Genomic DNA, 141,171 nt, shown 5'->3' with positions numbered 1-141,171 from the left:
AACAACTTGTCTGGTAGATGAATCTGGTGTTTATGGTAGGGATGATGATAAGAAAGCCATAATGAACTTATTGCTATCAAATGATGAAAATAGCAGCAATTTAGGTGTGATTCCTATTCTGGGCATGGGTGGGGTTGGCAAAACTACCCTTGCTCAGCTTGTTTACAATGACAAGACTGTGGAGAAGTGGTTTGATTTGAAAGCATGGGTCTGTGTATCAGAAGAATTTCACATCTCCAAGGTAACGAAAGATATTCTTGAGGAGGTGGGTCGGCATACTTGTCATGACAAGACTCTAAATCAGCTTCAACTTGAGCTTAAGTCGTCATTGAATGGGAAGAAATTTTTGCTGGTTTTGGATGATGTTTGGAATGATAAATTTGCTGATTGGGACATTTTACAGAAGCCTTTGAAGTTCGGGGCACCAGGAAGCAAGATTATCGTTACAACACGCAATGAAACCGTAGCATCAAACATGTGCACTGTTCCTGCTCATCATCTGAAGGGATTAACCGAGAATGATTGCTGGTTGTTGTTTGCAAAACATGCATTTGATGACAGAAATTTCAATTCACATCCTAGCTTAGAACTGATTGGTAAGGAAATAATGAGGAAGTGCCAAGGTCTACCTTTAGCTGTAAAATCACTTGGGGGTCTCTTGCGTTCTAAAAGAGACATTGGTGAATGGAAAAGGATATTGAAGAGCAATATGTGGGATTTATTGAATGATAACATTCTACCTGCTCTTCAGTTTAGCTACCATTATCTCCCATCCCACCTAAAACAGTGTTTTGCTTATTCTGCAATATTTTCTAAGGATTATGTATTTGAAAAGGAGGAATTAATCCTTTTATGGATGGCAGAGGGTTTTCTAGTGCACTCTAATGAGGATAGGCAGATGGAAGAAATAGGTGATGAGTACTTTGAAAATCTTATCTCTAGGTCATTTTTCCAAAGATCTAGTCTTCATCCATCTTGCTTTGTTATGCATGATCTTGTGAATGATTTGGCCAAATTTGTTTCTGGAGATTTTTGCTTTAGGTTGGAAGGCGACAATTCATGCAAGATTGCTAAAAGAACTCGACATTTATCATATGTGAAAACAGAATATGATGCTTCTAGGAAAAATGAGAACATCTATGAAGCCCAACTTCTGCGCACCTTCTTGCTTGCAGAGTGGTCATCCATTGACAATGAAGATATGCATGATTTATTGCCAAAACTCAGGCGCCTACGTGTATTATCTCTGGCTCAAAATCGTAGAATAACTGAGTTGCCTTGTTCAATTGGCTACTTAAAGCATTTAAGATATCTAAACCTCTCTGCAACATCAATAAAAAAGTTGCCTGAAATTGTGAGTACTCTGTACAACTTGCAAACATTGATCTTGCATCATTGCAAGGATCTTGTTGAGTTACCATCCAAATTGAGAAGACTAATAAACTTGTGTCACCTTGATATTAGAGAAACAATACTGCGAGAAATGCCGTCCCAAATGGGTAAACTGACAAAGCTTGCAAGGTTAACTGATTTCTTTGTGAAAAAACATGGAGGCTCTGGCATCAGTGAATTGGGGAAACTGCAACATCTGCAAGGACAACTTTGTATTTGGAATCTTCAAGATGTTCTTGATGTTCAAGATGCCATCACAACTGATTTAAAGGGTAAGAAGCATCTCAAGGAGTTGGAGTTGAGGTGGAATGGTGATGTTGGTTGTTCACTGCATGTAAAAGCTATACTTGAGCAACTTCAACCTCACACCAGTTTGGAATGTCTTTCCATTGTTGGTTATGGATATTCAAAATTTCCAGATTGGGTTGGTGACTCTTCTTTCTCAAATATTGTATCCTTGAAGCTCAGTGGATGTAAACATTGCTGCTCCTTGCCACCATTTGGACAGTTGGCATCTCTGACATCTCTCTCAATCACAGAATTCGATGGAGTTAAGGCTATTGGTCCTGAGTTCTATGGCAGTTGCACATCCATGGCGAGGGCATTTGCATCTCTTGAGATCCTAAGGTTTGAAATGATGCCACAGTGGCATGAATGGATTTCTAATGTAGATGGTGGAGCTTTCCCTCTTCTTCAACAGCTTTACATACGTGAATGTCCCAACTTAACAACGGCCTTGCCTGGTGACCTTCCTTCTTTAACAACACTTGAGATTGAAGGATGCCAGCAACTTGTGGCTTCAATTCCAAAATCTCCATCCATTCTCAGAATGAAGCTAAAGGATGATTCTCGTCTTCTGCGACTAGTGAAACTGTCTCATGGATTGTTCCGCTTTGTGGTCGATGGATTCCATTGTCTTAATTCTCTACTAGAGGAAATGCAGCAAATGGGTGGTCTTTTCACTACTTTGGAGGAAATTGAAATAAACAACTGTGATTCACTGAACTGCTTCCCAATAGGGTTATTCTGCAAGTTAAAAACGCTTCGCATCAGTAGATGTCCACATCTCACATCCCTTTTTGCTCCTGAGGCAGATCATGCAGATTTAACATCTCTCAGTTCCCTAGAAGTCAGGGAGTGTCCTAATTTGGTATCTCTTTCTATAGGAGAATTACCGATCCCAAATTTGACTAGGCTTCTGTTAATGGGTTGCTCAAGAACTGAGTCCTTCCCTGGGAAGATGCTGCTATCCTCAACTCTTACCTCTCTTAAAATCTGGGATTTTCCAAATCTGGCATATTTGGACTACAGAGGACTTCAACACCTCACTTTTCTTAAAGAGCTAGAGATCTGTAAATGCCCTAAGCTTCAGTCCATTCCAGAAGAGGGGTTGCCCTCCTCCCTTTCCTCTCTGTCTATCTGCTTATGTCCTTTACTGGAACAAAGATGTCAACAAGAGCAAGGGGAAGATTGGCCAAAGATTTCTCACCTGCCCAACTTAGAGATCAATTTCCAGAATGTCAATTGATTCAGGTACAAAATTGATGAGAACAAAAAAAATTAGAGGAAGAGCTGAGTGGTGCATCTCACTTTGTACTTTCAGATTATCAGCAATTACTAATTATTATGTTTTCTTTCAATTATTCTATGTTTACACTTCTCTGGCAGACTTTGCTTCAATTCTTGGTTGCTTTATTTGTTTACTTGTGCTTGCTTATGCCGCTTGTGATGCAGAAACCAGTTCATTTGTTGAGTTCTTCAAATTTAAACCTGGAAAACCAACCAAAAGAACTGAAGCTTGCGAATAGTTGGATGAAAGGATATGTTTCTGTAGACAAATACTTGTATTATTTGTGATGCTTCATGATTCAGTCGTGAAAAGCATTCATTTCTGCAACAAGCACAAGTAGAGATTAGATGAAACTTGTTTCTTTTAAGAAAGATATTTCATTACAGAAATGTCATCGTCAGATTTCAGCTGTGCTATTGATATTCAAGATTTATGTTGTGGTTTTTATTTATTCCATTTGGTTGGGAGTTCTAGCTTGCCTTTATGCTCTGCTTGATAGGTGCTAATTTCTGTTAATTATTATTCTCCATTTGTCTGCATAAAATTTTGAGGCCTTGGAATTGTCTTTGCTTCATTTCTTCTTCATTATTAGTGCAAAACTAATTCTGATTATTTGGATGTGGATGGCAAATTCAGTTATCCTAGCATACAAGTATGCCCAAGTTGATGGCATAATTCTTGACTCACAAAATAATAATAATAACAATAACAATAATAATAATCTCTTCTTAAAATGGTAAAATTTGCAAAAGTTTCTAGGAATGACAATTGAGCATACGGATTTGTTCTGGTATTCCATTCCTCCTATTTAGGAAATCAGGGCAAGGATAAAAATTTGGAGAGCTGGCGACAGTTCAATATCCCCACTATACTTGTTTGTGTTTTTTTCCCCCAATTTTGCAAGTGTAATAAATTATTAATATTATATTACATTATATTAATAGATTTCTTGCTAGCCTTCTTTTTCACCTGACATTGTTTTAGCAACCACAAAAGCATCAAACACCCAGATAGATGATTCAATATAAGATTCTTTCGAGGAAAAAAAAAAAAAAAAGATATTCCTGCAAGTGCTACATTCTTGACGATCACTTGTATTTGCCATATGAGTTTGGTTCCTCGCAACGTCACAAATGAGCAAAGTCCCAGCGGTACATTAGCTTTCACGATTCTCATATCCATAATAATCAAACTTATTAAAGTCCTAGGCGAGAGGTGCACCAAGATCCTCATCTACCTTGTTCTCTTGGCATCTCTTAAGAAGGTGGAGTTGACGTCTTAGATGCAAAACCTGCCACACAAAGAAAGTTATGAAAAAAATAATAACAATGATAATTAACAGCCACATTACAACTATCAATATACGTGGCGCAACTCAACAATCACAAATTTTAAATTTGGAACTTCCAGATCATACGCAGACATGCAATGGACAATGTATCAGTCACGACAAACACTTAAATACTGCATATAAACAACAATCTGAGATTCCCATCAACAATTATTTTCACATTACTCTTCTCCTCTTCCAAATAATGCACATATTAAGCAGACTTAATTGCAGTCATGCCTATCAGCAGCAAGTTTCTTCCAATCCCTATAATGCCTTTTTCCTTGGTGCATCAGAAAAAAATACTGCATCTTCTTTAAGTCTGGAGAACATGAATCTGAGCAAAATACTTGAACAAAATCAATGATGCCAGTAGTTAGTTATTTTTCTTCTGACAGCTCCTTCCTTTTTCAATTTTCTTTTGACACTTGTCCTAATATGCCCCTGAATAAATCATCTTTGCAAGTAAAACAAAAATGAACCGAGGAAGAAAAATATAATTACCTCTTCTTGAAGCAACATCGGAAGACTTTGGGTTGAAACAAGAGTGTTCATTTCTTGCAAAAGTTTCCCATCTTTGATACCAGACCATGTTTCAGGAGGCAAAGCCAGTAGAAGTGCTGTAAGAACATCATTGCCAGCCGGATGCATCCCAATGCGCCTACTTGGGCCACAGCCACAGCAACTTGGTTTCATTTGAGCAGAAGGAACTAGCACATCCACCCCCTGCTCACTTCCACCGTCCACAACTGTACCAGACACCAAAGTAACAGACTTTTCATCAGTGGTCTTCAAACACCTCACACAAGTTTCCCTGCAACAATAACCTCCTGAAGAACTAAACTTCCCCGCCAAAATTTCTGCCCCTTGGCAACAAATATGTGCAGCAATTCGAGGAAGATCGTCTTCCGGACTTAGAATTGGCATACTTCTGCAACATGAGTTTGCAGAAGATAAAAATTCTGCTACATGTTTAAAAAGTCCAGTTTCCTGCACTTGTTTTAAAACCTCTTCCTGCAAGAACAACAAAGTTTCAAAACGAATCGCATACAAAGTCCTGCTTATTATGAGAAGGACACAAAAAAAGAAAAGGATGATGCCTTGTAACACCTTAACAGCCAGCCTTCCTTTCTCCTCTTGGCTTAGACTTGCCCCACCGTCCTCGTGTCTCCTCACTTCAGCAACCCACTTGATCAATTCTTCAAAATTTGATGGGAGTGACGAGAAAACAACATAGAGCAATTTATTAATGTCTTTCACATCTTCTGACTTTAAGAGAACAGGAACATCATCCACTAAATATTTTGAAATACCAGCCCAACTCTCATGTTTACAGCTCTGTACAAAGTATTTAAAGTAATTTTATATCATTACCAACAATGTAAGTCATTCAATCTTTCAGCAATCTTCAACTTTTTTTGAATGACACAAGTGGAATGGAAGAGAGAGAGAAGGGGGGGGGGGGGGGGGCAGGGGGAACAACTGAGACAGAATGAGGTGACTGCCAAAACGGCCACTTGTTTGAAAATCATGAGTTAGTGCTTGAGAGAGTGCACTATAGTACGTCAATCCAAAGTCCAGACATGCCAACGGTATAAAAGTCATAACACTGTGAAACTTTAAAAATGACAGAAAACACAGTTAGCTTTCAAAGACATACTTACACAAATAGTGGAATATTTTAAAAAACATAGAATAAGAAGTTCACTTGCTAAACACTATGTTGCAGAACATATTAAATGCCTTTTGGCTTTGAGTTTTGATAGCCAAAATTGCTTCTCCGAGCACCATTTTAGATGCTGTTGAAAAACGTTTTGGACCAAGTTATTTTGTTATTTTGATATTCTATCACTAAAACTTATTGAACTTAATTTCAAATTATTTTTTAGTACTTTCTAACTAACATATTTTAGAAAGTGTTTTTCTCAATAACACTTTCATTAACAATACCAAACAAACCCTAAAAAGGTACGGTACATAAGGTGAAATTATAAGCAACTAAAAATGCATGGAAGTGTGTGCAACAGTAACGCCAATGAACCCTAAAAATGTTCATAAGATGAAATTATAAGCAACTATACATGCATGAAGGTGTGAGCAAATATGTGATAGCAACCATGAAGATCTGCATCATATATGTTATTAACTACAATCATACCAAGGTATAAAGCAATCCAGGCTCTGTATGAGGCCTCGATATGAGCATAAACCTGCAATATAACTGAAGTTCAGATTCAGAGGTGAATAAAGAACAATAATCTGATGCAAATTAAACATAAATGAAGCAAATATACAACAAAAACAAAACAAGTTGGAAAATAATTATCACAATGAGTAAATGGCCATTGAAATACAAAAAGAGTAGAAAGAAAAACTAAAATATTTGGCCTAGAACCTAGTAATAGCAGCGCAGAGGTCCTGCAGTATAATCGAAGTTCAGAGGTGAATGAACAACAATATTATGCAAATTAAGCAGAAAAAAGGCAAGAATACAACAAAAACAAAACAAGTTGGAAAATAATGATGAGAACAAATAAATGGTCATCAAAATACAAAAAGTTAAAAGAGAAGAAAGGAAAACTAAAATATTTGGCCTGGATCCTAGTAATAGCAGCGAAGAGGTCCTAGCTAGCTGAATCAACAGGATAATGGCCTCACCAACTTCTCATTGCTCTTCTGTGTTGCATTCACATTTATTATATTCTAGGTTAACAAATTAAAAGCAACAGAGAATTAGAGATACATGTGTATAACATTCATAACCGAAATTAGAACTAAAATGGAAGGATAGATTTCATTCTCGAGGTCACACAACCACATACTGAAGTAGACAACGGTCTCAAGTTTATGTTACCTACTTACCTTCCACAGGTATCAACATTTGATTTAGTTGTCAATTGCAAGCTCTGATGTGAACATGTCAAAACTAGATCTAAACATACTAATGAGGATACAGGTTGTAGGAACTAAGAACAGAAAACTACAAGATGCAATTCCATTTTGTCAGTAAAACAACTACAACTCCTAATATTGTTTTCTATTCAAGCAATTTCATATTTTCAGTGCCTTGAATTGATTGAGACAATTCAAAAGGTCTATTAAGTTTCACGAAAGATATGCATCCATTTATGTATAAATGCCTACCCTCTGTGCTGCCCAGTTGTCTCATCAATACTATCCATAGCTTCCCACAGAAGTTTTAGTGGGACCCAATGTGGAGGATACTTAAAACGTGCAACATCCAAAATCAGTGCCATGTCCGTTCCAGCATGATAACCACCAATTGGTGAAAAATGACCAGTTCCTGTCTGAAATGAAGAATGACAAAAAGTTAAACTATTTAAAAATAAGTTCTCCAGTAACTCCTCAACACATAATAAAGAGGCAAGTGGGCCAAATGTTTTTGGAGATCAGTCTAGGCAACAGAGTCCATAAAGACTAAAGAGTTGGGGGGATTGATGGCATGGTACTTCCTTATTAAATATAAACAGTTAAAATAATAAAGTTAGCCTTCCACCATATACTGCCACTAAGTCTTTAGGACCAAAGATGAATTCTGTTTAGAATGAACACAGACCTCTTGTTTGGAATGGTTAATTTTAAAAGAATTCAAAAGAAATGAATTCTTTTTTTCTTAATTCTTGTGTTTGGCAAAACTAATAATGTAAAAATTCAATTTTGTTGAATTCTTGTTGATTTTGAATTAAAATAAAATCTTGTCAAAATTGTCAAAATTTTGCAAGAAATGATTTCACTTAAAGCTATTTATATCAAAATTACTTATTTAGCTCTTGAGAACTTTTTTTTCTATTCTTTTATTCTATGTTTTTTTGGTTTATTTTAACTTCAAATTTGCTTGTGCTTTTTTAATTAATAATTGCTTCTCTTTTTTTAAAAAAAATAATTCTATTAGTATTGAATATTAATATTTAATGCATTTATAATTGATATTAAGAAATTAATTATATTATTATACTACTTTTGAAGAAAGATTGTTCATTTTAATTTCCATTTTTTTACTGGTAGAAATATGTAAAGTTTAAATTTTAAACATGTGAAAAATATTAATAATGGTTTTTCCAAAAGTATTTTGGATGTGATAAAAATGATCATTATTTATAAGAATAAATATTTATGTTTAGTTCAAAAATAGTAAGAATGATGAAGTTAATAAATTAATTTGAATTTATTATTAATTTATTTGAAATAGAAAAATTCAATTGAATTTTATTATCTTAAAATGTATTCCAAACATATGAATTTTTTTATCAATGGAAATGAATTGAATTCTAGTAATAGAATTTAATTCTTTTCTTGCAAGAATTGCATTCTAAATGGGGTGAGAATTGGGATGTAATCGAACCGAGCCGAGCAGAGTTTTGATATGTTCGGGCTTGATTAGAAAATAAATTTAAAAGTTCAAGTTCGAGATCAAGCTCGACTCGAACTTTATTTATAAGCTCGAACTCGACTCGAGTTTCATTTATAAGATCGAGCTCGATTTATAAAATCAATATTAAACTCGAGCTCGATTCGAGTTCAATTCGTAATAAACTCGTTTATCACATTAATGAGCCAACTTAAACTTCACTCGAAAAACTCGAATTTGATCTCATTTAGACTTGAATTTGAGCTCGATTATATTATAAATAAGTTCAATATAATTCAAATTCATTTAAATTATAAATAAATTTAAATTAAAAATAAAATTTAAATTATAAGGTCATTAAGAGACTTTTAAATTAATTTTTTTTATTTAATTGAAATCTCTCAAATCCAAAATTAATGAAAAAGAATGTAGAATGATTGTTCTTTTATAGAGAAGTCACAATCCTCCATATCCTTTCAACTTTCGATGTGGGATTGGTGTTGGCGAACGAGCCACTGTTCGCGAGTCAACTTGCGAGCTTGTTCATAAACTTGAAAACGAGCCGAACTCGCGAGCCTAAACGAGCCGAATACTGCTAAGCTCAATAAACAAGCCTAAAAAGTGAGCTCGAACTCGAGTCTCGAATAGTTCACGAACAATTTGATTCGTTTACACCCCTAGGTGAGAATGATTTGTCATTTAAGATAAGTAATATAGTAACATACAACATATATGTAGAACTAGTATTTCCAGTTGCATATTTGCTGCAACCTGCAACATGGATTAGTATCCATAAGCCAACACAAAATAGCTGAAGCAGCAAAATGCCACCCCAACTATTTCCAGGTGACAACAAATATTACCTCCGTCCCATAATTTTTGTCCACTTTACTTTTTCACACATTAAAAAATACAAATTTTTTTATTAACTTTTCAATTATATCCATCTTAAATACATTAAACTTTATTAAATACTAAGAGATATTTTGAAAGGTTTCTTGAAAATAAAACAAAATTAAATAGAGTTATAATAATCAATTTATATGTTATTATAGTCTAAATAAGGAAAAGTAGACAATAATTTTAGAATAACTACAAAAAAAAAAGCTGGACAAAAATTATGGGACGGAAAAAATATTAATATAGTCAAAGATCTCCTTTTTGATGTTGTAGAATTCGCTTAAAAAATTGTTGTATAACTTGTATAACCATCAACATAGATGTGAACAATGCGATCGTTATCACAAGTTTCATGAGGAAATATTAAACTGCAATTTCCATAAATCATGGTCAAGTTCACAAGCTTTGCATGGTCCCATTCTCTAATGATTAATGGTAATATTTCACACAAATAGAAGATTATAAATTTCGATAAAAAAAAATAGATAGCATTGGAAAATACATAGGAAAAAGTTTAAAGCCTTATACCTGTTTGAAAATTCCTCTATGATATGAAGAAATAATATGGCAATCATCAGAAATGGAACATTGTATAACATGCTTACGAAAGTCATCAATGTCACTCTGATTTGTACGGTATGCTTCCACTTTTGCCCCAGCACAGAGACCCAAACACACTAGCTTCCCAAATGAGATGCCCGTAGCCTTAACCTTTTCTAATGGTTCACAGCAATCTAACATGGATTCATCAAACCACCTCCAAGGTCCTGCAAGAAAATTGACGTTTATTTAAGCTGTATTTATGTTAACAGAATATATTAATGATTCAGGAAGTCTGTCAAAAAATTAAGATAGGAGCATTGTTCAAGTCTTTTCTAGTAGAAAAAAGTAAAGAGCTTTAACCATCCCTATTTCATCATAATAGGAACATGTTTCAACAATAGCTTAGAAGTTTTAATCATAGGTCATAACAACATGAAGTCAGGTTGAATCAGATAATCAGCATGGCATTCTGAGACAGAATATATGATTGAGCATGAGATACAATTCCACCAAGAAGGATAGGAATGTGACTACTTCACAGAACTGACAATCAAATGCACTTATCTGTTATGCATGCCAGTGCATGCTGGCTTGACACTCAACCTCAAGAGCATTGCCCAGGAGTACAAAATGCAACAGCAAACATAGATAGAACTCATGTACTTGTGCCATGTCTAACAGTCATTACCCTTCCATTTTCTTCCAGGATCAATGGCAAGGGCATTCAGGACCATAGAAAGGCTAGCCAAACCACAATATGCAGGCTCAGATTGCGTCTGAAAATAAGAAATCAACCTATAGAAACCTTCCATTGTTCCATTCTGAATGGCTTCAACAAAAAGTTGCTGCAATAGCAAAACATTGACTTAATTGGCAACAGAAATCAATAATGATGATAGAATTAACCATGAGTACGCTGAATAAAAGTATGCACTGCAATGATTGCAAACAAAAGCAGAAAAGGTCCCATAATACAGCTCCCATTGTTTACATACAAATTCTAAGCGAAGCGATAACAGAAATGACACATTACAGGCTTTACCTAACATTTACCCACACACACTTACACGTCCTATGCCCAGATTGTTCCATCAGCTTAGTAGTGGCTTTAAGTACACAGCCACTATAAAGGACACCTAGAAAGCTAACAGCACTAATCATTATGTTAAAATTTTTCTACTTTAAAAAAAAAAGCATATTGCTGAGACTGGTCACTTTGCTGATCCTCTCAATAATTTCAATTACTAGATACTAAAAATTCAATACAGGAATATGGTGATCCTCAGTAGTGCAGTATCTTCACAATTACACTTAAAGCGAGAGAATTCAGTTTCTCATTGAGATAGTTACCTCCAGTGACCACAAACACATTATTATGCATAGATGATCAGGAGCACCACCACTAAACCAGCACCATTAAATACACTCTAAAACCCTAATTCGTCGATTTTGCTTATTCCAACTCGAAATAAATAAACAAGAAGCTGATAACTGCTGGGTTGCAGAGATTACCTTTCCTTCAGAGGAAGCGAAATCGATAGCAGGAGGAGAAGGAAGTCGCCGACGGTACAATCCAGCCATTGCCATTTTTTAAAAATTTTCAAAACAAGATATCAGTTTTAGTAGAGGATTGTAGAGTACTCTGCTACAAAAGGGAAATCCTAGATTTTGGCGCGATTATGTATCAATCAATTGAAATTAGGCGATGAATTTATTCGATGTAAAATGATATGAAACGCAGTCTAAGGCGTTACTCCTTTTTATTCGCGAAAATGTCGTTATGCCCCCGCGTAAATTTCACGGTTTCAAAATGGGTCAAGCTTCGATTTGCAGATGCTCCGTGAGTTGACTAACAGACTCTGTTAATCGTACGTTAGGGACTGAATTGGAAATTCAATTATGAGTCTGCACAGTTGCACGTAGACTTGCAGAGGGGATGGTTTTGAATCGAGCCCCACGAAGCTGATTCAATTTTAATTTTGATTTCTTAATTGAGTCGATTTAACAGTTAAATTTGTTTTCAAATTTCCATTTTTGAAAAAAAAAAAAAAAACTAATTTGTACCAATTCCTATAATACAAAACTTGATTTTATTTTGATTTGATATTAAAATATAAATAGCTAAATTTATCTAGTTTAAATTGATTTAAATAAGTTAATCAATTTATAATAGAGTAATTCAATTAAATAAAATTTATTTTAAATCATTAATTTTCTTTGATTTTATTTGATGTAATAACATTTTAATTTCTATGTAATTATTTTGATGTAATAACATTTTAATTTCTATAAAATTGAAATTAATCATATTTATGAAAAAAATTAAATTAATATAGATAAATTATTTTAATTTTTAATTCATACAAAAATTTAAAAGTGGTTGCGTTCTAAAAAAGAGTTAAAATAATATATAAAATATATATATTTTTTAATTTTTATAAAATTAAATTAGTTATATTTCTAAAAATAATTAAAATAATATTCAGAAATTATTTTAATTTTTATTTTATTTTATTTTTTTAATTTCTAAAAAATTAAAGTCATAGTTTTTATTTTAAAATTAAGCATTTTTTTAGTTTACAAAATTTAAAAATGTATAATTCAAAAACTTAATTATGTATTTTTTTGTTTTGTTATTATTTAAAATATAATATCTAAATTTAATTAATTTAGTTTTTTATAATACTTTCTAATTTATATTTTTCAGTTGTATTTTTATTATATTTTATAATTAATACATTATTAATTAATAAATTAATTTTAATAGTGGAAAAATATAAATAATTCAAATAATTAATTAATAAAAAAATATATAATTTAATTATAAAATTAATTAATTATATATTATAATAAATTAAAATGATTTGAATGCAAATTTAATCCGAATTAACTATTGAATGGCATAATCAAAATCGATTGAAGTCCTTAGATTGCTAGACTTTTAAAAGCATTATATTTTTTTAGACCCACTTTCTTAAAAGCTCCTAAAGTTCAGTACCTAGTTACACGTGGAGAAGTATCTTGGTTGGTCATGGAATTTTATCACATGTTCTTCCACGCAAATTAGAGATGGAAGGACTCTTGATCCCTCAACCATTGACATTTAAAATTATTTGGCAGCCAAATACTCTTACTTAGATGTTACTATTATTATGATTTATTTTTAGAAGAAAATAATTTTAATATATTTATATAAAATCATACATATTTTTTATTTATTTTAAAAATAATTTTTTTAAGTTTAAAACAATTAAATTTTTATTTAAAATAAAAAATTAATGGAAAAAATTAATTAAATTGAATATTTACAAAACGATTAATCTAAATAGTGGATTCATAATTTATTTATTTTTAAAATATTTTTTTAAATTTAAAATTATAAAAATAAAAAATAATAATTAAAATAAATTATTAAGGGTAAACAAATATGGACCTAATGAAATAGGTGCGCGCAGTCTGTTGCAAAGATCTCTACTTTTAGCAGGGGTAGAATAAATCTTTTATTATTTAAAAAAAAGTTTTTTAAATAAAAAACAAAAAAGAATGAGTCGAAAATGAAAGTTTTTCAAAATTTTCGAATAAATCTATTTTTAAAAACGGCACTCTTATCTGAAAGATGAATATTAAAAACTTCCATTGCTCAAAGAAAATCTCTAGACGAGGGAAAAAAGCAATGATATCTGAAATTATTTTAACCTAAAAGGATGCAGATTTTTATAATTTGAAATTTTTGATCGCACCCGGCCAATTGGAAGTAGTTAAACGTGAAACGTGCTGTAATTTTTTTATTGGTAGAATATATGTACATTTAAATTAATATAAAAAATTTTCTTTATACTATTTAAATAAATGATTAATTACTTAAATTATTTTAATAGACAAACCAAACTATTGATTATTGATTACTAGTACATCCATAAGAATTAGGATCAAGACACGTGATGGTTTCAGAACGTGAATTTATGAAATGCCATAGTGGTGAGTGTATTTAACCTGCTTAGCAAATATGGTAAGTAATGGTATTAAATTTGAAGTGTTTGATATATTTAAAATTGGAGGGTTAGTTAAAAAATTATAAGGCTGAAAAAAAAAATAAAAGTTATTTTTTTATTAAATTAAATTTTTTATATTATTGACTATATAAAATACGTTTGATTTACAATTTTTTAAATAAAATAATTATATTTTCGATAAAATTTTTTCAATCAATTAATAAATAATGAATAATTAACTTATTTAATATTTAGCAGTTATAATTATACCCTGCTCAGATATACATCAAGTCATAATAGTTTAGTTACTGTATTTAAAACATTGTGCAGCTCATTATACCCTTAAAAATATATTAAAATATATCTGAAATTTTAAAAATTTATTAGTTAATTTTTTTTATTAATTTTAACTATTAAAAATTATACAAAAATATAAAAAACTAATTAGCATGTATCTTTATAAAATTAAAATACCAACTAATATACTTTTTCATATAAAAAAATTAAATAATAAAAAATTTAATAATTAAAATTTAAAAAAATTAATTAGTAAAATTTTTTTAATGCAACATATTTTTTAAAAATGATCAATTAATAAAGTTTTTTATACTATAAAAATTAAATAATATTTTTTTAATAAATGATTTATTTTTTACCCATTACATTTCACCCCTTTCACTATTCATTTTCTATGCTTTCCTGCAGCAGGCAAAGACCTAATAATTATAATTTTACTATATATAATTTTAAGAAATATGGGGTTGAACAAAAAAAGAAAAAAGGAGGAGTAAGAAGCAAGAATGCTTCAAAATTAACTTTCTGGCTGGCCTTTTCCTGCAATTGCTTCTTCTGCTATAAGCAAAACAGTCAAAAAATGTCTCTCTCAAAACAGTGCTTTTCATGGAAACCACCACCACTGGAAACGATCTTCCGTACTTCGCCACGTGTCTATATCATCCTTGCCACTCTATCTTCGACACGTGCCCTCATGGATTGCCTCGGTTGCACCAGTTTTAACGTCGCTTTCATTGACGCTGTTCTCCATAAGTCGGCGGCTGCGGCGCGTTGTTGTCGGCGTCCCCTAGCGTCCTTTATTCACCGTAGGTTATGTTGTCGGCTAACGCCGGCAACTCTTTTTTTAAAATTTTAACTGCTAAAGTACTGAAACCAGAACTTGGCTTTTCGCTTTGGTACTTGCGAATTAGACTTTTAATCTTTTACAATATTTATATTATAATTCTATTAAATTAATCAAAATACTTTTAATCATGTGAAAATTAATTTTTATCTTCTTTATTTCTTTAAAATGAATGGAAATATTCTTATATTTTTAATTTTATTAAATAAAAAATTCAATATTTTAATATAAAATAAATTTACTATTTAATACAATATTATAAGAAATTAATTTTAAAAAATATACTAAAATATTTATAATACTTTAAAAATATACTAATTAATTTAATTATCAATTTTAATAATTAAATATAATAAAAAAATTTGAAATACTTTTGATATGATTGAATTAATTAACAGATTTTTTTTATAAAAATAAAAAAATTAATAAATGAATTCTTTTAAATTATAAATTAAATAGTAAAATATTTAATAATTAAAATTAGAGAGATTAATTAATAATTTTTTAAAATATTAAAAATATTTTAATGTACTTTTTAAAATTAAAAAATCAATTAATAAAATTTTTAATAATATAAAATTAAATAATAAATTATCTCTAATATAAATAATAAAAATTCATTTCGATGAATTTAAAACATAAGAGAAAAGACTATTAAATTACTCTATCCCATTATTTTTATTCATAATTTTTTGTTATTTTAAAATATTTTTTACATCATATTTAATATATAAATTCAACTTATTTAATTTTATTTTTAATATACTTTTTTATAATTTTTTTTATGTAAATTCAAATAATTTATTAATATTTAATTGAAATTATGTATTATTAAGTTCTGTATATATTTTTTCCATTTTTTGATGTTTGGACATTAAAAAAATTAAATTACTTTAAAAAATTAACTTTTCTTTTAAAGGATAAAATCATTTCTCATATTTTAAATATCTTATTAAAATTTTTATATATGCACTTCTGTTTTGAAAATATATATTTTTTTAAAATTTTTAAAATTTATTTAAATATATTTATCAGTTAAACCTGTAAGTGCATACTTTGAAAATATTATTAAAACTTGTATACATATAATTTAGTAGCAAATACATTAAATTAAATTTTAAGAGATCTCATATTTAATTTTTAATTTTTATCTTTCTATTAAAAAAGTTTTTTATATATTAATTTATTAATATATTTCATTTTTAAATTAGGATTTAATAATAAAATATAAATTATTTTATTAAAAATACTTTCTATAAGAAATATTTTCTTTACTTAATAAATGGAGGCTTAATAAAGACTTTATTATTTTAATAAAATTTAATATAGTTATAACGAGTATAATTGAATAATTGATAGAAAAAATTATTTTTCACTAAAATAACCTATTTTTTCATGTAAATTGGATAAAAATTGCGGAAGTAAAAAATAAAAGAATATATATATATATTAATTGCTTTTATCACGCTGGTTAAATGAGGTATCTGTCGTCGTCTGATCTTTCTTTCTGAACGCAACGTTCGCGTTTCTACATGCGAATTGTGAAGGGATGAGCTCTACTACTGAAAGTCTATAGTACCCCTAACTCTTTTCCTGAATTACTAGGTGTTATGCTTTTCAACAAGAGACCAACAAAAGGGTATATTGGTAATTAGATAGTTCTCTGCAGCAAAACCACCCAGGAAGCTACTCTATTCTATCCACCACTCTAAAAGCAAGAACTCAGTAGCTCTTATCTTTTCAGTGTCATAAACCCTAATTCTGCCTGCCTCCTGAATTTTCACCTGCCTTGGCTCTCATCGACCCTTCTGTTTCACAAATGGCGACGTTCCCATCTTCAGCTTCAATGTTCGCTTCCGTTCTCCTCTTGTCTTCTCTAATGGTTTCGCATCAGCAACCCCTCCTCGACTCGACGGAGCAAGACTCTGTCTACGAAGTCCTTTCCTCCATCAACTCAGCCATTTCTTGGCGTACTCTCTTCCCTGATGATCTCTGCTTTTCTGCTCCTCACGGCATTGTTTGTGACTACTTTGAACAACCCAACTCTCAAAATCTTTCCGTTTCTTCTACCCTTTCTCAAACGGTTCATGTCACTGAGCTCAGTTTTGGCTATGTCTCCGATTATACGCCAAACCCACCTTGTTCTCCGAACTCTACTCTCAACCCTTTACTCTTCACCTCGTTTAAGTTCCTTCGCAAGCTTTTTTTCTACAAGTGCTTCACTGAAACACCCGTTGTGGTGCCTAACGTTTCTTCTTCGAGTTTTGGGGCTAAACTTGAGGAACTTGTGTTTGTTGAAAATCCAGCTTTGGTTGGGTCTCTCAGTGGCATCATTGGTAATTTCACCAATTTGAGAAGGCTGGTATTGACTGGAAATGGGGTCTATGGAAATATCCCTGGTGGGATTGGTAATTTGGTTAATATGGAAGAGATTACACTCTCAAGAAACCAGTTAACTGGTAATGTTCCATTTAGTCTATCCAAGCTGAAGAAACTGAGAATTCTAGATTTGAGTCAAAACCACTTAGATGGAAATGTCCCCGAGTCTCTAGGTAATTTATCTCAGATTTTGAAGCTCGATTTGAGCTATAATGGGTTTTCTGGTAAAATTCCAGTTAGCTTGGTTAACTTGCAGGGCTTGGAGTTTTTAGACCTGAGTTTTAACCGCTTTGGTAACTTTGGAGTTCCCCTGTTCTTGGGAGAAATGCCCAGATTGAGAGAAATGTATTTGAGTGGGAATTTATTGGGAGGGCATATCCCAGAAATATGGGAGAAGCTTGGGGGTGTTATGGGAATAGGATTTTCTGACATGGGTCTGGTTGGGAAGATTCCACCTTCCATGTGGGTATACTTGAGAAACTTGTGTTATCTGAGGCTTGACAACAATAAGCTCGAAGGGAATGTGCCAGAGGAGTTGGGATTTTTGGAATTTATCAATGAGATCAACTTAGAAAACAACAATTTGAGTGGTAGAATTCCATTTTCTGCTAAATTTACAGCTAAGCTTGGTGAAAAGTTAAAGTTACAGGGTAATTCAGGGCTGTGCATTGATAAAGTTTTTGTTTCTGGTAAAAATGAGGGCAGCTTGGAGAAGTTGAAGCTGTGCAACAAATCATATATTCCCAATCCTGTCCTTTTCAAAGAGGATAATTCTCTTTCTTCCTTATCATCAGCACAGGTTTTATCTTCTTCATATGAGTTAACGATTTTGGGTCTTTGCTTGTCTTTGCTTTGGTAATTTGTCCAGAGATCAAGTGGCTAACAGAAGAAAGACACAGGTTGTTGGAATTCTTTGGGGGTTTAGATAAGAAGAAGATGCAAATATGTAATTATTGGCTTTTATAATGAAAATATTTAAAATTGCATATGCTCTGTTACTAGTGCTTGCTTTTAACTTGTGAAGATTTTTTTTGGTTTGATAAAAACTTGTGAAGCTTTGGTGTATTATTTGAAGTGGGTGAATATGAAGGGTTGCTTTTGCTGCAAATATAAATAAGGCACGTCTGCTGTGGGACTGAGACAGCAGGAGGAATCATCAAATCCCTCTTCAACGACTGATTTGGACAAAACCTCACAATCAGTTTAATGAGCAGCCCATAGTTTTGGTGTGGTAGGGCAGGCTAGGGTCCCTAGATATGCAATTCTTTTGCCATTATCAATCTGCAGGGCATTTCTCAAACCTTGAGCTCGTGAGCTTTTAAATCTCCGCACTTTCTACTTCATTCTTTTCAAGGGTGAGGTTATAGAAAACATATGAGTACGAGCTTTCTAACTATTAATTATATATTGGAATGTAGAAACCTATTGCTCACATGAACTGGGGCTTTTCTTTAGCCTTTGAATATTAGGTAGTAGAATTCGAATCTCATTAAAATCGAACAGAAAAAAAACTCAACTGAAAATATAATAAAGTTTACTGAGCAATATGTCACTTATCAATGAAACAGTTGAATATAAAGACTTCTCAGTACTTTCTAGGCTGAAATATGGTGAGATTAACCATATAATACTCTTCTTTACAGATGAAATGATTTTGGAACCAACAGGTTCCAGGTGATATATCCCATAGAAGGGGAGAAAAAGAAAAAGGTGTTCTCTTGGGTTCAGCTAACATTCTAGCTACTGGAATAAGAATTAAGGAACAAAAAATTACAAAAATAAAAAAAAACCCACACCAATTTCTCAAGATATACCTGTAAATCCATTTTCTGCATCTTCCTCACGGTTATCAATGTTAAGAGATTTGGATACTGATTCAGATCCACAATCCCCATCTGAAGCTTGTGCTTTGGATCGGGAAGATTTGGAAATTGAGCCACTAGCAGTGGATTCTTTGGATTTCTTTCTTCTACTTTTTTTGGGTGCATCAGCATTTGACTCGCCGTCGGCCAGTTGGCCTGAATTCTTTTGCGGGCCTGAATTCTTTTGCCGGGTTGATTTGACTTCGCCCGATTCCTTGTTCGCATTTCTCGAAGATCGTCTGGATTGTTTAGGCTTATCTGATTTTTCCTTAGGTGGAGAATCACCTACTCCTCCCATTGATGAATGTCGTCTAGATGATTTTGGCAGTTCTGGCAAGTCCCTTGATGAAGATTCTGAAGCAACCATGGAATTTTTTCTACTCGCAGAATCTACCACGCAACATTTACTCATCAGAATCAAATTTACGATGATGATTCAGGAATTTTTCAAATTTCATTCATTTTTCAAGTATCATACCATCAGAAACCCATTTTACGTCGTTTGGATCTCCATTAGAACCTGATGAAATTCCAGGTGGAGCTTTAAACTCGGTCATCTACGTAAAAAATCAGATTAGGGTTCTCTTTCACTCTTCAGAAAATTCAATTAAAGAAAAATAAAATTCTGAATTTCATTACCCAGCTTGGTGAATTCACAGCGGGACCATCAAATCCTATATGGGCAACATGCTTCACATCTGTAGGAAGCCCAATCTGCATTTCAGGTTCTTTTTCAGTATCTGCAATATTTTCCAGGCTATAAGAACTAACAATTTTGAATATTCAAGGAAAATTTCTGTAGGATTCTTTTTTTTTTTTTTTTAAAAAAAATCAATTGAATTCATACCAAAGATTTGAGAAATGTATCTTAGGCCTTTCAAAACGCCTTTCATCTTGTTGTTCTGGTTGTTCGCCATTGCAGGATTGGTTTCCTGAGCATTAATCTTTTAAGGGACAGGAATTCATAAATTGAACTTCAGATTTGAAACTTAAAAAATAGGAAGAAATATTTTCATGGGTTAGAAACATGTGCATATGTTGTTATTATAATTTAATAGAAACCCATAAAATTTAACATAGAAAAGAAAACCTCATTTGATGATGCAGCCTTAAATCCAAACTTCATATCTTGATATTAACCACGCTAATTGATTTCAATTTCTGGAATAAATTTCTGTTTCTTTTTTCCGAATGAAGGTGAAATGAAATTGAACAACTTAAGATCAAGCACATGCAACTGTTTTGGACATATGTGTGAAAAGGTGGGTGGTGATGAGCAAAGGGATGAATTAGCAAGGGAATTGCGATTTATGCTTTTTTCAATGGCTAAATTTAGCTAATTAGGTGTTTAACAGATCTTCTAATTATGAATAAGAAGACTGTTTTGATGGTCCTGCATGCTTGTGGACTTACCGGTGATTGCTTACAACTCGGATTACAAAAATGACAATTTCTTGGTTAGATCATAGAATAGAGAACAATTCCAATGGAAAATTTTTATCTGTCATATATGTTATATGTTACGATCATAATGAACCCGAGTTATAAAAATATATTAGTGTTTTATTATTGTTTAAATGTTTATGCCAATAAGAATTAAGAATTTTTCATCCCAACAATTCAAGTAAAATAATTACTGGTAGAGAGTGTAAACTATAAAATAAGCATATATTATTTTTCATCTATATTTATGTAAGAATTAATACATATGTTTTTCCATCCTTAAAATAAATGGTGTAGTTTATATATTTTAACCACATCAAAAATAAGGCAATTTCATTTAATTTTCTATTAAATATATATATAAGATTTAGACAGTTTTAAACAGTCGCCCTTGATGATAATTCTGCGCAATCCTTTAGATGCAACCAAGCTGACGGCCTCCTTACAAGTTAAATCCTCAAGAGTTATTGGATCAAATAATTTAGATTGAAAGATGAAGTGTGATATATCTATAATTGAAGGGCAAATTTAACATTTTTGCCATAACTACAGCTAGTTCCCCCCTCACATGCTAGGGTAGCTGCACTTGCCATTAAAGTGTTACTCTAAAGTAATCAAACATAATAGAGTAGCTGCAACTGCAAAGCTTCCTGGCTTCTGACAGTGCTACAACATGAAAGATAATAGAGATTCAGTTTAGATTGGTCATTAAAGACAAGAACATTAACACCCATTAGCCTTTGTCTTTTGTTGGTTGAAACTCGTTTGATAGCAGCAACTTCTTGTTGCTATAAAATGGGGCTTTTTACAAAATTAAGGGTTGAAGAAAAATTATTTGTAAATTTAGGGTTAGAAAAAAGTTATTTGTGAATTTGGGGTTTGACTGCCAGATGGCGGCCGAAAAAGGAGTCTGGCGCCTATTTAATAGGCGCCAGAGCCTGGCGCCATTTAAAATGGCGCCAACCTTTTTTTTTTCTTTTTAAGAATGGCCTGGCGCCACTCTAAGTGGCGCCAGGCCATTCTTTATTTATTTATTTTTTTTATTCATTAAAATGTTAAAATATTATAATTATATTAATTAATTAATATAATAATATATAAATATTTAAAATTATAAAAATTAAATTTATTTTTATTGGACTGCTATTATACAGTCGTACATAATTACATAATAATATTAATGTCTTAATATTTTGGAGAGTTATGAAATATATTATTATATAATTTAATAACCGTCGGACTTTTCTCACTCTAGGGAAAGCTAAACCCAAAAAAGTAAAATAGGTCTAAGGTCTCAGAAACTCACTTCATTTAGTCGGTCCAGCATCTTCGGTTTTGATACAAACAGACACGAGGCAGATCGGGCTGTCCGCGAGTCTGAGTTAAGCACAAAAAGTCCAGCTCGGTGATGTGACTTGAAGAAGAAGAGTAATTAGATAATATTAGATATTTTTATAATAATAAATATTTTTTATAATTTTAATATATTAATATTTAATAAATTTTATTATTAATTTTTAAATAAAAAATTACTGTATTAATTTATTAAAATAATAAAAAATTTTATCAATAAATAAATATAAACAACATTATTGAATTAATTTTATATATCTAATTACCATCGAATTATTTTTATATATTTAATCATAATATAATATTAATTTTTTATTTAAAAATTAATAATAAAATTTATTAAATATTAATATATTAAAATTATAAAAAATATTTATTATTATAAAAATATCTAATATTATCTAATTACAACCGAGCTTAGATCGCTAGTATGGAAGTATCAGAACCTCTTTTCACGTGACGGCTATTTAATTCTTATAGCGCGCATGCGGGCAGAGCTGCGAATTGACTAAGCTTACTGTTCTTCTCCCGATCTGCCCCGTGTCTGTCTGCATCAAGACCGAAGATGCTGGACCGACTAAATGAAGTGAGTTTCTGAGACCTTAGACCTATTTCACTTTTTCGGATTTAGCTTCCCCTAGAGTGAGAAAAGTCCGGCGGTTATCAAATTATATAATAATATATTTCATAACTCTCCAAAATATTAGGACATTAATATTATTTTGTAATTATGTATGACTGTATAATAGCAGTCCAATAAAAATAATTTTAATTTTTATAATTTTAAATATTTATATACTATTATATTAATTAATTAATATAATTATAATATTTTAATATTTTAATAAATAAAAAAAATAAAGAATGGCCTGGCGCCACTCTAAGTGGCGCCAGGCCATTCTTAAAAAAAAAAAAAAAAAACTGCTGGCGCCATTTTAAATGGCGCCAGACTCTGGCGCCTGTTAAATAGGCGCCAGGCTCCTTTTTCGGCTGCCACCTGGCAGTCAAACCCCAAATCTGCAAATAACTTTTTTCTAACCCTAAATCCACAAATAATTTTTCTTCAACCCCTAATTTTGCAAAAAGCCCTATAAAACGATTTGTTCTATGCTAATTAGTATCCCCATTATTTTCAAGTAGTGGTGATAATTTGAGATCCAGAGAAATAATGATTTTACAATGGACTTTGTAAAACATAGAAAAAGCTTAAATATAGAGAGAAATATTTCTCCTTTTATATATTTCCTTTTGTCTGCTAGTGACGCGCCAACAGAACGAGTATCATTAGACCACCTGTCCCTACTGCGCTGATACGGACGTATGAGGGAATCAGATCTCTGCCCCATGCGTAACGGCCTCTGATTCTCTCTGTGCGCATATAGGCGGGTCTACGAGGCGGGTGGATGAATCCTTCTTCGGGTTCCGGGCTGGGCCGAAGGATAGGAACAAAGCTGGGCCCAAATGGGATCGGCCCGAGATACGGTGAAGACCAGGCCGGCCTGGTGGAGAAAGCCAGATGAAGCCCGGTTGTGAGGCTGAGCGGACTGAACCCAGTTCGTGTGAGTGACTTGAGGATTTCTAAGTAATGGACTATTTCATGGGCCTTGCCCTAAACTGGGGTGAGGTGAGCCCAGAGGTCATCAAGTGGTATAATTTTGAACAGTGAAGCTAACTCATTTGATTCATAGCATACTAAAAGAAAATTCTTGCTTTACGCTTAAGATGTTTATATACCTAATTGCAATGAAATGTGTGTTTTTTTCTATTGCCCCATCAAATAAGAAAATTTTACAGAGGTTATTTCACTATTTCGAAATTATTTAAAAAGTGAATGAAGAAAATAAGATATTAATAAATTAAACGGTAGGCTTTAAAATAAGAAACTTGTAGTCAATTGAAGTGGGAAGGTAACACTGAAACGACAAGCCGTCTCATTTCAGAATCTTCTTCAGCTGGTTGTATCAGCTTTGGAGTTCAACAGGAAATGGACATGATTCAACTCAAGAAGTTCATGATTCCTTAGGTTGATTTAATCATATGTTTCATAAGAATCCCTTGCCTTGTTGGGTCTAATATTATCACTTTGTTTGGAAAAACAATTCAATTTATCAACATGATTTTGTAGATTTGCAAAGAAGTTTGAATATGAGTAGCAGCAACTCAGTTAAGCTTGTCTACAATACACTTCCAACAAATGAAGCAATAAAAGAACTTAAAAGCAGTCCAGAGGTATTGATTTAAAAATCAGCAGCAGTTGCTGCTCATCAAGCTTTCATATTGTCTAGTCCTACACTAGCCTGCAAGAAATTTAAAAATCATTTGTCAGGAGAGGAAATATAAACCCTTTAAATTTTTGAAAAATTTACTACTTAATTCTAAGAAACGTGAAAATTATTCATTAGTTTTTTAAAATATAATAAAATATTTCTAAAATTTTAAAAAATTTATTAATTACTTTTTTTACGATTCAATTTTTTATAGTAAAAAAAATCATTAATTTAGTTCTAAAAACATCTACTATTTAATCCTTTAATATTGAAGGTATTTTAAAATTTTCTACAATATTTAACGGATAAAATAAATAAAAAAATTAATTATCGAATCTTTTAAAATCTTAGTAATATTTTAATATATTTTTTAAAATTGAAAAATTATCTAATAAATTTTTATTTACTAGACGAGCCAAATAATAATTTTTCCAAAAATTTTAAACTTTTTGCTTTATTTTTCTCAGGAACATCAATGATTCTACAGAAACTAAAGATTTTATGATGCAGACGCACAATGAAGACTCATAAATTTATATTTGTGAAATTTACCAAGAACTTGTGATTATCTCTTGCAGAAAAGGTGAGAAGTTAGTGCAGAAGTTTTCCATGTCAGAATTAACATCACCTTTGCTACTAATTTCATCCATAAATTTCTTCCTATCTGGAGCAAGCTTCAAGGCAACCTGTGTTTCATTTATTAACAAGAGAGGAAGAATGAGACTTGGCTTGGGCCAATCAAAGAGATAATAAGCGTGCTGAAAAAACTTGAACTAGCTAGACAGTCGTGGCATTGCTTCAGGGTCTTGTTGTATGAATCAGTGCAAACTTGAGTCATGGTCCAATCTGGATGAGCCAATAAGTTGCGAAACAGTTCCACCAAGAAGTCCATGGCCCTGAACCACCCAAGAAATGCAGCACACAATCACATCAGAAACATGTTAGAAGAAATACCTTTGAAAACATGCACCGATATTAGAAAATACAAAGAGAAAAATTAGCACCTGAATTTTACATCATTCAACCATCCTTGTAATATATGAACACACGATTAGTTCGTCTCTTGATCTTAGAAAAATATATTAAAATATTTTTAAAATTTTAAAAATTTAATGATTGGTCCTTTTTATTACGTGCCCTGAAAAAATTTAAAATGCTTTTAATATATAGAATTAATTTTGAAGATATTTTTACAGGATTAAGAAATCAATTAATAAAAATTAACGAAAGATTAATTAATAAATATTAACTAATTAGGAAATTTTTTTAAATTTTAAAAATGTTTTAATATATTTTTTAAACCAAAGAACTAACTAAATTTTTTAGTATAATTCATTTTAAAATAAAGGAAATGGATTATGTAAGAATTTATTTTTTTTAAAATGAAATTTTTTAAATTAAAAAAATAATTTGTTAGAGTTATTAAAAAAATAGTTAAATTAAATTTTTACAAAATTTTTCATTGTAAATGAATAGTAAAAGTTTTCCAATGATAAAATTGCATAACCATGTTTCTGTTTTTATATGATGTAAAGGTATATAATTAATTTTTGGGTACCAAATATTTATTTTGTTTTTTAATTTTAGTATTTTTTTTTATAATTTTAGTCAAATTAAAAAAATTATTAATAATTTTAGCTAGAAATTGGAGTATGTTTACATGACATGCTGAATTTGCAAAAATATAATTTTAAATTGTGGAGTTCACTTTACTAAAATAAACTATATATTTTAACTAATCTTTTACACAATTTTATAATTTTAGCCAATTGTTTTGTAATTTAGCTAAAATTTCATACTCATCTAAAGCAAATCATATTTATACTGTAATTTATCAGAATAAAATAGTTCAATTAAATCATTTTTGGATACAATTACACTATGAAAAATTAACACCAACTTAATTTAAAATTGATAAATATTTGTTTATAAATTAATTATAGCTTAATAGTGAATAGAAATAAAGTAAAAATTACTTTTTAATTAAAATAATTTATCATTTAATCGCGAACATAAGACTTATTTATAAAAAATAATTTATAAGATTGCGTGAATTTTAATATAGAATGAAGAGTAAATTTATTTTAATAGGGTAATAAAATATTTTTGTACTATTTTGTAACATAAAATTAGAGTAAATTGTTAAATTTATTGCATCAAACTATATTCAAGTGGTGCAATAATTAAAAATATATATTTTACCTAATAAAATAGTGATTCAAATGGATTTCACATTAAAAACATAATTTCTATACTAACTGAACAGTCCTGTCAGCTCCTCCTGTTATACATTTTTTATTTTTATTAAAATTAATAAAAAAATAGAAGAATTACCTAAATTTGATAATTTGTATAAAAGTTTAGTTAAAATAAAAATATATCATATTATAATAGGCGGGACTTACAATAAAATATTATTTTTTCGCTTGCTCATGCAACATAAACAATTTCTAATCTCTAATTAATTTTTACCTAAAATTATTAAAAAAAAAAAGAATTGATTAAAATTAAAAAATAACGTAAAGATTTGGTATAAATGATAGTTTACCCTTAGAGAATATATTTCTCTTCAAATTGTAGAGTAATGTTTTGGCTTAATGAAGAAAATTTGAGAAATTTATTTCTCCTTCTCTAATAAAATTGAAATTCATTTTATTTTCTTTTCTCTTTTTATTTCCTCAATCCAAACAAAAAGGTAAGTATCACTAAAAATGGGAATATTGCAAGTGCTAATCATCAAAATTAATATTATAAATCAGAAAAATTCTGCTCAAAGTTGGTTCGTCATGGTCTTAATACACAAAAATACAAGAGAATTTACATGTTTATATTTTAGATTTATGACTGCACATGTATAAGTTTTACATAATCGCCACAATACTAAATAATTTTTTTAAAAAAAAGTTTTACCTTGTTAACCAAGCTGGATGAACCTTTTGCTGTTTTAGCATCAATCTCTGATGGTACTATACTGTACAAGAGATTGAATTCTGATGGGCTGGAAGAATTCTTATTCTCCAATCTCTTCTTCAACAAATTTAAGATTCTAATAATCATGTGTTTCTCAATTAAACTTCAACCCACTTATCAGCTCAACCAATTTTTGTAATTAATCAATCTAAATTATCAAAAATTAATAATAAAAAAAAACTGGAAAAGAATCAGTCATACCGATTATTACCACCAATATCAGATTGATCCAAAATTATCCCAAATCATTAAGTCATTAATTAATACACCTTTTATTTCATAATTTTTATTTATTTTAAAATAATTTTTTATCAAAAAATAATTAATTAAATTTTTTGAGTGTGTCAAACGTAGAAAATAAAAATATATTTTCTGAGAAATAAATATAATCTTAAAAAAGAAATCATTGACGAAGCAACAAGTAATGATCCTAAGACAGGTCCTATTTGATTTCAGTCTCTTTACGTTTCTGAAGTAGAACAATTTCTTCTTCAATTCATGTTCTCCAGTGTTATAGATCAGAGGTAGTATTCTTTTACCCAAGGCACGGTTAAGATTAATATGGACAGTGCTATTGTTATTCAGGTAAAGTGGACGGGTTTGGGTGCCATGGCTGGGAATGTGATGGCCACCAGCTTGCTGGCTGCTTCAAAATAGCCGTTGAGTGTGCTTGAGATTGATATGACCGAGGGTGCTCCACAGCTTTCTTTGGTATGCAGATGGGGGCTTAGTAGAGGCTATCAGAAATAAAAAAATGTGATGTTTGGATGGTTAAATAAGTCTTTGATAGTGTATTCTTCATGATCTAAAAAAAGAGAGCATACAATTTAGAGATAAGAAAAACAAGTTTATCTTTATAGAACAGAGCGATATATTTAGTTTCTATAAAATCTGAGTTCATAGAAAATAATTTTTAAAGAATAACATATGGAGAAAATGTAAGGGGGTATGCATGTACAAGGTTATTCACATAAACATAAAGCTGCTAAAATTCCCATTGCTGCACACTGAAAAGAATGAATAAATGAATAGAAGAGAACAAGTTACACAGATTTCTTTTTTTGTTTTTTTTTTTGAATGTGGGGTGGGGTTGGGGGGGGAATTGTTACAGCACACTGTCACTAAGATAAACAATCTATGAAAACAACTGAAGCCCCAGCCAGCCAATTTCATGTGTTGCCTTGGTGCTCTCCAGCAATATTGCTATGGCATTTTGGCCTGCATGTAGAATCAACCATATATTATTTGTGTATCTATAATAGTATAACATTGCTTTTAATTAGTTGTACCATATCTGTGATAATGTCTACTTTGTTCTCAGCATTTTTAACTTTTTTTTTCTTTTTCCTATAATATAAATGTCTTCTGATAGAGGTAAGCAGATCACACAGAAGTAATATGCAAGAATATAGCCTACCTTGCTAAGGTACTTGCTATGGATCTTCAATGCATCTTTACAAACCTTTTTGGCATCCAAATTTCCAGTAATCTCTTCCACTATCTGGAGAAAAAGTTCATAGTAAGACAATTGCATACACAGCATGGAATGTATATGCAAACCCTTTTCTCTTTTTATCTGCTTTTTTATTCCGTTATATGTAATAAACATGCATCGCTACAGAGATGCACACATACAGAGAGAGAGAGATGACCTGGACAACATCATCAAGACCCTTAGCTTCATTCAAGATTCTCTTGTTCTTGGTCTCGAGAACACTTGCAACAAGAAAAACAGCAAGTGCAGTTGGTTGACCCGAAGTTCCAGTCTTCACGTTTTTTCTCTCAAATTTGCCACAGTTCTTCACCAGCTCCTTAGTTGACAATGTTGCACTACTCTTATCTGTGGCAGCACTAGGCTCCTCATATATGGAGAACATATTTGGGTTGTACTCCAAGGCCCACATCAGCTGAAATCAATCTACATTACTATCTTAAGAGCTCGACTATAAATAATGTGCAAAATAGTAAGCCTTCAACAAATCAATTGTATTGCTGCTAAAAATTCCAGCAAGTAGCAGCTTTGAATTGTGTCTTATCCTTTGTTCACATTTCAATCTCCTACTAACAAATTTCAGCACTAATAAATCTTAGGCCTTTTATGTCTTATCATATGAAAGTTTATATTTCTTTCTTGTTCAAGAATTAAAATACCCACTTACCAGATTTAGAATTCTGCAGTTCTTTTGATATTTGGAATTGCATGAAAATTTGAGATAATTTATTTACACATTTTCCAAAGCAATTAAACTTAAAATACACACTTAATTTTGCGTACTTACAAATGAATCAGTAAAAAAAAGCAGCATTGCGTAGAAAATTTAAGGCTATGAACAATAATTACAGAAAAAAAAATCATAATATATCCATAAAATAATAATATTATAAAAAAATTTATTTGTTCAGTAGGCATGGATGAGAACAATAAATTACCAAACTCATGCCTTCCTTCACAATCAAAATATCTATCTTGAATATAAGACCTTAAATCTTACATTATTTTTAAGATTTATGGAATTTTAAATCTCAACCCGAAGCCTCAATACTTTTAATTCTATCCTTCAAATTCCCAGCAAAATAACTGGATTTAGGGTGTGATTAGGAAATAGGAAGTCTAAAAATGGAAGAATTTAATTCAATTCAATTTGATTAGTTCTCATGTTTGGAACTTCATTCTTTTAGTCTAAAAAAAGTCATTTTAAAAGAAATGAATTCACGTGAAAAGTGATAAGATTTTGCAAAAATTCAATTTATTTAATGAAGTTTCTATTGAAACCTGAAAACACTAAAGTCATAGTTGTTTCTTTATAAATAAGCACAAAACAGGAAAGTAAGTACATTCATCTCACTTATCAATTTTTATGACCAATATAATTTAAATGAATTCTACCATTTTAAAATTAAGAAAAATTACTGTTTAGTCCCTAAAGTGAATAGCAGAAATTGAAAAATTGTTATTTAAAATTACAAGGACCGAATAGTTGTAGTTTCGAAATTGCAAGAATTGCATAGTTGCGTTTTAAAGCAGGGACTAATTAGGAACAAGGGCATATTCATCAATTCGCATATTACTGACCGCTTTAATAAACCCAATAGTTAATGATTTGAAAAGACAAAGATTATTGTGTTTTCTGAAAATAGAGGAATCAAATATTAGTTATACTAAACTACTGGGACTAAATTATAACTTTCCCTAAATTTATTCCAAACACATGGATTTTATTACAAAAACCATTTGAATTGAATTCTTTTGATTGAATAGAATTGAATGGAATTCTAACACAGAGAATCATTCTGAATGACATGTTAATGAAATTTTGAGATTATTTTAAATAAATATATAAATCCTTCCTCACCTCCCAAAGATACAATGCATCCACAAAAGTGAACTCCCTTCGAAAAAGTACCATCAACATGCGAAATGCAAACAAATACTCACCACCATCAAGCTCTTCTGCCAAACAGAAGAAAAGAAGAGCTTTAGTTTATCAGTAAAGCCCTTTTTTTGGGCACATGCATCCGTGTGAGAGCAAAGTTATATCATCTGTTATCTGTTATGTACTGGATCCTGTTGCTGCCACCACTTTGGCACATAGGCTACCATATTTTAATTGTAATTTCAGCATAATTTCATCAATTCAACTTTCCAGTTTTACCAACTAAGCTCTTTTGGCTCAGATAATATAAAGTATCGTAGTGATGACAAGTAAAACACCCAGGTCTGCAATGCAATTAATTAAATAGTGAATATAGAGTTAACCAATTAAAAGTTGAGGAAGTGGAACAAATACCAAGGTGTTTGTGAAGCTTTGGATCAACAGTTTTAATTACTTGTGAGAGTGTACTCAACTGAGCTTGCACGCCAATTGAACTTGCACTGCACCTGAAGTTTTCTCTCTGTTATAAACACAAAGGCAGGATGATAACTGAAACATTAACGGATGCAACCACAAGGATTAATAATGTAACAAATTGTTTAGGGTCACAAATTTAAATGAATTTAATAAAAATGGGAAAGAAGAAAAAGCAACACCATGACTGGACTCTATATGCTAATTGCAGAAACACAAAACATTAGCACAGTTATATATCCAACATATGATCCATATTTCAGTATCTTCCATAAAAAAGCCAACAAGTAAGCATCAACACACCCAAGGATGAGCACAGGCATGGAGAGAAGAATATCTCAGTAATCTAAAAGTCCACTAATATAAGCAAACAAACTTTTAGGTACAAAATACAAGCAAATACTCCAACAAACTGCCATTCTGACAGTAACCAACGTTCAGGTACTTGCCTGCAAGCAATCAGGGATTCAAACTACTGCTTTCCTCCCCTACTCCCTTGGCATAGCAGGGGAAACCCTAACATCTTTTCATATACCATCGTTATATCCTATACATGTCTCAACTCAACTATATTCTTGAGTTCTAACCATGTCCATTCACTGACCCAATTCCCCATGATTGGAGTAACCTTTGAGGCAATTCTAGCCATTAAAATTACAGCATTTTCCATATTTGTTACAGCTGTCTATGCCCATGATTTCATGATTATGCAGGACAACAACACAGAAGAAGTTAGAACAAAATTATTTATTTAAACTAATTCTATTGAAATCACTATCCATCACTAAAATAAAGTAATTCCATGTAAAAGAGAGCCTTTAAATTACTTTCATATCTCATATCTACAGTTGCTTAAATGACGTTATGAAAAAATGTATACCAGTCTTTTCATTGCCCGATCAAAACACCAAAAGGCATCTGCTTCATTTTCAAGAAGAATTACCATTGGAGAACAAATATCATTCATCCCTGCCAGTAGATATACATGTCTGACATCAAAATTAATTTAGTTTGAGGGTAAAATTATGCAAATCACTGTAATTAACCTTGGACGTAACCAATATCACTATCCACCCATGCATAAACTGCAAGAACATCCCAAAGTTTTGCCTGGTTCGTCTCACTTTCATAAAAGACAAGTGTTCGATCTGTGCGTACAACATCCAGACCTACAAGAAAGATAGTTCACCAACTACATCAAGCTCTAACAGAATACAAAAGATATTGTTATGCATAGGAGGAAGAGATTTAGGAAGAAGAATGAGAACTGCAGTAAATTTGATTGGTTGGGGATTGCAATCAGTGGATAGATGAGCTGCAATAGTTAGTTTTGAGAAATTAGAAAAGGTTCTGTTGCAGTTGGCTGGAACTGTTATAACTGTAATATAGCCGAGTATAAGTAGAAGTCTGGTAACAGAAGATCTGGAAGGAATTTTGGGTTTTTTGTGGGTTTCAAGAAGCTTCTTCTGCAGTTTAGCAATTCCAAAAGTATTGGATAATGAAGTAGGCCTCCACATCCTCAACCTAAGTCTGATATTATCCCTCAGGCCTTCAATAAATCCAGACAGAAAATGTGATTCACCAAGATTAGGTAGCAATCTCTCCATTCTACTTCTGATATCCTCAAACCTGTCTTGATAATCATCTCCATTCCCTCTTACCTAATCTTCATAAACTAACACAATATGCTCCAATCCTTGATCCCCAAAGCTTGCACACCACCCTTGCTCCAAAATCATCCCAAGAACAATTCTTTTCTTTTGTATACCATTGGTGAACCACGTATCTGCCCTTTCAACATGCATCTGCTCTTTCTACAGAGAAAAGACTTGCCAATTCCACCATTTGATCATTAGGTAGTTTATATTTATAGAATTCAAATTACTTGATGCATTTACGGATCCAAACCCTAGACTCCTTACCGCTAAAGATAACTAAATCCATTTTTAGTAAAATCTGCAGTACACTCAGCATCTAAATACATTACCAATTTCTTTTGGTTATTAGTTGGACCATTTTTAGGAGTAGGGGTAGCTTTCTTACCTGATAGTCCAATTAGAAACTGAGAATTCCCTTTTCCATCATTACCAATCACTTGCAATTGGAGATTACCCCACATGTGATTGGAGTAGGAATAGTTTTCTGCTGTACACTCAGTATCTAACAAATACACTTTCAGTTTAGCAGGTTTTCCATGACAGACCCAGTTTTAGCCAACAAATCTTTTGCACCATTGAAAAAGCTTATTTGCATCAGAAACGTTATATTCACAAATAACAGAACATGTATCAAATTGGTTTGACCTATAAACAGTAAGTCATTATAGAGTGCCCGCAATGCAAATAGTACACTAATATACTTGTTTCAGAACTGTAAGTGAAACAACATTTACTAATCACAAAGGAGTATGACCAGCATAGAGGTCAAAATCACTTTCCTAAGACCCAATGAAAGGAAAGAGAATATCCATTCAGCAGGAGAAAGATGAGAGATTCAGCATTACATACCAATTTGATGTAATAGAAGCATCCACTGAATGGCTTTCTTGTCTGAAACAGCATTATTTACATGTACTCCTTGATCATTGTTTGTTGAAGAATCAGTTATTGGTTGACCATCATCAGTAATGATAGGTGTTGTAATAAACTTTCCACTACCAATAACAGGAACCAAATTTTTACATTCAGCTTTCCATATGCTATACTGCTCCCTAAGACGTCAATATGACAAACTACATCACTTTTTGAATTAGAAGAAATACTTGGAAAAAGAAATAGGAATTAAATTGCTCATAATTGCAAGAATGGCAACACAACAAAGGAGAGACTAGGTGCTAATGCGATTAACACTTTTATGTGAGTATGTGAAAAGGAGAAGCTAGGAAAAGCCCTTTTTCTGTTTTCAAGCGTGGGTATCAATAAGGCTTTGTCGAAAGAAGCTTAGAGAATATCTATAAGAACATGACAACATAAATATTCACACATAACATACATATGTACAAAGCCCATTATGTGTAGGAGGATAAAGAACTCCTTAGATAAATCCATGGACCATAATATAAAGGAAACCATTACCTCCTGCGTTGCCTAATCTGATTCCGTTCTTCAAATGTGCTATTAGGACCATAACATCCTAACAAGAACTCCCAGACTAACCCTTTTATCGCTGGATGAATACCCTAACATGAAAAACAATTGAAAATAAGCACTCCACCTTCATTATATTATATTTTCTAGCTTAAAACACATAAAGGAGCAAAAGTTATTCAGAAGATGAATGACTTAAAATCGCATCATTGTCGACAAAGCACACAACTACATAAGCTGTTCTTATATGAAGACAATTGCAGTGAGAAGAAAAGGAAATTATAGTAAAAAAAAAAAAAAGAAAGTGCATACTCCTCTTTGGATCCTTGTAAGCACTTTTGCAATATCCAAATGACCATCTTCACAGAAAGCAGCATGCCACTTCCTCGGGCTTAAAGTTTTCCCAGCCTGTGAGAATAGATTATTAAAAATTAAGCTTCAAGAGCAATATTGCAGTTGAAAAAACTTCATAATTGATGCAAGAGGAAGAAAACTAATTGATGAAGAGTGTCAAAAAGAATGCATGAAGAAAATAACGATACCCTAAGCCTGAAACGAGTCCTAGAAGCGTTCTCTTGACATTCTGGTCTAATAGGATAAAAAACCCCGAGCTCCTCCTCTCCTCCTGACTTCTTACAAAGCAATCCTGCCAATCCCTCACAGCCAACCATCCAAACTGATCACTCACTCACTGCTACAGCAAAGAAAATCAAAGCACAAATAAATTTTATCATTAGTTCGAATGGGCGTTACTATATAATTTTTTTTTTTTTAAAAAAAAAGCACAACACAGAGAGAGATGAAGGGGGAAAAGAGAACAGATTCCTATTCATTTGCAGGAATAGATGTTTACATTTTGCAACTTTAAACAAATATCTTATCAAATCACTGATAACCCAGAAGCATTTTCGAACCAAAAAGAACAGAACCTATTAACAATGAAACAGATCAAAGGGATTAAAAGATCTGCCATGTTATACCATATTCATCATGTAAAAAGAAAGGGAGAAAATATTTGCTCTGAGTTTACCTTATTGAAGCAAAAATAATCAAAATTTGTCGTCAACAAATGAGCTTTGTGATTGTATAGGTTGATGCTATAAACGAATTTTTCATGGAGATTGCTTGAAAACACGGGGAGGAATGACAGAGATGGCGAGAAAAGGATGAGTGAAGGAAGCGCATTAGAGCTGTGCTTATTAATTATTATTATTATTATTATATGATTGCACTGTAATTGCAAAACTTATTGCTTATATTTGCTCGAATAATATATGAAAAAATTACTACTGGAGAAATTTTAATTTAAACGTCTTTATTTTTGAGTTCGTCTTTCCGTTAATTTGTACATTAATAATTTATTTTTTTATATAATAAATTTTTTAATTTAATTTATCAGTGAAAATAATAAGTTAATAAAAAAATATATTCTGAGATTTAAAAAATAAAATTTTTTAATATGTATAAATTTAGTTCATGAAAGTGCTCAGACCCTTTCTTTTTATGTCAAAGACTCATTCTCATTTAATTTCTCAGGTAAGGGTGCAAAATGATTGAATTGTCACGGTTTCAGATTTTAATATTGGCTTAAAATTTCTGTATGCGTGCACCTGTACAAAGAAAAAGTTAAGACCTTCTGCCCCATTCTCATAAAAACTTATCATATGAAAATATCATGATCGGATAATTATAGCCACACAAGCATATCAACAAGCAACCATACATAGAGATTTATTGAATGGGCTACTTATTTTATTTCAGAGACAAAATAGTTATTACACAATCATGTCAATGATTCATTCCCAACTTGCAGACAGGATAAGTGATTGTTTCACATTACATGTGAGATTAAATTTTTTGTTATGAAATTTAAAGTCCCACATATTTAAGTTAAAATTTAAGATGTTAGATCGACACGGACCCGATTATGAGGTATTGGTATAATAAATTTGTGGGAGATTTGTGATCTAAATTTTTTTTTTTTAAGGAATTAAGCAAATTGATAAAAGAATAATAAAGAACCAAAATTTCAAATTTATCAGCCAAAAGTCTTTTCGTAATTAATTAATAAAAGTATCAAAATAAAATTTAAGGAAAATTAAAATTTTACCGATCATATAAATAGATTCTATTAGAATCATTAATTATAGTAAATCTCATGATATAAGCAATTTAGAGTTTATTTATATGATTTATATATTTTTTTTAAACATATTAAAATATATTACAAATTGTTTTATCATTTTTTTTAATTAAACTAAACATAAAATAAAATATAAATGTAAATATATGGTTAATTTTTTTAGAAATGATAAAAAATAATAAAAACGAATTTTTCATAGAGTATAAAATCAAGCTAACTTTTATTAATATTTATTATAAATATGCTAAATAATAAATCATATTAATTTTAAATATTCCTAAAAAAATAAAATAAAATAAAATCCTATTGATGATAATTAGAATAATTTAATATTAGATAGTGCAATAATTTTTCAAAGTAATCGTAAAGACAGAATCAATTAAGCCAACGTAAACAGTTCCTATACAATTTTCACTCACTTGATCAATTAAACAGCAACATTAACCTCAACATCATGCACTTCTTTTCACTCAGGAAATCTTCCGAACACTTGGCGACTTTAGGATCATAAGAAATAGGTGGATGTACAAAATGTTGAAGTTCCTCGTCTTCCAACCATGGCCGACCTTGACCTTGAGAAAAAAATGCAGCTGAACAAAGAAGGACAATTAGCAAAACAACAAATTGAGTCTTCATCACTACTGCTTGCTAATTAAACTTCACTATTAATAGATATTAGAAAGATAGAAGAAAAGAATGAGTGAAAATAAAGAATTGGATAGCCTTTTATAAATGCTAGAACATGAGTTCTACTTCATCTCATATACACTATGATTGGTCATTAATCAATCTTGATTATCATTAATAGTTTCAAACTGAATTTTATATGAGAAACTTAAAAAATAAGATAAGTACTTTTCAAAATTTTTATTTACTTAGTAAAATAATAATATATGTATTTGAATTTATACAATAAAATATTATTAGGAGAGATCTCTTTTCATATAAAATCAAACAGGACGAAATGGCTAAATCCAGAATGATATATCACAGATTCAAAATAAATTGTCTTTCTTACCATGCTCAAAAAATTATTTCCAAATAATAATTATTCATGAACATTAAAAAATAAAATATTTATTAAAAATTATTAGTGATAGATGTTTGATTGTTAGAGGTCAGCAATAGTGTTATCTTGTAATACTCATCACTGAAAAATATCATTTTTATTTTGGATATTTAAAGAAAAGTAAAATTTATTTCTCTATAATTAAATATTTATTTAAAAAGAGAGTGTCAAATTACTCGATTTTTAAGTTTTTAACGTTGATGTTATTGGCAGAGTCGGTTCTTGGAAAACTTTAGCCCAAATAGTATTCTTATAGTATGAATATGCCATGAAGAAATGTATTTATTTATTTTATTATAACTTTTTTTTAGATAAGGATATGCAAATTCTAACAAATTTTAGGATTCAATCACCGCCAGCTAATATCTTTTCTTATAAATTAACAAAATGAAAAATTAATATATGTCAAGATAAGTATACGTATATGTTTTTCTTGTCAAGTAATTGTAGGCAGCCACTATATTTAGAATATTTATTTAATTTCCTGTTGATTTTTACATACAATACATTACCATTTTTCAGGGCCCACAATTACTAGCTCACAAACCTCCTTAATTATCTTTCGTTCCATTGTTACCAAACTTCTTGAGCTTCAATCTTGAAGCTTTTGTAATCGCTGTCGGTGCCCAAGTTCACTTCTTATAGAAATTTAGCCCATATAGTATTTTTATACAAGTATGAATATGAGTTTGAGAAGGAGTAGCTTGGCTTCAATGGCACATCTTTAACAAGATTCCAATGTTGTACAACTAACGATGCATTAATTAATGAATCATACGGTGATACTTCTCTTGCCTTGTCAATAAATGCTGCAGAATTAAAGACTACTGAAACAAAAAGCCAGAAGTAGTTTTGTACTACTCTTTCTGTTTTGGAGTGTTTTCTTCTCTTGAGGTTTTTTAAGTTTTTTTTTTTTGCTAGTTTTCCCGGTTGTTTGCCTTATTTTTGGAAGTTGCTCTTTAGTCTCTCTTTATCTGACTGCAGGTTTATACTCTATTGCAGAATGGAGTGTATATATTTTTGTTTATTGTTTTGGTTTTTTGTTGAATGTCAGCAATGCTCAATAGGGCTCGTTTTTGGTGATTTTCTTGCACGTTGAGAAAGCCTCTCAAATTGAGGTAGTTCCTCCCGATTCTGGCAGCGTTAATCTATTGTTTCTGATGATGTTTCCCAGCGGGGACTTTGCTTTTATTATTATTTTTTTTAATATTCAATGTAAAAATACAAAATGTAAGTTTAGTCGACATATTAATAATATATGTTTTATTCTTTACCCTTTTTCAAGTGATTGTTCCATCTTATAGGATAAAAAGCATGTATAATTAATTATTAAACTCTTCAATCAATAGAATAGAAAATACCAGACAGTCACTTTTTGCTAGCATTTCCCTTAAATCTTATATTGAATCTCAATATCAAATTTTATTGCATCATATTGCACGACAGCCTGCCAAACATTGCATTAATGTAAACGAGGCTGTGCAACAATGAAAGAGGACTTCACAAAGATAGATGAGGATGTATGCGTATGATAGGATGTAGAGTCCTGTTTTATTCTACGTCCCAAGGATATGATAGTATATTAAGTACATCAGTCTTCACAAACGTATCATATCAGAAAGTGTTGTTTCCCACATTCATTTCTCAGCAGAAAGGTCATCGTCTTGATCATGAACCAACAAAAGAACATTGAAACGTTGACGAAAGGCTAAAGATGGAATAAATCTCCTTCTGAAGACCAATTTCATGGGAACAGAAAAATGATACCAGCCATTTTTACCATAGAAAAGAAGCATAAGGAAAGGAAAATCAACCAGAAATGTAGCTGAGCATCTGGAAGCTATGATACCAGTATGAACTATTGTCAACTGGGTGGTGAACAACCGGACAAGCAGCCATCTCTCACTTCAAATGACTCCCCAGGCAAATCAAGAATTTGACACCACATGGTCATGGGGTGCAGCAAAGGGCAAGCACAGATTATTGGACAATAGGCATGTCCAAGACACGCCCAACCCTGAATGTAGAGCTCTGAAGTAGCATATGTCGATAAGCTTCACTTGTGGAGTAATTTCCCTTTTGCGCCAAAACTCAAAAATGCAACAAGAAACATTTACACAGGCAGCTGCAGAAACACAAAGATCACTACAATTAAAATTCCAGTTACAAATTATATTCTGCCAAAAATTGAAAGTAAACCAATATCAAAACTCTTCAAAGAACATGCAACTCCATGAAATTCCCTTTACAGCCTTTCAGTGAAAAAGTTCCAACTTCAGAAGGGGCAATTTCAAAAATCCATGTCCAATTGAATGTTCTGAATGTCTCTAACTTGAAGGATGTCCACCTTCAGTTCTGGATCCACAAGTGAATTTTACCTCGTAGAGTTAGAAAGGAGCCTCAAGTGATTCATCCCAAACATCTGCACTTCCATTTGAGACATCCTCCACATCTTCTTCCATTGAAAGCCTGATGTACTCCCTATGTGCAAAGCGATCCCACTCTGTCAAATTTGGTTCCTCACGTTCCTGATAACACCAAAATACGCAAATCAGGCAATTAAAAATTTCAGTAGATATAAACTACAAATTGAAATCCCCAATAGGTAATCATATTAATACTAAGAAATAGAACACCAGAAGAAATTACCTGGCGAATTAGAAATGGATCACGGCTTTCATAAGCCATGAATTTATTGAGATTGAACAGAATATTGAAAAAATTTCCCGAGAGTTTGCTTCTTTTCAAGTCACGCAATGTTATATAATCTTCTACCTGAAATGTAACTATATCACCACAAATAAATCTAACACAAAAAGAAGCATGAATATCAGAAAAAAGCAGGTTTTACCTCTGGTGCGATCATATCGACTATTTGACACAAGATATCCTCAAATAGCACAGGCTCCTGAGATATGCACTCCATACGGTGCAACTGCTCCTCATAGAAGAATTGCATTTCATTGGGTGTCAACACGCCATTTCCATCCAAATCTAAGCACTTGAACCTGCAAACGCAGCTTGCCAAGATAAATGCACATCTAATACAATAAGAAAAAATTTCCAGACAAGATAAAGCTTCATGAAGTGGTCCTTAGGTCTTAGGCCTTGATCCCAGAGTCCCAGACACAAGTGATGCTGTTGCAATATGCTCCAATTAAAAAAAAGCATTGAACAAGGGATAAACAGCAGCACTGCTGCTGTTGGAAGAGCACCACAGGTTTTGACTTTTTCCACGAAAAAAAAATGTCTGTTTATAGTTAGAGAAGCATGTTTCTCCAAATTAATTGAGGGGAGAACCATGCCCTCACTTCTTAATGGCAAGAGTGATAACTAATTTGACAATTAGAAATAACATTGAAGGATCTGAGCACCAATAGAACACCTTCCTTGGAATTTACAATAAAAAATAACATCGAAGGACCTGAGCACCAATAGAACACTTTCCTTGGATTCCCTAAAATTCTGGTTGTGTGCCTCAATATAATGAGTAATTGTTCACACTTTATTTGTTGATAGAATCACACCTGTGTAGATGGAATATTTCAGCCTGAAGGGAGATGTATTCGCTTTCTACAGGATAGATCAAATGAAAGAAGTTTATCCATGTACTGTTGTGACTCGACATTTGGAAATTCAAGCAATATACAGGTTTTGGTCAGTGATTACTTTTTGTAGACTGTTTCTTTGGTTTCTGGCTTTTGTCATCCTGGAATTTCACTTTCTATCTAAGCTGCAATTTTAGTTAGTAGCCATCTTTGTTGGAGCCAGTGCACTGCTTAGTATTTCTTCTAACATTTTTTTTTCAAACAATAATTTTTGTTATGATTTGTGTGGAGGCAAAGAAGAAGAGGTTGACCGTTCAATTACGTACATCTACAGAAGCCTGAATTTATTGAATTGTTAATATTATCCCAAAATTATATTTACTGATGGAGAAATTTTAAGCTCATCACCAGATTTTGCAATCTGCTAGCAGATTAAAACACCATAGTATTGACACTACCATATTATCAAAGTTTCTGGTTGTAACCATATTATGTAAACATGTGCAGCATTAATGGAAATTTCAACTAGCAGTGAAGAAAAATACTGTTATGGTAAACCAACTTGTCAATATTTATACAGCATGGTCTAACATGCACTAGTTTTCTACTTTATTCTTATTGCCAACAACAGCCCATGGATACAAGTCAAATTAACCATTTCCACAAAACAATTCATACAAAATAGCTAATTAAACCCAAGTTCTGGTAGCATATTTGCAAACAACACTTTAAATTTTATCACGTAATGGCTAATTTATCATGAAAACAAAAAGTTTACCAATATTCAAGACTAGGCTCCGATGACTTATCCTCTTCTGAAAGCATAAAATAAACAAAATCTTCATAGCCCATTTTCCCTTCAATATTGCTAGTAAACTTCCTTGGAACCTGACACAAAATTAAAGCACAAACACAACAGAGATGTGCAGCTGATTTAGGAAAAATGCATCTATACAAATTAACATTGACTAGATTCAAACTTCAGAGAGAAAATCAATTTACGAAGCCAACAAACCTGTGAAAATATTCTGTCAACAATCCTGTAGGTGAGGGCATGATTCCCATATCGAAGGAGATTCTCCTTATCAATCAAGAAATCATGGTCTGTATCCAGTTCCCAAAACTTGCAGTATATAACATAGAAATGTTCATAAGAAAAGTACCTGAAACAAAGAAAACACAACCAATCTCACTTCATCAATTATTAACTGAATGGAATATACCAATAAATCTCAGATGCAAATCTTCCAGAATATCCTTGCAGCATATAAGAATAAAAGTCTAACATACTATTTTTAAATTATAATAGAGTATATTTCACTTGCAATTATAGCATTAGCTTAGCATGTACCATGACAAGTTGTGTAGTCTATGTTCACAGATCCATCAGTGAATTTTATACACTCAAATGCATATTTTAGCAATTATAAATATAGTTTTATCCTTACTTTGTAACTAGATTTCAAGGCAAGACATCATCTCCTTGCTAAATTTGCATATTACCTGAAAGGTTCCCATTCTTGATACAAATAATTCATGTAAAAGTTTTTGGACACCAACCTCAGGACTTTGTTAATGTCCTCCTCTTCATCTGCATGTTGCATTGCAGCAATGACATTACCACGTTTCAGCTCCCTAAGGGTAAGCCGGCCGTTTCCTGATCTATTGATGTAATAGAATATTCTATATATGACCGTTTCAGCTGGCAATGGAAGAAAGTATTGAAAAAGAAAATTAATTTATGAACAAACACAATCACAAAGAGAATTTTCCTTTTCTCCAAAGTTTTCTAGAACATTGCTGACTAAATAATTAAACTTATTTTATTAAAATAAGAAATTTACAGATCACTGATTGATGACTAATTGATGTGCGAGATTGCTGCATATCCTGCCAAATTAATTGAAAAGAAGGCCATTGGTCTACAAATGAATCGCGGCCTTCATCTAAAATTCAAACAGTATATATATATATATATATATATATATATATATATATATATACATATATATATATATATATACATATATATATATACATATATATATAGTCTATGAGGTAATCACTGGATAGCATAAAATTTTTTTTAACCCCAATCTTATATATGTTTCAAAATTCTTAACTCAAGAAAACAGAACGGTCACGTCAGTGTCAGTCAAACAGATTGTTGGCACAACTAATATGCCTGTCTCATATTCAACCAAAATAACTAAAATCACTTGGAACATTTTTCTAGAAGAAAATTTGCTCCATACATGTTTCCAGCAAAATTCGAGATCATTCAATCATTGAACTATGCACAAAATCGTACGATTTTCCACTATTGAAATTATTTCCTGTTCACAAGCTGAAGCTAAAATTACATGAACTGATGGAAGTTCAGAAGTCATTAAGTTTATCATATCTACTAGTACTAGCATTCATTTGGACAGGATATATTTCCACTAGTAAAGCAGCAAAAACACTATTCCCCCTTTGGGTTGTCCCAATGTAGGAAAGATACAAGCAAAAATATACCTTTAAGAAACAAATGCAGAAAGATTTGAAAGACAATAGTATTTTTCAGTTAATCAAAATTGTCGCAGTCAATGATTGTTACCATGAAATTGGATTTCACTAAAAACCTGCAATGATGTCTGATCCCAAATAATATTGCATACTGAAAATGGCGATTCAACTATCTTATCCAAATCCCTCTTTCAGAAATCATTCCTCAAAAACAAAACTGTGCCTTATTATCCCAAAATGTATATTTATGTGGGTATGGCGAGAGGGAGTTAGTTAAATTTTGTGACAACTTCCTAGTGGGAAAGGGAAACATTGAGATAAGGGCCAAAACTTCAGTTTTATAATTGAAGTACTAAATATCACCTCCACAATTTAGCCAACAAAAGATATAACACTAATTAATTAGGTGAATACCATATCTTTCCTGAAACTCAGGTGTGCTTTGTAAGAATTCCAACCCTGGATGTGTTGTCAAAAGTTCTCGAAGAACAGGTTTGAAGTCAGTCTGTACAACATTACGAAATAGAAATGATGATGAGTATTTTCTTTGGCAAACAACCACCAAGATGGTAATTATGATCACCTGGAAGCCAAATATAACATGTCAACAAGTGGAACCATGAATAATGGAGATTACAAGACAAACCTGTATCAAGTAATAGTGTTCTGGCTGCTTTAGAATATTGAATATGCAAGTTGTTCTGTCCATGGCCAGCATATTGCCATCCACCCAGTATTTAATGAATGCATCCCTGCAAAAAAATGAAATAACTGAGGATGAATTAGAAATATATATTCAAGAATCTACACATTAGTCAATTGAAAGAGGGTTAAGGGATCATGCAAGAAACATTCATTTCCAAAAGGGCTAATGGCCTACAAAAGCAAAATCTATTTACCCTGTTGTGATCTAAACCAAATAATTTTGGGAAATTAGGCCAATTTTTCAAAATTCTTGAAAGTTTATCCAATTTCTAACTCGGATTGAGGGAAGCTGATATTACATTATAGGTGGCTTATTTTAATACTATATTATGGGTTTCCATGTGGCACATAATTAGGATAGAATGCCTAATTACCCTAAAAATCCAAACCTTCTCACATATTTGCATTTCAAATTTTCTCAAAATCCAAATATTTTCATCTAAAATTGATCATTTTCACATTACAGGTTTAATTTTTTACTAAAACTGAAAAATCAAATCAAATTGAGCCAATTTGGTTTTTCACTTTATGTTCTATTGTTAACTGTTCGGTTAGTAATATTAGAGAAAATCGATTTTTTGGTTCAGTTCAATTAGTTAAACCAAAATAACTAAACCAAAAATATACTATATATGACATTGCACTATTTAGGCTAGAGACTATTATCATATTTCTCATTCTCTCAACGCCTCATAGTTTCCAATCTCATAACTTTCCTATTGCTATGTTATTTCTACATCATTTTCTTTCTCCAGTTCCAACCTGTATCCCATCTCAATTTCTTCTTCTTTCCAATCCCACTCTTAGGCCTCAGTGATTCCTTTCCTGTTTGTATTTGTGGGATTTTATTTGTATTTAGGAATGGTGGTTTTCAATTTTCAAGCAACATTTATAATGTTTCTATGATAATTATGGCCTGTTTATATATTATTCTTCTGTATTGACTATTAATCCATGGAGTGTATTTTTGCATCTCTATTGATTCATATATGTGGTCGCATATTGAGAGAATTTGAGAATCTTGCACTGCATATCATTTTTTTATTGGGAATTAATAAACTTGATAGATCTAAACGAAAAATTTTCAATTTGGCGCAATTCAACTAGTCACTATAATTGATTTGGCTCGATTTCCAATAAATATATTTTCTATGCATAATAGTTCTTATGTTTTACATAAATGATGATGTTTCTCTATAATGGGTGTTGATTGTGTTACTGGAAGAGGATCTAACTCAAAAATTGGATAAAATTTTTAGGAATTTTGAAAAACTAGACTATTTTTATCAAAATTATAATATTTGCATTAAAATACACACAGTATAAGAAGTTTGGATTTTTAAATTAGGCATGGTTATTTTGATTATGTGTCATATGGAAACCACAATAATATTAAAATAATCCACTGAGACTGCCATGTCAGCTTCCCCAAATTCAAATTTCAAATATTTTTAAAAATTGGCCTATTTTGCCAAAATTGAAAAAATTGGATTAAATCACAAAAAAAAAAAAGTAAAAAAATTTAACTTTTTTATGATATAAGGCCTTTCCCAAAATGCTATAGATATTTTCAGTCAACAAACAAGAAATAAACCCAAATCCATCAATCTATAACCAAATACTAATGCAATGTGTCATATGGAAACCACAATAATATTAAAATAATCCACTGAGACTGCCATGTCAGCTTCCCCAAATTCAAATTTCAAGTATTTTAAAAAATTGGCCTATTTTGCCAAAATTGAAAAAATTGGATTAAATCACAAAAAAAAAAGTAAAAAAATTTAGCTTTTTTATGTTATTAGGCCTTTCCCAAAATGCTATAGATATTTTCAGTCAACAAACAAGAAATAAACCCAAATCCATCAATCTATAACCAAATACTAATGCAATACAGTTAAAATGATATCAACATTAAGAGATAAACAACAAATTCAACAAATTGAGATGTCAGAACAGGATGACTTTTCTGCTTAGCTATGTATTGGGTGAAGTTCCAATACTTGAATTTTTCCATATCCCTAAACATTATTTTGGGAAAACGTAAGCAGGATTATTGGAGAAGATCACTCTGATGATGGTTTAACAGCTTAATTTATTGGATTTGCCTCATAATTTTGTCGCTAGGTAGCCTCTTACACATTCGCACAAAAAAATAAACAATAAATGTTTCATATTCTTTATTCTTTCTCAGATTACTTAAAAAAAACTCATTAAGAGAGGAAATCAAAACCATAGGAACATAAACCATCCTCATGGTTATGTTGTATGGACTTTAGGTATACACTAGATTTTTTATAACCTTAATCTTATATTTATTTCTAATCTTCAATAAAGAAATGAAATTCAATCATTGCAAAGTTGTACTCTAAAAGCTAAACACATGTCAAGTTACTCTATCCTCTTGTATAATTGTAAACCATGATTTGCATGTTAATTTAAGAGATGTTATTGGGGAATGAATTACATTACATAACCAAATACAACTCAATGTGACTATGCGCAAAACCCTTGTGCATTTTTAGCCTCCCGCTTGATTACAGAATACAGATATGAGTGTAAGGTATATTATAAAATTAAGCAGTATACCAGCTGTAAAAGACAAATGGACACCAAATTTATCACACAAAATTGGGAAACAAATGCAAATTACTTGCCAATGACCAGTATTGTATTGTCATAGCAGCAGCAAGCTTAATAACAGGAAAGGTGAGTAATAATTGCAAAATGCAGCACCACAAAACAAGCGAAAAAAAAATTCTAAATGGAGGTGTCCCTTGCAATTATTGACATGCTTAAACTCTTAATACAAATATAAGAAACAAAGCAGTGCCTACCTTGTCACTATCCCATAGCAGTCACTATCTATCTTCCTAAAAATTGCAGAGGAGAAGAAAGACGGTAACTTGCAAATTTCCTTTGTAATAGATTTAAATTCTACAAAACAAAAGAATGATGTTAACCACTGTAGGTGCTGATTCCTTTATTTATTCTCCATCTTTGCATCCCAAGGGGCACAAACTATAGTAAATTAACAAAACAAAAAGAAAGCATACAACAATATGTAAAAGAGATAGATATTATAGTTCCAACCATCTATTCGCAATCCATCCAAATGATTACTGAAAAAGTGTTTAATTCTCAAGATACATTGTTCTCTCAGTTCATTCGCCGGTGGACGACCATTTTGAAAATAGAACTGCAAGCACATGAACACATAAACATTGTGAGGATATGATGCTTAGCCTTCAGCAAAGATGAAAATTACAAGTTCCAATTACTCCAATAAGAGTCTCAATTACAAAAGTATCTTACAACAGAAGCTGTCAGGAGTAGGTGAAACCTGAGGTATGAATTCTTGTACTGGTTCACTAACTAATTTTAATGGAGAACCCAAAGAAGAAGGGCCTGTCTTTTGCTTGGACATGCGTGGAGAACCAGATGAACTTCTTGGTGAAAGCGGAGGTGCACTACCAGCAGGAAACAAGGAAGGCAATGAATTGCCCCCAGAAGCACTTGTATTAACGGAGATCCCAAAGAAGTTAACGGGATTGCCAACTTTTGCATCATCAATTAAAGATTTCACCTACACTCAAGTATAATAGTTTATAACAATACCAAATCAAATATACTGCACATCTGAAGAAATGGAAGTTAAAATGAAGTACAATCTCAAAAAAAATAAGGAAGAAATTAAATTGCAATTTAAGCCAAAAAATATCTTAAAGTTGTTAGCTCAAAAGGAATATCACATTAGGCTAGTTCCAAACCTGGATAAGAGGTGGGAGGCATGCACACAGGGGCGGTAAGAAAATATGATTATTAGGACTTGGTAAGGGGAGTAAGCTTGCGGGGGGAGACGGACACATACATACACGCTGATAGGCAAAGCTAAAAATAACATGTTGTAATTGAAATGGAGACCAACAATTAACCGGGAAAAAAAGTGTAGTTCTCCACTAAATAAATCGTGGTCCTCAAAACAACTAATTAATCCGGCAACAAAACCGTTTGACACATTAATTAACAATGCAATCTAATTAAGATCATCACTTTAATAATAACTCATTCATAGCATCAACTGGATATAACTTACAAGCAATTTATAACTGTCAATTATGTTTCAGAGAAATCAAAGAAACAAGAAAAATACCAGTCGTATGGTATCTGGAAGTGACAGCCACTGAGAGAACAACTCCTCTGCAAGCTGAGGACTCGCTTTGAGTACAAATGGAGACACTTCTGGAAGCTGCAACAACTCAGGGTCCAAATAAGGAGCATCTCCACCACCACCCACCATATCGATATCCATGTCACACAATTATCCCTATTATCAATTTTCAAAAGAAGCCAATAGCCACTCCCAAAACCTAGCTATTCACTTTCTCAAATCATCTCTTGCAAGTTACATCAGAATTGCTCAAAATTCACATCATTTTCCTGTCAATCATGCCTCACGGGGAGTTTTTCCCGCTCAGAAATGGCACGCTTAAGAAACCTAACTACCTAAGGCAAGTCCAACTACAAAAAACAGATGTGCTACTCAAACCCAGCAAGGGAAGCACGTAGGAGCTTCAATGCTTCCCGAACTTTCCCGTATAAAGTTTTTTCCCTTTCTAGTATTTTTTTTTCCTGCTTCCTAAGCTTCCTAGCAACTCTTCAAAATTCTCTCAGCAGAAGCCAAAAACGAAAAAATCCAACTAAAAAGCTAAAAGAATTTGTGCGAAACCCTAGAAATTCTGACAAAAATTATCCACAGCACATACTGTAGCATCAACGCCACTTTCCAGAAAGCACTTTGCTCAAATTGTTGCTCTCGAAATCGGAGAATCAAGAAACAGAAGGAGAAATTTGGAAGAGAAGCAAAGGAGCGGTGAATGTTTAGAGAATTGGAAATTATAGAAAATGAGGAGGAAACTACTAGTAGCTGCCGCAGTAGCAGTAGCCATGGGAGAGAGGAAGAAGCGAGTTTCGAAAAAAGAAGACGCGGTTTTGGTTAAACGAAACTGCCATCAACGAGTACGGAGTTGCAGAGACTGTTCAGAGTTGAGACACCTTCGTAACTTGTACGGATTATATAAGCCAGTTCCATACGGTTCACAGCCTGCACCTAGGCTAGGGCTTATAGTTATGGATGAGATTTTTTTACATAAATAAATAAACAAACTAATAAAACAAAAAAATCTTGTGGGCCATGAGTCTTTCTAGCTAGTGGATAAGTATTTCGTTTTCTTTCCAATAAAAAATATTCAAGAAAATTTCATTAATTAATTTTTTAATATTAAAATATTTTTAAATTTTTAAAAAATTTATTCATTAATATTTTTATTAATCTTAATTATTAATTATTTTATTATTCATTTCATATAATATAAAAAAATGATTAATTAATTATTTATAAAAATATTTATTAAATAATTATTTTATATTAATAATATAAATTAATAGCTGTACATTCACAACACGCGGTCTGGTCCCTATGAGCTTACCTTACAATCAATTTGCATTCTTTCTTTTTTTTTTTTTTTTTTTTTGCATACTCTTCAAGCCTCATGTATCCTAAAAATCACCGGAAGCTTTGTCTCCTTAGCTTTTGTTGAGTATTTGTAGGAGAAGGGGATTTCTATTCTCTAGTGGTTCTCCTCTTATAGTTGTGTCCCTTGGTCCGATGGCATATTGCAATCTAGGTCGATTGTCCACCAGGTAATACAAGCTTGCATTAATTGTACAAGTTTTCATGTTTTTTGTTGTGTTTTGCCTAGAACTCTATTGTATAGGTTTTTATATTTGGATTTGTAGACGACGTCTTATCGGTTATTAATGTTATGGATCGAAAATCTCTTTAATTATGAATAATATATAAAGAGAACAAATGAGGTGGATAATATTTTATTTACAACTGCTTTAATATTTAAATCAATAATTTAAATAATGAAAGTGAGCAAATTATATAATATTGTTATATAGTATTCTTGAGAGTGTTAAAGAACTATATAAATTGAATATTGATTAGATTAATTGTTTTTTTTTATAAAATTTAAACTATTGATCGGTGAATAAACGGTTAAGTGTTTGTAGGAATTCTCTTGATTGTGTCGCAACGATCATTAATAATCTAGTGATGATGGTTAGGTCTAATTTTAATAGACAAAATAGATTAATTTTTAATAGATAAATTTTAATTATTTTGAGTCATGAATTCCATTATCAAACGCTTATTAAATTGAATAATTGATAAAATTTAAGTAGTGAATCACATTCACATCGTTATCAAAAATTGATAAAATAAATTAAAATATTTTTATTAAATCTTGAGATAATTATTATTTAAAATTAAAGTTTGATTATATACAAGTAATTTAAATTATAATGATTTTTTTTTCATGATGAATAAAATAAAAAAATTAACAATAATTAATACTTATTTAATTATATTATCTATATTAATATTAAATTATTTTTAAATTAATTTAGTATTTATACTTTTAAATAACTAAGATGCTGATTTCTTGTAACTAATATTACGCAAATTGCTTATTATAAAAGTTTTATTTATGCAGTGTGATTTATAATTTGAAATAAATTAAATAAACATAATTTAATAATCAAGAGCTATTTTACCATATTGATAAAAAGTTGAAAATCAGACTTTTGAACATTTATAAAATTTAAATAAGTCAAGTTCTATAATTTTATTTATAAAAAAAAACTATAAATTTATTCGTTAATCGAAATCTATTATAATCTAGTAAAAATATTTTTCAATAATAATATTTTATTTTATAATTTTAAAATAAATATTTATTTATTATTTTAATTATAATAAAATTAAAAACTACAAAATACAAAAAAAATATTTGAAATATTTAAAATTAAAAAATAAAATCTTATTAAAAATTATATTTTATTAGAGTAACACTTATTTGGAAATAAATCTAAATTTTGGAGGTTAATTTAATAAAAAAATATATTAATTTTTTATTCCTTTATATTTAACTAAAAATAAAAAAGTACGTAGGAAAAATTTTTAGAATTTTGAATATATCGTTTTTATATTATTTTTAAAATACAAATTATAAATTTATCCTTTTGCTATAAGAGGCGGTCATATAATAAAATTATACAAATGTGATTTGCAGATTTTTTTTTTTTTTTTGAAATGGATGTGATTTGCAGATTAAATTTAAAATATAATTTATTTAATAAAACACACTGTTTAATTTCTATTATTTTAATTAAATATAATTTTATCTCTAATATTTCATTCTCTTTAACATAATAATCATGTCATTAAATTTTACTATTAAATTATAATAACATAATATTTTAAATTTCACTTTTTATAATATTTTATTTTTTATTTTTTTAATAATTTAATTTTTATAATTTTATTATTTTAATTTAAGTTGACTTTTTAATTAATTATTAATTAAACAGTGGATTAAGGAATTATTAATAAAATAAAAAATTTCAAAATTAAATTATATTATTAAAGAAAGGTAAATTATATACTTATTAAATTTTAGGGACTATAATATATCTTCCTTTTTAAATATTTTCCATTTTTTATGCAACATGGAAAAGTGAAAAAGTTATTTTCCGTCTTCTTTATTTTTCTCGCGTTATTTTCAATCTCCTATCCAAAGCATGGTGCAAATACACGTATTTACAGTGAGGTCCCTGATTAATTAACTAATTAAAGGGAAAAAAAGCCGCAAAATCTCGGGACGCTTTATTCCATTTTCGAGCCAAAAACAAAATTCTTTTATTCTGTTCCTCCGCTAAACCTCACGTCCGTTGAGAAAACCTCCCAAGCGTATTGCATGTAATCTAAATCGAGATCAAAAAGAAGAAGAAAATGAACATTTTCAACAAGAAAGCTAATCCTAGAGGTTCGATTATCACTAAATTCTGCTGCAAAATTCGATGTTTTCTCTTTGTCAGATTACATACTTGCTTGATCAGATCTTATTCACTCTGATTCGCTTTTATGATTTTCACATCTTTTTGAGCTATTGAGTTTTACGTACATGTTGTTATATTTCAATTTGAGTTGACTTCCGCTTTGTTAACAATTGCAAAACCAAAAAGAAAGATTTTTTTCCCGTTAAATTTGATTGCAGAGGTTCTTCGAGAGAGCAAGAGAGAAATGCAACATGCTACTAGAGGTATTATCTACTTTTAACATATTTAATTTTCAGTATTAGAATTGGATTGCAAAACCCTTGGTTCCTGTCTCTACATTGAGGTCATATAATGATGACCGCTTTTATAAACTCTGTTATTGCTATTTTCCTGCCCCTGCCCTATCATGAATATTAACGTCCAGGAAGGTTAAGCTTTGAACTTTTAATTCAAATTTTAGGATTTGCTTGACTTGTGTTGATCTAGAACTTAATAACATGATTCTTCTTTGATATGAGGAAACTCAAGCGCATTTCCAGTGGCCAAAGTATCACCTGGAACGGTTGGATTTGAGAACTAGTGATCGCGTTTGTTGTTATTCTGAAATATGCAAAATGGGTTTGCCATCAAATTCAAAATAATGGAATTTTAAAAGAGGTGTATCTGAATTGTAGAACTGTTTCTGCAACGGATTACTCATGAATGCCAGTAAAGTTAAGCCAGTGCTTTTTCAAGCCTCTTTAAGGCAAGATGAGGTCACTGGTGCTTCAAAGTGGAGCCATATACTGAGGAGGAAAAAATTAAATTTATGAACAGCTTACAGGACCTCTCTAGTGAAAATTCAGCTACTGTATTAATAGGCTTAAACAGGCATCCTTTTCTTTTTCTTTTTTTTTTTTTTTCTGTCTAAGAAACTTAGACTTCAGCAAGGTTTAAACAATGTACTTGATTTCTTGCACTCTCCACACGCTATGTCAAGCTTAGTCAAACTTCTCATACAAACAGAGAGAAATATCACTTGTAAGGTCAGCTTTTCACCTTTGTATTGTGCATTCTAGGACTTTTAGTTGTTGGGTCTCCTTGGATCTCCCATCTTGTGAGTGTGGAATTATCTCGAGTGAAAGCTCTCATCTTGATTCTGGGCTCTTCCTGGACCACTTAATGTTAGGGACTATATCTGGTCCTTTTTGCACTATTGCTGTTAAATCAGATTCTTCCATACTCATATTGATGTCTTTGTTTGCATTTAACCTGATTCAGGCGTAGAGAAGGAAATTGCAGCACTCCAATCAGAGGTATGTAAATATTTTTCAATGAATTTTCTTTTTTCTTTTTTCTTGTTTCTTGTTGCTGTTAGATCTAACTGATTAGTTATCTTATCAGGAAAAGAAGCTTGTCACTGAGATAAAAAGAACAGCTAAGACAGGAAATGAGGTATCTGGTGTGTCTTGATTTTTGGTTGGATTTGCATTGGCTCTGGGAAACATGAGTTGCTTTGGTGTATTACTGTTAATTTGATAGCTTTTCCTAGTTAAGATTGCAAAGAACCACTTTTAGTGAATGTGAGTGAAGACTATTAGATTTTTTCTAGCCCTAATAGTGTCTTATACTTGTATCTATTTAGGTAAAAGGATGCATGTCCAGTCCTTTCCAACTTTTGGAATTCAGTATATTATGTAATTATATATCAATTGATGATAGGACTAGGCAGGCCTGGGTTTTCTTCTTTACGATTTAATTGTTTAATTGTTCATTAATATGGTGGTTTGTACCCTTTTTTTGCACACTTAAGTAACTTCTTTCCTTTTTTTCTTTCTCCTTAATGCTATTTAGAAGTCCAAGGCCAATTAAAGGATAGGAATAGCAATCTTTGTAAATTTATGTAGTACATTCAATTTGATGGAGATCTATTTTACTGGAATTTTGAGAAGCTTTCAGACTTGCACTACAATTAGACTATTTTTTATCCATGGAACTTTTTGCAATTGTTGAAGCTTAGATTTGGCTTCCCCCTTTACATTCAGATCAGAATTCCTGATAGGATTTTGCAGAATTTAGCCATGCATGGTCTTATAAGTTTCAGTTTGCCCTTTTGGCTCTGATTTTGTCCCTAAATGCTAATTAATTAATTAATTCCTACTTCCATATAATGAAACCATAAACCAGTTTCTCATTCTATAGAGTTTTCATGCTTATCCTGCAATGACACTTTCTGATGTAACTCCTATGTATATCTTTTTTCTTTTTTTATGCATTATGCAGGCAGCAACTAAAATTCTAGCCCGGCAACTAGTCAGGCTTAGGCAACAAATAGCTAACTTACAAGGCAGTCGTGCTCAAATGAGAGGCATAGCTACTCATACGCAGGTATTTTGTCTAAGCATGCATTTACTAGGGAGACAATCTTCTCTCTCTGCCTAGTTTTTTCTTCTCAGTGCAACCAGAATGTTCCATTCAGAGTGTTTATTCCCTTATGCAGGCAATGCATGCCCAATCTTCAGTTGCTGTTGGTTTGAAAGGTGCCACAAAGGCAATGGCATCTATGAATAAGGTATCTAAGAATAATAGATTGCATTTGAAATGAATATTTGCTTTTTTAGCTATGCATAATGAGCTTTTTACTCTGAAATCAGCTTCGTGATGCCTGCCTCAAATTTTTCTTAAATTTTATGCTTGTACCTCATATATTAAACACTAAAATTGCATAGATTCCATTATCATCATCATCGTCATCATCTTAGTCTCTTCCAATGGCTGATATGTTTTATTTGCAGCAAATGACTCCTGCAAAGCAAGCTAAGGTTATAAGGGAATTTCAGAAGCAGTCAGCACAGATGGATATGACTGTAAGATCATGGTTCTACTTGAGTATAATTTAACATGGAACCAGGTTTATACTTGGTATTAGTTGGATTTGTTTTGTTGGTAACATGGATTTCTGTCTACTTGTGCATCATGCAGACAGAAATGATGTCAGAAGCCATAGATGATGCCTTGGATGACGATGAGGCTGAAGAGGAGACTGATGAGTTGACAAATCAAGTAAGATACTTCTCTTGAGAGCTGTCCTTTTTCTTTTCTTCATCATCATCGATATTATTGGTGCTATTGTTGTCATTGTTGTGGAAGTGAAGATTTTCTCTTATTCGTATTATCTGATGTCAAATGAAGCTTTTCTGTAGAATGAAATACCAGTCCTATGACTAGAGTTTAATGATTAATCTGCTTGGGAAGGACACAAAATGAAGATTTTTTAAACTGAGTTATTTTTTTGATGTCTGTAAGCCTGTGCATGCATGTTATGGCTCTACATTAGTATTGACTTGATGATATCGACTGTCAAGTGTCTCTTGTTTTGGCGGTAAAACTTGAATGATAAGGTTTATACAGGCACAATAGTACAAATTATTCCCAGTGCGTCATTTTTTTATGGACGTCAGATAGAGCACTTTTTTAAATATTTTTCAACCATTGTGGCAGGTGCTCGATGAAATTGGTGTTGATGTTGCCTCACAGGTTAGTGCCAGAAGTAATTTATGTTTGACCTTTTCAGTTGATTAAGTTTCCTTTTCACTCATGCTTACTTTAATTGAAATTTGGCAGTTGTCAACAGCACCAAAAGGTAAAATTGCCGGGAAGAATAAAGAGGATGTCAGCAGGTATTCTGTGTGTGTTTTCTGATCTAAAGTTAAACGCATTATGATACCACCAGTGTTCTTACGCTAGACTAATCTGTAAACTGGTATACTTACTTGGTCAAAGCCCTGTGGCATTATTTGAAATATTAAGAAGTAAATATATTTGTCGATTTAGCTAAGAATATAAATTAAAAAAATTGAACGGGCCATTGGACTAGTTCCGGGTTTACTGGTCTAACCAGCTGGTCTAGTCCAGTTTCCAAAATACTATGCAGCAAATTCATCAGTGGGTTGCAAGCCAAGCTTGTTCTTTTCTCTTATTTAAGAAGCGTTCATGGTTCAGACCCTGGGTTTTGGCAGCAAGGACTAAGGAGTCTAATAAAGTGTTATAGTAAAGAAAAGAATAGAATGGAATCAGAATTCTAATCCATTTGTTGCAATCTCAGCTTACCTTAAAGTTCTCTTCTTGCAGTTCGGGCATTGATGAGCTTGAGAAGAGGTTGGCAGCTCTGAGAAACCCTTGAAAAGCTGATTGAAAGTCCAAGTTGTTTATCCTACTGACCAGAGCTCCACCCTTTAACTTGATTCTTGGAAGCCTTTTATACTGTAGATTATTCTATTCTACATCTGTGTTTCCCTATCTTGTAGTGATTTTTACCCCTTCTGTAACAACCTGTTTCATTTGATCAGTCTGTGCCATGTCATTTATGCCCTCTCTTCTATCAAGAATCAGAATTAGAGCTAATAATGAAAATAGTAGATAATTGTTATTTGGCATTGAGAAGACGCCAACAGAAATGAAGAAAGAGAAGTGTACACTATTTTCTGCACAGCTTCGTATGTCCTTGAGAAAAAAAAAAGGTTTATTTTATTTTATTGTTTATTATATTTTTATTACAATTTGTTTGTTTGGTAGAATTCAATTCAATTAATTTTTTTTTACTAAATTTCTTGTTTAGAATGGAAGAATGTTTTTTTTTTAAACCTACAAAATTGAAGAATGTTTTTTTTTAAACCTACAAAATTTTCGTTGTCATATGATTTTATTAGAGTTTATTTGAAGTTTTTTCTCTTATGAATTGTGCCAAACAGTGGGATAAGAGTGCCAGTAAAATTATCATATAGAATAGAAAATCAGCAAGATAGTATGTGTAGGAGCTTTATTTATTGGAAATATTAATAAGATAAATTTTTATTAATTTTTTAATTATATTTATTTTAAAAATACTTAATTAGAAAAATAATAATTAATAAGAGATTATTTTGTAAATAAAATAAAATTAAATAAGATTATAATTATTTATTTATATGTTATTATAATGAAAAAAAGAAAATAGATAATAATTTTGCAAATGGAATATATAGATAAAAGAAAGTAATTTTTTTTTTCATTATTAGGGAGACTACTTTCCGAATAAATAAATGGGCACTCTAAATTTGAAACGTACTCAAAGTGAGAAGGATTCCCATTCAAAATATAGCCTTCTTCTTCTTCTTCACACTTAGGCCTTCCCTTGTGGAACTCATGCTCATCTACGTGGTTGTCGACTAGCTAATAGGACTTGCTAGACTATGAATTTGTTTGGCATTAAAAAGTTTTAAGTTGATTTTTACTAATTTTTTAAGTTTTGAATTAAATTGTAAAATAGTTAAAAATTTTAATTTTTTTATATTAATAATATTTATTCATATTTTAGGAGAATATATAATAAAATAATTTATATTATATTGTTTTTTATTCAAATTTTGAGTTTTGAACTTGATATAATGGCAATAAAATTTACCATTTTATCACTAAATTTTGAATTAAATTATAAAATAATAAAAAATTTTAAAATTTCCATATTTTTATTGTAAAATATTTTTCATGCAAAACGAGAATAATTTCTAAAAAAAAATTTCTAAATACAAGTGATTTTCAAAAACAAATTGAGACTATAATTTATACTTTCACCAACTCTATTTTAAATGCTTAATTGCGTAAAAAAATTGAAAGGGATGAAAAATAAAGAGAGAATAAAGGAAATATAAATTTCATATAATATAAATAGCAATGTCACTTCAAATAATTCAAATGTTTTGCACCAAACAGGCGGATATAATTTATCTATTTTATTTTATTTTTTAAAACGATTTTTATATATATAATTTACAAGGCTATAGAATATAATATAAAAGAAGAACATCCAGCAATCACACCCATGACCCATTTCATCCCTAACTTCAGATTGCTGGCTTTGCTCTATTCAACCCATTTTAAAATCTTGCAAAATTCCTGATTCCAAACGAAAAGAATAAAGTTTTATATTTTGGGACATCAATCCAGAAACTATTATTTCCATCCCCAGTCATTTGAACCTGGTTTTACATGCAAATATATGGTTGGAATAGGATACAACCACTCATAGACATAACTAAAGGAGCAAATATAACCCAAAAAATATGTAGAGTCCATAAACTCTCTTCCATGTTCCTAAAAACAAGTTACCAAGAGTCGGAAAGACAAAAGTGGCAAAAAATAAATGAAGCTGCAAGAACAAGATTGAGTAATGTTGTTCTTCGAAAATGTGAAATGTGCAGTGATGGCAGCGATTGAGTGACATCCCGTATACAATGGCAGGACTATGAATTCCAAGATTGCTTGACATGGAAGAGAGTATAGTTACCCAAGGCTTCACTTAAGCAAATACCTTGCTATATCGAATTCTCTCTGTCGTCACTTCCTGATTGCGAGGAGCTCAAAGCTCCTAAAAGTATCCTCACGAGGGCCTTTAGAAGGAGCCACAGCACGAGTAGATGATTTTGGCTCAAACCCAGGTTGCAGTCTTTGTGACGAAGTCAGACGGCCGCTGTTTGAGAGTAATCTGCCAGACCGACCTTCACTAGGTTCGCCAGAGGAACTCGGCCTGCTATTTGAGATAACAGCTTTTCTTGTGTTGCTGCCATAACGAGAAGAACTGCGCCCTTTCTCTGGCTCGAGTTGCTGCATAAACTTTGCCATAAAAGGCTATTAGAATTTAGAACAGGACTCGGCAGTTTCCAAGAAAAACAAGGACTTGGCAACACAACATAAAACAATTTCAAAATGCAATCCTGTAGCAGCAATGACTTAAAATAGAGCAAACTAGAACCATATTACCATACTAACATAAAATAAGCAAAAATAAACGACACAAGACATTACAGGTTTTAAGTTTAGTTTCAATTTCATCAACCCACCAAACTAGGTGGTCCTTGTGCAGGAAAGTTCTTCAGCTGCATTTCCTGTTTCCCCTTTCTATTCCCACTTTTGTTTCTATTCAGAAGCAGAAATAAATGAAATTCTGATAGCTGTTACTAAAAATATAAAGTTAACTAATAAAAACGGTAAATTTACTATTTAGTCCCTGAAATTTATCACTAATAGTGATTTGGTAATTGGTCCCTATATTTTGAAAATTAGACTATTTAATCCCTCAATTTTGCTTCTATCACCCATTTTAGGTCATTCCATCATCTTTCTATTGGTTTTAAAATTAAATTACTATTCAATCTTTGAATATTGTAATTATTTATATTATGTCCCTCAATTTTGCAATAAGTTACAATTTCATTTCTCATATTCATCTCTTCATCTATTCCACTCTCTTGGTCTCTCGCAGATAAAGAAAATAAATTAATGGATAAAATTAAGAATAATTGCAAACTTGAGGGATGAAGCTGTCAATAGTTACATTATATAATAATTACATAGTGATTTAATTTTAAAGCTAAGAAGAAGATGGACAAGAGTACCTAAGATACGTAACAAAAACAAAATCAAGGGATTAAATAGTTTAATTTCCAAAATACAGAGACCAAATCATTATTAGTAATAAACTCAGGGATTACATTGTAAATTTCCCTTTAAAAAGTACAACTCAACCAACCAAACCCAACTCAATGAAGCCTTTAGTCACAAACAAATAAAACAATGCACAAGCGGAAAATCCATTCTCTTAATGTGCAGGATCTTAAGTTTAAAATCAATGAAACATTTTGATATATTAGGCTCCAAGTCTGAACTAAAGCAGTCAAGATAACTAAAAAGTATACTTATTCTCCTTGTTCTCTTATACTTATCAGCAGATCTATCATTTACTTTCACAGTGTAAATAATCTGATCCATTTTAGACTCCAAATGGTAGAAAACTCATTGGCACTATTAATTTTCAAAGAGCCTTACTTTCTGTAATGCACAAGATTTCGGCTTGTCATCAAAATTTCAAATACAAAGAAGAATGGAGAACAAATCTTTTATAGTTTCTTCCGCAATATATCACATAAGATGAGCTTACATTCTCTGAGGACCTGTTCCTGAGATTGTCATGTGGACTAGAGCCGGAGACCTTCCTTGTAGAAAAGGCTTCAACTGCACCTGACAGTCTATCTCGAATCTCTCTTCCAACTGAATGAAAATATGGTAGATATTAACCATTGAAGAGAGGGGGGGGGGGAGACAAAATAGGGCAAAAAATTATGTACTCGCGAGAGAAAAGCAAAAAGATTCTAGCTAGGGGAGAGCATATCTCGGTTCAAACTGAGAAACCGAACCGAACCGACCGATTGCGGTTCAACGGTTCGCTTAGTCGGAATATTCAGTTTGGTTCGGTTAGTATTTTTCAAATTATTCAGTTTTCGGTTCGGTTCGGTTTAAATGTGTTAAATAATCGACTATCCGAATTAACCGATTTTACTATATACTATTATACTAGCCCTTACCCAACCCAACTAGCAGCCCAAGCCATCCTCTTTCCTCCCCTCCCTTATCCAACCCAATCAGCAGCTCAAGTCCAAACGTGTTAAATTTACAAATTTCGATTTTGATATAACCGAACCAAATCGATTTTTATTCACTCGGTTCGGTTATATCTTAATAATCTTTTTGGTTCGGTTTCTAATATTTTTAAAATTTGGTTTTCAGTTTTTTCGGTTCAGTTCGGAACAGAACCGAACTGGACCGATTGCACCGGCCTAGACTTCTAGCTATATGCGTGATGTGCAACTCTGGTTCAAAAAATACAGTAGAAGACCACCTTCTTATGCATTTCCAGTCCAAGCATTAGACATGACCACAGTCCAGGTTGGGCCAAAACTGGCCTGGTCAAACTAGGACCAGAATAGGTCAATAGTTAAAGGTACCAAGCTGGACCAGAACCTTCAGTACCTTGAATTGGGACCAGCCATCCAGTTTAAAGTAGGGGTGTGCATCGGTCGGTTCGGTTCGGTACCGAATCGAACCGGCCAAAACCGATTTAACCGAATTGTTTTAAATTGTAAATCGAACCGAACCAAATAAGATAGAAAACCGAATCGAACCGAACCGAACTGGTTCGGTTCGGTTCGGTTCGAAATCGATTTTTGTCTGTATCTCCTTACACTGTCCAACAGATGACAATTCAGGTTTTGCACTAAATTATAGTTCTCTTGCACATTACCGTTTTGCGCACCACAATCTTGCAACGACCCATAAATTTCTTATAATAAAGGAGCTCCCACATTCAGAAATACAGTAATAAGAAAACAACAACAGGTCTAACTGATGGCTGGTACAATAACCCGGAAATTCTCAACCAACCGGGGCACATTGATTGATAACGGCACCAAATTGACAAACAAACATCGACAACAAGCATAACGTATTTGAGAAGCTTCCAACTTAAAATAGCAATCAAAACTCAGAGAGTACCACTTAAGAAGCAAGAAGAACCAAATAAGCCAAAGAGGCCCTTTTACCCTCAAAGAAGGGAGCTCGCTCTGAAAAATCCTTATTTTCACTTGTAAATGAAAACTAATGATTCCATTTTCACTTTGATATTCCAATGATTAGATAAACCAAGTTCTCCAAAAGGAACTTACAAAATAATCCTAGAAAAATAAATCATAATTGAAAAAAAAACTTCTGAGTAACAAATTCACCTAGAAAAATACACAGCTTTGAATATGTGGGTTTAACAGCTGTGTCACTAAAGAAACTCAATTTTAAAATTTTTTATAGGAACTTCTAATCCATTGTTTTCGATTACTAAACAAAGCACAATCCAGAAAAGGGTATTTATAGTGAAAGCATAAGGAATAGTTTTGAAAATAGAAAGGAATTAGCTTGGAAGGATCTACCTTCTGAAAATTCTTGACGACGGAGACAACACGATCTGCGACATCGGATTTGTCAAGGAAGGAGCCCCTCACGAGAGAGACGCGAGCGATGGCCGTGTGAGAGAGAGACGCGAAGGATGGAGAGAAGAGACTCTGGCTTTGGCGAGTGGGTGGCAGGGTGGGTGGCCGGTGGGTGGGTGGCTGTGGGACTGGCGATTGGGTGGGTGGGTGGCCGTGGCTGCGGGACTGAAGCGGCGAAGGATGGAGAGAAGAGACTCTGGCTTTGGCGAGTGGGTGGGTGGCCGCGGCCGGTGGCTGGTGGGTGGCTATGGGACTGGCGACTGGGGTGGGTGGCTGTGGCTGCGGGAGACGCGAAGGATGGAGAGAAGAGATTTGGTCTGTGAGAGAGATGAAGGCCGGTGGCTGTATGCGGGATGGGAACTGGGAAGTGTGCCGAAGTGATATAACCCTATATTAAAACGGAGCGTTTAAGGTTAAATTCGGTCGGTTCGGTTCGACCGAATTATTTTGTCTCCAAAACCGAACCGAACCGACCAACCCGAAATTTTTAAAAATTAAAACCGAACCGAACCGATTTTATTTTAAAACCGAACCAAATTATTAAATTAAATCGGTTCGGTCGGTTATTTCGGTTCAAACCGAACAATGCTCACCCCTAGTTTAAAGCAGCCCTTTTTACAAGAAAAAAGAAAAAATATATATAAAAGTTGAACCAGAACCAAACTGGTGTTGAACTGGAATTGACACCAAACCAGCCCACTGCAGTCCAGTATAGGGCTCTCCCTCCATGGACCAAAACTGCCAGTTCTGAGCTGGCACCGGCCTGTGGCCCTCTCTGCTAGCACTCACACATGCTCAAAACTCATTCTCAGAGTTCCATACACTTGACACCAAAAGTGAGTTCAGTTTTGTTTTGAGAAATACCTGAGACCTTTTCTGCAGGTCTTTCTGCAGATGGTCCTGCATGACCTGGTTTCCCACCAGAATGCTGAAAAGAGTCCATTAGTAAGGTAAAGAACAAATCTGGAGAGAGTAGAAACCTAGGCCTACCACTTCACCAGCAGCACTTACCCGTCTGGAGCTGGAACTTATCTGAGGGTATTTCAAAACCGTCCAGTCAAAAACATAATCAAACTGATAACCTGCATCAGCATCAAGCCAAAATCCTAAGCACTAAAACATCTACACAGTAAACTATTTAATTGACCTAGAGAAAGGAAATACAAATCCATGACAATGTCAGAAATGCTACATATGAATGTATTTTTTAAAGAACTGAAATATGATATTTCTGATGGTTCACCTTCTCGAATAAATAAATCTCGAAACAGCCTCTTCAAATATGAGTAGTCTGGTTTGTCTTCAAACCGCAATGATCGACAATAGTGGAAATATGATACAAACTCAGATGGGTATGATTTACAAAGCACCTGTCATAGATGCGCCTTTAGATTACTGAATCAGAAACATGACAACTAAGTACAAATTGGACTCACCAGAAAAAAGGAACCAAAGCTGCTTTGAACCATACTCACCCAATGTTAAGCCAAGATTTGGGGCAAGGATATGTCCCATATTAATTTAATGGAATTAAATACAATGACCATTGAATGAGAGGGAGGAAACATACACATTATCTGCACTTACCACATTGACACTAACATAATGAACTTGCACACAATTATACATTTGTTCATATATTCATAACTAAATTATTCATGATGGATCTAGTCTGTGCTATCTATTCCATGATTGAATTACAAACATCTAGCCAGTTTGGATCTATGACAACCCTAGGAGTTCAAGCCAGTCTTCACCTCACTGTCTGCCATTAGTATTGCCCATCCAGATGACACGCACGCATACAAGGGCATCAAACTTTGGATCTAGCTAACAATCAAATTTTCATTAACATGGTCTCTTACGATAAGCTTGTTTTAGTGATGGCAAACTATCATACCTCTATGCAAGTTGAAACTTTCTTTTCACTGATCTTGTCATATTTTTGTTTTTTTGTGCCAGCTCTTAATCCCTGCCAGGGAAGACTGATGCAAAAAGAATTAGGCCAAAAAGCTGATGAACTATTGATATTGCAAAGAAAACCAGGAAGAAAAGGAAGATACAAAAAGAGAAATTAATTAAATGCATAGCTAATATATACCCTACCTTCCTCTTAGGAAATACATAAGCACATAACCAAGAGACTCCAAATCATCCCGTCTGCTTTGTTCTGCCAGCAAGATAGGCAAATAATAAATCTAAACATATGATAGCTGTCCTGTTAATAGTTGGAAAGGCATCATAAAAATGTAAGATCATTCACCAACTCCAAGATGAGTGTTGACACTTGCATAACGAGCTGTGCCTGTGAGGTTCTTGTTTTCTCTGCAACCAAATAACTTGTGAGTTGGCAGTTGCCCCAACAAAAAATCAAATCATTATGCTGGTAGGAGCAAAAAAGAAGAGGAAATTAGAGGAAAGTAAAAAAAAAAAAAATGTATTCATGATTGCATGTATATGCAAGAGAAAGGAAAGAGGAAAATATGAATTCTAAAGTAGGATAACCATTGTCAGATTAGGCATCAATTAGAAGAGAGGGCAGGCAATGGACAAACAAAGCATGGATGTTAATTATGGTGCAGACAACAACATTTTGTTGTGGATGCATTTGTGGGGAAGAAGTATACCAGGCATAGGACTGCTAATTGAAGCGCATCTGCAGCCGTAAGCAATAGGAGTCTCTTGAATTGTTGTTTCCATTATTTTTATCAGTAGGATTATTATTAAGTAGGACTTATTTTCTATTAGAATAATTGCTCCATTAAGACTCTTAAGTCAAGTAGGACTTGTTATTATTAATAGCTGTTCCACTTGGACTCTTAAAACTAGCTCCATAAATATAGAGCCGAGACATCAATAAAGAATCGATTATTATTTCCTTCAAACCGAGATTTAAGATTCTCTTTTCAATTAATCTGAGGTGTTAAGAGCCTCCTCCAACGAGCTCCCAAGATTCCGTCAACTTAGGTTCTGCAAGGAGGAGTAAGAGCCGAAATAAGGGGAAAGGTCCTATTGAGCTGAAGGATCTTTCTATTCATAGACCCGTGACACGATCCTTAGCCCAGGAACTTTACACATTTTCTTCCCAAAAAAAAAAGACACAAGGATTTAAACAAAAAAAGCAGATGAGGGAAACAGAAGATCTTTATTATATTCACATTCAATCAAATAAGATAGCTGAAAATTTGCAACTCTGCTGCTTTCTCATGGTATTTATCAGGCATAATTGTATATTTCTGAGACAAGAACTGCTTTTATCCAGCTGTGTTAACATTTAAAGGTGAATACTAGACACAAACAAACTGGCATAACTACAACCTCAAATCCTGCCATGCGGTCCATAACTTGTATCCAAACATTATGCACAATCGAGCAAATTTCTGGGCAAATAAGATAACCCTCATTTAGAAGTTAGATCATGGTAGGTTGAATGCATGTCATAAAACCACAGCTCAACTTCCAAGTCCTCAGATCTAATCCCTACATATTGGTCACTGCCCTTCCCAAATTAGATCCATTGGAATCTATCTCAAACTTGAATTTTAATGCATGTAAAATAAAAAGAAAATTCTAGAGATTTATAGTGTACTAATTGAATTTGTAACTTTTTTCTTCTAATTATAGAGGTGTAGATGAATCAATTTATTTGTGAATTATTTGATGGTTTGGTTCAATAAAAGTTTAGCTGAATTCTGTTTATTTTCTAAATGAATCAGGCTCAAGCCTAATTTTTATGCTCATTTAATAAATGATTATAGCTCGAGCTCGAGCTCAATAGTGTTCGGCTTATTTATAGGCTCACAAGCTAACTCATTAAACAAGCTCGCAAATAGGATAGATGATAAGCTCGTTAAATAGGTTAGTGAGTTGGTTTATTTGAAAATATAAATCTATTATATTATTATATTCTAAGCTAGTGAATATAGTTATTTGTGACTTAATATTTTTAACGAAATCAAGTTAAGTATGACATGAGAAATAAATTAAGAATATTAGATAATAAATATGCTCTTAATATCAAATAATATAATATTGTGTTATCTAAAATTATAAAGCAACTAATATACAAATTGTATTTATAGAAAATAAATTAATTGTAATATAAATTAAATTTCTTTATAAATATGAAGTTAATTTTCTATGAGAAATAAATATAAGAATACATTAAGATCATATTACATATATATTTAACCATAAAAAATCATTTTAAACTATTTTATCCATAGTCAATTACTAAATAAATTGCAACTATGATGTTTTGGTAGTTGTGGGATATGAAACATAAACTTATCTCTCTCCCCTATGCTGTCCTCCCTCTCTCTTTCTTTTTCAGTTTTGAACCTAGGTTAAAATTTAAATTTAAAATTACATATCCAATCAGTACTATTACTTTCTATCTAGGCCTTGAAGATTTGAATTGACTACTATGTACTATTTCTCACTATTTATCTTTACCCTCTCTCCATTTAGGGTTAATGCTTGAATTATATAATATATGTTATAATTTACAATTCTACTGTCATAATTCTCAATTTTACAGTCATTAATAAGTAACAAACCATATAGGGATAAATTATATAAGGTATTAAGTGTGTAACAGGTTAAATATTAAACTCAAAGCTTTAAATGGTTTAAGGTTAAAATTTAATACTAAATTATCTAACTATTACCATTACACCATCTTTTTTTGCCATCCCTCACTTCCTCTTTCTTTCTAAACTTTGAGCATTACAATATTAAGGTTTAAATTTAACACTAATATTTCCAACTATTACTATTACTCATTCTCTCTGAATCTTCAACATTAAAAAGGTTGAGATTTCAGTTGACTACTAAAATTTCTCTCCATATATCTTTTTAAAATGACGTAAACTTAGAGTACTTCTATACCCAACTATAAATGTTTTACCTGTTAATCAATATAAATACACAAACAAAATGAAGGGTTGTGTCTTCCTTGTAAAAGGAATCCCCTCACCAATTTTGAATTTATGTATATGGGTGCACACTTCCAACATGTGGGGCCTAAAAGGGCCCCCTATAACTTTATTTTAAATTATATTTTATTTCAATTTAAAGCTAGATTTTTATTAGTTTTATTTAAATTAAATATATACTAATGTAGCAAGCTCAAATTTGAGACAAGCTTATTTTTTAGCTCAAATTTTGGGCCAAGCTTGATTTGAGCTCGCGCTCGAGCTGAGCTTGTTTGCCAATGAATTTAATTTGAGCCAAGCTCAAGCTTAGGCTCTATTATTAAAGCTCAAGCTGAATCAAACTGACATTGAGCATGAAAAATCTCAAAAGAGCTGAGCCTAAGCTATTCAAAATTTGGTTCAACTTGGTTCATTTACATCCTTACCTAATTAGAAGGGAAGGAGACATCCTTAACATGCCCTACCAAATTTCCTACTCCTTCTTTAACATGGACAAATCTCGTGGCCTGAAAAGCCTAGGCTATAAGAAGCATAACATGCTGCATTGAGTAAACATGGTGATTTACCTGTATGGAATGTGTTTGTGAGTCTGAAGATCTCTGTACTTCTTTGCAAGGCCAAAATCAATGGCATACACCTGCGACATAATGATTCAATTTAAGAGAGGAACTATAAAAATAGCTTTTCCTTCATTATAAATATCTCATAACAAATCAAACTCTGTGAATGTGAAGAGACTTATCATACTGAAAGAATAATCAAACAATTTTCCAGGGTAAAGCACATGCCAAATAAGCAATATGATGCAGTTAGACAATGAATTTAATATAGCTCACACTTGAAACCAAACAGAATCATGAACTTTCATGTTCTTATTTTACTTCAAAGGTAAATAAGATTCGGGTATATGAATTCAAGCATGAGTTACTTTATATATACATATTCATTCTACTTTGATGTGTAAAATAATGTCCCTATACTGCCCCAAGAGAGAATATTTATCAGCCAAAGACCTTTCACAATCACCTGCACATGGAATTACTAAACTCTATAACCCAAAGCAAGCACATATATTCTAATTCTCTGAGATAATAGCCATGAATTAAACAAGAGCAAGTACCTGATTTGCTTTGCGGCCTAGGCCCATTAAGAAGTTGTCAGGCTTTATATCACGGTGAAGGAAACCTCTTGAATGCATGTATTCAACTCTGTTAATCTTAAGAGACAAAAACAAGGGGAAAAAATTAATATCACAGCTTAAGAATTAAAAATACACTTTAACAAAGAAAAGACATTTAAGACTTACAAGTTGATCAGCAAGCATCAATACTGTTTTCAATGTAAATTTCCTGTTGCAATAGTTGAACAAATCTTCCAAACTAGGTCCAAGAAGGTCAATAACCATGACATTGTAGTCAGCCTCAATCCCAAACCATTTTAGATGTGGAATTCCAGCTTCATCAGGGAAAATAAAATGAAATTATTTATGAGAAAAGATTATGCTCACAGACCACATTCCCCTTATTTGCTTTAAATGAACTTCTAAAGGACATTTGAGCCATATTTACCTTAACATGGAGTTACCGTTTTAAAATCAGAAAAAAGCATCTAAACAAAAACATAATGTTCTATCACAAATTTCCATCCTGCACTTCCGGAACATTTTTCGAGTGTTTATGGATGTGTATGATTGCTAGAGAGAGAGAGAGAGAGAGAGACGAGTGTGGCTTACTCCCTCCTTGAAGAAGCATATATAACTTTGACTCATAGTGAAGCTGAGGATGCTTGGTTTTCACAGATTCCTGAAATTAAAAGAAAAAAAAAAAGGAATTGGCTAGAAGATCATAAAAAGAAAGAGAAACAGATGCATAGCACATACTGTATCAAATTCTGAAGCATAAGTATTCCACAAGCAAAAGCAAAAACAACTTATGATCATCAATCATCATTAACAATAAGTAACTTAAGAGTCGACAACTTAACATGTGACTTGGATAATTACTAATCTAGATCCCATCTTAACTGTACCCACACCTTCCTAACTGAGACTGGAAAAAGAATAATTTTTATTTTGCTCTTATAAAGGACACACATCATCTAGAACCTACAGTGGTTCTGGTTTTCAAAAAGTTATAAACCTACCTGTCATGACATAAAAAAAAAAGGAAAAGAAGAAACTTCATGAGAAGTAATGACTCCTGTAAATCCAAATCAACCTCCATGAACCATTTTTTGAAACAAATCACCTACCAGTTTAACGGCAACCTCTTCTCCAGTTTGCACATTTACACCTGAAAATTCAAGTCAAGTAACCATCAAAGAAACTGTTAAACAAACAGAGGATAAAAGATGAAAATGTTGTTGCTGAAATGCTACAAGAAAGCAATAGACAAGCTAAACAGAGACAAGAAAAAAAGAAAAAAAGAAAAAAAAAAAAAAGAAGTTGATATCAATCATACCTAGATAGAGCTCTCCAAAGGATCCACTCCCAATCTTCCTTCCTAGCTTAAACTTGCCACCAACAATATGTTCAATCTTCGACTTCTCCATTGCTAAACAACTCAACCCAGAGGCATAATCTTGCTATATTTACTTATATTTGCGAGCAATTCACTTTTCCATATACATAACCTCCTACCCACAAACACTGATACCCAAAAACCAACAGATATTCCCAAATTGACCGATTCACATATTCTCTTTTCCCTTGACAAAAAAGAGCTCAAACTTTTTATAACATACGCATTAATTAGCGTTGAATTAGGTAAAAAACAACTGGAAACCAAAGAGACATTATAAGAATCAAAATAATCTGCAATCAAATTTAACTTCAAAAGGGAAAAATTGGGATTCTTTCTCCTATTTAATTAAAAAAATTCCAAAAAAAAGAGATCTTTCGAATCCATGCTTTAAAAATCAGTATAAAAGGGATGCCCAAAATCTTCGATTTGCAAAAAAGAAAAGGAAAACCCAAATCAGAACGAAAATGAAGCTACATTGACCAGAAAAATCAAAATGCAAATTGAAACTGTAATAAAAAACAGAAAACAAAATTGAAAATACCCTACAGATCGAAAAACGAACTTGGGATTAAAAGTTCATATATTTTACGAGGGAAAAAAAAATGGATTAAAGGAGGAGCAGAAAAAGAAATAAACAGGAGGAAAAAGAGGGAGAAATGCAATGGTGTCTGCAGGGAGGAAAAGTAAATGTGAGAAACGGGGAAGAGACAGGAGAAGAAAAGGGAGCTGGTATGGGAACTTTTTTTATTTAATTATTTTTCTAAAGTTATTTATAAAAACGTTCTGCAAATTATCAATATTAATATATCCATCTCAATATTTTAATAAGTTTATATAAAAAATAAATAAATTTTCATTGCATTTTGCTCATGGATTTACTAAATATATTTCATATATTTATTATTAAAAATTTATTTAATTTCATAAATTTATTATTAGTAATATTTTTATCTTTTATTTTAATAAAAAATATTATAAATCGATTATTATAATTTTATTTTACTTTTAATATATTTTTTAAAATATCTCTTAATATTTAATAAAATTTAATATATTTAAAATAGTTATAATTTAAAAGATAATAAAAATTATATTTTTTAATATACGAAAAAAATAAAATAAATAAAAATTATAAAAAAAATAATATAATAAAAAATTTATCCACATGAAATAAATTTATATAAAACATGACTGAAAATATTGCATTATCTATACAATTCAATAGCATTAAAAACATTAATTACTTTTTAAATTTTATTTTTATTAAACATTCAATTATTTTATAAATTTCATTAAATAAAAAATATAATTTTATAATTTTAGAAATAATTTATTAATGCGAAGCTAATTATTTTTCATATATCAATGATATAATTTTATAAAATTAGCACGTGCAGGTTAATAGTTAACTTTTTGGTAATTTTAAGTTATAAGGATATTGTTTTCTAACACCTAAAATTAGTCCAATTAATGAACCTAATAAAATATATAATTTAATTGAAAATTTTAATAAATAAAAATTTTATTAAAATAATATAATTTCATAAATAAATTATTATCCATTACTTTCGTCATAAAAAAAAAAAGAGTGGAGATTAAGGTTATTTAACTGGAAACTTGTTATATAAAATAGCTTTTTTTTTCCAATAAAATTAAAGTTTAATAATTTAATTAAAATATATGATGAAAATTTAAAAAAATGTATCAAAATTGAATAATCATGAGTAAAAATTGTCTTTTAATGATTTTTTTTATAATTCATCATTTTTAATAATATTTTCAATTTTAGGTTATTTCAATTTTACTATATTTATTTTTTAAATAAAAAATACACATTCATTGACCTTCTCAATTGGTCCATCTACTGCCTAACCTAACACATTTGGACTGCTTCTTGTTCCTTCTATAGGCTAAGTTTTGGTGGTTGATGACCGCTAGTTCCTCCTATAGGCTAAGTTTTGGTAGTTGATGACCGCTGGTTTTCATTACCCGATATGAGGCCGAGCAGCTCTAACCCAAAGTTCATGAAATCTCTTAAATGGGTCGATCCAGACCATTCGACCTTGAAATCAGACTTTTCTTGGGCCTCAGTCTATTCACCCCAGTTCGATCGGGAGGCCTATCAGAAGAGGAAATAACCGGCTCATTTACCTAATAGATCTGTTCACGCACGCGTCAGGGGAAAAATTAAATGGCCGTTCAGTATGGAATGGATGTCTGACACTTTTGTACATATGTATCCGTATGTCAGAGACAAATGGCCCAAGCAGCAAGGCCGTTGGACGTTATTAGCAGACAAAATAAAAGAATAAAAGGAGAGGAGCACATTTCTCTCTCAGATCAAACTTACTCAATCATTGTATATCCTATTTTTTCTGAATTTCAAATCATTAATGGTGATCCTTTAATTTAGATATATTTACGTTACTGTTTTTAAGTTTTTTATTATTATTATTAAAACTCTCAACTTTAAAGGGATAAATCTAAAATCTAAATCCCATATTACTTATTATAATAAATTTAGAGTCACTATAAATAAATAAATAAAATATTATTTTCTCCATTTGTCCATAAGAATGGTATTTGAAATTTCCCCTAAATTCCGTTGTTCTCTGATTTTACGATACCATTGCATGTACAACAGTTTTATGTAAAATATTTTTTAATTATCATATGAATATGAGATTTATTTAATATCTTAATTATAGATTTTAAATAAATTAACACACAAATATAAAAAATTATGATGACATGATGTTTTAGAAATTTCATGACAAAATTATGTAAAGTGATTATATGGTATAATAAATAAATATGAGTAACATATTTATACATAAGTCGTTATTTTTTTTACATAATCTTCACTTGATTTTATTCAATTAATCTATTTAGTTGACAATTCAATTTTAATTATTGAATTTGAAGTAAATAACTTTAAGTGGATTGACTTTTCTTTTAAATAAAATTAAATTAATTAATTAAAAAGTTATTACTTATTTTTTAATAATCTGATAATTCTCTAATTAATTTTATAAATACTGTGATTATTTTATCAATCAAATCTTCACTTTTAATTTAATTAATATTACTGTATTATTCAATTTATGATTTAGTCCTAAAACATTCTCTTTTAATATTAATTTTAGGACAAAATCATTCAAGTATCTCATAGATATTAAAAACATTAATTTTAAGAATTGAATAATAAATTAATAAAATAATTAAAGAGAATAAATAATTCAAACTTACATCAAACATTCATTTCAAAAATTAAATAATAGATTAGTAAAATAATTAAAAAACAATAAATAATTCAAGTTACATCAATTTTTCTAGCAAAACAAAATTTAGTTGTTCATATTCAAGAATTTAACAATAAAATTTTTTGAGAAATTATCAAAAAATTATTCTAAAATAATTGTGAAAAACGAAAAAAAAAATTTATATGTATGTATTTCTCTTCCAAATATTACTTCTTCAATTATTCACGATTTATGCCGTATATATGTTTAAGGGTGGACAAAAAGTCATTTAATTTCTCTTATATATATGCTCTTGAGACTCCTAATATATGATAGAGAATTTAAATTTAAATTATTTAGTCTCTCATATTTATACCATTTTGAGACTCGTAATGCATAGCAAGAGAATTTGAATTTATAGCAAAAATATGAGACAGAATGCATGAAAAATAGCAAAACACAAGTAGATCATGACAAAACAGGTCTACTGTCTTGTAAGGGATGATTCGGCCTCAAAATCTATTGTTAAGAGAAAAACACGGAGCAAAATGTAAAAATATAGGGCAACATCAAAATACGGGCCTACTCTATATTTTTAACTTTTATTTCAGAATTCCTCTGAATTGTTCTGAATTGTTCCGAATTTTTCTCTAAAATGTCTCCTCCATTCCTTCAAAATAAGTGATAGATAAAATTAAAAATTTTAAAATTAAACCTAATAATTTAATAAAATTAATAAAAAATGTGGATATAATATAAAAATATATGAATAATTGTGAAAAATTTAAACATATCATCACATCAGTTAAATAATGTGACACCATATAGCATAAAAATTTAAAATTATTTATAAATAAAGTAAAATCCTAAATATTGAAAATATTAAAATTTTAAAAATTAAAAAATTAGGAAAGAAAAGGGAAATAAGTGTCTTTGATAACTTTAGCTGAAAAAATACATAATTTACTAAAAAAGGAGCAAATTAGTGTCAAATAATTAAAAAATAATATATGATACAGCTTTTTATGAAAAGTGCTTAAAATATTTTCCCAAAATTCATTAAATTAAGAGTGTGGCAATATTTGTTAATAACTACTAAACAATTAAATGCTTAGTTTAATTTAATTAAATATTTAATTTTAATTTAATTTCTTATCTTTTCAATATTATTTCTGGTAATGATTTATATTTGAATGTTTGTATCAACTGTAAGACAAACATCTGAACTTGTCTGGTTTTGGAAAGTTCATATCTACCCAAAGAGAATAATACACCTTAATATTTTCAATTGCTTAACCTTCTTTTTTCCAATATTTTTTTATTATATCTAATCCTACAAAAAATATATATTTAATTTTATTTTGTGTGAATTAAAAAATAATTAATATGTAATATTTTTATGAAGGATATATTAAAAAATAATAATATATTACATATTAATTATTTTTTAATATGCAATTCTAAAAAATTATAATTTTATTATTTTATAAAAATTTAAATTTTGATTCGTAAAATTTTGAGTACAGGTCAAATTGTTTTTTTATTTTTTTATAAATTATCGATAATATAATTAATTTATATTAAATTATTATTATTTTTATATTTAATTAATTAAATTTTAATTAATATAAAATAATATAAAAGTTATAAGTATATATTTATCATACATCGGTCGGTTCGATTCAAAATTAAACTGAACCAAATAAATTGAAAATCGAAATTTTACTATTTATAAAAATCGAATCGAATTGATTTTAATCAGAAATCAAATAGAATTGAATCGGTCTGATTCGGTTCGATTTAATCGGTTTTGATTTTTAATAAAATTTTTATTTTTATACTTTATTTTTAATATTTTAAAATTTAATTAAAATATTTTAATCTTAATATAATTTAATTTATTTATATTATCAAAAATAACATATTATTATCATTAATTGGTTTGATTCGATTTTTTGATTTTTTTTTATTAAAATCAAAACGAACTAAAATAATCAAAATTTTTAAAATTAAAAATTGAATCAAACTGAATTGAATAAAAAACCGAACTGAATTTTGAAATTAATTCGATTCGGTCAATTTTTTCGATTTAAATCGAATACCGTTGTACTCTACTCAATATGGTAAGTGCATTTTGTGAGTTGCGCGAATAAACATGAATATCATTGGTACATGTGGATGTGGATTATTCATTTGATGTGGGTCCTACCTCCTTAGCTACATGCATATATATATATATATATATATGTATAATTCAAAGGTCATCATAACGTATGATAATCATTCATAAAAGAATCTTAAAAAGAAATAATTGCTTTATATCAAGCTTATTAATCATGGCAATAATACTGCACTAAGTGACCATAATAAACAAAATAATCAACATCAGAAATGTTAATTATGGAATTGATTACAAATACGAGCACTAATTAATCTTGAACAATGCCATAACTAATTTGAAAAGTTTCTTTTGGCACAATAAAACCTACTGCAGCAGTTCATAAATCTTGTCCTCCTCCGAAAAATATTATAAAATTTAATTTTGATGGAACAGTAAATTTAAATAAAAAACAGAGGTTATATTGTATAAATAGCCCGCAATGATAAAAGAAAATCTATTGCCTGAAATTACAGAAAGATTCTTTACATCACTCGTCTAAAAACTTTATAAGTCATAACATGTAAAGAGACGTCAGTTTTGCTTAAAGAAAAATTGAAGTATCGCTGATAAAGGGAGATTAATCACAAATCATTTGATAGTGGAGATACCATTTATAGCAATTAATTTTGTCTTTATAATATTTGCTTGGACAAAGTAGCAGCAGCTATGATTATTAACTTCGATTGCTCCCTCCTTTTCAAGTTCAATTATAATAAAGGAAAAAGAGAGTTAAACTTTAGTCTTTCACCTAAATCAACGTGTTCAAGTCGGTATTTGATTGAAATAGACAAGTGTAATTATAAGCAAGAAGTAGTTTGAGTGTTTTATATTTATTTAGATTTTGAAATTTATTAAATTGTTGATAAGGAATTACAAACTTGTAAGGGTTCTAATGATTGTGGGGTAACAACGGTTAACGATCATACAAAAATAGGCAGGGTTTGCTCATAACGGGCAAGTCTATAAGGTCTGAGTGCCGTGTATCCAAGACTGAATGATCTATGTAATTGAGTTTCTTTTAACCTAGTTTAGATGGACAACATATATATGAGTCACGAACATGTCCTAAGCAGAACTAATAGAATGCAATCAACGTGTTAAGATTTTTAATTAGTATCCAGTCATATCAATATGTTAATATGTTTATATTCACCCATAAAAATTAAAATTTTTCTTAAATTATAAAACACGAAATTCTTATTATTAACATAACAGATGTACCTGGTCAAACGAATAATTTGTTTAACAAAATCTATTTTGAAATATTTTATTAATGTAAGAGCATGGCCGGCATAGCCAGGCGTATAAGCCTAACTACACGTCAGTTTGGTAGTGATAACATCATTTATGACTTGTTAACTTAAGGAGCTTTAATTATCTTATTAATTAATTAATGAATAGTTAATTACTAAATTAATAAACCTAATAAGAAGCGTAAATTCATGAGCGTGTGACGCAATGGATGATGTGCTGAAAGTTTCTGGTGTTGCATGGGTGATGACTTGATTAGTAACTTCCACTGCACTTAACTCAATAAGTGCAATTTACTAAATTTAATTTATATAAGTTACTTGTTTTGCAAGGAAAAAAATATCATACTTTATAAAAAGTTAGTATAATAAAGAAAATTAAATAATGTAGTTTTTTGCTCTGAGAAGTTTCTGCTTGCCCTACTTCAACCCAGAAATGCCATGATTGATATATATCCTGTATATATGATGTATAATCTAATTATAGTAACTAATGATGATCCTTTTCTTTTCTTTTTTAATTCTTTCAAATGTTATGCAAGTCCTTTTCTCTTTTTTAAAAGGCATCACTAAATGATAACACTACATGATAATTTTGCAATTAGAAATAGTTATATTTTACAATCAGTTGGTAATCCAACAAGTTCTTGGATTGTCTTGATATATAATAATAATAATAATAATAATAATAATAATAACTTCAAATACATTTTTTTTGCTTTTTATTTTGTTACAGTTTAATATCTAAATTTTATAAACTATGATATTAAACTTTATAAAGTATTTTCAGAATTAAGTGTTAAAGAGTATCGACAAACATTTTATATATTATAAAAATTAAATAATAATAAAAAAAATGAGTCCAACATTTAAATATATTATTTCGTCAGGTATATTTATCTTCCACTGTCTATCATCACTAGGTATACTCAAGTCGAAAAGGTTTCTAATTTAACACCATTCTCAGAGTACAGTGCTTCAACTTTGATGATTTGCCTGTCATTAATTCCAAGGAGAACTGAATAATTAGGAATGATCCCTTCTGCAGTTAGGCTTTCCACAACATTTAACATGTTAATTTAATGACGCAAATAATTATTATTGTAATATTATTGATTTTGACTTTCACCTCATATGCAGTTGTTTTTAGCTATCATCAATTGGAAAAGCACGTAACTAAGTGGATGGTATGAGTTAAAAGGAGTGTATTTTGTACAACATTTTGTAGCCAGCGGTAAAGAAAATAAATATATTACATTCCGACTGTAAATGAATTAGTTATCTACTGCCTTGTCCTGTCTCGTTTTCATCTTTATAAACCAGAAAACTTACAGAACCATTTCCCCAGCCGTGTGAAATCTAAGTTGCTGCTTCAAAACCCAGCACTTCCTAAAAGATTGGGCATTCCAAACTCTGCGCAACTGTCAGTAGAGCCACGTATCAAAATGCGAGGAGAAGCATTAAGAATGATAATTTTAATAATTGGACGTCAAATTTCAGATGGTTAATCGGACAGAGCTCCTCCTTAGACGGTATAAAGAGATTGGCAGGGTTAGATGGAATCCTTCTGCTTTTCAGATACTTCTAGTTGGGGAGGCAAGAGATTCAGAAAACTCCCTTGAACAGATTGTTCACTAGTAGTATCTGATGATTCCGATGTCTCCGACTCTGTATCTGTTCAGGTAAAGGAACAAAAAGGTATGAGAAACAAGATGCCAAGAAGATGGATGATGTAAATAAAGGCCAAAACGCATTCTTCCAAGCAAAATCATGGGGAACTCGGCCTACCAAAAAGCGACTTCACTGACGGCCTCTTTGGTTTGGTGTTTTTCTTCTTCAAGTCAGCTGTGAGGGGAAAAGAAGACCAATCGTCAAAAATAGGATTCTATACTGATAATACCTAAGAACAATAAAACAAAACAAACTAGCTAAATTAAACAAAGGACAAAAATATGAACCTAACATTTTTCAAGTATTTTCTATAAACCATCAGAGCATGCAAAATTGGTAATCTTCATGGCCAACAATTGCTTTGCCCATTTCATTTGTATTTCAAAGTACTTGTTATAAGACATGAACTTAACCTTTTGAAAATATTTTTGCAGTTTTCTTATAAAGAGATGCAAGCAGGACAGTTCAGGAAATCAATGCAGAAATTTGAATTCTTTTTACGTAATCCTTGGTAAAGTGTTGTATTTAAGGTTCACGCCAAGTTGGCGAGGACCCCATATTTGATGCATGCATTCATTTCAGTAAGGAATTTGCACTTCATCTGCTACTTAAGAGAGTAGTGCAAAATTTGACGAGTCCTATTTGAGATCAGAATGACAATACTACAGTAAACTACAGCCGCACAATTCAATGAATTGAAATTACGTAGGGCTACATTATCCTGCTCAAATGTATTTGCGTCTTCAAAAGAGCAAAAAAGACAGCATTTGATCAGTGTTTTACAACTCGGCAGAAGATGGGCATCGGATATCAATCAAACAAAAATTTTAACTTCAAAATTCCAGAAATACATAAGGTCCATTTTAAAGTAAGAACAGAATGTTTCTTGCAACGTTTATTAGGCATATAACATGTTAAAAACAAAGAATCCATTTAAGCAAATATTAGATGCATGGTTAAGCTTTTATACATGAAAAGATTAGTAAAATTTTCCCATTTTTCTAAGTAATGTGCTCAAGGCTCCAAGCACAAGAACAAGGGAATGCTCCAAATCCTCGTATGTACTAGTCTCATAAGCAGACCCCACGCATACATGTATATAGTGAACACTTGTATATTGAAAGTGAATGCATGATAAAGCAGTTTCATGCAAGTAAAAAATGTTCTTATGTGCATATGAAAGGGCGAGATTACCCATTCCAGGCACTTGATAATCATTCACAATTTCAAAGTTCTTGTATGTGTAGCCCACAAAATTGATATCTTTAGATGAGAGCATCTGCAGAATAGAAGGTTCAGAATGTGAGAAGAAAATAAAAGACAACAGGAAAAACGGAGAGAGAGAGAAAGACATAGAGAAAACATTTAAAACACCATGTGTGACTCCTCATGCAACCAAATAGGAATAAGATAACTGTGATAACAAAAAAAGATCTAAGCAAAAACTGTTATACTTCTTTTTGCATTGTGCTCACATCACTGGGAAGCAAGCAGGCAATAAACAAGTTCTTCAACAGGGACGCATTAATATTCAATTCAGTGTAAATCTAAAGAAAACAAGCTCCCCACTTCAGAGTACTCAAATTTCCAACAGTGATTAACCTTGGGGACACATGTTACCAGACCCTCACACCTCAACCAAGCATTAAAACACATTAAACATCATACAAACCAATTTCGGTGCATTTTCCACTATATATCATTTAGTAGACCAGCAATATAAATGAAGGATTCATTTGGTTCATGAAATAAACATGGAATTGGATAGAAATAAGGATGGCGATTCCAAATACTAAATGAAGACTAATTATTGTATGGAATAGCTAAAGCTCAAAATCCTTAGCCATAACTCTTATGCTATCATCCAAGCCACATATATATAAACAAATAAAAAAAAGAAGGTGAGAAAAAGAGGAAAGGAACATATATAACTCTAGATGTATCTGCAAAGATTGCAAGCTATCAACTACAATCCTCACCAAAGGTGCGAGCTCATGAACATAACTAATGTAGAACTTGGAAGGAAAACTACTACAGTAACGGAGCAACTTCAATTTTATAGCCTCAGCATCAAAACAACAAATTTCATTGAAAAGCAAAATAAGATTTTGAAGTAATCAACATTACTTCACAGCTGAAGTGAACAATAGAAGTTGATATAATGCAGACAATAATGCCACATGCAAGGCGATTAAAAACAACTAAGGCAACGTAAGTATGTCACTGACCTTTCTCCATGGACCAGTTTTTGTGGTAGTTTGAGACTGGTTCTCAGCCTGCCGAGAATAAGGAAGCAGAAAGAAGACGTGCATAATGAGCATATGTGCCCTGACAATGTTGTTCATAAATTCCATGAGAAAAGGAAACATATAACTACCTCTTCAAACTTTTCAAAATTTTGAGTATCCAGCTCATCCTTGACCTCAGGGATAAATGCAGCTTCCATCCGATAAAGCTTATCCCATTCAGTACCATTAAAAAATGGATGATCCTGCAAAAATAGAAGCAAAAGGTAATTCCTTATTTTTGCTACTGGCTTATCCGACAAATTCAAGTATTCAGAAAAGGACACACCATACAACACCTTTATTTCATCTGCGCCTTTTGATCCCAATCTCTGGTTAACGTTGCACAAGAGTTTGCTAATAACATCTTTTGCCTCTGGAGATAGTTTTGCTTCTTCCGGAAATTTTAAATGAGTCCTCCAATTTACTATCTACATAAAAAGCAACAATCGTACAAAACTAATTAAGATCTTCTATTATTTCCTTTTTTAAATGTTATTTTTAGTCTATTTTCAGAGATCAAAAGTAACTATGAAATATGACTGCATCAGTCCATATTTAAAGTGTAATTTCGATAAGGTGTTAATAAATATCTAAGATATAATTAAGTACATAAATGGGGGATGCGGCACGAAACTATAGGGAACACCAAAAAAATAATACTTCCAAAGCATCACTTATGACACTAAAAAGAACATGGGTGTATCCTTTGGGCTAAATCTCTATGGAACATCCAATATTTAACTAGAGTAAACCCACTGAAGAGCAACTCACTTTTTGGGTTCAAGGGATGCGTCAGAATACAAGCTCCTGACTCACTTGTCCAATTACCTTAAAAACTAAGGCTCACAAATATTTCTCTTAATCCATAGCAAGTTTCAGTAAAGCCTCATGGTGAGACTCGAAAATTCTGTCAAAAGGCTTACAAGCTAAAGCATTATCTAGGCAGGTAGAATTAGAAAAAAAAAACAATTATCTACTATGAATATACAACCATGAGTATAAGAGACTAAAGATGAACTCTGAGAAAGAAGGGGAAAGAAACTAAATGCAGAGATCAACTATGATATGCATGCAACCAGATGCTCCTTTTTGCAAAGACCATGTCTTATAGTATACAATTCATAAATGATGCAAGCTTATAAGTAGTAATTTTAAATCCTTATTCTGTTCAAAATCAGCCACCAATAACTACTAAAGCCAGTTTATTCTAAGAATCTAATTACCGTTAAAGCAAGGATGCAGGCAAGAAAAAGCAAAGCATGCTTACAAATGTCACACTGATAAATATACAATCTAAGGAATCTATAAGAGCAAAGTTGATTCCATAGTGGTCTCCTATTGTGCATTGGAGGCAATTACTTCCAGATTCTACCTGATGATTGCAATCAATCACTCTCCAATTAGGCAAGTAAATAACCTAGAGACTATTTCAATATTGAAGTAAATGTGCATGTGTATGAATCAAATATCAATGACATAATGCTGCATAAAGCCTTGCTATCATTCAAAGGAACTGCAAATATGCACAGATTAAATAAAATGTCATAAGATTTAGGATGAAAATGGAAGAGGAAATTAGCAATGCCTCACTCTACCTTCCTACAGGTTGACATAGGATCATCTGAATAAAAAGGTGGGTATCCCACAAGCATTTCATACATAATAGCACCAAGTGACCACCTGTGTTCATAATAAATAACCGTTAGCCCCACAAGCATAAATTGTTGGAAAAAAAAATAGGACATCTATAGACATCTGATAGAGATTAGCAACTAATGATTCTTTGTGGCCAATAACATTTGAAGACCATATTCAGTTGCCATCACATCCAACTGAATTTAATTTTAAAAATGAAACAGAACACAAAATCACTATAAAAGTAATTGCAATAACAGATCCAAATGGCCCATCAGTAAATTTGCATAAGTGCTCACCAATCACATTCCATCGCATAACCTTTCTTCAGCAGTACTTCTGGAGCAATATAGTCAGGCGTACCAACAGTGGAATAAGCCTGCAATGGCCACATATTGATAATTAAGGGAGGGCAGACGGGGCAAGGGGAAGCAATATGAATAATCACATCCCCCATTTTACACAAATTGGAGAAGAAATGCAATTCTCATTTACAATATACTCCGTTGTGCCATTTCTCTGATAAGTAAACAGCACAACAAACATTTTCATTGAAGATGACATGTCTCAAATGACCAAGAAAAAGATAATGCAATCGAGAAAATAAGCCATCCACTTAAAAGTGCCAAATTGCCAATATAATCTAAATGCACATTGATGAAATGAGAAAATGAAAAATTGCATATGCACATAAACAGAATTCAGATGCATAGCATCCTGCAACTTACAAGCATCCTTCTGTTCTTCTGCCAATGTTGTAGTTGCTCCTGTTGTGTGCGCTTTGGAGCTGCTGGCCTTTCTTCATTCTGTCCACTCCCATTAACAGGATTGTTCACTACTGAAAAATCCCCTTCTTGGATGGTGCTGCAGTCTAATGGTTTACACAGTCCAAAATCAGATAGCCTCAAGTGTCCATATCTATCAAGCAGCAAGTTGTCAGGCTTGATATCCCTATAGAAATGATCAAAACAAATTTTATTAAAGAACAGTGATTTATAGTCCAATAAAATCATATTTGTCAAGCACACAAAAGGGAATTGGCACATTATTATCTTTAACAACAAACCTGTGAATGTAATTGTGTTTGTGGATAGATTCAATAGCTAATACTGTTTCCGCTACATAAAATCTAGCTTCATCTTCTGTCAATGTATCTTTTCTCATAAGTAAAGTCATCATATCCCCACCAGGAAGATATTCCATGATAAGATACAGAAATTCTTCATCTTGAAAAGAGCAATATAGTTTCACAATACAATTGCTGTCAACCTCTGCTAGTAGATTCCTTTCAGCTCTGACATGCTCAACCTTAAAGAACAGCAAACTTACCATGAATACTGCCAAAACTTGGTGTTAATCTCAGCAGGGAGATAATCGCATACCTGGCCTCTGCGAAGCATCTCTGATTTCTTAAGTTTTTTCATGGCATACACATGGCCAGTTGTCTTTTCTCTACAAACTCTAACCTGCTCAGAGACCAAAATTAGAGTCAATTATGAAATTACTGGCAAAAAGAGCCATAAAAGAAAAAATAAAAATTGGACCTGGATAAGTCAATAATGTAAATTTAGCCCAGATGCAATAACATATTGTCAAAGACATGTAATAAATTAATAGCTTATATATATAAAAACATATAAATGAGATAAAAGATAGATATTGACTGTCAGGAACTAACATAAGTCTGTAATAATTCAACAGGGCCAACTCCTTTTCTGGGAAACAAAGAAGAAGAAGAAGCAAACGCCCTGTTTGGTTCAAATGAATTCCATACTTTGCACATTTGACTTCAAAAAAAAAATGGTGTATCCCTCCACAAATGCACCCTTGCAAAATCACTAAAAAAGGGGAAGAAAGGTGTATACCTCCCCAAATGCACCCTTGCCGATCATTGTCAATAATTCAAAGTCATCAACACCCATTTTATGCCTCTGCAGGCGCATGTATTCAGTTTCTTTCTTCTCCAAAAACTTAAGTAAGTTGTTCTGATCTTCCTCAGACACATCAGCATCAGCCAACTTCTTTTCCAGTATGGTTCGTCTATTATAATTCAATCATAAATTAAAATTCCTTCAGTCTTAAGCACTTACGTAGATTCAATCCTACCATCCAATTATATATAAAAAAGAAATCAATCCCTAAAAGATTCTGCACTCCAGGACCATGGAAAATATAACAATAGCATTACCAGCTTAACAAAAGTACATTTAAAGAAGAAGTGGAGGCATACCGCTCCTTCCTCTCCTGTAGATTCTTCATTTGTTCCTTGTAATGGTTCTCAATATACTGCTTGGCTGCAGCAACTTTCTGCTTGGTGGTATTGGAAAGAGCTTCCTCATCATCTGTAGATTTTGCGTCATCTTTACAATCATCAGACGTATTATTCTTCTTCCTAGAAGAAGTCCTCAACTTGTCTCGTGGCTGTAACTTCTGAAGCCAACTCCTCGCCGAATCCATTTGAAACCTCAAAACTAACCAGAAGACACAAAGAGCCTCCCTCCTCAAACACTATCATCCATCATCCCCTCCTTCTCAAACCCCCCAACCAAAAACCAAAAAAAGGACAAAATCCTGCACATATAATGCACAAAACCACAACTCAATTTAAAAATTAATAGATCATAATACGCCTGAAATCCAACAAATGGCTATAACATTGTAGAATTTGCAGGAATCAAAGAAAATGTAAAAAAAAAAAAAAAAGGAGAAAACGAAATGAAAAATCCTAAGGAAAACAAAACGAAGAAGCAGCGAAATCGGATTAACCTTAGAATTTGTGTGAATTATCAAGGAGCAGCCAATAAGATTAGCGGAGTTGCTATTTGCCGTGTGAATGGAAGGAAAGTGAACGATCGATAAGGATGAAGGGGATGTGTTTGGATGTAGAGAAAATATGGAAGACTAGAAAAAGAGTACTTATTGATGCCCGCGCGATTTTCTCTGGTTTTGAAATGCGAAGAATATAGCCCCGCTGGACCTGGACCTTCAATTTTATATAGCTTTTACATGTTCTTCAGTGATTTTTTTTTCTTTTTTTTTTATTATTATTCGAAATTTTCAATTTTGATTTTAATTTAAGAACTGAAGTGAGAATTCCAATTACAATATGTTTACACATTTTAAAAGTGAAAAAGTAAAGGGAAAGTATCAACAAACACAAAAAAAAAAATTCCCTTTATTATTTAAATATTAAAAAAAGTGAACAAATAGCTTTTTAAATAATAAATTTATATATTATTTTTTATTGCAATTAAATAATTATAAAAATTGAAATATAGTTTCTTCTATTTACTATTTATTTTTCTTTAATTTTGACAAAAAATTACTCTTATAATCTAATACTAATTTTCCTAGAGTATTTTTTTTTTCTAAACAAGTAATGAGTAAAAAAAAAGCTTTTTTATATTTTTATTGTTTCTCATAGTCTCCAATATTTGATAAAAACTATAATTTGATCTCTACTTTTTTAAATAAAAAATAATTCAGTTATTTAATTTTTATTAAATTAATAAAATAGTCACAAATAAAATAAGCCAAACCAACTTTGAAGGATCTTATTATTATAAAATATAAATATTAAAATTTCAATAAAAATGTTTTAAAAAGTGAAAATAAATATGAAGTAAAAAACTATTTATTTCATAATGAACTTAATATAATTACTATTTTGTTAATAATCTCAGTGATTAAATTGTTTTTCATTAAAAAATATAAGTACTAAATTATAATTTTCATCCAATTTCATATGCTATGTTGTAATAGACAAAAATAAATAAATAAAAGTGATAGCTTTATTTTCACTTTCACTTTCACTGCACTGGATCTCGCGCATCCGCTTGCTTGGCGCTCGCGCCTCCGCCTTTAATTCTGTGCTACAGTGCGCGAACCACCCTTCTTACTTTTTTTTTTAATTTATTATTTAATTTCTAAATATTATTATTATTTATAAATAAATTCTTATATTTTTAAAAAATTATTAAAATATTTTTATTTATTTTTTTCATTTCATCTATTTAATTTTACCGTTAATTCATTGAAAAAAAAAAAAAACTAACCTTTATCTTCTGAATTAATTACCATCCGTTGAAAGACCTTGACCTTTCAATTTTCTCTCTCTACCTCTTTCATTGCTACCGTAGTCTTCTTCCCCTGCTACCCTTCTCTCCCTATTTCTCACTCATTAATAGCCTACTTCTTCTTCTTTCTCTCTTCTTTGGCTGCCCTTCTTCTCCGACTATCTTTTATTTTTCTATCTCTCTCATCCCTTCTTCTTCTCCCTCCCTATAAAAAGATGATAAGTAAAGGAATTAGACCCGATAATTTCACCTATCCATCTGTTCTCAAGGCCTGGGGTGAAAACTTTGGATCTAGACTTTGGGCGAGAGGTTCATTAATCCATTAAAGTTAGCTGTCATATATGGAGCTTATTTGTACATAATTCCTTAGTTTCAAAGGATTGGTTTCTCTTTCTTTCAACTGACTATATATAAACACCACAACCAACCTGTCCCAGCTCCTTAATCTTTACATCCAATCCATTACCATAACAGTCTACTGATCCCTTTTTCCCGTAAATAAAGGAGACCAGCAATTAGCCCCCATACAGGTCTGAGCGTGCTCGCTCAGCGCACCGTACTCGTGAGGACCAGGGTTGTATTCCCACAGACGGCGCCATTTGATGACGTTGCGTGTCCACTAGGGTTTCAAGGGTAGAGACTTATAAGACCTTCTCCCTTTGAACCTCTTTCCGATGTGGGATACCTTTGATCCACCCGCATAGGGGTCCTTCCCCCCATACAGGCCTGAGCGTGCTCGCTCAGCGCACCGTACTCGTGAGGACCAGGGTTGTATTCCCACAGACGGCGCCATTTGATGACGTTGGGTCATCTGGGTCCTGGGTCCACACCAGTGAATATTGTCCGCTTTGCCTCAAGGCCGCACGGTTTTGCTTAAAACGCGTCCACTGGGGTTTCAAGGGTAGAGACTTATAAGGCCTTCTCCCTTTGAACATCTTTCCGATGTGGGATACCTTTGATCCACCCGCATAGGGGTCCTTCCCCCATACAGGCCTGAGCGTGCTCGCTCAGCGCACCTTAGCATTAATATTTTGGGATTAGTCTTTCGTAATTATGAATACTGTTGAGCATGTTCAAACTCAAAAAACTGTTTTAACCGAATTAATTAGAAAGTTCAGTTTAATTTTTTTAGTTCGATCCAATTTGTATTTTTAAAAAATTTAATTGTTTTTAATTTGATTTTAATTAAAAAATTAATAAAATTGAATTAAATTACTTATTATGACAAATGATAGGGAGAAGAGGGACTCACCAAAACATGGCAAGTTTGTTCACTAAGGTTGTATTATTCGTAGGCTTTAAGGGATACTTTACCTTTGTAGGATCAGCAAGTAGTTTGACACCTACAACATGAAATGGACTCCAAATTTAAATATTTTATAAATATTAATATTAATATTTTGGCTTACATTTATAAAAAAACCAATTTATTTAGTGCTTATAAATTATTTTTTTTATAAAAATTTTTTTAATCTATAAATTATATTAAAGTTAATACATATATTTATTTATTTATTTTTAAAATTTAATAATTTTGCCTATATTCTAGCTAATCCTATAAAATATAAATCCAAATTAGACTAAACAAAATCATATCCATTTATTTGTGTTTTGAGTAATACAACTTCATTCGTTGGTTAAAATGAATTGAATAAGATTTTATTTTTCATCTTTCATTTTTAATTATTTCAAAATTATTTTTCATCTTTCATTTTTACACTATACTAATGTTTCACTATTATAATTTAATTTAATTTTAATTTATTTTAAAAAATAATTTTAAAATATCTCTTAATATTTAATAAAATTTAATATTTTTAAGATAAATATAATGTGAAATTTAATAAAAAAAATATTTTTATCAATGTATGTGAAGAAAAAATAAACTAAAATTATGAGATTTGTTCCTCTAGTCTGAAACTTTTGAAGACAAAATTTGTTTAATTTGAAATTTTTAAAATTTTAAGAGTAATTAATTTTTGATTACTATTTTGCTCTTACTATGGCACTAATAATTATTGAGGTAAAATTACAATTAAAAATTTATAAAAATAAGATAAAATAATTATAATCTATAATAAATTAAAAAGTTTGAGATTAAATAAAATGGAGAAAGTAATTTAGAAGATTGATCTTTTGAAACACAATGGTATAGTATGAAATCCATTATACATTGGGTAGGGTATAATCCAGAGGTCAAAATCAAAACTGAAAGTTTCAAGAGTTTGTCCTCCATGAAAAAGGTTTAAACGGGAGGATTTTTGAGTTGAAGATTTGTTATATAGAGTTGGAACAAAAGTTAAACAATTGTGGAATTGGGAAAATAAATCTTTCACAAAGAAAAAAAAAAACCTTTATGTAATTATATGGGATTAAACAAATTAAAATTAAAATTAATCAATCTCAAAACTATACATTTATAAAAAAAAAACTCCCTAATTCTATTAATGATACAAACAATTAATTTTAAAAGAGTTTCATAACTAAAGTTCAAACTCACTTTATGATCAAAAAGATTTTATAACTTAATGGTTATAAACAATAAAATATTTAGAATTCACAAATTAAATTTCACCCAGACCTAATTTACTTTAAAAAAATGTATAAAACTCTTATAAAAAATACATTATTTTTATTTTAAATCGATATATTCAATATTTATAAATTTCTCTATCTGCATGTATCCACAAAACAATTTTCTCTAATTTTCTAATGAAAGTCATAGCCTCCGATGTAGGGTTGAGCAGTATTCGATTAAAATTAAAAAAATTGATCGAACCGAATTAATTTCAAAAATTGATTCGGTTTTTTATTCAATTCAATTTGGTTCGGTTTTTAATTTTAAAAATTTTGATTATTTCAATTCGGTTCGATTTTAATCATAAAAAATTTAAAAAAATCGAAATAAACCGATTAGTGATAATAATATATTATTTTCAATAATATAGAGAAATTAAATTATATTAAGATTAAAATATTTTAATTAAATTTTAAAATATTAAAAATAAAGTGTAAAAAATAAAAAAATTATTAAAAATCGAAACTGTTCAAAATGAATTGAATCGAATCAGACCGGTTCGATTTGATTCGATTTCTGATCAAAATCAATTCAATTTGATTTTTATAAATATTAAAATTTCGATTTTTGATTTATTCGGTTCGGTTTGATTCAAAACCGAACCGACCGAATGATTACCCCACTCCGGTGCATTGCATGATTCCTTCATCGGTTTATAAAATTAATTTGACAAAACTTATTATCGGTGCTATCCTGTGTTTACATGACATGAGAGAAGAAGTACCAAATGGATTTTGGTTTTGAAAAATTTTCTTATAGAACAAAAAATTTAATTCAATTCTTTTAATTTTGATTTAATTGATTTAATATTTATAATTTATATAATTTTAATATATATAACTAGTATAGCAGCTATATTATTATTATAAGACTAAATATTTACATTATTTTATGTTTTAATAAAAATTTTAATTATTTACTAGTATCATTGAATTAATATTTTTTTAGAAAAAAAATAGAATTATCAGCTAAATTTATTTATATAAAGATGGAAATATAGACAGAGGATAATTTTATTAACCAAAAGCCTTTTCGTAGTTAATTAATAAAAGCATCAAAACAAAATTTCAGGAAAATTGGTGGATGTGCAAAATGTTGAAATTCCTCATCATCAAGAGAAAAATCCAAATGAACAAAGAAGAACAATTAGCAAAGCAACAAATTGAGTTTTCATCATTATTTGTTAATTAAATTTTACTATTAGCCGCTATTAGAAAATGCCAAAAAGAATAACAAGAAGAAATAGAAAATTGAAGAAGATGAGTTTTATTTCATATGATATACTGTTTGATTGGGCATTAATCAATTTTTTTTTTTTTGAAATAGGGGTTAGGAAAGTCGAATTTTAGACCTCTCAAAATTATAAGGATGCATTTTCCACAGGTTAAGGCTCGGAGTGCTATCAAATCTGAATTATTATTAACAATTTTAAATTTTAATTTTATATGAAAAATTTGAAGAGAAGATGTGCACATTTTAAATTATTTATTTATTTATTTTATTATAACTGCTCTGCTTTAGATAATGATATGCAAAGTCTAATAAATTATAGAATTCAATCACCTCCAACTAATTTCTTTTTTTATAAACTCTAGCAAAATGGAAAATTAATATATATAGGTAATTGATGTGCGGTGAACTACTTGTCTGCCATATCCTGATACTTCATGAACTCCATTGGTCGAAAAAAAATCAAAATTTTACTAATTTTTTTTATTTAATGTAATTTTTTAAATCTTGTCATTATCCTTTAAATTTTCAACATTAATTTCAATTTTAAAATTTAACGTGATGAAGATGAGTGTGATATAAAGAATTTGAATTACCAAAATATATAAAGTTTTGTTTTGTTATCAAAATTATTCATTTATTTAAGTAAAATTTTGTTTTTCCTTTTATTTTTTTACTTATGGCCATAATTTTAATCAAACAAACAGTAAATCTATTCAATCACAAGCATTAAATATTAAAATCTAATCTCAGCAGTACAATTTTTTAGTTTTTTCATAATTATAATCTCACTTTTTTTGCTTTCAAAAAAAAACTATCACTTTTTTAATTTTTTTTATGAAAAAAATTAATACTTTCAATATGTTCACAATTAATCAACCTTTAAAGTTAATTTTTAGCATAATCACATTTTTTATTTATAGAAATTCTAAAAAATATAGAATTTATTTAAAAATCCTTAAATTTATAAACTCAATTTCTAAATTAGTCTGTCATTCCAAAGTTATAATTTACTCGCAAACCCAGCAAAAAAAAAAAAATTTTAAAGGTTGAATAATTATAAAAAATAAAAAATTAATATTTTTATTAAAATTAAAAGATAATACTATAATTAAAAAAAATAAAATAAATTTTTTTTAACCAATACGTCTCGAAAATATAAATTAAAAATTATTAAAAATTATAAAAATTCAAATGAATCTGACACGTAATTCTAATAGAAAAATAATTTTAATATTAATTATAATTGTATAAAATTGAAATAATGATTTTTAATATTCAAAATTAAAAAAATTAAATTATAATCATTTTTTTATTTAATAGATCACTTAATTTGATACGATGACTAAATACATATATAATTCATCTCATAAATATATATTTGAGTTCTCACTCATCATTGCCTACTATAAAAAAGAATTAAAAAACTAGTCAAAATATCAAATATTTTATCATGAAATTTATATTAATAGTATTTTATTGATAAAAATTAAAAAATTGAGCTAAAATTGTGAAAAGCTCTAAAGTTCGGTGACTAGCCCTTAAAAACGACGTCGGCTTAAGGGCCGTCGTAGTGACGTTATTCTTGCTGGGAAAGGAAAGGGAGCGCAGAGGAGGAAGAGTAAAGAGGAGCGAAGGAAGACCATGAAACCATGAATCTATCTTCGGCATCGGTAGAAATTCCCAATTATATTTTTAGGGCAAAAAACTGAATACGAGAGATTTAATTTGGAGCTGAAATTAAAGACTCCCGACCTTTTAGGTATATTAATAGACTTCATTATAGAAGAACGTCTGTTTCGTTGTGTTATTTGCTCGTTAATCAGTTTGCTTGATTTGGTTCTGTTTTTCTGCTACGCAATTCTTATGTTTGTTCCGCAATTGAATGTCGCAATTGAAAATCTGGAAAACGTTTGCATTATATCGTAGAAAACAAGGAGGTTGTTCTATGCCAGGGTGGCTGAGCAGTGGACTCTATGGTTTGCTCGTAAGTTAGTTGCTCAGATATTGATGGGTAGAACATGGATTGTAGCTCTTCTAATGGTTTTGTGCAAGGAATTTATTTTTAGAGATATTGCAGCTCAATTATGTTGTAGGAGTGTATCTGTAACTTGAGTAACTGAAAAATTTATGGAATTGATTGAAGATGTATGTCAGTTAAATATACTGTTTTTTTTTTGTTATACGTTGATTGATTAGTTCTAAGAAAAATGAAAAAAAAAAAAAGTAAAGAAGAGATAATAATCTATTAATATGTCAATTGGTTTGGTTGCTGAAGCTTCTCTCCTCCTTCTTTTACCCTTATCTTTTTTATTTGTTGGTATGCATGCTGAAGTTTTGAGCTGGAAACAGTGTATCTTGAAAGGGAAGAATCATGTTTTTTGTCTAGTTCCATTGTTACCATTAGGCATGTATGTCCAGCTTGAGAGAATCTGAAAGATGTTTTTTTGAAGAATGCATACATTTGGATAAAATATATTGTTTGGTTAAGAAAAATGTGAGGTAGAATTCTTGGATTTTCATAATCCCCCAAATGAGGGTTCAGAAGAGAAGATCGTTTGAATCCATGGAGTATAAATTTAGGTTTCTGATTCCATGGATTTCTTTAACTGCAGTCACATGGCCTAGAAAGCAAAACATGTTTCTCCTACGTGAGGGAGTAGGGCGACCTGCTGCTCTAATTGGATTCCTCAACCTGGAAACAGTGACTAATTTACATTTGTTTGGAGGATGAATTTTAAACTCCATCATTTGTTCTTGTAGATAGCTTAGCACAGCATTGTCATGGTGTTTGAATAGTGTGATTTACAATCATGGAGGAAGATGAGGACAAAGCTCTTCTCAGTACTTTGGGAATAGCATCTGCAAATCCTGAAGACATTGAGCGGGACATTTTAGCAGAGGTATGAATCATTTTTATTTTTGTAGAGCAATGTAAATGTGTTGCCTTTCTTATTTGAGAAGTCACATATCATCATATGCATTAGAATTGATATTATCAGGACTGAATAGTGTAAATTCGTAGGTTTTGGGGCTTGGACTCTTCTGTATATTATATATTTTATCTCTTATAAGTTCTAAAGGCAAGGCAGCATTATCAACTAAAATATGAAATTCAAGGCGTGTTAAAGGATGATCTAAGTGAAATTATAAATTTTGGCATGTATTTCTAAAGTTTTTTGAGATTTTGCTTAATTTAGTGAGGTTCTTCTATATTTCATTATCTTGTTTTAGCAATGAGAATAATATGAACTTGTCATTCATTGAAGTGTTACAATTTGAGAAAAGTGATTCTATGTGGCAGGTGACAAACAATACTGAAAATGTCAGTGAAGGTGGAGGGAGCACTGAGGAGGAACTTGCTGACAAGTCAAAAAACATTGACCCATCATCTACCAGCCAAACAAAACTTTATAATAGATTGAGGGCTGTAAAATTTGAAATAGATGCTGTTGCATCCACTTTTGAACAAGTGAAAAATGTTGCCAGTAGTGAGGACCATGACGATGATGATAAAGCTGAGTGTGGGGATAGAGAGGATGATGAGTTGGTTTCTCCTATTGATTTCACCCTTCAACAAGCCCTAGCTGCTGACCGGCTAAAATGTCTTAAGAGGACAAAGGTTCAAATTGAGAAAGAACTTTCAGATTTGCAAGAAGATGATGCTACCAAGGGTATGGACTATGAAAATCTGTTGGCAGATATGGTTAAGGAAGAATCTAGACCAAAAAGAAAGGCGAAGAAAGTTCAGAAACCAGGCAAAAAAAGGCAAAGGAGTCAGAAAACAGTTTCGTTTACTGATGATACAGATTTTGATGCAACGTTGGATGCGGTGTCTGCAGGATTTGTTGAAACAGTGAGTTAAAAGTTGTTTCTAGTTTTCTTTAAAATTAGTTTCTTTTAACAGTAGAATATGAAGGATGAAGCGACTTCTTTGCATGTTTCAGTGAGGTGAACTATGGAAACTGCTAATGTTACATTGTTTTATGTCCTAGGAAAGGGATGAACTGGTTAGGAAAGGTATTTTAACACCTTTTCATAAGCTTAAGGGCTTTGAACGCCGTCTTCAGCAACCAGGGCCATCAAGTGGGTGCAAAGTATCTGAGGAGGAGGACAGAAGTGATGATATTGCCTCTGACAGTATTGCTAGAGCTTCCCAGTTAATGACAGAGGCCATAAAAGCTCGCCCAAGGACTAAAATGCTTGATTTGGATTCTTTGCCAAAGCTTGAAGCTCCCACTCATCCTTTTCAGAGGCTGAGAGCACCTTTGCAAATTCCTCGGTCCCTAGAAAGTGACGAGGAGAAAGGGAAGGGCTCCAAAAGGAAAAGAAAACGTCCTTTGCCAGGCCAGAAATGGAGAAAACGTATTTCACATGAGGAAACCCTCTTGGAAGAAAGTGGTACGTTCAATAATTTTCATCATTTACTTTGTTTGAGAATTGCATGGGTAAGGTATTTTTCTGTGCCGTATGAACTGCTTGCTTACTTTCAGCTGTTCATACATTGTCTCTTTACAGCTGTTCATACATAACCTCTCCAACATAGCCTGTACCATATATGTCTTTCAACCAGTGTGACTGCATAATCTTGCTGCTAGCCAATTACCTTTGTTTAGCCATGCGGAACACTGTGAACTATATTCAATAATTTCATTGCGATTTTTATGTTTAGTAAAGATATAGTGATATTCTCCCAACAGAGATGCAACTGTTATCATATATAAATCGTATGAACTTGGTAGAATCTTTGTTCTGCAGATGATGCAAAGTGCGCTTCAGTTACATCCAGCTATGAAGATGAAAAGTTAGAGGATGGTGAAGATGTAGATAATGGCAATTCTTCTTTTGTAACACTTGAAGGTGGGCTAAAAATCCCAGAAGCTATTTTCAACAAGCTTTTCGAATACCAGAAAGTGGGAGTGCAGTGGCTCTGGGAACTGCATTGCCAAAGAGCTGGTGGTATTATTGGGGATGAGATGGGTCTTGGTAAGACCATCCAGGTCTTATCTTTTCTGGGAGCATTGCATTTCAGTAACATGTACAAAGCGAGCATTGTTGTTTGCCCTGTCACACTTTTGAGACAATGGAAAAGGGAAGCACAGAAGTGGTACCCACGCTTTCATGTGGAGCTACTACATGATTCAGCACAGGAATTTCCCCATAGGAAAAAGCAGGCCAAATCCTCTGATAGTGATAATGAAAGTGAAGGTTCTCTCGACAGCAATTATGAGGGAAATTTATCATCTAAAAATTCCAATAAATGGGATTCCTTGATAAATCGAGTTTTGAAATCAGAATCTGGGTTGCTTGTTACCACTTATGAGCAACTAAGGTTACTAGGAGAAAAATTGCTTGACATTGAGTGGGGTTATGCAGTTCTGGATGAAGGACATCGAATTCGTAATCCAAATGCTGAAATTACTCTGGTTTGCAAGCAGCTTCAAACGGTTCACCGTATAATAATGACAGGAGCACCAATTCAGAACAAGTTGAGTGAACTGTGGTCTCTGTTTGATTTTGTTTTCCCTGGCAAACTGGGGGTACTGCCTGTTTTTGAGGCTGAATTTGCTGTTCCTATATCTGTTGGTGGCTATGCTAATGCCTCACCGCTTCAAGTATCTACAGCCTACAGGTACAAATTGTTATGGTTGAAATTTTCTTGGTGGATCTGAGCTTGCATGAAATTCAGATTTTATAGTTCCATTGGGTTACTAATTTCAAATTAAATTGTCTGTGATAATTAATATATGGATCCTATGTTTGTCTTGTTACAGGTGTGCTGTAGTCCTGCGTGACTTGATTATGCCTTATCTTCTTCGGCGCATGAAGGTGGATGTGAATGCTCAGCTTCCTAAAAAAACTGAACACGTCCTCTTTTGTAGCCTTACTGCAGAGCAACGTTCTGTATATAGAGCATTTCTTGCAAGTACGGAGGTTGAACAAATACTTGATGGAAATAGGAATTCTTTATATGGAATAGATGTGATGCGCAAAATATGTAACCATCCTGATCTGCTGGAGAGAGAACATTCATGTCAGAATCCGGACTATGGAAATCCTGAACGAAGTGGAAAAATGAAAGTCATTGCCCAAGTGCTTAAGGTTTGGCAGGAGCAGGGACATCGTGTTCTTCTTTTTGCTCAAACTCAACAAATGCTTGACATTCTTGAAAGTTTCTTAATTTCTGCTGGCTACTGCTATCGGAGAATGGATGGCCTGACTCCGGTAAAGCAGAGAATGGCCCTAATAGATGAATTTAACGACTCAAATGATGTCTTCATTTTCATCTTAACTACAAAGGTTGGTGGATTAGGGACTAATCTAACCGGTGCAAATAGAGTGATTATTTTTGACCCAGATTGGAATCCTTCAACTGACATGCAGGTATTTTGCTGCTAATTATTAGTTTTCTAACTTTTTTTGCATGTCTACTTTTTTTGAGTTGTGCCGTTATAAAATTCTTTTAAAAGTTATACTTGGTAATAATCACAATTTCTGTGGTATTGCTTATGTTATCTTTCAACGTACAAATAATATCTATATCTAATGGAATTCCAATATATATATATATATATTTTTTGAAAATATTGATTTTGATTCACTATAGAGACAGAATCTGAATTTAGCTGTATTGTTAATCAATATTTCTAGATATTGAGGACTTTTATTGCTCATAACAGGCAAGGGAAAGGGCTTGGCGTATTGGTCAGAAACGGGATGTTACTGTCTATAGATTGATCACACGTGGAACTATTGAGGAGAAGGTGTACCACCGGCAGATTTACAAGCATTTTCTTACTAATAAGATTTTGAAAAACCCACAGCAGAGAAGGTTCTTCAGAGCTCGAGATATGAAGGACCTTTTTGTTTTGAATGATGATGGAGAAAGTGTGACAACTGAAACATCTAATATTTTCAGTCAGTTATCTGAAGATGTAAATGTTGTTGGTGCAAAGAAAGAAAAGGAGGACAAGCAGAAGCACCATAAAGGTAGCACGTCTCATTTTGATGATGCTGCAACTAACCAAGAAAGCAAACGTAATAGTGGAGGTTCCAGGATGAAAGGAAAAGAAAAAGCCAATCACTGTGACGGTGAAGTAGATGAAGAAACAAATATTTTGAGGAGCCTTTTTGATGCTCATGGTTTACATGTAAGTTTCACTATCGGTTTATCTTTTGAGCTTCTACATGGTGAAACTGTTGTTTATCATCTTTAAACGCATCTCTTATCTTCCTTCAGAGCGCTGTGAACCATGATGCTATTATGAATGCACATGATGAAGAGAAAATGAGGCTTGAGGAGCAGGCTTCCCAAGTTGCGCGAAAGGCAGCAGAAGCACTGCGTCAATCACGAATGCTTCGTAGTCGTGATAGCATATCTGTCCCGACATGGACGGGTAAATCTGGGGCTGCTGGTGCACCATCTTCTGTTCGTCAGAAATTTGGGTCAACTGTGAACTCCCAGCTGATTAGATCATCCGACCAATCATCCAGTAATAAACCAAGCAGATTGAATGGAATAGCAGCTGGAGCTTCTGCTGGGAAAGCATTATCCTCAGCTGAACTACTAGCTAAAATTCGTGGAAACCAAGAAAAAGCTGTCGGTGCTGGGCTGGGATCAAGTTCTACTAATGGAATGTCTTGTTCATCTCAAAATTCATCTACTGTCCAGCCTGAAATATTGATACGTCAGATCTGTACTTTTATACAACAAAGAGGCGGAAGCACCGATTCATCAAGCATAGTGCAGCACTTCAAGGATAGGATCCCTTCCAAGGATCTGCCCTTGTTTAAGAATCTTTTGAAGGAAATAGCTAAATTGGAGGAAGACCAAAATGGAAAATTCTGGGTTTTGAAACCAGAGTATCGACAGTCATAACCCATGCATTTGAGTAGTTCATTTCTTCGATTACAAATGTTGCAACAGGGCTATCCCTCGAGTTGTGAGCTCCCTCCATTTTTTGCATGTAAAGCATTTTGGTGATCGTACTGCCTTTTGGTAGTGCTGAATTATAGCAATACCTTTTTGGCTTTCAAAAATTTTAAAAAATAAATTAATTAATTTGGAAGAAAGTAATTTATATATCCTTGGTGAGATTTGATTAACATGCACACCTGAGAAATATCCTTTTCAACACTAGCAGCTTCATATATCACAATCACAGCTTCATATAAATTCTGTATGGAGCTTAATTTGACACGCTCCACATCACCCGACCAGAATGAAGATGCAACATAATTCAAATTTTCCATTATGTGTAGAAATGGGACAATCAATCAAAGTTCACGTAGGAAGACAAAAGCATCCATGTATTCCATTAAACATTATTTTCCACACATGAACCTATTTGGATTTGCTTTCTTTCTTTTTGTCAATTCTATTAATATTGTTGATTTTCACTTTTTTGAAAGAAGAAATCAAACAGATGTTTCAATTTTACACTAAATACATATCCCAGAAAACTAGAAAGCCGCCCATCCTGATGCAGACGTCGTTGTCGAACCAGATGTTGCTGAAGGAAGATTCATCTGCAATCACCAACAGCAAATGAGCAATAACACAAGATGGATACGTCATACTTGGTTAAAATAAGGGGGGGGGGGCAAGCCAGGATATCAACTATCCAAGTGCACACATCCAGAGTCTCAAAAAAATTGAAAAAAGGAAGGCAGCAATATGCAATCGCAGCAAATTGATACGCTTTCATAACTTGCTAAAAGGACAACCACTTCGATTAACATGTAACGTGACCAAGCACGTCAATTGGATATCTCATTGTCATTGCTCAACGATGGAACATAAAGCAAGTGATCAACTAAAGGCAGTAATACAAAAAAGATAAAGTATATTGATGTATGGCATTTCAAAAAGGTTTAAAAATATATTGATGCTTATGCTCTCATCCACTTTGGAGATAGACAAACATAAGCTGCTACAGAGAAAGAGGATTACCTCAAGTGGAGAAAGATCTGACAAAGGATCTGTAGAATGTTTTGCATTTTCATTAGGTGCTTTGATAGCAACACCATTATTAGCAGCAGTCATTCGTGCAGCAGCTGGATCATTTGGAGGGGGTGGGAGGGGAGACCTAATTTTTCCTGCCCCATCTGGTGGAGGAGAAAGGCCAAGAGGTTTAGGCTTTCCGTTTCCAGAATGAGCCCCAGATAGTCCTGCAGCTGAAAGCATTCCAGTTCCACCAGATGGTTTATGCTTCACATTTATCCGAATGGTTTCACCTTCCTACACTCATCCAATATTTCAAGATAATGTACGTTAATTTCAGCCAAAATTAGATTAATTAGAACTTTAAACCCATATAAATCAACTACAAAAACATTAGCGGAAAATCAATTAAGCCAAGTAAACAGCAAAAATAATGAAAATTCCAACAGGAAGAACAGTGAAATTAGAAGTTCACAACAAAGTTGAGTTCATAATCAATGCAAAAATGTCAGGACTATAGAATTCCTGACTACCCACCTGATCAAGTCACAATTATCATCAACCAGCCATTCCAATTTACAAGCATTGCTTTATTATGAGGCATTAAATCTCAAAATGAGAAAAAGAAGAACAATACCTTCAATCTGTGATTAACAGCAGGATGTATATCTATGTGAGTATCGCTCTCGCTCGTCTCCCCAACCTCCTTATCGTGTTCTCTCCTCACGTATTTCTCATGATCCGATAATGCCACATTGAAATCAAATGCCTCATTTCTCTCTGCAAACCCTAGCCCGATAAATGCATGCTTCCCTCTTCCGTCCTCGATCTTAAGCACGAAATACCGAGAAGAGTCTAGAACCGTCTCCACCGAGGTCTCGCGATGACCCGGGTGTACGAAACATGCTGCGAACAGCTCGCCGGAGTTGGGATCCTCCAACCTGATCTCACATCGGTCCTTACACGATACGACCCGAAGCCTACCGGACCAGATCTTGTCGGACTGTAACCACTCCCCACATTTATAGCCGCCGGAGGTGGACCGTGGAGGAATTTTATAGACGGAAACCTCCCGTACCACCAGGAGAGTATGCTCCATGGATTCCTCGTCCTCCTCAAATGACATCGTTTTGGAGGGTTTTCTCGGAGGACTGTGAGGGAAATGTGGAGAGATCTTGGGCTTGGATTTGTAAGGGGATAATCCTTCCAAGATTTGAGAGGTGCGGGGATTGTATCAGGAGGAGAGAGATTTCAGATTTGCAGAGACGTGGCCTCGAAGGATGATCAGTGATTGATTTGTCAACTGCAACGAGACGGTGAGAGAGAGAGAGAGAGAGAGAGAAACTTTTGCTCTAATTACCAATTTGCCCTTTGTCTCATTCCCGCTCTCTTCATCCTCCGGCCCAATTATTTTTGGAGAATATTAAAAATATAAAATTAAATAAATAATACATATCATTAAATTTAAAGTAATTATTATTTAGTCTAATGAAAAACTTACTATATTTTAATTTTAAAAAATATATTAAAATATTTTTAATATTTTTAAAAATTTATTAAATAATTTTTTTAGTTATTAATTATTATAAAAAAATTTAAAATATTTTTAATAGAAAATTAATTAATAAATATTTTAAAAATTTAAAAAATTAATTAATAAATTATAAAAATTAAATAATAAAATACTTTATGTTTAAAATTAATATAATAATAAATAATAAATTTTTATTTTTAAAAAAATTAATTAATAAATTTTAAAAATTATAAAAATTAAATAATAAAATATTTAACGATTAAAATTAATATAATAATAAATAATAAATTTTTATTTTTTAAAAAATTAATTAATAATTTTTTAAATTAAAAAAAATAAATAATATAAATAATTTAAAGTTGGTTAATGATTTTTTAATAAAAAAATTAAAAATTTTATAAATTATAAAAATATTTTAATTTAATGATTTTAAAATAACAACAAACCTTTTAATGTCATAAAAGGTCCTGGACTTAGATATTAATTTAACCTCGGCCAGGCTGGGCTTAGAGCCTTTCACCCTATAAAAGGCAGTCATAAACCCTAACCCTTTCCAAAGCCATTATTTGCTGAGAGAGGTTTATCAGGTAAATCTCTCGTCTTAACTTTGATTGTTCCCCTGTATTCATCGTTGTTCTTTGTAGGTGGTGGTGATTGAACTGGATATTAGGGTTCTTACATCGTGGAAGCTGTCTTTTGCTTTAAGCAGGTGGTTTCAAAATGTATCTTCAGTTTTACATAAACGAGAATGGTGATAAGGTGTACACCACCAAGGTATGTTCCTTTCTAGATGCTGTCTTTTACTTGATCTGCAGTTCTAATTTGCATTCTTATGAGTCATTTGTGAGAGCTTTGTCATTTTCAAGCTGTTGTGGATTTATAAACGTTTGCTTAATTCATTATTTTAAAGGTACAAAGTTAAAATCTGGTAAGAGCACTTCAATTCTTGGCTGTACAGTACCTTTGTTGTTTTGCTGTCAATTTTATGATGTAAATGGCTTTAAAAGCAACAATGGAATACAGGCTGATTCATCTGTCATAGATATGCTCGAGGAATGGTACCAGGAAACTTTTAGAAAATTGCACCATTCTGTTCTGTTTCTTATTTCCTTAGGTTTAATCCGTCGACAGCATCACAAAAATAGATATGTCATCAATTAAAGATCATGCTGTTTTTGCTTTTCTGATGATCTTTTTTTTTCCCTTTTAATTGTGAGATTGGTAAGTGTTGCCTGTGATCATATGTTAGATGGTTTCCTGAAATTGGACAAATTTGGAGTGGCTTATGCAATTATTAATCTTAAATACATTTTGCTTTTGAGGCCCATGCTCAAATGTGTGTATTGTACAGGCTTTTCAGCTTGCAATATTTGCTCGTTTTATTTGTGTAGTTTTGCTTTATTCATGTAGAATTGCTCTTTTGCATGCAGAAGGAGTCACCACTGGGACTGGCTACTCAATCTGCTCATCCAGGTAATATTTCTTAATATGGAGTATGGTACTTTGATTTTTCAGTTCACAAGAGGTATGTTTAAAGGGCTGTGATGGTTGGCCCTTCAATGTTCACTGTTTTTGTTTTCCTATTTAAATGGGCTATAATCATATGATTATTCTTCTAAGAAAATCTTGTCAGCATTGCATTAACTGATGCAGATATATCCTTGACTTGAAATGTCACCAACTCAATTTGTGCCTTTTGCAAAATCAGTTTGCCAAATTTTATCTTGCTGCTTCTATTTTTTTGGCTACTTGAATCAGCTTTACTATATTAGAATTGGGATGATTTGTTGATGGATTACTAGCATTTGGTTGATTTTGTTGAGGCATTTGGTGAATTGTTTGTTGAAATTCTTCCTTGCCTGCAGCTTTGATATTTCACTGCCTGCTACCAGTGCCTATGATTTGCACCATATTGCTTGATTGAATTGTGTTGTTAACAAAGCCATACAAAGTTTACATACTGAGTTTCTAAGAAGGCTATAGTTTAAGGAGAAAAAAAAACAATTTAATTCTTTGTTGTCTCTCTATGTCGTCATCCTTCCATCATTTTATAAGCTTTTAAGAACATCGGGAAGTTTTTTTTCTATTGATTTATTTTTGTTTCCTTTCTCAATTGTAGCTCGCTTCTCTCCTGATGACAAATACTCAAGGCAAAGAGTTCTTCTAAAGAAGCGCTTTGGATTGTTGCCAACCCAGCAGCCACCTCAGAAGTACTGAGTCTATCGTCTGCTTTCTGCTGTATTTTAGTTGAACTGTCTAAATACGGAGCTTACCTTCTCAACTGCCAAAGACTGTTCCCATTTGTAACCTCTCTGGCTATAGAATGTAGTTAATTTCTGCCCCATAACCAAGGACAACTATTGTAGCCAGTATTTGTTATATGATTGAAATGCTCTGGCAAAATATATTACTAACTCATTCTGGAAACCTGAATCTTTGGGTTTTGCTTGCACAATTGGCTGACTGGTGGATTGAAAAATCATACCCTTTATTTGATAATGTTGGGACGAGTGATAGTAAGAGAATAGAAGGATGGCTCTAATTCCTTTTCACGTTGTCTGATTGGAAGTTAGGAACCCATCATGCGTTTACGGGCTTTTTGCAAAATTAGGGTCGGAGCTATTTTTATTTTCGGATTTGGGGTTGAGAAAATTTTATTTGCGATTTTGGGGTTTGACTGCCACGTGGCAGTCGAAAAGGACGCCTGGCGCCTCTTTAACAGGCGCCAGAGCCTGGCGCCACTTTAAGTGGCGCCAGACAATTGTTTTTTTTAAATTGTTTTTATTATTATTTTTAATTATTAATATATTATAATAAAATATTTATATTATATTATTTTCTTATTTATATTATATTTTTATAATAATAAATATTTTTATAATTTTAATATATTAATATTTAAAAAAATTTATTATTAATATTTAAATAAAAAATTACTAAAATTATATTTCAGAATTATAAAATTGATATTATATTGCGATTAGATGGATAAATTTTTTTATTATTTTAATATATTAATACAATAATTCTGTAATTAAATAGTATCAATATTTTTATATACGTTTAATATTATTTCATAATTTTATAAAATACTAAGACTAGTTATAAATAATTATTATATTTTATAAAAATATTTTCAATATGTAATAATATTATAAAAATATTTAGAATTATAACATTATAGTGCTATTAAATCTGTATAAAATAGCTTTATTGAATTAATTACTTAATTTAGTTATTTTTTATTTTTAATAAATTATAAACAATTCGTATAAAATATTTAAAATTATTATATTATTTTATTTAATAAATTATAAATAATCAAGTGATCGTATATAATATTTAATTATTATTTTTTATTAATTATTTAAATTACATTATTGTTTATAATTATAAAAATAAATAAATAAATATTAATATTTAAAATTATAAAAATTAAATTTACTTTTTATTAACTGCTATTTAGAATTATAAAATATTATTATAGGCCACTTAAATGTTGCATGCGATCACATGATTGTTTATAATTTATCAAATATAATAAATTTAATTAATTTATTTTGAATTAGATTAATTAATTATTTTTTTAATAAATTATAAATAACTCAATTCTCGTATAATATCTAATAGTAAGATAATATAATAATTATTTATAACTACAATAATTATTTATAACTACGCTTAGTATTTTGTAAAGTTATAAAATAACATTAACCGTGTACAAAATATTTGTACTATTTAATTACATAATTAATGTATTAATATATCGCAACATAATATCAATTTTATAATCCTGAAATATAATTCCAATAATTTTTTATTTAAATATTAATAATAAAATTTTTTAAATATTAATATATTAAAATTATAAAAAATATTTATTATTATAAAAATATAATATAAATAAAAAAAATTAATATAATATAAATATTTTATTATAATATATTAATAATTAAAAATAATAATAAAAATAATTTAATAAAAAACAATTGTCTGGCGCCACTTTAAGTGGCGCCAGACATTTAAAAAAATAAAAAAAGAGCCAGCCAGACTCTGACGCCTGTCAAAGAGGCGCCAGGCGTCCTTTTCGGCAACAAACTCCAAAATCACAAATAAAATTTTCTCAACCCCAAATCCGGAAATAAAAATAGCCCCGACCCTAATTTTGCAAAAAGCCCTGCGTTTACCTTTGTCAATTCACTTAGACACTGTCTTAGTTTGTGGCATTTCTTGTTTAAAATCCTGCGAGAAGACACTTGCCGCTAATGCATTGTAGCGTTCCTTCAGGACTGTTGAGAATGTTATAAGCTTCACAGCTTGATCTCCAGTCATTTAAATAAAATATTCCCATTCATAGAGACAAAAGCTTGCGACATTTACAACGCAAATATGAAATTTTTTTCTTTATCTGTTGTCTTGCTTTTAGCTCTCACTGTATTACCTTTAACTTGTTTGAGTGAAAAACCTGGTCCTGCTGTAGGGAAAGAGTCCTGTTGCTATTGACTATGAGGAGTTGGGCTGCCACTCTCTCTCTCTCTCTCTCTTCTCTTAAAAAAAGGCTTAATTTTTAATTACTAAAAGAAGTATTTAAGAAAATATTATAATATTGTTTTTTTAATATCATAGCAGCATATTTGAATGGTGTTTGTCAAGATAATGCCCGTTGATGATGGGTTTTTATGAAAAAAAGTAGGGAAAAAAAAATATTTGTGGGAACGACAAAGCAAAAAATATTTATGAAATAGGTGTTTGATTCAACACAAAGGTGACTTCCAAGCCATAATTAAAAAAAAAAAAAAATCATGCTCACAAGTGCGACAAGTTTGACGGTCAAACCTTTTCGTCTGCAGAGAATCTCTCAAATTTTTTCAAAGCTGTTGCTTCGTAAGCATTCTAATTATGAAAAACCTTCTAAAAACATTAATAATATATTTAAGAATAAATTATATTTTTATTTTTAAATTTTAATATAATTAATGAACTATTTTTTTATTTTTAAAATTAAATTTTTAAATTTCTAAAATTTAAATCTGTTTTGAAATTATTATCATTTTAGATTACAGCAATGGGTTTTGCAATAAAGGTGTTAATATTTTGTGTTAATAATTTGTATGGTCGAAGCTAAAGAGTTAATGATGTTTTTTGTGTTCACGTTGCTACGTGGGTTTATTTCTTTGTTGTTCTTATTGTGAGTTAGAAGACAAAGGAGTGCTCTTAGGCTATAAACACAAAATGAAAAAAAAAAGATGGTTGAGTATTTTTGTCATTTTATATTAAATTAATATAAAATTAATAGAATTATAGAGTAAAAGACTATAAATTTGATAAATTTAAAAATTAGAGAATTATTGATTAAAAAAACATTAGAGAATTAAATATTTAATTTTAAAGATAAAAAGATTGATTCGTTAATCATGTTTAAATTCAGAAATTAAAATATAATTTATTCTATATTTAAATATATTTTATAATATAAATAATAAAATATATTTTATTATAATAAAAATTATATATTTATAAAATTTTATTTATATTATATAAATAGTTATTAAAAAAATTAAAGGAATTTTTTATATTTTTAATTATTATAATTTTTTAATTATTGTCATTATTTTCAGTCCGATTATTAAATTGATCAGAGCAAAAAATTAAAAATTAAAAATTAAATGGAAATCGAAATATAACTTAATCGGTATATTATGAAATATATGTTATAATATTAATAATAATAATATTTTAACTATAATTATTATTTTATATATTTTATAAATAAATTTTAAATTTAAGAATTAAAATATTTTTTAAACAATAATTTAAAAAAATTAATAATAAATTAATAATATTCCATTTATATAATTGAAAATTACTTAAAGTTTTCTTTACTAATTAATATAAAATAAATATTATTATATGGAAATTATATAACAAAGATAAAAATAAAAATTATACGTTTTTTACTTTATAAAAAAACATATAATAATTTAATTGGATTAAAATAAAATAATTATTTTATTAATTTTATATATTTTTTTAAGAAATTTGCTTTTAATTAGTTATTACTTTCTCTTATATATATATATATATATATCTAAAATACTGCAAAACAAGTTATTATTAGTAATGTTGGCTTGGATGACAACAGTGTTGGAAATGGCATGAGAGGTACAATGTTGGATTCTTATTCCCAACAATTATATTTTTTTAAGTTAAAAGATGATCGACTTGATTTGGAAATTTTAATTTACTTTGTAAGCAAAAGTGCTTAATTGATTAACAAATGATTCAGATCGTTAATTTTAACTGATGTAATTCAGATGAGATCAAATTAACTTAATCATAATTTAATTTTTAATTAAATCGATTTGATTAATTGTTTTTATTTAATTTTGACAACTATAATTACTATAATTTTAAATATTTATATTACTTACTTTTTATAACTTTAAATAACATTCTATAATAATATTTAATTCTTTCAAAAAGAGATAATAGCAAATGAAACTTTTTTACCCAAATTTTTTTTCGCGCATCTTTGTAAATACCATTTGGACATTATTACAAAATCCATCTCTATCTCAATTTTTTTTTGTTTGAAATGGGGAGTGAGGGATTCGAACTTGAAATCTCTCAGATTTATTCGGATGCACTTATCACGAGAATATGTCTGTGAGTGCTCTCTATCTCAATTTTATCTTTATACTTTTCATAAAATTCAAATTTCAACATATAAATTGCCAATTTATTATGCAGTTTTTTTGGTCATCGACTTTTGAATGCTTCTCGGAATGACAATGACCTAATATAAAAAAATTATTTATAATATAATTTTTTATAATAAATAATATTTTATTATTATTATTTCTATATTAATTTTATATTATTAAAATTAAATAATACTAATAACATATTTATTGATAAACATTCATATTTTTTACAGTATTTCATATTTTTTATAATAGAACATTAAATATATTTAATGAAATTCTAATATATTGAGTTTATATTATATATATAATAAAAATATGTTTATTGTATATATTATAAAATATATTTAATTATATTATTAATATCTAAAAAAGATTTTTTTTTATTAATTAAAAAGCCTGCAGCGCCGGAGGATTTATAAAAAAAAAAAAATCTGCCAGACGAGAAGCGACGGTCACAATTTTTTGAGAGAATTATTACTAAGTTCCTATATTTTTAATGAATCTATTAATTATTTTTTATAATTTTTAAGTCCACTTATGTTCTCTAATATTTATAAAGTACATTTAATCTTTCTGCTACTTTTTATATTAGTCAAAAGAATTTATTACCAGTCATCTCCTTTATGTCGCTCGCTTACGCTGCTGCGAAGGTTTTTGGCTTTGTTAAGCTGTCGTGTTCTTACTGTGTCAGTGGGTTAATAAGGCTTTGACTGATTTTTCAAGGAGAGACTTCTCCTACTCCGACGCAGGCAGCGATTTTGGGCGCATTGTTATCTGGTTTGATAAACCGGTCTTGTTCGAGTAAAGTGTTTTTATTTGAGGCTTAGAGTTTGGTTGTTTATCTGAGTCGGGCCTTAGTGACCTAGTTTTTATGTTTTGCTCTTGTAGGTCTTTGGGCCTTCTCTTGAAAGTTTGGGCCAATTATGGACTCTCCAAGTTGAAATTATCTTTTAGAAAAAAAAAAAATTAAGGACCCAAATTCCATATTTGGATAACATTGGAATTTGCTTGCATCTTTACAGTATTCTCCCAACCCTCCCAAAAAAAATACAAAAGAAATATATATAAACAAACTGACCGATTGATTTCATTGCATTAGGGAATTAAGGTGTTTCATCCAACTAGGAAGTTCATATGAAACCAAAACCGGCCAGAGCCAGATTACTTTCTTATGAGAGATTTCTAACAAAGGCCAACAAGCATGCCCTCACATTATATAAGAAAGGGTAACCAAAAGATCAAAGTCAAAGGACCAACGGTTAATAAGAACAGTATTTTGTTCCACAGCAGCAGAATGCACACTATGCAGCTGCACAGAACATGTTACATGTCAATTTGACACACTCCACATCACCCGACCAGAATGAATATGCAAAATAAATTCAATTTTCCATTATATGTAGAAATATGACAAACAATCAAAGTTCATGTAGGAAGACAAAAGCATTCCATGTATCCCATTAAACATTATTTTCCACACATGAACCTATTTGGGTTTGCTTTCTTTCATTTTGTCAATTCTATTTATATCGTTTCATTATCAAAACAGAGGTTTCGGTTTCATACTCATTAAACATCCCATAAAACTAGAAAGCCGCCCATCCTGATGCACTTGTCTTTGTTGAACCAGATGTTGCTGAAGGAAGATTCCTCTGCAATCAAAAACAGCAGATGAGCTAGAACACAAAATGGATCCACGAAAGAAAGCCTCTAAATAAAGACTTGCCAAACATATTTAGTTATAGTAGGGGCAAGCCTGGATAAATCATATTATCCAAAGTGCATGAATCCAGAGCCTCAAAAAGGAAAGAAAAGACAGCAACACAACACCATAGCAAATTGATATGCTTCCATAACTTACTAAAAGGACCAGTATCCAAGAAAGGATATGATTACAAGATACGGTTACCCACCACTTCAATAGCATATCTCATTGTCATTGCTCGAATGGAAGACAGAGCAAGTGATCAACTAAAGGCAGACATAAGGAATGCAACAAATAAAAGATAAAAAAAAAGTAGAAGGATGCATGGCATTTAAAAAACCTTTAAAAATTGAGGCTTCTGCTCTCATGCACTTTGGATGGAGGAAAACATAAGCTGCTAGAAAGAAGGAGGCTTACCTCAAGTGGAGAAAGATCTGATAAAGGATCTGTAGAACGTTTTATATTTTCTTTAGGTGCTTTGATACCCACACCATTATTAGCAGCAGTCATTCGTGCAGCAGCTGGATCATTTGGAGGAGGTGGGAGGGGAGACCTAATTTTTCCTGCCCCATTTGGTGGCGGAGCGAGACCTAAAGGTTTAGGCTTTCCATTTCCAGAATGAGCCCCAGATAGTCCTGCAGCTGAAAGCATTCCAGTTCCAGTAGATGGTTTATGTTTCACATTTATCCGAATGGTTTCACCTTCCTACATTTATCCAATATTTCAAGATATTGACGTTAATTTCAGCCAAAATTAGATTAATTAGAACTCTGAACCCATTAGGTTCATCCAAAATTAGAACTTTAAATCAACATAAATCAGCAAGAAAACGTTGCAGGGCATCAATTAAAACCAAATAAACCGCAAAAATAATGAAAATTCCAACAAGAACGGTGAAATCAAAAGTTTCTAATAAAGATGAGTTATTGATCAATGCAAAAATGTCAGGAATACAGAATTCCCGACTACCTACCTGATCAAGCTATGCACATCATCAACCAGCTATTCCAATTTACAAGTATTGTTCTCCTCAGATGACACTAAATCTCAAAAAAGAAAAACGAAGAGAAATTATACCTTCAGTCTGTGATTTACAGCGGGATGTATATCTATGTGAGTATCGCTCTCGCTTGTCTCCCCAGTCTCCTTCTCGTGCTCTCTTCTCACATACTTGTCATGATCCGATAACGCCACATTGAAATCAAATGCCTCATTTCTCTCTGCAAACCCTAGCCCGATAAATGCATGCTTCCCTCTTCCGTCCTCAATCTTAAGCACGAAATACCGAGAAGAGTCTAGCACCGTCTCTACCGAGGCCTCGCGCTGACCCGGATGCACGAAACATGCTGCGAACAGCTCACCAGAGTTGGGATCCTCCAACCGGATCTCGCATCGGTCCTTGCACGACACGACCCGAAGCCTACCGGACCAGATCTTATCGGACTGTAACCACTCCCCGCATTTGTAGCCGCCGGAGGTAGAGCGTGGAGGAATTTTGTAGACAGAAACCTCCCGTACGACAAGGAGAGTGTGCTCCATGGATTCCTCGTCCTCCTCATATGACATCGTTTTGGAGCCTTTTTTCGGAGGACGGTGAGGGAAATGTGGAGAGATCTTGGGCTTGGATTTGTAAGTGGATAATTCTTCCGAGATTTGAGAAGTGCAGGGATTACATCAGAAGAAATATATATTTCAGATTTGCAGAGACGTGGCCTCGAAGGGTGATCAGTGATTGATTGGTCAGCTGCAACCAGAGGGGGAGGAAGTGGAAGTGAGAGCGAGCGAGAGCGAGAGAGAGAGAGAGAATTTTTTGCTTAATTACCAATTTGCCCTGTATCTCCTTAACGCGTTCTTCATCCTCCAATGGCCCAATGCATTTTTTTTCGCTGGGCTGGGCTGGGCTGGGTAAGCTTTTCGCCCTATAAAAGGGAAAGTCATAAACCCTAACCCCTTCCAAAGCGATCGTCTGTCCTTGCAGTGAGAGGTATATCAGGTATGGCTCTAGTCTTGAACTTGAATATTTCTCCTATATGTATTCTTTTTCTTTGGTAGGTGATGGTGATTGAACTGGATATTGGGGTTCTAACATCGCGGATGCTGATTTTTGTTTTAAGCAGGTGGTTTCAAAATGTATCTTCAGTTTTACATAAACGAGAATGGTGATAAGGTTTACACCACCAAGGTATGTTCCTTTCTAGATGTTGTCTTTGTTATTTTCAAGCTGTTGTGGGTTCATAAATACTTTCTTAATTCATCCTTCTAAGGATGGAAAGTTGAAATCTTGAAATAGTACTCAAATATTTGGCTGATTATATGCTCCAGAGTGATGGAGCCTTTCTTGCTCTGCTGTCAATTTTATGACGTAAATGGCTCCAAGTAACAAGGGTATTGCTGGCTGATTTATCTATCATTGATTTGCTTGAGGAATGGTACAAGGAAGCTTTTAGAAAATGCACCATTTAGTTCTGTCTCTTTTTCTGTTGGTTTAATCCGGCGACAGCATCTCAAAAATGAATATCTTATCGAATTGAAGAAGATGCTTTTTTTTTTTGTTTTGGTTTTCTCATGAGCTTTTTTTTTATTACCTTTATATTCATTCCATTCTTTTTAATTTTAAGATTGGTAAGTGTTGCTGCGTAGTCATATGGAGATGGTTTCTGAAATTGAACAAATTTGGAGTGCTGAACAATAATTAATCTGAAATATATTTAATCTGAAATATATTTGCTTTGCTTTCAGGCAAATGCTCAAATGTGTTTTGTACAGGCTTGTAATTTTGCACTATTATTTTTTTCTTTTTAATTTTGCTTTATTCACGTTGAATTGCTCTTTTTGCATGCAGAAGGAGTCACCACTGGGGCTGGCTACTCAATCTGCTCATCCAGGTAATATGTTACTTTGATTTTTGAATCTGCCTGACGAAAGCTTACAGGGCTGTGCTGGTTGGCCTGTCAATCTTCTTTTTTTTTTTCCCTATTTGAATGGGCTATGATCACATTCACATTTTTCTAAGAAAACCTTGGCATCTTTTGTGTAACTAATTTATGATCCGCATTTACTTTCTATTATTTTATGAACTTTCTAGATTAACATACTGGCTTGTTTTGTTCTTTATGCTGTCTTCAATAAAGGATGAAAATGTTATACTGCTGGAATTTAATTTGGTAGGAGCATTGCATTAAATAATACAGATATGTTCCTGACTGAAATGTCACCGGCTCAATTTGTGCTGGGAAATCAGTTTCTCAAACTGGAGCTTGCTTTCATCTATTTTACTAGTCGATTCAGTTTGAAAATGTTGGAGTACCCGACTTTTTGGTGGATTAGTAGCAGATTGTTGGCTTTGTTGAAAATGCTAAATGATTTGGAGAGGCATTTGGTGGACTTAACTATTGAAATTCTTCCTTGCTTGAAACTTTCATCTTTTATGGCCTGCTACTAATGCCTATGGATGGAATTTTTTGGTTAACGAAGCCATCAGATGGGTTACTTACTGAGTTTCAATGAAGCCTATAGTTCAAAGATAGAGAAAAAAAAACACAATCTAAGTCTTTGTTGTCTCTTTATCACTCCATCCTTCCTTCTCGTTTTTTATGCTTTAAGAACACAGGGAAGTTTGTTTTTCGTTGATGTATTTTGGTTTCCCTTGATTGTAGCTCGCTTCTCTCCTGATGACAAATTCTCAAGGCAAAGAGTTCTTCTAAAGAAACGCTTTGGATTGTTGCCAACCCAGCAGCCGCCTCAGAAGTACTGAATCTATCGTCTGCTTTCTGCTGTATTTTGGTTGAACTATCTAAATACGGAGCTTTGCTTCTCAACTGCCAAAGATTGTTCTTGTTATTAATCTTTCTGGCTATAGAATGTAGTTAATTTGCCCCATAATGTAGCCAGTATTGTTATTGTGGTTAATGTGCTCTGGCCAAATACATTCTGAAAAGCTGAATATTTGGTTTTTGATTGCACGGTTGACTGAGTGGCAGATTGAAAATCATATCCTTTCCCTATTTTTGAAATTAAGAATTTTATAAGAATTTAATTTAATTATTTATTTTTATTAAATGAAAAAAATTAATTTTTTTGAATTTAAATAAAATTTCATTTAAAAAATTGAAATTATATATGATTTTAGAAGGAATTATTTCAAATGGAAGGTTGATGTACCATGTCTGCATTAATTATGCGTCATTAAGTTGATGCGTGCATTTGTGTTTACTCGAAATTGTCTCTTATAAGAGGGATATAGGAAATTACATAAAAAAATTATTGGCTGTTCTGTAATTTTCACTTTGGAGTTGGAGATTTAATTTGTTATAAAATCATACCTCAGGATTTTTACCAAATGCACATTCATACGAAAATCACTTAAAAATAATTAACTAGTACCGTCCGGTTTTTTTAGAAATTTTTTTATTAAAATTTCAACTGAATTAAAATAATTAAATTTTTTTAAATTAAAATAAATTAAATTGAAAAAAAAATAAAATCAAAATTTTAAATGTATTTAATTTTATCAATTATTTTAATTTAAATTAAATAATACTCGCCTTCGTTTATTTATTTAGATGACGGAAAGCTGGTTTTGATGAAATGTTGGATGCTTGAACATTTTAATTGAATGGCATGCTCAGGTAATGAAAAGTTGAAATGTGGGCTTAGAACATCTTCAAAGTTACGCTAAATTTTAGCGTTGAAGGCCAAAAATTCAGCGAATTATGCTGTAATATCACAATATGATGTGATACTATAACAGCCCTATTTATTATTATTTTTTTGTTAATGTATAATATAGTTTAAAATTTTATAATTTTTTTTATAAAAATTCTTTTTTATTATTTAAATATTTAAAATTTTTATTTTTTTACTATTGCAATATATTATATTTTTAATTTATTTTATATTTTTATAATTATAAAAATTTAATTAAAATTAATATATTCTTAATTATAAATAGTATTTATAATAAATTAATTTATTTATAATATATTATGTAAAATAAATAGAGTGGCGCATATACTATAATTGAATATATATTAATTGAAAATATAATTAATAACACACTAAATATTTAATATTCTAATAGTGGAATTGGAATTCAGTAATACCATTAAGATATTTTCATACGATGGTGATGGTTGTTGGTATTGAGGTTTTTTTTTATATTTAAATTTTTTTTGGTGAAATGTATTTTTATAATTAATGATTACATATATTCGACTTGTATTTTTTATTGATAATTTAATATGTAGGAGTTTATTTGATTAAAAAAAAATATAGGAATTTATTTTATTTTTAATTTATTTATTAATGTATGTTTATAATTAATATATTTTTATATATTTTATATTTTTTATTGATAATTTAATATGTATGAATTTTTTTTATTTTTAATTTATTAATTAATGTTTAATTAATTTATATTTATAATTAATGTTTAATTAACTTATTTTTATAATTAATATTTAATTATTATATTTTTATAATTAATATATTTTTATTTTTTTATAATATAATTAAATATTTAAATATTGAATGAAAATATAAAATATATAAATATTTGAAAAGAATATAAAAATAATATGAAATTTTTAAATATAATAAATAAATAAAATTAAAATAAAATAAATAATATTTTCAAATATTTATAATTTTTAAATATATAATTTTTAAATAATGATGTCTAACTTTCGAGATGGGGTTTGTGGAGGTTGTTTGCGGCATGTATGGTTTGACTATATTTCAGATGACGGAGCTATTTCAACTGTACGTTCCGTAACTATATCCTACTAATTTTTATAAATATATAAATAAGGGATTTATAATTTAATTTTTAAATATTATTATTATTAATAAGACAGTTTTTATATTTTTAAAAATTTATTTAAATATTTTTATTTTTTTTATTAATAAAATAGTTATTCTATTTATCTTTGTCGTTAAAAATATAATAAAAAACTAAATTACCCCATTATTTTTTTCTTTCTCCTCTTCCTTTCTTTTCTTCTTCATCAATTTTTTCTTCTTTTTCTGCTTCTTCTTTTGCTTTTTTTTTCTTCTTCGTTTTCTTCTTTTTCTTCTTCTTCTTTTTCTTCTTCTCTTTCTCATTTTTCTTCTTATTTTTCTTCTTTTTCTTCTCCTTCTTCTCCTTATTTTTATTCTTTTTCTCCTCCTTCTTCTTATTCTTTTTTTATTCTTTTTCTCCTCCTTCTTCTTATTCTTTTTCTTTTTTTTTTGAGAGGAAAAGGAGAAAAAAGAGGAAGAAGAAAGAAAAGATAAAAACTATTTCGTTGATAAAAAAAAATAATAAAGACATTTTAATAGATGTGAGAAAAGACAGAGACTATTTTATTGACAAATAGAAATAATAAGGACGTTTTAATAGATTTCTAAAAATATAGGGAGTGATGATTTCGTTGACGGAAAGAAACGATGAGAAAAGACTATTTCGTTGATGAAAAGAAATAATAAGAACGTTTTAATAGATATGAGAAAAGATAGAGACTATTTTATTAACGAAAAGAAATGATAAAGCACGTTTTAATAGATATAAAAAAAGATAAAAACGTTTTAATAGATTTTTAAAAATATAAAGATTAATTTATTAATAATAATAATATTTAAGGACTAAATGAAAAATTTTATTTGAGGGTAAAATTAAATTTTAAAAATTTTCTTAATTTTCTTTTATTTAATTTTAACGGAAAAAATGACGAAAGAACTATTTCGTTGACATAAAGAGAAAATAAAAATATTTTAATAGATTTTTAAAAATTTAGAACTAATTTATTATTAATAATGACAATATTCGTATACTCGTTCTTGAGCCTTGCGCCTTGCACGTGATGGGCATTAAAGGAGCGCACAAGGGCAATTCCGGAATCAACTAAATATTTCATTTGTGCTAGCAGTGAAGAGACGACGACTCTTAAAGACTTGTTTTAGGCAGAAGTCACAGTATGCATAGTCTCACTCATCGGACGACGATTTCCTCAATTGCACGTACGGCCTGTTCTCTTGATCTGAACCCTAGCTCCTGGTTTTCTAATTACAGACATTTATCAAATCTGTATATGTACGTCTAATGCAGGAATGGCCAGAAGTCTAAGAGGATTTCCGGCGCTGCTCGTGGCAGTATTGATCTGCTCAGCTTCCATGGTCTCCGCTGCTTCGATCTTTCAACCTATTTCTGACTCTCACCGATCTGCTGCTTTGGACCTTTTCGCGCCTCTCGATGGGTCCTTTGGAAGGTTGTTAAACCCGATAAATTTTACTGGTTGCTTGATCGTCCTGGAGTAATTGATAATGATTATTTGAATAGAATTGTAGTTATTTTCGAATCGTTTGTTAATAGTATTCGAACTCTTAATATTTGGAGGCATTGCCTGTATGGATTTCCAACTTCCGACATTTTAGTTGCGGTTAAAATTGTGATTGACTTAGTTTGGACTGTTCTAATTGGAATAATTTACTGAAAACGTGATCTGCTTAGTTCTAGACTGTTTGTGTTATTTTTATGTACGATTGTAAATGCCAAGTCATGGTTTTAATCATCAGCTACTGGCGGTCATTTAATTTTCTACCTCCTTTTGTCTATGTCGCTCTTACATGGGACCCTGGTTGTTGAAACAGAATTTGGGTTTTGCCTGTTATGGGTACTGAAAAGTGGGAAATTTTGCATCTCTTTATATGTTCATTTGCTGTTTGTAAATGCTATTTGGCAATGATGTCTACGTTTTTCTACTGATGTTTTGTCAATTATCATTCGTAGTTTCTTTCTTTTAGTTAATTCTGCAATTGCTTAATGAGAAACAACCATCTAACTAGATGAAATCATGTGCCATCAGTTTAGAAGAAACATATGAGGCCCTTCGGACATTTGAGGTTCTTGGAATTGATAAAAAGACTGACATAAGTTTACCAGCTTGCCATTCTGTATTAGAGACGCTTGGGTCTTCATCTTCAGCTTCAAAGGATTTATTCTATGCTCTAAAAGTGAATGGAATATTAAAATGTGAGATTAATGAGGAAGTTTTTGAGGTATTTATTTGCTCTATAATGTTTGTTGCTTTCAGTTTGAAAGCTTTACCGTTGTTGCAAAGAACATGTTTTAATGACTGGCCATGGGATTTGTTTTTTCTTTTGAAGGGTCTTGTTTCAAGCCTTCACGCTGCTGTCAGCAGTACAAGATTGTTGCTTGATTTCTACCATTCAATAGGAAGTTTGGTACTTATCAAGGTAGTTAATATATTGGAACATCATTGAAATATTGTACTTGTCCTTCATCTAGAGTTGACCTGTCTTTAATTTCCCTTTTTCTATCCATGTGATAATTTTGGATTTTTTTGTTTGATTATATTTTAAGGATTGACTTGTGGTAGATTTAGGGGGAAGTCTTGCTTGCAAAAGAATTCTAGTGGGCATGTGATTGTGGAGCTCCACTTATAGAATGCTTTTCTTAAGTGCCCTATTTGATCATCATCTATCTTGGAGAACTGTTCTTCTGTGGCCTTGTGTCTAAATATTTGCCAGTCTTTTCGCTAAAGTTTAAAGTGTGATACTGATATATTTTTTTAAATTATTCTCAATGAAGGATCAAACATCTAAAGATGATCTACATCTTGGAGATGCTGAAGGAACTTTTCACTCCATTAAGGTTGGTATTCACTGGCATTATTTTTGCAATGAGTAGTAGGTTTGCTATCAGATTGCCCTCCTCTTGAACTCACCAGGTATTATTAGGCCCCTTGTGGGACTAGTTGCTGATGTGATGATATTTGGGTGGGTGATGTTGGTTTGATATTTGCTTCTGATTTTGCAGTTTATCTGAAAAGTTTTAGCTTGTGTAGGACTTTAGATTTCCTTTTTCCACTTTACATATGTATATATGTGTTTGAGTTGATTTTACAAATTCTTGGCAGGCTTTGAGCCAGAGTGATGGAAGATGGCGCTATAGTTTTAATAATCCTGAGTCTAGTACCTCTGCTGCAGGTAATAATCCATTGTTGTTCAGCACACCATTATAACATTTTTTTCTGGTGTTAATGCACCTTTCTGATAAATTGCAAAGATGCACAAGGTTTTACTAAACTATTCCTTACTCCTTTTGATCCTCCTGTGTAAGCATAATTTTGCAAAACCATTAACTATTTTGTGTTTAGAAATGAAACGGATAAATGTTCAGGAAATCTTGTGATTGAAGGTTTGAGAAACAAGGATGGGATACTGTCCACAATATTCGCTGTATTACCCAAGTCAGTTCACATATGCTGAGTAGTAGCTAACAATATTTGCATGTTCATTATTTTTTCAGGTTTAGCACTTGAAGCTCTTGCTGGAGTGGTCTCGTTATCATCTTCTGAGATCGATCGTTCCCTGGTAATTCGAATGTGTTCTTTGTTCTGCATAACTGTAACCTTTTTTATGGACAGAAAAAAAAGAGACTATCTTCTTAACTTGTCTTGTGAGAAAAAAGCCAGCTCTGATTATGCTTCTCAAGGTTGGAGATTTTCTCATTTTATCGGCTGACTCAGTATTTTCTTATAGTAGATGCTATGGTACTGTTATATGGATGTAATTTAGTGGAAACATTATTCCCTCAGAAGATTGAGAGATGATGCATGTTTCTATACTAATACAGTTATTCCTGCTGTTTCACATTGCAGTGTATATGTCCCTAATTGGACCTCATTCTGCGAGATGTGTCCAATTCCAATTGTAAACCTATTTTAATGAGAATGACCATGTGATAGTAGGCATGTAACTAATATTTTTTATTATGCACGTTGAACAACTGTTCCGGAAATGATGAGTTGGGTTAGCACTTGCTGATTTATCCTGTCCTGTATTTTACACAATCAAAACATAAATGAGTCCTTGCATATGTGCTTGGTTTTTTTGCACCTCTTCTTTGTTGGTGTAGCCAGTTATGAATTTTCATGAACAACTTGCTGATGTTTTCATGTTTTTAGGCAAACTCTCTGTTTGATTCTGTTTTGTGCATCTAATGTGCTCATCTGCTGTTCTCTCTGATGTGCATTTGTTGACTGTTGGCAGATTGCTACAACTAAAAATGATATATTGAAGCTGTTTGACAGCATAGAGAAGTATGGTACGTTTACATCCCAGTACAAAGCATTGCGTAGTATCAACATAATTATATGCTTCATTTCATATAACTCAACTTAACTTGTAAATTGGCAGTCTTATGATGTTTAAAAAAACTTCTACGGCTATTTTGCTCAGCAAGTAAAGGAATTTTAATTTTTATGGCAACATATTAGAAGCTTCTCTTGCTTATATTGCCACTGGCACATATACTGCATGTGGAATGGTTGATTAAGAAATCATAATATGACTCTGAGAATCTGTTGCTTAGCATTCTGTTCATCCACTTTGAACATCGTTTTAAGCATTATTTCTAGTGATACTAGATTGATAGGATAGGATCTTGCTCTTACACCTGAAGCTGAAGCCGTGTATGTACTATGTTTAGGTAATTGGGATTGTCTCTCTAATTTTGTCAAATACATTCTGGGACCAAATTATTCAATAGAGTCTCATACAAAATTTATTTTCATCTTAATTCTGGCTTAGGGTTAGCAGTGAGCACAGTTTGGATACCCAGATTGTGACTTTTTTGAATTCAGTTCACATAAATTGTAATCTGAAACTGGTCCATTCGTCCAGTTAACTGGTCTGTTTCAGTTTTGATCAGTTTTTTTTTTTTTTTTTTTTTTTAATTTAAAGTTTTAATTTAAATTTAATTAACTAATAAAATCAAACTAATGTATTTATTTTTATATCACCGGTACACAAACTAATAAAAATAAAATAATAATAAAAATTATTAGTTATGATATTAAAGTATATTTTTAAGGCTAATTTTAAGCTTCAGATTTGTGGTGATTTTAAGTTTGCCTTATTGTGATTTCTATTTTTTCTCCCTTGATTTATGTTTTACATATCTAGCTATAAACTTAGCCTTAATAATGATCTAAGATGTGAAAAAAGTATAATGATTTCAAATATTAAATCCTAAATCCATTACCAAGCAAATCAAAATTTATAATATAAAATAATACAAAAAAATTATAATATTTGTAATGTCGTACAATCCAAATCCAAATCAATTAATTTTGAAACCTAAACAAACTAATCTATTTTGGAATTAAGTGTTAGTTATTGTTGTATGCAATTAACTTCCAAATTATCAGTACATTTTAATAATATTATAGTGATAAGAAATAAAAGGAATGTAATCCATTAATGTAGGAGTTCATTTTTATAATAAAATTACCTTAGTGCCATTTGTTCAAAAACGAAAAAAAGCTAATGAGATTTTTTTTTCCTAAAGAAAATACAAAGATACATTAGGGCGGAGTTGCTATATGTGTGGACTGGTTAACCAAACTGAACTGAACCCAATGTTTTATGTCTATTTGGTTTGGTTTGGTTAATTGTTAGCTTTTACTTTTGAAAATTGAAACCAGACCGAAAATAAGAAACCTGTTCAAAAAACCAAAATGAAACTGGAAATGAATCGACTCTTTCTGTTATCACTTTTTCAGTTGTTTTCCTTGTTTTCAGTGAATGAATCATCTGTTTTGTTTGCTTACCCCCCACTACTGGCTAAATGAAATGATCTTCTGTTTTAAGTAGAGGCTGCACAGTTAAATCTTGAAGTCCTTTATTATTTTTATGTTGATATGGAGCATTCTTTTTTTTTTTAATCTTTTTTGTAGATGATGGGGCTTTCTACTTTGATGAGAAACTGATTGATGCACGTGAACATCAAGGTCCTCTTTCAACCACATCTTCTGTTGTTAGAGGATTGACCGCATTTGCAGCTGTGACTTCGGGAAGCTTGAATGTCTGTTGGCATCATCAATATCATCATTCTATTTCTGATATCTTTATTCTGAAAATGCATCTAATTTCTAACGCTTTTGCTTTGGGTTTTCAGCTTCCAGGTGACAGAATTGTCGGTTTGGCTAAGTTTTTCCTGGGTATTGGTATTCCTGGTGATGCTAAAGATCTATTCAATCAAGTGGACTCCTTGGCTTGCCTGGAGAGTAATAGGCAAGTGCTTTGTTGACATTCTCTTCGCATGTATATGATCATATACTGTAATGGAATAATCTTTATAGCTGTGTACCTGACTTGGGAAAATTTGAAACATACGGTGTGGTTGGTTCATTCTAAACACAAAATTCTGTAACAAAATTTCCAGAAACAGCAACAAATACATGGAATGGAATTTGCTAGTGCTTTTTTGATTATTTTCCTTGAACAATCAGATCATAGAAACTGAGTGCAGCTCATGGGTGCTTTGTGAAAATGTCATGTTTCAATTAATATACATCATGCATTTTTTCTGAAAAATTTCTGCCATTGACTTCTATTCTTGTTTCAAATATGATGCTGTACTTCTGCTTCTTATTGCAGGATTTCCATCCCTCTGATTCTATCACTTCCAGCAACTGTTCTTTCACTGACTAAGAAGGACACGCTTAAGGTGTGTTTCCACTCGTACAATGAAGAATCTTGTATATTTTACTTCATTTACTCACATTTATGCAAGCTGTTATGGTTCCTTTCTTCTTCTTTCTTAATATCTGCTATTTTACCCTTAAATTCTCTGTTGTGCATGATTTATGAAGTTTCTACTCATGTTTCTTATCTCTGAAACCAATTAATTAAAACTATGCATCCGACCTGTGCAGGTTAAGGTGAATACTGTGCTCGGTTCAAATGCACCTTCTTTGACAGTAAAACTTGTACGAGTTCTAGGTTCGAATTCAAAGGCTACTTCCATAATTGAAAACCAGGTGTGACAATGACTTGGCCCACTTTTGGGAAAATTTTGATACTGACTACTTATTGCAATCTGCTGCTGCAAGTTCTATAAACCTGACCAAGTGCATTTCTTCAATTTTTTGATTTAACCAAGTGCATTTCTTCAATTTTTTGATTTAGGAACTCAAGTTTGAACCTGAAAGTGCAGAGTATTTCTTGGATGCTTTGCCAAAGAGCATTGATATTGGACAATATATTTTTATTTTTGAGGTAATGTTTTCCCTTTTGATTTATCAGATGTGGCTTTCATCCATCTTCCATCTATAATTAGCCAACTTGAATTCTTGTAGACGGTGCTTCATGAGCCTGAGCATAAAAAAATTTATGCTACAGAAAGCCAAACTCAAGTTCCAATATTTTTCAAGGGAGTTGTCAAAGTTGATAATCCTGAAATTGAAGTGCTTGATAGTGACTTGGAGATTGTAGAAACCAAAAATAAGTATGTTCACATCCTTGTGCAGTTTATTTGCTGAAACTATTGATGATTGGTACCTCTTGTGATTGTAATGTGTAGTGCTTCTCATCAACGGTTGAAATGTGTTCATACTTCCAAGAGATAAAGATTTTTAGTCGCTTGTTTTTTTTTTTCTTTGCTTTGGGTAATGATTCTACTACTCGGATCCTGTAGGCTAGATTTAGCTGGAGAAAATCTTGTATTATTGTCAGCAAACCACCTCCAGAAGCTTCACTTGTCTTTTCAATTGACCACTCCTCTTGGCCATGCTTTTAAGCCACACCAGGTTCACAGTTGTCCATATCTTCCTCTTTTGTTGCAATGTTTGTGGACTTAGTTGTTTGGGTTTCTTGGTTGCAGGCAATCCTTAAGTTGAAACATCAGACTGGTGTTGAGCACATCTTTTTGGTTGGGAACTCTGGAAAGAAGTTTGATATAATTCTAGTTAAGTTTCTTTCACAATGCTGTTATTCTTTTTGTTTTGCTCCCCACCCATCCCATCCCATCCCACCCAAAAGGGAAAAAAGGAAAAATCTTCAACTTATTTTATTCCCACTGGTGAATCAATGCATAGAAGATGCATTCCAATATGTCATTTTAACCTCCTCTTCCCTTGCAATCAATTATCTAATTCACTTTGTTGTCACATTGTGATGATAAAACTGCTGCATGAAAAATTAGTGAATGGGGAATCTTGTGTACATGCTAAACAACTTTGATACTTAGCTACTGGAAATAAAGTTGAAATATCTTACAACTGAAATTACAGTTTGAAATTTGCTTTTGGGATCCTTAATGTCTTGGGGAGTATAGAACTAGCTCTTTCATGTTCTTGGAGGTTCAAGTTCTCATCCAGAACTTTCTTGCTTCATAGCACGTCAGGATTTATTCCCACTTCTTTCAGAGTGTTGCTGTTGTGTACTAGTGTTGTTTGATTGCAAACAAACATGATATTGATCTCTGAAAATTACATTTGGCTATTTTTTCTGACATGTTGCAAGTTTGTCTGTTAGGATTTTCTTGGACTGGTTGAAAAATTTTTCTATCTATCGGGTGAATATGACATTCAGCTTACTGTTGGTGATGCTGTAATGGTAAGTTCCCCTTTATTCTTAAAACATGTCTTTTATTTTAGTTTTGTAGGCCTTGGTTTACAATATTTTCATAATGAATTTGTGTTCATCTTCTTTAGGAGAACTCTTTCTTAAATGCCATTGGTAGCATTGACCTAGACCTACCAGAACCACCTGAGAAGGCACCTCGTCCACCCCCACAGCCTGTGGAACCATACTCAATATATGGCCCAAAGCCAGAGATAACTCACATCTTCAGGGCACCAGAAAAGCATCCACCTAAGGAGCTCTCTCTTAGTTTCTTGGGTCTTACACTTTTGCCATTCATTGGATTCTCAGTTGGGGTAAGTTTTATATTAATATTTGCCAGAGATTTCTGGACACTTGAGCTTTGGTGTTACCTTGTTCTTAGTTTGTGATTTACCTGGGCCTGATAAAAAATCATCCTGGTTATACTTTCTATGCCTTGTGCAGAACACTTTACACTTGGGTTATATACATGTAGCTAAAGCATGCAAGATTATGAACACTGCCATGGTTATAATAATCACACAGCTAGAATTCTAACAAGTATTACTGTTATTATTTAATATATCGTTCAATGAATTTGCTATACTTCTCTTGGGCTGTTGAACAGAGCTAGATGGCATAAAAAATTATCCATATAGCCAATTTCAAATAGTGTGGAAGTAAAGTTTATTTGTTGTTCCTGAGTTGTTTAAGAAACGTTATATTTGTGCTGGAATCATCTTCATCCGTGTACGTGTACGTGTTATATTGAAGCTTATGGCCTAAACTTTCTCACTCGGGGTTTTAGGCCCCAGGACTTGCTAGTGTAATTGTAATTTAAAGAGACCTCAGCATTAAAGGTTGTGAGTGTGGACTTTGTTTGTATTGGATGTAGCCGTCTGCATCAGTTCATTGTGTAATTCACCCAAGTGTAGATTAGGGATTTAAAGCGTGTTAAGCGTCAATTAATTTGGAGAAGCTACTTACAAGATGGTAATGAGTGATGTACATTAACCTGTCTTTTCCTTTGACAATTGACAGCTACTGCGTCTAGGGGTGAACTTGAAGAACTTCCCATCTTCATCCTTGCCGGCTGTATTTGCGATCCTCTTCCATTTTGGAATTGCGGCAGTTCTGTTGCTTTATGTGCTTTTCTGGCTGAAGGTCGATTTTTAACTCTCTTCTTATATTCAGTTGAACATTTCTATTTGGTAGATATATTGGATGGGCAGTGGACAAATTAGGCGCTAGAGTAGTATGAATTCTTGCATTTGTTGCATAGTTGTATTAACCTTGTATTGTTTTTGTGAACAGTTGGATCTTTTCACGACATTGAAAGCCCTTGGTTTGTTGGGGGCTTTCCTGATGTTCGTGGGACACAGAACCCTGTCCTATCTGGCCTCAACGTCAGCGAAGTTGAAATCTGCTTGAAGATAAAGGAAATTTTAGTTTTTTAGGAAATTTCCAACTACTGATATTGTAGAGACATTTTTGTCGCAGTTTTGTAGGCTATAATCTATATGGTGAACTAAGTACTCTGTTTTAAGATTTTTAGTACATGTTTTTACTGAAAAAAGGGGAGGAAAAAGCTACTTGGGTTCTTGATTTAAACTAATTTTTATATTACATAAACCACCGATTATAATTACCTGTATTACTAAAAGACGTTTTCTTTTCGTTGGTGGAACCACGACCACTAATTTTTAGTTCCAAATATTCAAATATTAATATTTGAATCTTATGCACAACAAATTATGTGATAATTTACATTTTACAGTGCAGTTTTTAGATTTAGTAAAATTTATAATTTAATTTTTTATACTAAATCATTTAGTCTTTAAATTATTATTTTTATTAATAAATATTTATTTTGTTAAATTAGCATCGTTAATATTGATATAAATCAAAGAAATTAAATTACTATAAATATGGATATAATTATTATAAACATTTAAATTTATTATTAGATTATTCAAAGTTTCATCTCTAACAGTTTGTTTGCTCACAGTTTTTTTTTTTTAATAATTTAATCATTACAATTTTAATATTAGAACTATTTTATTAATAAAATAACATTTTATATACTGTTTTTATAAAAAAAAATAATGACAATTTTTGTACGTGAATACAATCTGAATCAGAATAGAACATGTAAATTAATTCAACTTTTTACCTGTCTCGTTGAAAAGGTTTAAATAATGAACTGTTTAAAAAATTAATGAAAGTATTTTTTAATTTTTTTTTTTAATAAAATGAGCTTAGATAATTAGTTTTATTAAATTATAGGATTAAATGGTATTGTTCGTCAAAAACATAAGAAGCTTAATTGCGATGCGGCGTGTCGCGCGAGTTGTGACTTGCGAGTCATAAAATCGAAAGGGAGCGGCGCATTTTTAAAATTTAAAAATGATAAAAAGGGAGCCGCTCCAAAAAATGGAACAAAAACATGCACCAGAACCAGATTTCAGAATCGTCCGAAGCTACAAACGCCTTCGCGAAGAGGAAGAGGTAGGAGCTGAAACTGGCGATGCAGATCAGAGTTTATCACTTGGTATGTTCACTTCTCTCTTTTCAATCGAAAATAAATCTAATTCTTTTTTTTTTTTTTTTTTTGGATTCTCAAATGAAGAGGAAAATCTCACATTTAGTGATACCTTGGTGGCACTACGTATTATTCGAGCTCAGTTTCCGCAGATTGACAAGGTTTAGACCTCTCGACTCTATTCCTAACTTTGGTTTTAGCAGTTTGAATTTTGCTTGGTTAATTAGCTCATCTCGATTATGTGTATGTGCTTGCAATTCTACTTCCTATTTGCCTGAAATATGTGCAGAAACAGAAGAGAGAGAGGAAGAAAATCAGAACTTTTATTTAAAATCAGAAAATGACGTTATGTCAGTTCTGGAAGCATCGCTTCCTGTTTATACCAAATTGAATCACACGCACAACATGTGCATACAAATAACTCAACCTAAACAAAACGACGCAGTTTAGATAACCAATCAATTACAACCAGTAAAACGACATAGCATAGCTTTTAACACCCCCTCCTCAAGTTGAAGCTGGGAGAGGCTGAAGATTCAACTTGCTGGTTAATGTGCTATGGCGGGAGGCTGGTAGGGCCTTGGTGAATAAGTCAGCCAGCTGTTCTTCAGTAGTGACATGGTGAGGTAATATAAATCCCCGTTGAAGTTGATCTCTCACCAGGTGGCAATCTATCTCGATATGCTTTGTGCGCTCATGGAAAACCGGATTGGCAGCAATGTGGATGGCAGCTTTGCTATCACAGTGCAGTGGAATGGGCAATTGGATGTGAACCTGCAAATCCTGCAAAATATAGCTAATCCAGAGGAGTTCACACACAGTGTTAGCCATTGCACGATACTCAGCCTCAGCTGAGGACTTAGAAACAGTAGGCTGTTTCTTTGTTTTCCAAGAGACAAGACAAGGGCCCAAGTATATGCAATATCCAGATAATGATTTTCTGGAATAAGTGCAAGCTGCCCAATCAGAGTCACAGTAGGCAGTCAGTGATAAATCAGTACTTACAGGAAAATAAAGCCCCTGATGTAAAGAGCCCTTAAGATAGCGAAGCACATGTAAAGCAGCCTCCCAATGAGGCTTTCGGGGCATGCTCATAAATTGACTCAAGTGTTGCACAGCATAACATATGTCAGGCCTTGTGAGATTAACATAAAGAAGCCTCCCAATCAGTCTTCTATATAAATTAGGTTTATCAAAAACCTCTCCTGAATCAGGAGATAAATGCAATCCTTGAGGTAAAGGACAAGAGGCAGGTTTACAATGAAACATCCCTGCATCTTTTAATATGTCTGAAATATACTTAGTCTGACTGAGCAAAGTTGCTTGAGAGGATCTAGCAACCTCCAGACCCAAAAAATATTTCAGGGGTCCCAAATCCTTGATAGTAAATTTTGAATCTAAAGCAAGTTTGCATTCAGTAATGGCATCAATGGAGTTTCCAGTCAAAATAACATCATCAACATATATAAGTAATATCAAAGTTAAAACGCCAGTGTGCTGTGTAAAAAGACAATGATCATGGGGGGACTGCACAAAGCCTAAACCCTTCAGAAAAGTGGTAAATTCAATGTTCCACTGTCTGGAGGCTTGTTTAAGCCCATATAAGGACCGTTTAAGCAAGCAAACTTGCCCTGGCTGAGCTTTGTGATACCCTTGGGGAGGTGTCATGTACACCTCTTCATCAAGATTACCATGCAAAAAAGCATTATTTATATCCAATTGAAAAATAGGCCACTGTTTGGAGGTAGCAAGAGCAATCAAAATTCTTACAGTTGTAAGTTTGGCCACAGGGGAAAATCTATCCTTATAATCCAACCCCTCAATCTGGTTGTAGCCCTTGGCCACCAGCCGGGCCTTATATCTCTCTATATCCCCATTTGACTTGAATTTCACTTTATAGACCCATTTACAGCCTATTGCTTTCTTACCCTTAGGTAAATTAGTGAGCACCCAAGTGCTGTTATTTTCCAGGGCCTGAAGCTCTTGCTTCATGGCTTCTACCCAATGTGCATCCTTAGATGCTTGATTATAAGTAGAAGGTTCAGAAACCTTGTTGACATTGCAAATATAAGATTGATGTATAGGATGGAAGGTCATAAAGGATATTTGCTGGGAATCAACATAGTCATGCATCCAGACAGGGGCTTGTCTATGCCTTTGTGTCCTTCTAACTGAAGGATGTTTCTGTAGGTCATCACTGGTGTGACCAGAAGGAGAGGATTCAACAACAGGATAATCATTCTCAATCACAGGAATAGGAAGCACATGATTTTCAATCTGATTGCTATCGTGGAAGGGAAAAATATTTTCATGAAAGATAACATCCCTACTAATAAAGAAGGTTTTATCATTGATGTTGTAAAGCTTATAGGCTTTGTGTGTGCTGGCATAGCCTATCATCACAGCCTTAATGGCTCTTTCTTGAAATTTATCCTTCTGAATTCCCACAGAAGCAGCAAAACACAAGCAACCAAACTTTCTCAAGTGAGAATAGTCAGGTGGGGTCCCATAGAGCCTCTCATAAGGCGTGGACCAACCAAAATGCTCCATAGGCATTCTGTTAATGAGGTAGGTGGCAGTTAAAATGCATTCTGACCAAAAATGAATAGGGGCTTGTGATTGTATTTTCAAAGCTCTAGCAGTGTCAAGTATGTGTCTGTGTTTCCTCTCTACAACTCCATTCTGTTGTGGAGTGTAGGGGCAGGATCTTTGGTGCTTAATTCCCTTGCTCATAAGCAGAGAACTATAATCATGGCTTAGAAACTCCCTTCCATTGTCACTTCTAATGACTTTAATGGTAGTATTAAACTGATTTTCTACCATGTGTATAAAGTTTCTAGTCAAGCTAAAGGCCTGACTCTTTAAGTGCATCATGAAGGTCCATACAACCCTACTATAGTCATCAACAATGGTGAGGAAGAACTTAGCTCCAGTGATAGAGCTAGTCTTATATGGCCCCCATATGTCAATATGGACCAACTCAAAAGGTTTTGAGGCTAAAGTGTGGCTTCTGGGAAAAGGTAATCTGGCTTGTTTAGCTAAGGGGCAAACAGGACAGCATTTCATAGCCTCATTACTGATGTTCATGCCTTTAACATGTTTGAGCTTACCTACTGATGCATGCCCTAGTCTATCATGCATGTCATTCATAGTCACTACATGCTTATGTGTCTGCTCAAGTTGCATGGAATGTTCTTTATTCAAATCCATTTGGGAGAAAGTGCTATTTACAAAGCTGTGAAGATCAGCATTAGAGTTCATGATTTCAAACAAACAATTCCTTACATCAGAATGAGAAAAGCTCATTTGGTTCAGCCTGAAGAGGCCTCTTTGTTTCTTGCCTATGGCCACCACCTTCTTATTCAGTGGGTCCTGTATAAGACAATAATCCTTCCACATTACTATACAGTAGCCATGGCTATTCATTAATTGACCAACAGAAATCAAGTTATATTGAAAGTGTGGAATGTAAAGAACATCATCTAAAATCAATTTTCCAAAGAGATTTAGCTTTCCAGATTGAGTAACTTGAGTTGTTTTCCCATCTGGAAAGCACACACAGATGTGCTTGTGTAGTGGATGTAAGGTGGTGAACAGATTGCTGTCTGAACACATGTGATTTGTGGCTCCAGTGTCAAGGATCCAATTAGATTCATTTTGCATATATGCATTGCAAGTGTTATAGATAGTAGACTTACCTGCAAAGTCCATGAAATGTGCCTCAGATCCATGAGATGTGCTTGGGGCAAGAGTTCCTTTCCCTTTTACAAGCTGGGAGACTTCTTGTTTTAAAGAGCTCAGCATGGATGTCAATTCATGTATTTTACCTGATGTGTCCAGGTATTCCAGAGGATTATCCTCTTCTGACTTGTTGCCCTCAAAAGCAGCCATAATTCTGGTGCTTCTATTTCCTTTGAAAGATTGGGTTCCTGCCTTGTTCTTACCCTTGAACCAGTCAGGATACCCAATCAGCTTAAAACACCCTTCTCGAGTGTGACCATCCATGTTGCAGAAGGTGCAGTGGCCCTTCTTGACCTCAGACCTCTTTGGTCTGGACAGATTCTGAGCTTGAGCCTTATTTAATAAGGCAAGAGATTCTGAATTGTCATTCATTGCTCCCAGAATCTCCCTTTGAGACTCAAATTTTACAACCATGGAGTATGCCTTGTTTACTGTAGGTAAAGGGTCCATTCCCAATACCTGATCTCTCACAGACCCAAAGGCCTCATTCAAGCCCATTAGGAATTGCATGAGCCTATTCCTGTTTGTTATTTCAGCTATGTCCCTAGAGGCTCCACAGGTGCAGGTTGGAAGAGGTTCTACTGACCCAAGTTCATCCCACAACCTCTTCAGCTTAGTGAAGTAGACAGAGACAGACTGGTTTTCTTGGGAGATGAGAGACATTTTCCTGTGTAACTCATAGATCATAGGACCATTGCACTCTCCAAATCTCTCACAGATCTCTTGCCAGAGATCTCTGGCAGAGGCGGTGTATATGAAACCATCGACTAACTCCTTAGATATGGAGTTGAGAATCCAAGATGTGACCATGAAGTCACATCTTTTCCATTGTTCATAACCTTCACTGCATTTACTAGGTGCCGAAGTAGTGCCTTCGACAAAACCTAATTTCATCTTGGCTCCTAAGGCTATTCTAATGGCCCTACTCCAAGATCTGAAATTAGTTCCTACAAGAGGTGCGGAAACGAGACTCATACCTGGATGGTCGGATGTTTGAAGGCTCAGTGGGTCTCCCATCCCTGCACCCGCGATCTGCAATTTTTCTGGAGCTCCAGTCCCTTTCTGTTCCTTGCTGTTACTCGCCATGACCAGATCTATCGAAAGAACCAAGGATCTCTCCTATGCAACCGGCGACGCGCCGGCGTGAGTTAGGAACCGTGCTCTGATACCATGTGCAGAAACAGAAGAGAGAGAGAGGAAGAAAATCAGAACTTTTATTTAAAATCAGAAAATGACGTTATGTCAGTTCTGGAAGCATCGCTTCCTGTTTATACCAAATTGAATCACACGCATAACATGTGCATACAAATAACTCAACCTAAACAAAACGACGCAGTTTAGATAACCAATCAATTACAACCAGTAAAACGACATAGCATAGCTTTTAACAAAATATAATTTCAGGTCTCAATTCGGCCCTTCATTTTGCGTTCACAATTAGCTTTTTCCGAGTATTATCTTCAGCCGGAATCCGTCCTAATCCCAAACTAATCCGACTGCGTACTAGTTTGATCAAATGATAGGTTAATTTTTATATTCAAATGTATCAATGACTGAATAAGATATTCAAATGCTTATGCATTTAAAAGAAATTGAAATTAGTGTGTTGTTTTGTTAACTTAATGCTTTCCCATAATTCTTTTGTTCATTTGTGTTCTCAATAATCACGAGCTGAATCAATAGTTCTACATTGTTGTTTCAATTAATTTTGTGGACTATGATTTATATTTGTTTCCTTTACTTGGTTCTGCAGCCTCTGAGAAGAGAGAAAACTTTTCCGCATTTTCAAACTAAGTACTGGACAAGATGATCATGCCATAATGCTTTTGGATGACTACCTAAGCCAGGTTGGTGAACTATGTTATTGGTATCCACCTGATTTAGAAGGATACCTTATATATGCATTGTGATTTTCTTTGCAAGAATGTTGGTTGTAAGTTTCAGCTCAAGAGGTGGCTATGCTACATTTATGATTGGTTTATGTGCCTGCTTTCATTATGTAGTACCAATATTATCATGTAATATGGTATTTCTTAAGATTCATCAATTAAGTTGACAACATTGCTGTTGTGCACATTTCTATGGACAGATAAAACATGTCATGAAAAGAATGGAGAAAAAGCATGATGATTTTGAAGTTTTTGAGTGGTTTATAACTAATGTTATTGATGTCAACTGGAATCTAGCGTCGACCATTAACAGCTTGTAAGTGTTGTGAACAACAATATGCTTGTGCTGTTAATTTACTATTACATCTGTTTATTTTAGGTTCAGTATTTTGGTAGTCTTTAATGTTATTAACTGTATATTCTCATACTTGTGTGCAAATAATGGTTCCTGCTTCTTTACTCTTTAATGAGTGCTTTCTCTTATCTCATGGTGGAAAGTTGAAAGAGGAACACAATCTCCCTTTTAATTGGCGCAGGGCTTCTTGTAAGCAAATTCTGTATTTCATTTGTCCATTATCTCCGCCACCCCCCCTCCGCCTCTGTTTTGTGTTTTTCTTCTGTCTTTTTGTGCTGTTTGAGTGGATGAAGGGGCTATACTGAGTACTGTTAGGGGCCATGCTGAGCACTGTTAAGGATATTATAACTGGGCTTCTAGTCTACATATCGTGTCCATTATTAAAGTCATTTTGCTCTTTTTCCATGAACCCATTTAACTTTAGTTTCATTAGACCAAGCTCACAAAGTAATTGAGCTCAGAAGTCAGAATAACATTAGTAGTTAGCAGCTCAGTTTATGTAGGGCAGCAAAATTATAACTTTTTTTGTTGGTGATTAAAAAAATGCTAGTTATTTTGCCCAATTCTTATTCTACTTTGCAGTCCTTGCTAAGAGCTTTTTAATGTGCATTTAATTTTTCTGCTGGGAGATCAATCAAGCATCTGTGTGCATCTAATCATGTCTCAGATATGGTAGGAATGAATTATCATTGAAAGCTTATCCTTTTTCTAGGTACTTGCTTATAGAGTTGTAATGCTTCAAATGAATTACACTTAATATCTTAAACTAACCAATTTTGATTGATTGAAGAATGTAGGGCTTGAATATTGCAACAAACACTCTGCCAGTTGTATCTTCTTGACTTCTTCTAATACCCGCACAGCTTACATGTTTTTCTTAATTGTAACATCTAGATAGAGAACTCTCAAAATTCTTGACATAACTTTATTGCTTAATTAATTATTTCTGTAGTGCAAGCAATATTTTTTTTTTGCATTCTGTTGTTATTCATTTGCTGTTTCATTGGTAAAAGATTCTGATGATTCGATTCCATTTAAACTTAACATGGATAATTTACCTTTTCTATAGACTTAGTAATTGATCCAAACATGCACTAGTTTGTAGTTTCAAATATTGGTTCAGTACTCAAGGGCCTTAATCAGATATGAAACACTTTATCTTTTTCTTCCAGCTGGTATGGATTTTTCTTCCCCCTTGTTTCTGAATATCCAAAATATACTAGTCATTATCTTGATCTTATTTGTATTCATCTAAAAAAAAAAAGGTTTGGTTTCAATAGAATTGGAAATGCAAAGAATTTGGAATTCAATTTTTAGTTAAAACTGTACAAAGAACAGCCCCTTTGAGTTTACTGGTATAGTTGGAAGTCCACCTTTATTTGTTATTTCAAGTTCATACTGAAACAAATTTCCATGCATATATATGAATCTACCCAACTAAAAAGGAAAGAAAAGCTTTTCTTAATACAAAGAGTTTGAAAATAAATCTTTATTTCATTTCCTACATATCTGAATGCGATCTAAAGAATTTAAACAGAAAAGCATTAGGTTAAGGTTGAAAATTCTGGGTTTTCTTAAATTTTTTACAGCTTTTGATATTGTATATTTGTCTGTTTAGAGAGGAATTTAAGTAGTTTTTTCTGAGATGTGAAATGCCCTTATGAGCTGAAAAAAAAAATAAAAATATTTTGGACAGTCTTAAAAGCTAGAAGTTAACTTTAAACTCTTTTTCATAAGGAAGAAAAGAACTCCTCTTTTTAACTGGAGGAGATGTAAAGAAATGATATTTTCCCCTTCGGAGAAGAAGCATCCTCAAAACTGTTGACATACCACTGGCTCAGTTGTTGCACGTTTCAGAGGTTACAGCTCGTGATTTCCAGCCCCAAGTGGATTCACATAATTTTTAACTTGTGTTGGTTGTACAATTTGCCACTAACAAGTCTAGTTGTCTAATCTAGATTCTGAAATTTTTGCTTTGCTTTGTATTATCATCTGTCAGTTAATCAGGTTAACAGCAAGAACAAATAAAGGATTATGGAGGTTAACAGCAAGAACAAATAAAGGATTATGGAATCTTGTGCATATTCTCAAGAGAGAGTATTTATCGGATCTGTATTTCTTGCATTGTATGTGGCGTGCCTTTGTCATCATTAATTGAATTGTTGTAAGTTATTAGAACATTAAATCTCTTGTAGCTTCATGCAAGTCTACTTATCACCTGTTTAAAAATTTGATTCTCTATTTAGTAGTTATCTTTTCAATCAAAACTATTTATAGGAAAGTTGAAGTTCAGCTTATCATAGAAAAAGCCTCTTGATATTCAAATAAATCTGTATGCTATCTTCATGCATAATATTTGCAAGAGTAATTATGTATCCTAGTCTATGTAATGTTAAGGTTAGATTAACATAGTACACTATTGTCACTACTAAACGTAAATGCAACTATTGCTTCAACACGGTCACTCGCTCAGTCCCAGCAGTGTTGGAAAAGGATGTATCCTAGTTGACCACACAAGGTTGTGCGTAGGTAGTTCTTCTAGCTGGGTCCTCATATTCTGAATCAAGTGCAACTCGTCTCTCTTTCAGTTTTAGTATGGCACTAGCTAGTTGAGCTTCAGATCTAGGCTTAAATCCAGAGAATATAATTTTGTCGTAGAATTATTATTGAGGGAGAGTCCAGATTCTGTCATTTGGTCGTCTTTTGGGGACTGCAATAACTATGTAACTGAAAAGATGGAAATTGATTTTGTTACCAGTTAAATAAACAGAAAAAAAAAAATAATATTTTCACTTGGGCTATCTCTGTGTATCTGCACTTTGTTTGTTACCATCACTGGGGTGTCTTCATTCCACTGCTATAAGTTATTTCTTTCTTGTCGCCATTCTTTTCCTATAATATCATGACATACTTTACTTTTTATGCTGGGGACCATATTGTAGATCTTTTGTTTCATTTTTTTCTTTTTAGAAAAAAAAAAAAAAAAAAAGAGAAAGGCCTTACATAGGCAATGCCAAATCTGAAGATTGCATTGTGATTTGAAAATACTTGTAGATTATGATGTATATGTATATTTGTTATCTTCTGCACATTAGTGAAATAGATTATTTAGGCCGAATATATAATTTGGCCTCTTAATTTTACCTAAAAAGTTAGTTGACGTTTTAATTTTTTTTTTATTATTAATTTTTTAAGGCATAATTTTCTTAAAATTATAATTATTTATTTTTAAATTTTATAAATGGTAACTATTTTTAATTCTTAAAATTTGAATTCATAAAATATAATTATTTAACCTTTCAAATTTTAAAGTGTGTGCAAGCTACTTATACACATAAAAATTAAATAATTATAGTTTATAAAATTTAAATGTTAAATAATTATACTTTGTAAAAATTCTTGTATATAAGATTATCAACCATAACTGCACCAATACATAATTACAATAAGAACAGTTATAATGTAGAAAATATTTCAAGGAAACGTAAATTTTGCTAGACATATAAAATACATTCGAAAATGTTTTTTTAATGTTTGGTGTACATTAGTAATAATTTATTTTTTGCAAATGAAATTTAAATAAAAAAATAATTGAAATCGTTATCTAGCCACAAGGAGATGAGAAAAAGTTAAATGATTCAATAATAATAATAATAATAAATAGAAAGGCCAACTGAAGAGAAAGGGGACAATCAGTTCATCCAACGGATTAGTCCTTTATTGGAAAAATTATTTAATACAGCATGTTATATAAATTTATATAGAATTTACTATTGGTTATGATATACTTATCATATATGCAACAATTGTATTATATTTCTTTTGTTTTAAAATTTTTATTTTAAAATTATTATTCACTTCCTTTTTATAAATAATTAATATATAATTTGATTATCATAATCTTATTTTATTTCTAAAATTTTTTTTATCAATTATTAAAGCATCCTTTAGTATTATACTAAAAAATTTTAATATATTTAAGACAACTATAATTAAAAAGTTAATAAAAAAATTATTTTTTTTAATATATATAAAAAAATAAAAACGCATATTATCAAAAAAAGGACAAGCCGAACTAACCAAACAGAAAATAACACTTTCCTTTCTCAAAATATAAAATTAAAATCATATTTCCCATAATGATGATGAATATTTTCATTTCATAAGGAATTTTTTTTTCAAAACATTGAAAATTATTCTTTTTTCAAAGCTAAGCGGAAATAATTTAGGTTCAATTTATTTCGTAACAACATGAAAAACATTTTTTGCTGAAACAAATGAAGATATTATATTTCACATAATTATTAAAAAAAAAAGAAAAATAATATAATGTAGATATTATATTTCATATAATTTAGGTATAAGAGTACATAAAATACATTAATTTATTTTGTATCTTGTTTTTAGAAGGGGCAAGGGGGAAATTGGAAGGCAGAACTAATCCATCAGGAAATGAATGGGGCAGAGGGAATCTATGAAAGCGAAATTTAAAGAAAGCATCAAGGAGAATATGCCACTCAACTGGGATGACACCACTCGTGACCCTTTAATTTAATTTCTTCAAATCTTTATATAACATTTTAATCTATAAATTAACATCTCTTACGTCATAATATATCATACATAATCTTCCCATAATATTAAATTAGGGTTTCTTTAAGGCCTTTAAGAAAAAAAAAATCAATAATCAATAAGAATTGGGGATGAACGTACTCATTGCAATACCCATGAACAATAGGAAACTCATTGTCTTTGTTATCTGTTATTCTCAAAGCTTCTTATTTAATTAGCAAAAATTTGTCATAACAAGATTCTTGTATTGTATATATTAGATGATTGATGTAGGGATGCTAGTGACCTTTTTTTTTTTTTTATATATTTCTTGAATCTTAAGAACTATCTTGCATGCAAGTTTTAACTGTAAAAAAAAAAAAAAAAAAATAATTTAGTCTCTTTCATTAATTATTTGTAAAATAATTAAAACCCCTTAGAAAAAAGTAAAATATTGTGTCTTTTATGAATTATATCAAAATTAATAAATACATATATTTTTAAAAATTTTTATTTTAAAGAAAATGATGAAGTTTAGATTATTGAGTTCCCTTTCTATATATATATAATCTTTGATGTCTTTGTAATAAGAAAAGGAACTAAGAAGAAGATTACAAAAGAGAGGGCAGCTGCCTTGCATCTGAACTTTGCATTGGCATTTCATGTGATCTCCTTCTATAAGCAAATGATTTTTTTTTTTCATTTTTAAGAAATTATTGTCATGTAATATATTATCCACTAGCATATTAAATTAATTAAAAACTAAGGCTTAGACAAACTTCTCTTCACATGTCTGCCATTAAATTTTGCAAATGGAGGAAAGTGATGCCCTACACACTCCTCATTACACTATTTCTGGTGAGGCTTCAGTTTTGATGGCAACACTTCTTTTCACAGCTAATATTAAATTCTGTAAGTTATTATGCATTTTAGTGATTTTTTCTTAAAAAAAAAACAAAAAATTAAATGGGATTTTATTTTATTCTTCATTAATTAGTTTATATTTTTTTTCATTAATAAGAGAGTAATGTGCTCTTAAATATGTGTTTTATATAAAATATATGAAATTATTAAATTTAAATAACATATATTTAAAGTAGAGAGTAAAAATAAGTATTTAATATATATTTCATTTTCACGAACGTAAAAGCATGCATGGGAGAGAGGATCTCTTATGACTATTTATTTTGAATTATTATATATTTTAATATCATTTACAAGAAGGGTGAATGAATTATACAAAAATTTCAATTATATATTTTATCTAGTTTATGGATAATGATAATATGAGATTCAGAGAAGTAAAATTTTTGGATAAGTGAATCAACTTAATTTGAATATCCACGTTTTTCTCTTTCATTTTTTTTTTCTCTTATCTTTTAGCGGTGTATAGTTGTTATTCTGTTACAGTACCGGCTATCGTTATCAGATAGAATCGTACATACGGACGTATTTGCCTTCTCACAATCGTCAGCTGACCATTTAATTTTTCTCTGACACTCCGTATTTGCCTTCTCACAATCGTCAGCTGACCATTTAATTTTTCTCTGACACTCAAGCTAATAGGGTCGTGGCATAACTGGGTCTGTTTTCTACTTTTTCATCATGTCAGATGAACTGAGTCCTTATTGAATGAGTCCAGCCTCAGTCAGTCCGATCTGCTCAATTATAAATTAAGTTGCATGCTAATGGATTAGTTTCCACAGTAGATTTTGATGGATTTTGAGTTTGTCTCTCCTATAAGAGTTCAATTGTGGTCTCAGTGTAAGTGGGTAATAATTATCAGATAAATTAATTAATTTTTTAACTATGTTAAAATAAATTAATATGGTAAATAATAATATTATATGTGAAACTTAAAATTTGGTGGCTATCCTACTATACCAACCCTAATAAATTAGTTTGGTGATCAAATTGACCTTCACATGTTTCTTTTTAATAGAAAAAGAAAATTTTCAACCTTTCAACGATATGATTTTGAATATTATTATTTGTAGAATATATATGATTGCATATTTATATTTATCTAAAATAAATATTATTCTTTGATTTTACTGACAAAGTTGTTTGCTTTTGGAAACAATGATATCTGGTTTGTTTGTGTGACGTGTTGAATTTTGAGCGTATTATCAAAATTGTACGTATTTCTAATTTCAAAAAATCAAACAATTATGATCATTGGATTGATTGGATTGAATTCACTGAACATAACCTTATTATATATGATTGTTGTGATTGAAAGAATATATTCATAATTCATTGCTTATGAAATTAAATGTTAAAATATTTACAAAATTAAATAATAAGTGTTGAAAAATGCAGATTTTGAAATTATAATTTATAATAATTGAAAAAAAAACTAATATTTACTATTGTTGGATGCTTCTCATTTACGGTTCCCGTTTTAGGTCATCTACATAATTTGAAAGTTATTGCATAAGGAAAATAAAATAGGTTAAATAAGTTTAATTTAATTTATTTTTAAATAATCTCTTAAATTTTATATTTAAGATCAATTAAATCTGATTTTTATAATTTAAAATATTAAAATTTAGTATTTTAATTAACATAAAAATTAATATATATATATATATAGAAATGATAAATAATTATTAATACAATTAAAAGGGAATTAAATTATTTTTAAAAAAATTACTTCATAATTAAAAAGAAAAAATCATTATTTTGTAATTTAAAAAATTAATTCATAGATCCGATCTATTTTAGGGGTGAGCATTCGGTCGGCTCGATTTAAAATTGAATCGAACTGAATAAACTGAAAATTAAAATTTTAGTATTTATGAAACTGAACCGAACTGATTTTGATAAAAAATCAAACAGAATTAAATCGGTTTGATTTGGTTTGATTCAATTCAATTTGATCAATTTGAATTTTTAATATTTTTTTTACACTTTATTTTTAGTATTTTAAAATTTAATTAAAATATTTTAATTTTGATATTATTTAACCTCTTATATTATTGAAAATAATAGACTATTATTACTAATCGATTCGATTCATTTTTTTAATTTTTTTCTAACGAAAAATTAAACTGAACTGAAATAACCACAATTTTTAAAATTAAAAATTGAACCGAATCAAAATAAATAAAAAATCAAATTAAAATTTTAAATTAAATCAATTCAATCAATTTTTTCGATTTAAATACCCCTAAACATTAAAACTCATTACCACATGTCTTTCACACATATTTTAATATTGTATTCACTATTTTCACTTTCTATTGTTAGTCTCTCCCCATATAACGGCTAAAGGTATATATGCATCATTTTGAATTTTGGAGATCGATCTTTTTTCCGTACAGTAACAAAAAACAAAACCTAATTTAATTTAGTGACTACTTACTTGGTAAATCTAGATTTGAGTTTTAATTCCCCCAATCATCTACTTATAAATAATTGTGCCGTAAAATTATAAAATTAAATTTTATATTTTTAAAATTCCATTTATTTTTAAAAATAATTTATATTTTAAAAATATATTTATAAAAATAACTTTTAAAAAAAATTATTTTTTAACTTATATAGTATTTATAGATTAATTAGGTGTATATACATTGAAATAGAAAAGAAAAAATTATTATATAAACCATTGTATTTACAATAATTAAGAAATAAATGAAATCTTAATTCATTTTTCTATTTTTAAAATATTCACAAGAGAAAAAAAAGACAAACTCATCGGTTCTGTCGGAAAAAGACTTACGTTGCATCATTCAAATAATCTGAAAAATGATTTAACACTAAAAGACAAAGTGAGTTTCTCCGGGAAGAGACGGGAGAGGAAGGGGAAAAGTCATGAGATGGTGGCCACCATAAACATACCGTGTTACAAAAAGGTTGGTGCTAATAATTTGGGGTGTGGATTAGAACATGTGGATCCCATCAACCCAAATCAACATTCCTTCTCTTTCTCTTAATTATGCACCAATTTCAAATACTGAGTTTATTAACTGCTTGTTAATCATGATTTTGATTGTTTAGGTTCGTGGATGGAGGTAGCTGATGATGTTGTTGGAGAGTGGTGACTAAAAAAATCTTTTTTTTTTTTTTTTTTTAAACTTGTAGATTACAAATTGAATTCTAGTGCATCATTCTGATAACAACCCTTTGTGGTTGTCTATCTCTATTATTACAAGGTTAAATTAGGTTAGTTGAAAAAGTGAAAATATTATATACAAATAGAGAGAGAAAGAGAGAGAGAGAGATAATAATGAGGGTATGGTCCCAAAGGCAATTCAAAACACAAAACAGCAAGTGAAAATAACAGGTTTTGATCAAACAAAAGTATCAGTTGGAAGATAGCTTTCATGAAAAGGAACAGTACAAAGAAGGTGTTGTTGAATGAAAGGTAGGCAGCCCAGCCCAGCCCAGCCCAGCCAGCCAGCCAGCCAGCCAGTCAGCCACCATGGCTAGCTAGGGTTTCTGATATTAATTTAATTGGATAATATTACATATGTGGGTCTCTAGTACTCCTTAATAAATTTTATTTTTTCTTCAAAATACCCTCATGTGATTGTCATGCTTCTCCATCTATCTTATTTTATTATCTATTTATATTTTGTTGATGAGGGAGGAAATAAAATTATTAAATGGAATTTTATTGATTTAATTTAGGAAGAAAAAATAATTTTAATAGGAGATAGCATTGGGGTGTATTGCGGCGCTAGGCAAATAGGCATCGGCTTTGGACGTGTCTTAAGTTGTGATGATGAATCAATTATTTGTGAATGTCCTCACGCTTTCTCTCTCTCAAAACTCTTCTTTAACTTGTCACAATGAGCCAGCTGTCATCTCTAGACTGCTCCTCATCACATCAAATTATCACCACAAATCCATTTCTTTCTTTCTTTCTTTCTTTCTTTCTTTATTATATGTGTTTATGGATGCATGAAAGCTTCAGCCGACATGAGAAACCTGGAAAGCTTTTTTTATTTTTTTAATATATATAAAATTTTGTTAAGTTTATAAAAAAAAAAAGAAGAAGAAGAAGAAGGTGATAAACATATAGATCTTTGTTTGCATGGATGAATTAATGAGTTAGAGTTTGT

General features: G+C 31.5%; 15 protein-coding genes, 1 long non-coding RNA gene and 1 pseudogene across 30 annotated transcripts in view; 7 read left to right on the top strand and 10 right to left on the bottom strand.

Moving 5' to 3' along the window:
• LOC110629825 (putative disease resistance RPP13-like protein 1) overlaps positions 1-3,437 on the top strand; it is a 4,003-nt gene extending 566 nt beyond the window's left edge. The window contains exons 1-2 of the mRNA XM_021776975.2: positions 1-2,925; positions 3,127-3,437. The exon at positions 1-2,925 is cut by the window's left edge and continues 566 nt beyond it. Coding sequence (XP_021632667.1) covers positions 1-2,920 — 2,920 coding nt within the window. The 3' untranslated portion in view covers positions 2,921-2,925; positions 3,127-3,437. The remainder of the gene's footprint in view (positions 2,926-3,126) is intronic.
• Positions 3,438-3,975: 538 nt separating this feature from the next.
• On the bottom strand, positions 3,976-11,954 carry LOC110630093 (glutathione gamma-glutamylcysteinyltransferase 1). The gene is made up of 8 exons (XM_043949491.1): positions 11,617-11,954; positions 10,793-10,949; positions 10,090-10,328; positions 7,437-7,600; positions 6,451-6,502; positions 5,403-5,630; positions 4,797-5,306; positions 3,976-4,253 (listed from the first exon to the last, which is right to left on the bottom strand). Exons 1-8 carry the CDS (start codon positions 11,689-11,691, stop codon positions 4,167-4,169), a joined length of 1,512 nt encoding a protein of 503 aa, XP_043805426.1. The 5' UTR covers positions 11,692-11,954; the 3' UTR covers positions 3,976-4,166.
• Positions 11,955-16,760: 4,806 nt separating this feature from the next.
• On the top strand, positions 16,761-18,598 carry LOC110629741 (piriformospora indica-insensitive protein 2). Its single transcript, XM_021776845.2, has one exon. It carries the CDS (start codon positions 17,054-17,056, stop codon positions 18,470-18,472), a length of 1,419 nt encoding a protein of 472 aa, XP_021632537.1. The 5' UTR covers positions 16,761-17,053; the 3' UTR covers positions 18,473-18,598.
• Positions 18,599-19,128: 530 nt separating this feature from the next.
• LOC110630474 (CRIB domain-containing protein RIC7) lies at positions 19,129-21,021 on the bottom strand. Its single transcript, XM_021777987.2, has 4 exons — positions 20,323-21,021; positions 20,115-20,215; positions 19,954-20,032; positions 19,129-19,865 (listed from the first exon to the last, which is right to left on the bottom strand). The coding sequence occupies exons 1-4, from the start codon at positions 20,390-20,392 to the stop codon at positions 19,417-19,419; spliced, it is 699 nt and encodes a 232-aa protein (XP_021633679.1). The 5' UTR covers positions 20,393-21,021; the 3' UTR covers positions 19,129-19,416.
• A 3,514-nt stretch (positions 21,022-24,535) lies between these two features.
• Positions 24,536-27,753, bottom strand: LOC110630091 (annotated as a pseudogene).
• A 752-nt stretch (positions 27,754-28,505) lies between these two features.
• Positions 28,506-35,650, bottom strand: LOC110629044 (rab GTPase-activating protein 22). Of its 8 annotated transcripts, none has more exons than XM_021775887.2 (13): positions 35,473-35,648; positions 35,296-35,371; positions 34,985-35,136; positions 34,755-34,850; positions 34,431-34,534; positions 33,864-34,066; positions 32,403-32,525; positions 32,237-32,325; positions 31,297-31,402; positions 30,862-30,959; positions 29,161-29,415; positions 28,926-29,009; positions 28,506-28,726 (listed from the first exon to the last, which is right to left on the bottom strand). In XM_021775887.2, the coding sequence occupies exons 3-13, from the start codon at positions 35,111-35,113 to the stop codon at positions 28,712-28,714; spliced, it is 1,302 nt and encodes a 433-aa protein (XP_021631579.1). In that variant the 5' UTR covers positions 35,114-35,136; positions 35,296-35,371; positions 35,473-35,648; the 3' UTR covers positions 28,506-28,711. The 8 variants fall into 8 exon arrangements, with proteins under 8 accessions (XP_021631579.1, XP_021631578.1, XP_021631580.1 ...); XM_021775886.2 differs by having other exon boundaries at positions 34,985-35,133; XM_021775888.2 differs by lacking the exon at positions 35,296-35,371 and having other exon boundaries at positions 31,356-31,431; positions 34,985-35,133; positions 35,473-35,649.
• Positions 35,651-39,056: 3,406 nt separating this feature from the next.
• Positions 39,057-49,537, bottom strand: LOC110629553 (probable serine/threonine protein phosphatase 2A regulatory subunit B''delta). Of its 4 annotated transcripts, XM_021776575.2 has the most exons (13): positions 48,569-49,537; positions 47,759-48,001; positions 47,509-47,614; positions 47,253-47,352; positions 44,357-44,462; positions 44,125-44,215; positions 42,763-42,904; positions 42,218-42,365; positions 41,981-42,090; positions 40,506-40,662; positions 40,304-40,429; positions 40,033-40,182; positions 39,057-39,779 (listed from the first exon to the last, which is right to left on the bottom strand). In XM_021776575.2, exons 1-12 carry the CDS (start codon positions 48,725-48,727, stop codon positions 40,042-40,044), a joined length of 1,629 nt encoding a protein of 542 aa, XP_021632267.1. In that variant the 5' UTR covers positions 48,728-49,537; the 3' UTR covers positions 39,057-39,779; positions 40,033-40,041. The 4 variants fall into 4 exon arrangements, with proteins under 4 accessions (XP_021632267.1, XP_021632269.1, XP_043805461.1 ...); XM_021776577.2 differs by lacking the exon at positions 48,569-49,537 and having other exon boundaries at positions 47,731-48,001; XM_043949526.1 differs by lacking the exon at positions 48,569-49,537 and having other exon boundaries at positions 44,357-44,481; positions 47,253-47,614; positions 47,731-47,902.
• A 2,587-nt stretch (positions 49,538-52,124) lies between these two features.
• Positions 52,125-56,841, top strand: LOC110629055 (vacuolar protein sorting-associated protein 2 homolog 3). The gene is made up of 11 exons (XM_021775902.2): positions 52,125-52,307; positions 52,539-52,583; positions 53,581-53,615; positions 53,704-53,754; positions 54,583-54,687; positions 54,800-54,871; positions 55,095-55,166; positions 55,282-55,362; positions 55,801-55,836; positions 55,924-55,979; positions 56,431-56,841. The coding sequence occupies exons 1-11, from the start codon at positions 52,274-52,276 to the stop codon at positions 56,480-56,482; spliced, it is 639 nt and encodes a 212-aa protein (XP_021631594.1). The 5' UTR covers positions 52,125-52,273; the 3' UTR covers positions 56,483-56,841.
• Positions 56,842-58,234: 1,393 nt separating this feature from the next.
• On the bottom strand, positions 58,235-70,357 carry LOC110629984 (casein kinase 1-like protein 6). 3 transcript variants are annotated; one of them, XM_021777241.2, is made up of 15 exons: positions 69,550-70,357; positions 69,341-69,381; positions 68,823-68,892; positions 68,397-68,545; positions 68,211-68,306; positions 67,657-67,727; positions 64,417-64,478; positions 64,260-64,323; positions 64,054-64,138; positions 63,911-63,979; positions 63,397-63,523; positions 63,165-63,235; positions 63,018-63,081; positions 60,275-60,384; positions 58,235-58,950 (listed from the first exon to the last, which is right to left on the bottom strand). In XM_021777241.2, exons 1-15 carry the CDS (start codon positions 69,638-69,640, stop codon positions 58,675-58,677), a joined length of 1,446 nt encoding a protein of 481 aa, XP_021632933.1. In that variant the 5' UTR covers positions 69,641-70,357; the 3' UTR covers positions 58,235-58,674. The 3 variants fall into 3 exon arrangements, with proteins under 3 accessions (XP_021632933.1, XP_021632934.1, XP_021632935.1); XM_021777242.2 differs by having other exon boundaries at positions 58,235-58,941; positions 69,550-70,355; XM_021777243.2 differs by lacking the exon at positions 63,911-63,979 and having other exon boundaries at positions 58,235-58,941; positions 69,550-70,352.
• LOC122721563 lies at positions 64,570-67,650 on the bottom strand. The gene is made up of 2 exons (XR_006348248.1): positions 65,223-67,650; positions 64,570-64,971 (listed from the first exon to the last, which is right to left on the bottom strand). It is a non-coding gene; the product is annotated as an uncharacterized LOC122721563 (long non-coding RNA).
• A 7,082-nt stretch (positions 70,358-77,439) lies between the features above and the next one.
• Positions 77,440-84,858, bottom strand: LOC110629443 (serine/threonine-protein kinase 38-like). Its single transcript, XM_021776415.2, has 14 exons — positions 84,626-84,858; positions 84,090-84,430; positions 83,725-83,899; positions 83,242-83,325; positions 82,926-83,167; positions 82,588-82,810; positions 82,159-82,238; positions 81,820-81,904; positions 80,521-80,652; positions 80,314-80,427; positions 80,165-80,212; positions 79,131-79,215; positions 78,054-78,110; positions 77,440-77,939 (listed from the first exon to the last, which is right to left on the bottom strand). Exons 2-14 carry the CDS (start codon positions 84,314-84,316, stop codon positions 77,818-77,820), a joined length of 1,674 nt encoding a protein of 557 aa, XP_021632107.1. The 5' UTR covers positions 84,317-84,430; positions 84,626-84,858; the 3' UTR covers positions 77,440-77,817.
• A 6,414-nt stretch (positions 84,859-91,272) lies between these two features.
• Positions 91,273-97,820, top strand: LOC110629554 (protein CHROMATIN REMODELING 8). 2 transcript variants are annotated; one of them, XM_021776581.2, is made up of 8 exons: positions 91,273-91,505; positions 92,359-92,646; positions 93,048-93,599; positions 93,739-94,144; positions 94,502-95,375; positions 95,518-96,127; positions 96,424-96,894; positions 96,984-97,820. In XM_021776581.2, the coding sequence occupies exons 2-8, from the start codon at positions 92,557-92,559 to the stop codon at positions 97,620-97,622; spliced, it is 3,642 nt and encodes a 1,213-aa protein (XP_021632273.1). In that variant the 5' UTR covers positions 91,273-91,505; positions 92,359-92,556; the 3' UTR covers positions 97,623-97,820. The 2 variants fall into 2 exon arrangements, with proteins under 2 accessions (XP_021632273.1, XP_021632272.1); XM_021776580.2 differs by having other exon boundaries at positions 91,274-91,505; positions 92,507-92,646.
• Positions 97,821-97,972: 152 nt separating this feature from the next.
• LOC110629555 (uncharacterized protein At1g03900) lies at positions 97,973-100,065 on the bottom strand. Its single transcript, XM_021776582.2, has 3 exons — positions 99,325-100,065; positions 98,697-98,984; positions 97,973-98,272 (listed from the first exon to the last, which is right to left on the bottom strand). Exons 1-3 carry the CDS (start codon positions 99,811-99,813, stop codon positions 98,207-98,209), a joined length of 843 nt encoding a protein of 280 aa, XP_021632274.1. The 5' UTR covers positions 99,814-100,065; the 3' UTR covers positions 97,973-98,206.
• A 624-nt stretch (positions 100,066-100,689) lies between these two features.
• Positions 100,690-102,676, top strand: LOC110629571 (H/ACA ribonucleoprotein complex subunit 3-like protein). The gene is made up of 4 exons (XM_021776598.2): positions 100,690-100,808; positions 100,931-100,995; positions 101,652-101,694; positions 102,341-102,676. Exons 2-4 carry the CDS (start codon positions 100,942-100,944, stop codon positions 102,436-102,438), a joined length of 195 nt encoding a protein of 64 aa, XP_021632290.1. The 5' UTR covers positions 100,690-100,808; positions 100,931-100,941; the 3' UTR covers positions 102,439-102,676.
• A 5,622-nt stretch (positions 102,677-108,298) lies between these two features.
• LOC110630383 (uncharacterized protein At1g03900) lies at positions 108,299-110,447 on the bottom strand. The gene is made up of 3 exons (XM_021777859.2): positions 109,711-110,447; positions 109,051-109,338; positions 108,299-108,580 (listed from the first exon to the last, which is right to left on the bottom strand). Exons 1-3 carry the CDS (start codon positions 110,197-110,199, stop codon positions 108,515-108,517), a joined length of 843 nt encoding a protein of 280 aa, XP_021633551.1. The 5' UTR covers positions 110,200-110,447; the 3' UTR covers positions 108,299-108,514.
• Positions 110,448-110,517: 70 nt separating this feature from the next.
• Positions 110,518-112,595, top strand: LOC122721470 (H/ACA ribonucleoprotein complex subunit 3-like protein). Of its 2 annotated transcripts, none has more exons than XM_043949301.1 (4): positions 110,518-110,626; positions 110,751-110,815; positions 111,476-111,518; positions 112,290-112,595. In XM_043949301.1, exons 2-4 carry the CDS (start codon positions 110,762-110,764, stop codon positions 112,385-112,387), a joined length of 195 nt encoding a protein of 64 aa, XP_043805236.1. In that variant the 5' UTR covers positions 110,518-110,626; positions 110,751-110,761; the 3' UTR covers positions 112,388-112,595. The 2 variants fall into 2 exon arrangements, with proteins under 2 accessions (XP_043805236.1, XP_043805237.1); XM_043949302.1 differs by having other exon boundaries at positions 110,580-110,626; positions 110,748-110,815.
• A 2,884-nt stretch (positions 112,596-115,479) lies between these two features.
• LOC110630382 (dolichyl-diphosphooligosaccharide--protein glycosyltransferase subunit 2) lies at positions 115,480-124,632 on the top strand. Its single transcript, XM_021777857.2, has 20 exons — positions 115,480-115,629; positions 115,718-115,877; positions 116,475-116,667; positions 116,776-116,865; positions 117,221-117,283; positions 117,549-117,618; positions 117,941-118,005; positions 118,684-118,738; positions 120,372-120,499; positions 120,593-120,708; positions 121,075-121,144; positions 121,353-121,457; positions 121,606-121,695; positions 121,776-121,924; positions 122,114-122,225; positions 122,300-122,383; positions 122,953-123,033; positions 123,132-123,356; positions 124,063-124,185; positions 124,336-124,632. The coding sequence occupies exons 1-20, from the start codon at positions 115,587-115,589 to the stop codon at positions 124,450-124,452; spliced, it is 2,139 nt and encodes a 712-aa protein (XP_021633549.1). The 5' UTR covers positions 115,480-115,586; the 3' UTR covers positions 124,453-124,632.
• Positions 124,633-141,171: the final 16,539 nt, after the last annotated feature.

The sequence above is a fragment of the Manihot esculenta genome, chromosome 13 (genome assembly GCF_001659605.2).
Source record: "Manihot esculenta cultivar AM560-2 chromosome 13, M.esculenta_v8, whole genome shotgun sequence".
NCBI classification, from domain to species: domain Eukaryota; kingdom Viridiplantae; phylum Streptophyta; class Magnoliopsida; order Malpighiales; family Euphorbiaceae; genus Manihot; species Manihot esculenta.
Note: the sequence above shows the minus strand (reverse complement) of the source record. Positions and strands in the feature narration are given on the sequence as shown.

Bases quoted from the DNA above. Each gene is read 5' to 3' on its own strand.
- LOC110630093 (XM_043949491.1), bottom strand. From the start codon at position 11,691: ATGGCAATGGCTGGATTGTACCGTCGGCGACTTCCTTCTCCTCCTGCT. The intron at 10,329-10,792 runs GTAATGACTGTT...ATTTTCTTGCAG, and splicing joins TCCTGGAAGAAAATGGAAGG to GACCTTGGAGGTGGTTTGAT. The intron at 5,631-6,450 runs GTATGATTGTAG...TACTTTGTACAG, and splicing joins CTGGATTGCTTTATACCTTG to AGCTGTAAACATGAGAGTTG.
- LOC110629741 (XM_021776845.2), top strand. From the start codon at position 17,054: ATGGCGACGTTCCCATCTTCAGCTTCAATGTTCGCTTCCGTTCTCCTC.
- LOC110630474 (XM_021777987.2), bottom strand. From the start codon at position 20,392: ATGGCGAACAACCAGAACAACAAGATGAAAGGCGTTTTGAAAGGCCTA. The intron at 20,216-20,322 runs GTATGAATTCAA...AAAATATTGCAG, and splicing joins ATACATTTCTCAAATCTTTG to ATACTGAAAAAGAACCTGAA. The intron at 19,866-19,953 runs GTATGATACTTG...GTTGCGTGGTAG, and splicing joins CGTAAAATGGGTTTCTGATG to ATTCTGCGAGTAGAAAAAAT.
- LOC110629044 (XM_021775887.2), bottom strand. From the start codon at position 35,113: ATGGTTGGCTGTGAGGGATTGGCAGGATTGCTTTGTAAGAAGTCAGGA. The intron at 32,326-32,402 runs GTTAATTACAGT...ATCTACTGGCAG, and splicing joins TGATATTGGTTACGTCCAAG to GGATGAATGATATTTGTTCT. The intron at 29,416-30,861 runs GTGAGGAAGGAT...GATTGATTTCAG, and splicing joins ATGCATTGTATCTTTGGGAG to CTGATGTGGGCCTTGGAGTA.
- LOC110629553 (XM_021776575.2), bottom strand. From the start codon at position 48,727: ATGGATATCGATATGGTGGGTGGTGGTGGAGATGCTCCTTATTTGGAC. The intron at 48,002-48,568 runs GTATTTTTCTTG...ACTTGAGTGTAG, and splicing joins TTCCAGATACCATACGACTG to GTGAAATCTTTAATTGATGA. The intron at 42,905-44,124 runs GTATTCACCTAA...TTCCATTGCCAG, and splicing joins TGAGTTTCAGGAAAGATATG to CTGAAACGGTCATATATAGA.
- LOC110629055 (XM_021775902.2), top strand. From the start codon at position 52,274: ATGAACATTTTCAACAAGAAAGCTAATCCTAGAG. The intron at 52,308-52,538 runs GTTCGATTATCA...ATTTGATTGCAG, and splicing joins CAAGAAAGCTAATCCTAGAG to AGGTTCTTCGAGAGAGCAAG. The intron at 53,755-54,582 runs GTATCTGGTGTG...TGCATTATGCAG, and splicing joins CAGCTAAGACAGGAAATGAG to GCAGCAACTAAAATTCTAGC.
- LOC110629984 (XM_021777241.2), bottom strand. From the start codon at position 69,640: ATGGAGAAGTCGAAGATTGAACATATTGTTGGTGGCAAGTTTAAGCTA. The intron at 68,893-69,340 runs GTAGGTGATTTG...TTTTAATTTCAG, and splicing joins AAGAGGTTGCCGTTAAACTG to GAATCTGTGAAAACCAAGCA. The intron at 67,728-68,210 runs GTACTTGCTCTT...ATTATGTCGCAG, and splicing joins TAGGCCGCAAAGCAAATCAG to GTGTATGCCATTGATTTTGG.
- LOC110629443 (XM_021776415.2), bottom strand. From the start codon at position 84,316: ATGGATTCGGCGAGGAGTTGGCTTCAGAAGTTACAGCCACGAGACAAG. The intron at 83,900-84,089 runs GTATGCCTCCAC...GAATTATAATAG, and splicing joins CTACAGGAGAGGAAGGAGCG to ACGAACCATACTGGAAAAGA. The intron at 80,213-80,313 runs GTAGTTATATGT...TATTCTCGGCAG, and splicing joins ATTTTGAAAAGTTTGAAGAG to GCTGAGAACCAGTCTCAAAC.
- LOC110629554 (XM_021776581.2), top strand. From the start codon at position 92,557: ATGGAGGAAGATGAGGACAAAGCTCTTCTCAGTACTTTGGGAATAGCA. The intron at 94,145-94,501 runs GTACGTTCAATA...TTTGTTCTGCAG, and splicing joins AACCCTCTTGGAAGAAAGTG to ATGATGCAAAGTGCGCTTCA. The intron at 95,376-95,517 runs GTACAAATTGTT...GTCTTGTTACAG, and splicing joins CAAGTATCTACAGCCTACAG to GTGTGCTGTAGTCCTGCGTG.
- LOC110629555 (XM_021776582.2), bottom strand. From the start codon at position 99,813: ATGTCATTTGAGGAGGACGAGGAATCCATGGAGCATACTCTCCTGGTG. The intron at 98,985-99,324 runs GTATTGTTCTTC...GGATGAGTGTAG, and splicing joins CTGTTAATCACAGATTGAAG to GAAGGTGAAACCATTCGGAT. The intron at 98,273-98,696 runs GTAATCCTCTTT...TGGTGATTGCAG, and splicing joins CAGATCTTTCTCCACTTGAG to ATGAATCTTCCTTCAGCAAC.
- LOC110629571 (XM_021776598.2), top strand. From the start codon at position 100,942: ATGTATCTTCAGTTTTACATAAACGAGAATGGTGATAAGGTGTACACC. The intron at 100,996-101,651 runs GTATGTTCCTTT...TTTTGCATGCAG, and splicing joins ATAAGGTGTACACCACCAAG to AAGGAGTCACCACTGGGACT. The intron at 101,695-102,340 runs GTAATATTTCTT...TCTCAATTGTAG, and splicing joins TACTCAATCTGCTCATCCAG to CTCGCTTCTCTCCTGATGAC.
- LOC110630383 (XM_021777859.2), bottom strand. From the start codon at position 110,199: ATGTCATATGAGGAGGACGAGGAATCCATGGAGCACACTCTCCTTGTC. The intron at 109,339-109,710 runs GTATAATTTCTC...GGATAAATGTAG, and splicing joins CTGTAAATCACAGACTGAAG to GAAGGTGAAACCATTCGGAT. The intron at 108,581-109,050 runs GTAAGCCTCCTT...TTTTGATTGCAG, and splicing joins CAGATCTTTCTCCACTTGAG to AGGAATCTTCCTTCAGCAAC.
- LOC122721470 (XM_043949301.1), top strand. From the start codon at position 110,762: ATGTATCTTCAGTTTTACATAAACGAGAATGGTGATAAGGTTTACACC. The intron at 110,816-111,475 runs GTATGTTCCTTT...TTTTGCATGCAG, and splicing joins ATAAGGTTTACACCACCAAG to AAGGAGTCACCACTGGGGCT. The intron at 111,519-112,289 runs GTAATATGTTAC...CCTTGATTGTAG, and splicing joins TACTCAATCTGCTCATCCAG to CTCGCTTCTCTCCTGATGAC.
- LOC110630382 (XM_021777857.2), top strand. From the start codon at position 115,587: ATGCATAGTCTCACTCATCGGACGACGATTTCCTCAATTGCAC. The intron at 116,866-117,220 runs GTAGTTAATATA...TTCTCAATGAAG, and splicing joins GAAGTTTGGTACTTATCAAG to GATCAAACATCTAAAGATGA. The intron at 122,384-122,952 runs GTTAAGTTTCTT...TTTGTCTGTTAG, and splicing joins AGAAGTTTGATATAATTCTA to GATTTTCTTGGACTGGTTGA.